The 142,434-nt window shown below is 33.9% G+C and overlaps 14 protein-coding genes, 2 long non-coding RNA genes and 2 pseudogenes across 27 annotated transcripts in view; 8 read left to right on the top strand and 10 right to left on the bottom strand.

The window, feature by feature from the left end:
* Positions 1–424: 424 nt before the first annotated feature.
* Positions 425–4,082, bottom strand: LOC118062897 (nudix hydrolase 8). Its single transcript, XM_035076771.2, has 9 exons — positions 3,534–4,082; positions 2,792–3,069; positions 2,621–2,686; positions 2,334–2,471; positions 2,124–2,201; positions 1,994–2,044; positions 1,807–1,841; positions 1,422–1,530; positions 425–930 (listed from the first exon to the last, which is right to left on the bottom strand). The coding sequence occupies exons 1-9, from the start codon at positions 3,673–3,675 to the stop codon at positions 724–726; spliced, it is 1,104 nt and encodes a 367-aa protein (XP_034932662.1). The 5' UTR covers positions 3,676–4,082; the 3' UTR covers positions 425–723.
* A 3,672-nt stretch (positions 4,083–7,754) lies between these two features.
* Positions 7,755–25,146, bottom strand: LOC118062899 (plasma membrane ATPase 1-like; annotated as a pseudogene).
* LOC140955451 (uncharacterized) lies at positions 14,183–15,009 on the bottom strand. Its single transcript, XR_012169488.1, has 2 exons — positions 14,939–15,009; positions 14,183–14,348 (listed from the first exon to the last, which is right to left on the bottom strand). It is a non-coding gene; the product is annotated as an uncharacterized lncRNA (long non-coding RNA).
* LOC118062900 (uncharacterized) lies at positions 20,079–22,095 on the bottom strand. The gene is made up of 3 exons (XR_004689845.2): positions 21,836–22,095; positions 20,835–20,916; positions 20,079–20,244 (listed from the first exon to the last, which is right to left on the bottom strand). It is a non-coding gene; the product is annotated as an uncharacterized lncRNA (long non-coding RNA).
* An 11,283-nt stretch (positions 25,147–36,429) lies between the features above and the next one.
* LOC118062901 (ethylene-responsive transcription factor 6) lies at positions 36,430–37,747 on the bottom strand. The gene has a single exon (XM_035076774.2). The coding sequence runs from the start codon at positions 37,605–37,607 to the stop codon at positions 36,540–36,542; it is 1,068 nt and encodes a 355-aa protein (XP_034932665.1). The 5' UTR covers positions 37,608–37,747; the 3' UTR covers positions 36,430–36,539.
* Positions 37,748–41,582: 3,835 nt separating this feature from the next.
* On the top strand, positions 41,583–45,117 carry LOC118062902 (uncharacterized). Its single transcript, XM_035076775.2, has 8 exons — positions 41,583–41,909; positions 41,985–42,015; positions 42,099–42,334; positions 42,753–42,789; positions 42,959–43,239; positions 43,366–43,408; positions 43,582–43,853; positions 43,997–45,117. Exons 1-8 carry the CDS (start codon positions 41,877–41,879, stop codon positions 44,711–44,713), a joined length of 1,650 nt encoding a protein of 549 aa, XP_034932666.1. The 5' UTR covers positions 41,583–41,876; the 3' UTR covers positions 44,714–45,117.
* Positions 45,118–46,550: 1,433 nt separating this feature from the next.
* Positions 46,551–50,297, top strand: LOC118062903 (probable enoyl-CoA hydratase 2, mitochondrial). The gene is made up of 8 exons (XM_035076777.2): positions 46,551–46,875; positions 46,981–47,150; positions 48,032–48,106; positions 48,507–48,597; positions 48,719–48,770; positions 49,129–49,232; positions 49,310–49,386; positions 49,921–50,297. The coding sequence occupies exons 1-8, from the start codon at positions 46,689–46,691 to the stop codon at positions 50,095–50,097; spliced, it is 933 nt and encodes a 310-aa protein (XP_034932668.1). The 5' UTR covers positions 46,551–46,688; the 3' UTR covers positions 50,098–50,297.
* Positions 50,298–52,808: 2,511 nt separating this feature from the next.
* LOC118062904 (carbamoyl phosphate synthase small chain, chloroplastic) lies at positions 52,809–56,770 on the bottom strand. Its single transcript, XM_035076779.2, has 10 exons — positions 56,511–56,770; positions 56,224–56,356; positions 55,131–55,219; positions 54,996–55,056; positions 54,817–54,884; positions 54,581–54,709; positions 54,388–54,494; positions 53,949–54,296; positions 53,490–53,655; positions 52,809–53,092 (listed from the first exon to the last, which is right to left on the bottom strand). Exons 1-10 carry the CDS (start codon positions 56,644–56,646, stop codon positions 53,043–53,045), a joined length of 1,287 nt encoding a protein of 428 aa, XP_034932670.1. The 5' UTR covers positions 56,647–56,770; the 3' UTR covers positions 52,809–53,042.
* A 510-nt stretch (positions 56,771–57,280) lies between these two features.
* On the top strand, positions 57,281–62,455 carry LOC118062905 (ubiquitin carboxyl-terminal hydrolase 3). 2 transcript variants are annotated; one of them, XM_035076782.2, is made up of 10 exons: positions 57,281–57,309; positions 57,432–57,545; positions 58,140–58,271; positions 58,676–58,714; positions 59,066–59,171; positions 59,987–60,045; positions 60,206–60,280; positions 61,203–61,251; positions 61,365–61,441; positions 62,076–62,455. In XM_035076782.2, the coding sequence occupies exons 2-10, from the start codon at positions 57,471–57,473 to the stop codon at positions 62,160–62,162; spliced, it is 699 nt and encodes a 232-aa protein (XP_034932673.1). In that variant the 5' UTR covers positions 57,281–57,309; positions 57,432–57,470; the 3' UTR covers positions 62,163–62,455. The 2 variants fall into 2 exon arrangements, with proteins under 2 accessions (XP_034932673.1, XP_034932672.1); XM_035076781.2 differs by lacking the exon at positions 57,281–57,309 and having other exon boundaries at positions 57,331–57,545.
* Positions 62,456–65,695: 3,240 nt separating this feature from the next.
* Positions 65,696–70,792, top strand: LOC118062906 (COP9 signalosome complex subunit 7-like; annotated as a pseudogene).
* A 186-nt stretch (positions 70,793–70,978) lies between these two features.
* LOC118062907 (ethylene-responsive transcription factor 2) lies at positions 70,979–72,149 on the bottom strand. The gene has a single exon (XM_035076783.2). It carries the CDS (start codon positions 72,009–72,011, stop codon positions 71,169–71,171), a length of 843 nt encoding a protein of 280 aa, XP_034932674.1. The 5' UTR covers positions 72,012–72,149; the 3' UTR covers positions 70,979–71,168.
* Positions 72,150–81,437: 9,288 nt separating this feature from the next.
* Positions 81,438–91,501, bottom strand: LOC118062908 (polycomb group protein VERNALIZATION 2). Of its 5 annotated transcripts, none has more exons than XM_035076789.2 (15): positions 91,368–91,501; positions 90,877–91,023; positions 90,153–90,208; positions 89,996–90,060; positions 88,616–88,668; positions 87,504–87,557; positions 87,368–87,427; positions 86,966–87,012; positions 86,739–86,860; positions 85,804–86,077; positions 85,255–85,303; positions 83,913–83,996; positions 82,712–82,791; positions 82,434–82,523; positions 81,438–81,890 (listed from the first exon to the last, which is right to left on the bottom strand). In XM_035076789.2, exons 2-15 carry the CDS (start codon positions 91,003–91,005, stop codon positions 81,752–81,754), a joined length of 1,302 nt encoding a protein of 433 aa, XP_034932680.1. In that variant the 5' UTR covers positions 91,006–91,023; positions 91,368–91,501; the 3' UTR covers positions 81,438–81,751. The 5 variants fall into 5 exon arrangements, with proteins under 5 accessions (XP_034932680.1, XP_034932678.1, XP_034932679.1 ...); XM_035076787.2 differs by having other exon boundaries at positions 91,280–91,485; XM_035076788.2 differs by having other exon boundaries at positions 91,100–91,485.
* A 7,826-nt stretch (positions 91,502–99,327) lies between these two features.
* On the top strand, positions 99,328–101,080 carry LOC118062909 (phospholipase A1-Ibeta2, chloroplastic). The gene has a single exon (XM_035076792.2). It carries the CDS (start codon positions 99,411–99,413, stop codon positions 100,968–100,970), a length of 1,560 nt encoding a protein of 519 aa, XP_034932683.1. The 5' UTR covers positions 99,328–99,410; the 3' UTR covers positions 100,971–101,080.
* A 1,977-nt stretch (positions 101,081–103,057) lies between these two features.
* On the top strand, positions 103,058–107,140 carry LOC118062830 (RGG repeats nuclear RNA binding protein A). 2 transcript variants are annotated; one of them, XM_035076683.2, is made up of 7 exons: positions 103,058–103,491; positions 104,405–104,720; positions 104,826–104,891; positions 104,987–105,119; positions 106,090–106,248; positions 106,336–106,392; positions 106,638–107,140. In XM_035076683.2, the coding sequence occupies exons 1-7, from the start codon at positions 103,311–103,313 to the stop codon at positions 106,821–106,823; spliced, it is 1,098 nt and encodes a 365-aa protein (XP_034932574.1). In that variant the 5' UTR covers positions 103,058–103,310; the 3' UTR covers positions 106,824–107,140. The 2 variants fall into 2 exon arrangements, with proteins under 2 accessions (XP_034932574.1, XP_034932575.1); XM_035076684.2 differs by having other exon boundaries at positions 103,350–103,491; positions 104,801–104,891.
* An 892-nt stretch (positions 107,141–108,032) lies between these two features.
* LOC118062832 (pentatricopeptide repeat-containing protein At4g16835, mitochondrial) lies at positions 108,033–112,903 on the top strand. Its single transcript, XM_035076687.2, has 2 exons — positions 108,033–111,362; positions 111,472–112,903. The coding sequence occupies exon 1, from the start codon at positions 109,131–109,133 to the stop codon at positions 111,195–111,197; it is 2,067 nt and encodes a 688-aa protein (XP_034932578.1). The 5' UTR covers positions 108,033–109,130; the 3' UTR covers positions 111,198–111,362; positions 111,472–112,903.
* Positions 112,904–113,051: 148 nt separating this feature from the next.
* On the bottom strand, positions 113,052–115,546 carry LOC118062833 (GTP-binding protein YPTM2). Its single transcript, XM_035076688.2, has 8 exons — positions 115,296–115,546; positions 114,784–114,856; positions 114,618–114,665; positions 114,482–114,529; positions 114,072–114,143; positions 113,817–113,972; positions 113,600–113,703; positions 113,052–113,421 (listed from the first exon to the last, which is right to left on the bottom strand). The coding sequence occupies exons 1-8, from the start codon at positions 115,307–115,309 to the stop codon at positions 113,325–113,327; spliced, it is 612 nt and encodes a 203-aa protein (XP_034932579.1). The 5' UTR covers positions 115,310–115,546; the 3' UTR covers positions 113,052–113,324.
* Positions 115,547–128,671: 13,125 nt separating this feature from the next.
* Positions 128,672–132,957, top strand: LOC118062855 (uncharacterized). 4 transcript variants are annotated; one of them, XM_035076714.2, is made up of 7 exons: positions 128,672–128,893; positions 129,832–129,920; positions 130,027–130,102; positions 130,717–130,766; positions 130,883–131,218; positions 132,011–132,049; positions 132,400–132,957. In XM_035076714.2, exons 1-7 carry the CDS (start codon positions 128,710–128,712, stop codon positions 132,574–132,576), a joined length of 951 nt encoding a protein of 316 aa, XP_034932605.1. In that variant the 5' UTR covers positions 128,672–128,709; the 3' UTR covers positions 132,577–132,957. The 4 variants fall into 4 exon arrangements, with proteins under 4 accessions (XP_034932605.1, XP_034932606.1, XP_034932607.1 ...); XM_073407927.1 differs by lacking the exon at positions 128,672–128,893 and adding an exon at positions 128,934–129,034; XM_035076715.2 differs by lacking the exon at positions 130,717–130,766 and having other exon boundaries at positions 129,832–129,904.
* Positions 132,958–139,321: 6,364 nt separating this feature from the next.
* LOC118062875 (putative glycerol-3-phosphate transporter 4) overlaps positions 139,322–142,434 on the bottom strand; it is a 5,433-nt gene continuing 2,320 nt past the window's right edge. The window contains exons 2-4 of one of the 3 annotated variants that reach the window (XM_035076740.2): positions 141,293–141,838; positions 140,442–140,486; positions 139,322–140,004 (exon numbers count right to left, since the gene is read on the bottom strand). In XM_035076740.2, the coding sequence (XP_034932631.1) occupies positions 140,449–140,486; positions 141,293–141,838 (584 nt within the window). In that variant the 3' untranslated portion in view covers positions 139,322–140,004; positions 140,442–140,448. Of the gene's footprint in view, positions 140,005–140,049; positions 140,487–141,292; positions 141,839–142,434 lie in introns of those variants that run through there. The other 2 variants (XM_035076739.2, XM_035076738.2) reach the window with 2 other exon arrangements.

Here is a 142,434-nt window from a genome sequence, read left to right on the forward strand (position 1 = left end):
TTTTTTTGCAATCTTATTACTGAACATTGATTTATTTTTTACAAAATAAGCTTCATGGTTTTCACATTTTTTTTTTATCGGATTATCATGATTTCATGATTTGACCCGTAAATTTAGCAAGTTAACTCAGGTTAAAAAAACCAGTTCGCGGCCAGAGTGCTGGGCCAAAAAGCGAGTATTGTAGCTATGAAATGAGCTTACTGGGTTCTTGTGCAGGTGACCAACCAAAGCCCCTAACTACAATCTTGTGCTTTCTGCATCCATCATGGCCTTTGATATGCGTTCTGCAATCTCTTTTCTTAGAAAGAATCTTGTTAAATTTACACAATGCTCCATTGGTTTAGCGGGGAAATCACTACGAATACAAACGCCGCTAGTAAATTTAATGCCATAACAAGGCAGATTAGCTACTTGCTAAGAGAAATTATAAGTGAAAATCCATTAGTAACAGAAGAACTGGTGACTTCACACATTTACAATAACCACGTTCTACTACAAGAACATATATTTACAATCAAAGATACTTGAAGCTATATGTTACAATCCATCAGGTATAATAAACGTAAGACTCCATGTTTAGTGCCTTACTCTTTAACTTGTCGAGCCTCGTATGCTTCCACTGCAGCTGCTACCGTTGCGTGCTTCAAAGCGGAAATACCAGAGGCTTTCCAGGAAAAGACAGGCAAGGGATGTTAAGAATTGTGAAATGGTGTTTGGATGGCTTCAATTGCCGTTGCAGTTGACATTTCCAGTGTCAAGAACATTGTAGTATAGGCAGGATGGCCTGTCATCAAATTTGGAAACTACTTGACGAGGTAATAATCCACAGTAATGTTTCCCTAAACGAGCAATGCAAATATCAATGATTTTCTTGAACAATCCGTCTTCTTGGATCAGTGGCTGCGCAACAAACTCAACAAGGGGCATCCACTGCAGGATGAAAACACAAGAAAGTTAAGGAGATTTAGAGACTATAGTCGGTGTCAATGAATTTGCAAGTAAAATCCATTATTGTAAATCCATGGAGAAACTCCTGGCTCAGCTTCAATTTCCAGTTCTCCTCGTTGATCCCAAGATGTAATCTTATTGAAATATCGGAGTGAGATGACTACTTTTTACATATATTATCAATACAATAAAATCTTACAAAAAAAATTTAAAATATCATAAATAAAGACCCACAGAAACATAGAATAATAAAAGAACAAGCTAGCACTGTGTGATCATTGTGATTATAATGAATCACCTTCAGGCCAGACAGAATATTGGTGATGCATGAGACAAATAAGCCATAGCTTCTGTGGATTCAATTATATCTTTGATCAGACAGAGGAATTCATTTCCAAAATTTTCACAGTTATTTATGCAAGAATGAATAATGTGAAGCTAACTTACACACATCAGTAAGGAGAGGTACTTACTTTTGCTGCTTGGATTTCAAGATCATCAACCTTAATCTGAGCTGACAAGGGTTTCAGCATACATACAAAGAACAGATCTGACTTGTCAAAATCCAAATTGTGAGCATGCCTGAAACCAGTGTTGAAGGCTACATTAGACAGAGTGTTGGGAAAGGCATACATGTGTGTGTGTCCTGTCCGATACTTTTGTATCTAGAAGATTTCACCAGGCATAGCATCTTTGTAGCTAGATATACATGATTATGAACCTATGATGCTTCCATTACAAATCATTTCTTTTCTTTGCACAGCAAAAAAAGGATCGATTGCACATTTCCAGAACTGTTCAGTGCATGAATATTGCTATGAGAGGAAACAAGTGAAGCCGAAGTCAGCAGTTCTTCACCTGAATGCTATGACTTCCACAAACTCAGTATCGACCTGCAAAATAAACAAAAACTCAGCTGACATTATTGACACGACTTGATCGTTCAATGTTAATTTATTATGCTGATGTAAGTTGGTAACTATCAATGGTCCTGGAAAAGAAATTTTAGTGTAAATAAATTAAGTACGAGATTGAAGATTCTTACACCAGTTTCCTCCTTGACTTCCCTTACAGCTCCTGTGTAAATCTCTTCTGACTGAAACAATATATAGCAATTGAGATTTAAAAGTTTTTCATAAATAGCTGATACCTTGGTTCAAGATAAAATTACGTACCTCGAGAATAAAACCAGTCGGTATTTTCCAAACATCGGCAAATGATGGAGCATAGAATTTCTCCTGTACTACAAGAACCTGCAATTGATTGCCAAAGATCTTTTAAAAAAAATTGAGACCATTGTAGTGCTGAAGGACTGGTGATCTAAATTTGTCAAAATTAGTTAATTGGGACAGCTTAGAAACTTTACTTTTCCTCATTAATCATACCTCATTTTTGTCATTGATCACAAATCCCCCAACACCTACTTGATGTGTTGCATTAGAAGGAAGCATACAAGGTCCTCCGGGAATCCAGTAAGTCAGCATCACGTATCCTCGTTCTGCGTGGTGGTACTCAAAACCTTCCTGTTAATCAATTTACTCATCCACTCAGATTGCATTTCTCATGAAAAGATTGGAGGAGCCAAACATTCTTCATCATTTTCTTGAGTCATTTAATGAACTGGTATAAATTGCAGATGCTTCAAGCCAATGAAATGAAACAATTCAGTTACCTTCACAGCAACTGGAACAAGCTCTGATCGTTCCAGGGGCAGCTTGAGCCAAATTCCCTTCTTTCCCTGCAGTAAATTGACATAGTAGAAGTCAATTTGGTGACCAAAATAGGATATCCAAGAAACAATTTAAGCCACACAGGAGTTGTTCAAGCATTGGCAGAAATTTACCTTCATTTTCCAGTGTGAAAGGGAAAATTGGAGCATTGGAGCAAAGGCATCTGGATTAACCGGTAATCTATCCGGATCAACCACAACTCCCCCGTACTCATCATCGCAGGCATCAAGCACTCCGATATTTCTGGAAAACAGACTTGAACCAGGACCATTTGTGCTAATCTGATAAAAGTAATTCTCTGCTGCGGTTTTTTCTTTGTCAACTGAGCTAATAGCCCTCTTTGGCATAAATGTACCATTTGAACTCAAATAAGATGCCTTCGTAAATACTCCTGAACATGAGAAGCCATGGAAGCAAAACACTCATAATTAGCTCATCTTTTAATGCGAAAAAAAAAATGTCTCTCTGTTAATGAAATGTCGAATCACCAACTATGCCAAATTGGGAAGCAGGAGCAGGAAATCAGTATATGATATGACCTAATGAGATGAGACATGGTTGTCCGTTTATAATCATTTACTAGCACTTTGTCTCTGTTTAAAGACTAATTAGCAAACAGCAGAACAACCTCGGCAAAACACAGATAACCTCAGAACGAAAAAAGAATGGCTCAGAGCATGAACTGGGTCTCAAAATGTCTGATACAGAAACAAAAACAAACCCTTCAAATCGAAATGTGTAAATGCCCTGCTTGGATGCCAAGAACATTGAGCAACACAGACAAAAATAAGGAATACAACAATACCGCATGGACTTGTAGTGCTAATACAATGATTCATCACCAGTCCCGCTTACCTCTGCAAGAACTGAACTCTTGAGAAAATTTAACACCAACTGAATGTTCGAAACTGGAAAACGGACTTGATTTTGTCCTTGCCACGAGGGCTGCTTTCTCAGATAAAGATGATGATTTGGAATCAAGAAACTTCAACTCCATTGATGAAATAACTCAAATCCCAACTAACCACAACCCTACAAATCGAAAGCAATCATTTATATATATAGAGGGAGGGAGGGGGTTTATATAAAAAAATTTATCTTAACAAGAAAATGTTATTGGGTTCTTCGTCATTCGGAGTCGGCAATAGTTTGCATGGCCAATTTCGATTCATGACAAAGAAATAGCATATTCAAACAAATCAAAATACTGCAGGGAAACTTCATGAAGTGACAAAAACGTGTGCTCCTCTTGAGAGTATATATGGTGCAAAAAGCCAAGATTAAAGTATAGTGGAAATCTTGCTCAACATGTGGTGTAAAATGAAGATATCAAGTAAGATTAAACCAGCAAGCCATGGAAGAGGAGTGAGTGTGTTTAAAAATGAGATTTTTGTCAAACGCGCCTTTCAGGAATGTGAAGGGTGACATGTTGTTATTTTACATGAGGACATGGATGCAAAAGCATATTCCTTCTAGGAAGACATGTAGATACCGTTTGTCTGAATTTGTTTGTGGTGATTTACCGTCAAAGTGGCTGAAGATGGAGACATGCAACCCTAATGATATTTAATTAGGAGCAACAATTCATGGATTTTCAGTTTTTTTTTAAATAACGTCATTTAAATATTATTATTTCAACATCATGATATTTATAAAAAAAAAATGTAAATTTACCATTTATTATCTCTAGAAAGAAATTAACTACACACACACACACACATACATATATCAAATATCAATTATAAGATTAATATAAGTCGGTCCTTAAACAAAGTGAAATAAAATCAAGAAAATAGTGGCTTTGGATGGTTATTAAAGTTGTTTCAAAGTCAAAAGTATTCAAAATCATTTTAGATTTTTATTTATTTATTTAGAATAGCTTTTTCAATGGTGAGATCAAACAAATTGACATGAATGGTGAAAGAGAATTAGAGTCGAGATTGTAGGAATGTTAAACTACAAAGTGAGATGTTTTAGATAATATTTATTTATGCGTAGAAATCACTTAATAAACCTTTTTTCCTTGTTTTATTTCCTTTTTTTCCTCATATTTTCTTTTTTTTCCTCTTTTTTTCATAGATAATTGCAGATAGGTAATTTTTTTTTAGTGCTAGTAACTTTGCAACTCAATATTACTGAATTATATAAACACTCCCACTAATCAATTATGAATTATATAAGCTGTCATGTTGGACCGACAGAGATGAATGAAATCATAAAAAGATCCTTTTCTTTCTAATTTATGGTGCGTGAAACATACTCCAGGCATGACCGCGTGATTGGGAAATACGTGGCCAGCAATGCACTACGTGATTTCTTCAGCAATATCTGGATTGAGGCTTTTGAGAGATGCTGTGTACCAATTACCACACCCGCATATAATTAAAACCATGCATGTACTCTCTCCCTTACAAGGCCCATGTGATTTCTTACCGTATCAAGAAATTGAACGTTATCAAGAATCATGCAACTCCTTATCAAATAATAATAATAATAATAACCTATCTAGTACGTACTTTAATGCTAAGAGTTTCTATAATTTGAAGTTCAAATCCTCTCATTACTAATATGATAATCATTAAAGATTTACATAATTTTTTAACTTTAGAATTTATAAAATTACTTGAAACAAACATAAGTTGATTCGGACACCTACATTAATAAATAATAATAATAATAATAATTCCAAGCTGCAAAATAATAATAATCCAAACATCCTTAATTTTTTTTTTTTTGAATTTTTTTTATGCTGCTCCTTTTACTACTCCAAGTAACCGGAATTAGAATATAATTTTTTTTTCTTATGATACTCAGGTTTAACTAATAGCATTTTATTAGTTACACTATAACTTTATTTATAAATATATCATGTCATAATAGAAACATCACTTCCCGACTTATCTCTCTCGTACCACTCTATGCCACCAAAATCACAGCACCACCCTCTTCACTCTCTTTCACGCGGCGCATTTACCCTCAACAACCATCAGCCTCTATCCTGTTTGATATCATGATAATATTATTGAGGATTGTGATATAAGAAAAAAATATATAAAAAATTATTTTTAATTATATTTGATTCTATTAAAATATATGTCCAATTAAAGCTATATGTTCAATATATTTAATTAAAATGATGGTTGAAATTAATGCTAGTGATAAAATAACCTAAAACAACATGTATTTTTTTTCAATTATATTAATACATCATTAATACACTATATAAATAGCCATGCGAAATACAATATTGGTTTTATTATCCTTTTAAAATCATTGTAATGTCATCACGAGCATAATTCATACAAAAAAAAACTTTTAATTTTCATGGGTTTGTGAACATAAAACTACATCGATTAAAAAATTACTGGGAATAAAATTAAAATGAAAATTAAATTCTATAAATAAGACATTTTCCTGCCACTTCACCCATGAATACCTCTACAATCTCAACTTTAATTTTATAAGAAAACAGAAAGGCATATTCTACAAAATTAAGGAGATGGAAGAAGAAGTTCATCTTGGTCAGTTTAGGTTATCTACGGTAAAAAAACCAAGAAGGGAACAGCACAGTCACGTGAACCCCAGCAAAAATTTATAATTTACAGATACAAAAGTGCATTAGAGATGAGGAATGAGCACTAACTAGAAAATTGATTTGGTAGACGCATCGCCAAAGATTTATGTAAATAAAGTTTTCACTCAATGCAACGTATAATGGACAGGCGAAGAAAGTTACGTGTAAACCAAGAACATATAAACCACTTTTGATTGATCATTTCCACTCAAAACCATCTAACTTAGTTGAAATGCCCTCTGTGTTAAGTAATAGAATTTCTATCTTGAGAATCCATGAAAATGGACAAGCTTCAGTTATCAAGAAATTTTCTTGCAACTTGATGAAATAAACTAGCCAATTGAAATATACCAATGGCTACTAACCATAAAAGTGCTCTTCTTGCGTCCTTTGCTTGGTTGGCTGGTTTTATTTCATCTTTTGGATTTTGTTGGCTGCCTTCCTGTGGACTGGGATGGGCTGAGGCTGGCTGGGTATTTTGTTACTGACTGGCTTCTTTGTGGACTGGGTTTGCAGGCTGCTTTGCTCAGCTGGTTTTTCTCCAGACTTTAGATTGGCTAACTCAACAGCTTGGGCGAGCTTCGTCAAAACAAATAGCCGTTGTGATCTTCGTGTGTGATCGACTAATCTTGGTTGATGGAGATTTTGTTGCCCAGGAGTATCCGGCTTGAGCTGTTTTCGGGGAGCTACTTGGGTTAGGCACCAACTTTTCTCATTTTTTCCTGTCGATTTTGGCTGGCTTCTCGGTTGGGTTCTTTGATTCTTTTGAAATCTGTTGTTTGCTTTCGATTTTGGCTGACTTCTCCACAATTTTGGCTAGGCTGCATAATTTTTGTCAGCTATTTTTTTTATTACGAGCTCTGTTTGTCCATGTTTCATAGGCACTCTCACTGATGTTGCATGATTTTGGGTGTGCTACCATTTTTAGGTTCCTTTGAGAGGCACCCTCCTAACCATTCAGATCAGGTCCTGGTTTCATATTTTTTTTAGCTTTCTATATTGACTGGTTTTTTTCTGGTAAGAAATCAAAACTGAGAAAAATCCAGGCTCAAGAACCCAAAGATTGCCTTTTTACTTCTGCTTTTTCTCATATTTTTTTCACTCCATCCTTTTCAATTCTTTTTTTTTTCGGGAATGCTTTTTCCTGGATTTTTTCTTTCTTTCTTGCCTCTGCCATTCCCGAGGCTGCTCATCTCATTGATGTTTTGCTTTTGCAGTTTGTATGCTATCAGAAAAGGGTCTCCCCAGTTGTGGTCTCTCTGCAATCACTTCCCTGGTTAATTACCCCTTTATCGTCTTAAAATTTCTCAATCAAATCCTATATAATATTACTAAACATGTTATACGTGAATGGTTTGACCAAGATTCTCTCTTACTTTTATAGTTTTGATGACTTACACTATAGTTTAGACTAAGCATTTCTTTCTTTTATGATGATTGGATTACACAGTGGAATGCAATCTTTTTCGGCTTTCTTATTTATTTTGAGTGGTGAAAGGACTTCCCTTGAAAAACAAAAATTTAATTGTTCTACAAAGCTGTATTATGATGAGGATTCATGATTACATTCAAATATTGCAATAACATTGATGAAGGGGCAAAAAATGGCCGTCTAATTCGACCTTTTATTGATACTTTACTTGGAAAATTTGAGCTTGGGCATCCCATTCAAATGGTGGCGAACAAGCACAGCATAGGGTAAATTGAAGGAGAAAAGGAAAGCTGCAGCAGAAGCACCATTGAGCCCTTGTAATGCGGCCGTTCTCTACCGGTTAATCGGTTTCCGAGGAGACACTTTATTTGCGTAATGAATTCATCATTCAGACTGTGTGGTACGTGGGGGTTGACATCGATATTTAAACCCCTTAACTTGGCAATGGACTCTACCTTGCCTTTCAGGGTGTGAAGCTCTCTTAATCTGCTTGGCATGAAAAGAGATATCAAATTTGTATGCAATACCGTAAGTGGAATCGTGATGAATAAGCATTAAATATGAAATTCGAAGGAAAGAAACCAAAGCTTGCAATCTCTGCGCGTCTTCTGGCTTCTTCTGCCATGATGTTAATGTCCCTGAAAGTGTGCTTTTCGGAGAACGATTTTGCTTCCATAGATTGGAGGCCATGAAGTGTTCGCTGCTCAGCCGCCCACGCAGCTTCTCGAGCTTCCTTACCGAAGTCCTTTTGGGTGGTCATTGCTGTCTGAGAACAATAAATAATGGCCAAATCTCAGAAGGAAGTTCTCAAGAATTTAAATGAAAGACGATTAAGGTTTTCTTTCACTCACTCTGGTTATATACCAGACTCCAAGCTCTGCCACTCTGTGCATATCGAACAGCGAACTTGATAGGATCAAGCAGCTTGTATGTGACAATGTTGTATAGCCATATGACAGCAGTCCAGCGCCAGCCAGTCTTACTGATTCCAGCAAAATCCCATGTTGATGTGGCAGAGATCACAGTTGCAATCTGTACCAGTTAAACAGTTAGTTTAGAACTGTAGTCTCTTTGGAATAGAAAGTAAAAATAAATCTTTCAGGCAATGAAATATTGTTTAATAACTTGCAAGTTTCGAAGCATTTACCAATTGAGCAATGATGAAAGCAGAAAGAAGAAGAAGACCAGGCCTTTCCTTGAGAACGGCAATGATGAGAACCACAAAGGGAGGGAAATCATACTTCCAGAAGACAGCAAGCAACATGAATCCCATCTGCTACAACAGTATCCAGTAGCTAATGAGTAGTGACCGATGAAAGCTACATCTTGCAAATATGGTGAGCTCCTCAGGAACTAGTATTCCAGGAACCAAGAAGAGTAAACGAGAAACTTACCACAATACGTATCGTGATTGATACTGCATATATCTGGAAGAAACAAAACGAATGTTAGGCAAGGTGTACTAAGGATTGTAGTCATGTATAATCCCCTAATTCTTTGAAATATGGCACGGCTGGTTAAAACAGCACTAATGATTACACTAGGTCCAGGTTCTGTCAGAACAATATCAGAGGCACTACGAGCAGCATCAGTTGCATCTGCCACAGCGATTCCTATGTCTGCTATCTTTAATGCAGGTGCATCGTTAACTCCATCGCCCGTCATTCCAACTATATGTTTTTTAGCTTGCAATCGCTTCACAATCTCATACTTGTGCTCTACAAAAGGCATAATATGTCAGATGGGAACGCTAGGTTGGTTCACCATGGCACAAACTGTAATGAACCTAATTGCCTGGGAAAACACCAGCAAAACCATCAGCATTTTCTATGAGCTCGTCAATTGGTAGAGCTCCAACTCCATCCTTGTTTTCACCAAGCAAAGAGGATGATGGATACATGTTTGTTCCCATACCAAGCCGCCTTACTGTCTCCTTTCCGATTGCTAGCTGGTCACCTGTGATCATTTTAACACTCACGCCTAGATCTAGAGCTCTCCTAATAGTTTCAGCACTATCATGGCGTGGTGGATCAAAAAGAGGGAGAAGACCAACAAACTCCCAGGGCCCACCAGTACTGTCCTTGTTACCAGCAGGCACCTCCTGTAAGTAATAGCACAGACCATTTCTAAAAGTTCTATTGAGGAACGAACTCCTAGAACAGTAAATAAGAAAATCAAAGCTTTTACCTGTCGAGCAACACCGAGAGATCGAAGTCCACGCTCAGCAAATTTATCGATTATGGAATGCACTCTTCTTTCGATGTCTGATTTATTCCATGCCAGTTTGAGAATCTACATTTCCACATAAGAAGTGCATAAGTTTTGGATTTATGATAAGGATTGAAGAGATTAGAAACGAAGCTTCTAACTAAGAACCTGCTCTGGTGCTCCTTGATTTGCTCACTCTATGCATCTTTCCAGCACTGTCTAGGTATGTAAGTTCTGTCCTCTTGTCGGTTGGATTGAAGGGAAGAAGGTGAACTTCTGTGATTCCAGCTCGTGCCTTCAAATTGCACAAAAAAATTTAATTACTTTGACAGAGCACAGAATATGCAGAATACCAACCATAATTTAGGCACTGATTATCTAATTATTCATGAACAAATGAAAAGGCTACAATCTTTGAAAGATATAGCAGGCCAAATACAGTTTTCCTGGAAGAATCACAGCAATTCTTGCATATGATGAAGTAAACATCCACTTCTTGCAATTTGACAACACCTTAACAATATTATTAAAAACAATATATCCGCATGAATGTGAGAACATTTATTTAATTGGCAAGATCCATCAATAGCATCTTGATTCTCCAAACGTGAAGCTCTTGCAGCCATCAAGACAACCATGTCCTTGTCAACCTCCTTGGAAAAAGCCTGCAATAAAATGGATGGGGTCAAACGTCTCACAAGGTAAGTTCAGTATATAATCTGTTCTGATAGATATTTAAAGACAATTTTTATTCTACTTGCAAGAATACATATATCATAAAGCTGTACTCTTCTGCTCAAGTAAGTTCCTAGTTAATAGGAATTTGTACATATATACTGCCTAGAAATATTGAGGAGACTTAATAAAATAGCATCAAAAGTAGCACCTCTATCATAGATTTGTCGACTGTAAGTTTGTTAAGAGTTAAAGTTCCTGTTTTATCACTGCAGAGCACATCCATCCCAGCCATTTCTTCAATAGCAGTCATTCTCTTTGTTATGGCCCCCTGCATGGAAATTTGATTATCGTTAATGATTCCTACAAGAACTGGTTTATCCCCTTACAGCAGTTTTCCATGATTATGACACACGCAGCTTCACAGACCTGTTGAGACAAACGATGAGAACCTATAGCCATGGTTACGGAAAGAACCGTAGGCAAAGCAATGGGGATACCACCAATGAGCAAAACAAGAAGGTTATTTATGCCAACACGATACGCCCTTCCTTGAATCCCATACATTACAATGATTTCAATCAACATCCCAATGGCAATTGAGCAGATGCAGAAGTTTCCGATTGCAGTCAAGACCTGGAACAATTAGCAAGATTATCTCTCATTATATGTGCGTTAGTAATAGTTTAGCAGAAGTCACATGCAAAGACTATATCCTATGAATGGGGTATTTATATATAACTTCCGTTCTTTGAATGTGAGAGAGCAATATGTGTGCCTGGTTGACACTATACACAACCACGTCAAGTTTTAATCACTATTCGAAAAGTTAAGTAATTCTGAGATTAACCTTCTGAAAGTGCCCAGGTGTAGTGTTTTCCACAAGATGAGCTGCTTTTCCAAAGAAGGTATGAACTCCAGTAGCAATAACAACCGCTTCAATATCACCTTGCTTACAAGTTGAACCAGAGTAAACTCCATCACCAGGATTCTTAGTTACTGGAAGCGACTCTCCTGTAAGGGCAGACTAAAAAGGAAAGAAAAGTAACATAAAAAAACAGCTTAGAATAGAAACATTTCTTAGATAAATACTCTTGCTAGTCTCCAACTTCCATAGTTCTAGTTCGTGTTATGTTTCCCGGGCCTTGGGTTTCCAGCAGTCTATCTCATTGTTAAATGATGCTACAAATTCAAAGAACGGTGTACAAGCAACAACTTCCAAAACATGCTTTATATGGTATGGAACCTGATCAATTTTCAAAGGATCTCCTTCAAGCAATCGAGCATCGGCAGGAATGATGTCACCTAATTTGATACTAACAATGTCTCCTGGGACCAATTCTGCGGCCTCTTCCTCTCTCCATTTCCCATCACGTAAAACCTATTACGTGAACAGGTAAGTGAAAGGAAAAGTTGATGAAATAGTTGGAGAATAGGTAAGATACAAAAAAGAAAAAATAAATCGAAAAGAAACAGAAATAAATCCCGAACCTTTGCTTTTGGTGCAAGCCGAGCCATAAGAGCTGCCGCTGCATTTCCAGCATTATTTTCCTCTATAAAGCTGATGGTTGAATTGATAATAAGTAGCGTCAAAATGCCGATAAAATCATGGTAATCTGTGTAGATTGATGCAAAGCAATGAAAGAAAAACCCACACTGTGGTTATATTATTAGACATGTATATATATTGATTACAGTGAGTGATTGTTGCCTATATTACAGGTAACGGCAAGATTACAAATCTTTCTATTGCTGTATTATCTTGCTGTGATCAAGCATTCCTGCTGTGATCATGCATGAATATCTTGCTGCAATATCTCTATTGCCAGCTGCTATCTTTATCATATCTTATCATACCCCCTCAAGCTCAAGGCGGTGGAGACCGGATGAGGAGCTTGGCACGATTTGAAACAAACTTGTCCGAACAGAGTGGTTTGGTTAAAATGTCTGCAAGTTGAGCAGTGCCAACATGTTCAAGCAACAGTGCACCACTAGCAACACGTTCCCTGACAAAATGAACATCGATTTCAATATGTTTGGTGCGATGATGAAACACTGGATTCTTGGCCATAGTAATAGCACTGATATTGTCACAATATAACGTTGGAGAAGGAAGACAATAGCCAATGGATTTTAATAGGTTCATGAACCACATAAGCTCAGTTGTGGTAGACGCTAGAGCACGATATTCTGCTTCTGCCGTTGAGCGAGATACTGTGGCCTGCTTTTTAGCACCCCATGACAATAAGTTGGCACCCATATAGATGGCAAAACCAGATGTGGAAGGTCGATCATCCTTAGATCCTGCCCAGTCAACATCACAGAATCCATGAAGGGCAGTTAGGGGCATGAGAACAAAATGAAGGCCAATATCTAGAGTTCCTTTAAGATAACAAAATATTCGTTTTACAGCAACGAGGTGAGGTTCTCGTGGGGCTTGCATGAATTGACAAACATGATGCACAACATAAGAGATGTCAGGACGGGTGAGGGTGAGATATTGTAAGGAACCCACGAGCTGGCGAAAAGGCAAAGGATCAGGTAACAATGTACCATCAGTGGCTGATAAGCTGGTACCTGATGCTATAGGAGTATTAATTGGTTTAGCACCTGCTAAGCCAAACTTGTGTAGAAGTGATAGCAAATACCGTGTTTGAGTGATGGTGAGTGATGTGGCAGTCCTGGTGATCTGCAGGCCAAGGAAGTAGTGGACATCGCCAAGGTTTTTCATACGAAACACTGATGAAAGATGAGTAATAAAAGCAGATATTTGAGATGGAGATGACCCAGTAAGAAGAATGTCATCGACATAGATCAGTAAAAGAAGAATATCTGAACCTTGATTGCGATAGAATAGAGATTGATCATAAGGACATCTTGTAAACCCCATCTGCTGGATGTAGTTGCTGAATTTCAGGTACCAAGCACGTGGTGCTTGTTTTAAACCATAGAGAGCCTTATGAAGAAGGCAGACATGATTAGGATGAGCAGGATCTTCAAACCCCGGTGGTTGAGCCAAATGGACACGCTAATGGAGGTCACCGTGCAGAAATGCATTGCTGACATCTAACTGTCGGATGAGCCACCCGTGAGAGAGGCCAATGTTCAATATTAACCGAATAGTTCCTGGTTTGACAATAGGACTAAACATTTCATCATAATCCAAGCCTGGTAGTTGAGTAAAGCCTCTTGCCACAAGTCTAGCTTTGTATCTGTCGATGGTGCCATCAGATTGTGTTTTAACTTTGAATATCCACTTACTGCTGACCAAATTCATATCTGATGTCTTGGGTACCAAGGTCCACGTGTGATTGGCATGCAGGGCATCCATTTCATCTTGCATAGCCTTCTTCCAATGAGTGAGTCGAAGGGCTTGACGATAGGATGAGGGTTCTGAGGGCTGTGCTGTAAGATCAGCAAGATAACATACAGGAATTGGATGTCTGGTTGTGAAAAATGATTTTGGTTTAAGGCTGCCTGTTTGAGCATGTCACGACCCGAATCCCGGATCCATGACCGGCACATAGGCAAGGTTCCCCTCCAAGGTTCCAAACCTATGCGAACCCAAACTTACATACAATCTTTTGAACAACTTAATCAAAGTTTAGCACAGCATTAACAACAAATTAATTTCATAACATAATTCGATTGTCTTAATACAAGAGTTAATATAATTTCATAGTTTTGGAGCACTAACTTGACATAAAAAGAAAGATACAAATTACAACCAAAAGCAGGTTCGGAAGGTTCAACAAAAGTAACCCGCTATCAAGCTATAAGCCTGAAAAGAATAAATAATGAGAGGGTGAGTTCAACAACTCAGTGAGTAGATAACGTTCAATATACACTCACGAGGTAATATAGCAATGAGAAATATATATACAAGTATGGCTTTAGTTCTTATACGTAGGTTTATCAAATAGGCCATAACAAGAATATCATATGGTAGAACTCGTCAGAAAATCAAAATGCAATGAGCATGAGGCTCCGTACTGTTGGATGATCAGTCCACACAGGTTGGTGTCTCCCCCGACCAACTAGGGTTCAGATACGATGTGCACAAAGACTAACACTACCCTGTTAGCATGGGTATTCTGACTGACATACCATAGGTTCATAATCATAATCAAACAAACATATTCATATCTCAAAGCTCAACTCATGACATCAATCAAATGAGGAGCTATCAATTCAGAATTCACTTCAAAATACATACTGGTTCATATCAAGAATTCAGATTCAATAATTGATCATGCTTTATCATAACAAGGATAATAATCAATATATATTATCAAGAAGCATGATCCAATTCATATTAACAAATCAAATATTTATACTATTTCTCATGCATATGGAAAATTATCCACTCACCTGACTCAAAAGCAAACAACACACACAAGCTGAAACCGAAGGAAATTCTATTGACGTCCTGCCGGTAGAATATATCAGGATTATCTGAATACAAAGGAGACATATTCAAAAAACGACTCGAAAGAACATTTAATCTATTTTAATACACTTAACTAAGGGTGTATACCGTAACCCTATATGGTTTTGACCTAAACTAGGTAATTTTTCAAAAAACCCAAAATCTAACGGTTTTCCCGAAATCTAATCCATAATAAAAACAAGTAATAAAATTGATAAATAATTCACTAAATAACCCTTAATTATTCATCAAACTAATCTGCAAAAGCTAATATTACAGCTAGGGACTAATCTGGAATTTTTCCATATTTTTAGGGCCAAAATGTAACTTTTATCACATGGAGGACCAAACTGAAATTTGTCATAAATCCATGAATATACTGAAATTCTGACCTCAATTAATCCTCAATCTGGAATTTTACTAAATTTTTAGGGTCAAATCGTACTTTTTGTTAAATTGGAGGACTAAATTGAAAGTGTTAAATTATTATCTACACAGTAATTCTGTCCATAATTCATATGTTATTCTGTTCAGAATCTCGGAATATGCTCCAGGGACCAATTTGTAATTTTCCAAAGTTCGGGGACTAAACTGTAATTTTCGGAAATTGAGGGACCAAATTGAATTTTCGTCATCTTCAACCTCCAATCCAGATTTTAACAGAAACCCCACTGTTCTCCCCTGATTTCTAACTCAATTTTCACCATTTACAAAATTCTATAACTCAAAATCATCATAATCTTCCATAATCAACTAAATCATCAATTAAACACAACAATCAACCCCTAACCTTCAATTTAATTCATCAATTAAACCCAAAAAAAACAAATTCTCAAAACCCTAACATTCATAAAAACTGAAATTAAAGTTGAATTAACATATTATACATATTAAACAACCTAAATCTTACCTTTTTCACTTATTTCCTCCAAATCTCTTCCTTTTTCCCTTATTTTCCCTTCTTTTCTCTTCTTCTTCTTTCTCTCTTCTCTCTCACGGTGCTGCTCTCTAATTTCAGATCACTTTCCCTTTTTTTTTTTTTTTTTTACTTCCTATTTATATTTATCAACTATTGGTCAATTACCACACTACCCTTCAATCATTTATACCCTCTCTTTAAGCCTCCAAGGGCTTTGTTGTAATATCCTATCTTATAAATTTCAAAACATTACAATCTCCCCACCTTATAAAAGTTTCGTCCTCGAAACTTAATAGAAAAGATTGAATACTTACCGAGATTATAAAAAAGATGAGGATACTCCTCACGCATCTTATCCTCGAGCTCCCATGTTGCTTCCTCACGTGAATGGCCTTTCCATTTCATTTTCACTGAAGTTATGTCCTTCGACCTAAGCTTCCTCACTTGTCGGTCGATTATAGCTTCCGGTTGCACCTCATAAACCATATCATCCCTCAAGTCAATGGGATGAACCTCTAATACATGTGATGGATCTGACATATATTTTCTTAACATGGAAACATGAAATACCGGATGAATAGCAGACAAGTTTGGTGGTAATGCTAACCTATAAGCAACTACCCCAACTCTCTCCAGAATCTCATACGGTCCAATGAATCGAGGACTCAACTTGCCTTTCTTCCCAAACCTGAATACTCCTTTTGTAGGTGATACTTTTAAGAACACACAATCACCCACTGAAAACTCTAAGTCACGCCTTCTTTTATCCGCGTAACTTTTTTGTCTACTCTGAGCTGTTTGAAGCTTCTTTCTAATTACCTCTATCTTCTCTGAGGTAATCTGAATCAACTCCGGTCCTATTAGCCTCTTCTCACCAACCTCAAACCAACAAACCGGTGATCTACACTTTCGGCCATACAAAGCCTCATAAGGTGCCATCTCTATGCTAGCCTGATAACTGTTGTTGTAAGCAAATTCCACTAATGGTAGGAACTTACTCCAACTAACTCCAAAATCCATAACACAAGTCCTTAACATATCCTCCAAGGTCTGAATAGTCCTCTCAGACTGACCGTCTGTCTGAGGGTGAAAAGCTGTACTCAACTGCACCTTAGTACCCATAGCTTCTTGAAATTTCACCCAAAACCGCGATGTAAACTGTGGACCTCTATCAGACACTATCGAGATTGGCACTCCATGCAACCGTACAATCTCACTAATAAACAATTCCGCCAACTTTGCATATCCATAAGTAATTTTAACTGGCAGAAAATGGGCTGATTTTGTCAATCTGTCAACAATCACCCATATCGAATCATAACCCTCCTGACTCCTAGGCAATCCTGTCACAAAGTCCATTGTGATCCTTTCCCACTTCCATTCTGGAATCAACAATGGTTGCAACAATCCAGGAGGTTTCTAGTGTTCACCCTTTACCCTCTGACAGGTCAAACACCTAGAAACAAAATCTGTTACTTCAGCTTTCATCCTATTCCACCAATAACACACCTTAAGGTCTTTATACATCTTGGTGGAACCTGGATGCATTGTGTAAACTGTCTGATGTGCCTCTATCATCAAGTCTCTCCTCAGATCATCAACATCAGGTACACAAAGCCTATCCCTATATCTCAGCACATCATCATCACCAATCACAAAACCTACAGCCTTACCCTGCTCAACCTCATTTCTAATCCTGAGTAGGGAATCATCTTTCTTCTGAGCTGCTTTTATCTTATCAAACAAATCTGACTTAACCTGAAAATGAGCAATCATTGCTCCAGCTTCACTAAGATCAAATCTGACTCTTTCATCCACTAACTCATGCAGCTCCCTAATCAGAGGTCTTCGTACCTCCTGAATATGAGCTAAGCTCCCTGATGATTTTCTACTCAAAGCATCGGCAACTACATTTGCCCTACCCGGGTGGTATTGTATGGTACAATCATAATCCTTCAGCAGTTCCATCCATCTCCTCTGCCTCAGGTTTAGATCCCTCTGCTGAAAGATGTATTTCAAACTCTTGTGATCTGTAAAGATCTCACAAGTTTCACCATACAAGTAGTGCCTCCAAATCTTCAAAGTAAAAATTACAGCCGCCATCTCTAAATTATGTGTAGGATAGTTTTGTTCATGCTTCTTCAGCTGCCGTGAAGCATAGGCAATAACCTTGCCATGTTGCATTAGAACACATCCTAACCCCACTCTCGAAGCATCACAATACACTGTGTAACCACCAGAACCTGATGGTACTGCTAGAATAGGCGCTGTAGTCAATCTTTCTTTCAACTCTAAGAAACTTTTCTCACAAGCTTCAGACCACTGAAACTTAACATTTTTCTGCGTTAACTTAGTCAATGGTGCAGAAATTCAAGAAAAGTTCTCCACAAACCTTCGATAGTAGCCGGCCAAACCTAAGAAACTTCTAATCTCTGTCGCCGAAGTAGGCCTAAGCCACTGCTTAACTGCCTCAATCTTTTGAGGATCAACCTCAATCCCATTCCTTGACACTACATGCCCAAGAAATGCTACACTCTCCAACCAAAACTCACTCTTTAAGAACTTGCCATACAACTGATGATCTCGTAGAGTTTGAAGCACCATTCTCAAATGCTGCTCATGCTCCTCTCTAGACCTCGAATACACCAAAATATCATCAATAAAAACTATCACAAATCGATCAATAAATTGGCCAAACACTCTATTCATCAAGTCCATAAAAGCTGCTGGTGCATTCGTCAACCCAAAAGACATCACTAAAAACTCATAATGACCATACCGAGTTCTAAAAGCTGTCTTTGAAATGTCTGCCTCCCTAATCCTCAACTGATGATACCCAGATCGAAGATCGATCTTAGAAAAGAATTGAGCTCCCTGTAACTGATCAAACAAATCATCTATACGAGGGAGTGGGTATCTATTTCGAATTGTCACCCGATTCAGTTGCCTATAATCTATACACAACCTCAATGACCCATCTTTCTTCTTCACAAACAACACCGGAGCTCCCTAAGGAGACACACTTGGTCGGATGAACTTTTTATCCAACAAATCCTGCAGCTGCTCCTTTAACTCTCTCAATTCTGCTGGCGCCATTCTATATGGTGCCATTGATATTGGTTCAGTGCCCGGAACCAAATCAATACAAAACTCAATCTCCCTATACGGAGGCAATCCAGGTAAGTCATCAGGAAATACATCGATAAACTCTCTTACTATAGGGACTTCCTCTAACTGGGGAACTTCTTTCTCTACATCCACTATATATGCTAGGTAGCACTGTACCCCTTTTCGGGCCATTTTCCTCGAGATAGCCGACAACATAATTGATGGAGACCCAATCTTATCTCCTTGAAATACTAACCCAACTTCTTGATCTAGATCAAACATTATTTTCTTACCCCAACAATTTACCGAAGCCCTATGCTTAGCCAACCAATCCATTCCTAAAATCACATCAAAATCAACCATATCTAAGACATTTAAGTCTCCCATAAAGATCTTATCTCCAATCTCTATTTCACAATCCAGATACACATACTTTACTAATATTAACTCATCTAAGGGAGTGGAGACTGAAATGGGGGATTTTAACAAGGTTGGTTGTTTATCTAACCTCATGGCAAAATATGGGGACACAAATGAATGAGTTACTCTCGTATTAAATAATATTTTTGATTTAAAAGAGCAAACAATAAGAATATGTTGAGGTGCAGATGTACTGCCCCACCTCTTATACCTTACACACAATAGGGACATCATCTTTATTGTCATTTACTCTAAGAGTATCAGTTGTTCGTCTATTCCTCGGCATTTCCTAAAATAAAAGTGAGAGCACTTAAGTCATGCTAGAACAATAGCATGATAATTATCTCATAATTATAGGAAAGCATATCTATCACAAGGAAGAAGACATACTTGATGAGAATTTAAAATTTCAAAAACAACAAACAAGACGATACGGACCCTAATGCTCCACTTATTATGGAATTAATTATATTATTGTTTCTTTAACCTAAAGCTCTGATACCAAGTTTGTCACGACCCGAATCCCGGATCCATGACCGGCACATAGGCAAGGTTCCCCTCCAAGGTTCCAAACCTATGCGAACCCAAACTTACATACAATCTTTTGAACAACTTAATCAAAGTTTAGCACAGCATTAACAACAAATTAATTTCATAACATAATTCGATTGTCTTAATACAAGAGTTAATATAATTTCATAGTTTTGGAGCACTAACTTGACATAAAAAGAAAGATACAAATTACAACCAAAAGCAGGTTCGGAAGGTTCAACAAAAGTAACCCGCTATCAAGCTATAAGCCTGAAAAGAATAAATAATGAGAGGGTGAGTTCAACAACTCAGTGAGTAGATAACGTTCAATATACACTCACGAGGTAATATAGCAATGAGAAATATATATACAAGTATGGCTTTAGTTCTTATACGTAGGTTTATCAAATAGGCCATAACAAGAATATCATATGGTAGAACTCGTCAGAAAATCAAAATGCAATGAGCATGAGGCTCCGTACTGTTGGATGATCAGTCCACACAGGTTGGTGTCTCCCCCGACCAACTAGGGTTCAGATACGATGTGCACAAAGACTAACACTACCCTGTTAGCATGGGTATTCTGACTGACATACCATAGGTTCATAATCATAATCAAACAAACATATTCATATCTCAAAGCTCAACTCATGACATCAATCAAATGAGGAGCTATCAATTCAGAATTCACTTCAAAATACATACTGGTTCATATCAAGAATTCAAATTCAATAATTGATCATGCTTTATCATAACAAGGATAATAATCAATATATATTATCAAGAAGCATGATCCAATTCATATTAACAAATCAAATATTTATACTATTTCTCATGCATATGGAAAATTATCCACTCACCTGACTCAAAAGCAAACAACACACACAAGCTGAAACCGAAGGAAATTCTATTGACGTCCTGCCGGTAGAATATCAGGATTATCTGAATACAAAGGAGACATATTCAAAAACGACTCGAAAGAACATTTAATCTATTTAATACACTTAACTAAGGGTGTATACCGTAACCCTATATGGTTTTTGACCTAACTAGGTAATTTTCTCAAAAACCCAAAATCTAACGGTTTTCCCGAAATCTAATCCATAATAAAAACAAGTAATAAAATTGATAATAATTCACTAAATAACCCTTAATTATTCATCAAACTAATCTGCAAAAGCTAATATTACAGCTAGGGACTAATCTGGAATTTTTCCATATTTTTAGGGCCAAAATGTAACTTTTATCACATGGAGGACCAAACTGAAATTTGTCATAAATCCATGAATATACTGAAATTCTGACCTCAATTAATCCTCAATTCTGCCCAGGATGTATCATTATGCTTCAGGGATCATTCTGGAATTTTACTAAATTTTTAGGGTCAAATCGTACTTTTTGTTAAATTGGAGGACTAAATTGAAAGTGTTAAATTATTATCTACACAGTAATTCTGTCCATAATTCATATGTTATTCTGTTCAGAATCTCGGAATATGCTCCAGGGACCAATTTGTAATTTTCCAAAGTTCGGGGACTAAACTGTAATTTTCGGAAATTGAGGGACCAAATTGAATTTTCGTCATCTTCAACCTCCAATCCAGATTTTAACAGAAACCCCACTGTTCTCCCCTGATTTCTAACTCAATTTTCACCATTTACAAAATTCTATAACTCAAAATCATCATAATCTTCCATAATCAACTAAAATCATCAATTAAACACAACAATCAACCCCTAACCTTCAATTTAATTCATCAATTAAACCCAAAAAAAACAAATTCTCAAAACCCTAACATTCATAAAAACTGAAATTAAAGTTGAATTAACATATTATACATATTAAACAACCTAAATCTTACCTTTTTCACTTATTTCCTCCAAATCTCTTCCTTTTTCCCTTATTTTCCCTTCTTTTCTCTTCTTCTTCTTTCTCTCTTCTCTCTCACGGTGCTGCTCTCTAATTTCAGATCACTTTCCCTTTTTTTTTTTTTTTTTTTACTTCCTATTTATATTTATCAACTATTGGTCAATTACCACACTACCCTTCAATCATTTATACCCTCTCTTTAAGCCTCCAAGGGCTTTGTTGTAATATCCTATCTTATAAATTTCAAAACATTACAGAGCACGTGTAACCATGGGATGAATACGTGAGGGTAAATTGTTGGTGGACTCGGTTGAGGAAGGAGACACAACTGCAGGCTGAGACTCTGAAGATTGATATGTGGCAGGTTCTGTTGCAAACACTTCATGAGTTGGTAAACTAGGTGGTGACCGAGTAGGAGACACGACTTCAGGCTGAACCTTTGAAGAGGGATATGTTGCAAGTTCTGGGGCAGACTCATCATTGGTTGGTAAACTAGGTGGTGGCCGAGATAAAGCATGATGTTCAAGGGATTTAGGAATAGTTTGAAGCTGAAACAAACGAGTATTAGCTGACTTTGAAACAGCATCAGTTTTGAATGGAAAGTGCAGCTCATTGAACTTGACATGCCTACTGATATAAATACGACTAGAGTGCGGTTCCAGGCAACAATATCCCTTGTAGTTAGCTGAATAACCAATGAAGACACAACATACTGATTTGTAATCCAGCTTGGATCGACCAAAAGGGGACAGTAAAGGATAACAAGAGCAGCCAAAAACTCGTAAGAGATCAAAGCTGGGAGAAGACCCGAATACAAGCTCATGAGGAGACTTATGCTTAACAGCTGAAGATGGAAGTCGATTAATAAGAAACACAACAATTCGAAATGTTGCTGACCAGTATTTTGTTGGGGTAGAAGCATGGGCCATTAAAGTGCGTCCTGTGTCAACAACATGGCGATGTCACCGTTCAGCCAGACCATTCTGTTCTGGTGTCCCAGGGCATGAGAGTTGTTGAATTATACCACGAGCTGCAAAGCAATTCTGCAAAGTTGTGCTGATGAACTCTCCACCACCATCACTTTGAATAATTTTTACAGATGTATTAAACTGATTTGCCATTTGTGTAATGAAGGTAGTAAATAAAGTTGCAACATCAGATTTGCGAGCCATGGGAAACAACCATATGTAACGAGAATATTCATCAATAATAATCAAATAAAAGCGAAAACCATCAAAGGAAGGGACGGATGCAGGTCCCCAAATATCAGTATGTAATGTGTGCAAAAAGGAAGAGGAATAAGATTGTCGAGAATGAAAGGGCAGCTTTGCAGACTTGCCTAACATACAACTCTTACAAAACTCTATTTTCCTATACAATGATGGTAGAGATAATCTGCTAATAACTTAAGGATAAGGATGGCTAAGGCGTGCATGCCACAAGTTGCCTGGAACTTTATTTGCTAAGAAACTGAAGGAATGATGTGGAAACTGCTGCAGATTGATGGGATATAATCCATCGACCATTGAGCCTTTAAGAATCACTTGCTTTGTCTTCATGTCCTTAAGAAGAAATCCCCATGGATAAAACAGAAAGTAGCAATTATTATCTCGGGTAAATTGAGACACAGACAATAGTTTCTTTTTGATAGCATGAACAACCAGCATATTATTGAGCTTAAGATTAGTGGTAGGTAGTTTAGCGTGTCCTATACCAGCTATAACAAGACCATTACCATTTCCAACCATAACCTTATCAGTGCCAGAGTAGAGATCAATACCTTGCACCTCATTGGGGTTTGATGTCATATGTTGGTTGGCACCGGTGTCAGGATACCAGCTATCCTCTGCATTATCGTTTACTTGAATGGCAGTAAAGGCTTTATACTGTGCAACTTCATCATCTGAAGCAAAGCAACCATCAGATTTGTGATTTGGACCACCACAACGAAAACAGGTGATACCTCCTCGTCCACGACCAGAGCTACGACCTGTACGGGTGAATGAAGGCAGTTTTGTTCTAGAAGAACTATCACCAGATCGTGTGTTGTAAGCATCTCTGTTACGCCCCTGAAATTGCATTTTGGAATACCCACCAGGACGGTCACGCATATTAAGGTTTCCATGAGGTTTTGTATGAGAACGATTTCTGTTTGTATAGAAGGCAACACTGGATGAAGTTCTGGCATTTTGAATCTTGATTTCAAAATCACGTAACTTGCTAATCACACCTTCAAGAGAAGGAAACATATCACGAGCATTAAGTGCTGCAATTATGGGATCAAACTCAGATCCTAAGCCACGCAAAATGCAAACAATGAGATCATCATCATCCATTGGTTTGCCTGCACCACGAAGTGACAAAGCCAGAGATTTGGCCTTGTGCAGATAGTCTTCCAAAGAATAAGAACCTTTGCAGAGAGTCTGCAACTCTCCCTTCACTTGTTGTATACAATCTCGGGTGTGACTTCCATAAAGAGTCTCTAAAACCATCCAGGCATCATGACAAGATTCACTATTGATGACCTGAGACAGTGGACCATCTGACAACGAGCTGTTGATCCATCCAAGAATCAACTGATCAGTATGCAGCCAAGTTGCTGCTGCTGGATTTGGTTGCAAGACACCATCTGCTCCAGCAATGGTTGAGTTAGGACAAGTAATCTTATTGGTTACATAACCAAGAAGGCCATGACCTCTCAAAATAGGTATGACTTGAGTTTTCCATAACAGATAATTATTTGAGGCAAGTTTGATGGAGATGTTAGGTAAATGAGTTTTGGCTGGTGAAAACTCAGGGGCAGAAGACATGGGTAGAACGGGGGAGGTGGAGGAGTCCACTTCAGGCTCTGATACCATGTAGATTGATGCAAAACAATGAAAGAAAAACCCACACTGTGGTTATATTATCAGACATGTATATATATTGATTACAGTGAGTGATTGTTGCCTATATTACAGGTAACGACAGGATTACAAATCTTTCTATTGTTGTATTATCTTGCTGTGATCAAGCATTCCTGCTGTGATCACGCATGAATATCTTGCTGCAATATCTCTATTGCCAGTTGCTATCTTTATCATATCTTATCAATATGTAACTTTACCCTGCACAATGATTGCCTCACAATAATCAATCACTAGCTCTTGTTTTGCTTGCAGTGCAATCATGTCAAAGATGGGGATTTCAACATAAGATACTTACCCCTCCGTGTGCAAGTGCGATGGCCATAATTGCTGCTGCTTCCATAACCCATGAAAATGGATTCCACATAAAGCCCAAAAACTTGAGTATTTTACTTTCCTGTAAGACAAATAATGGGATTGAATTTTGACGTAGGAAGGTGGAAAACATGAAGTTGTGGAGGAAACTAGCAACAAGATCAACTACAATCAAAGGAAAAGAAACTGGAGCCGAAACAGTTCTCTAGACCTTTTTCTCTTCGAGTTTGTTGTATCCAAACACCCCAGCCGCTTTTGAACGTCATCGTCACTGAGACCCTCTTTGGTACACTTCAACTTCTCGAAAACTTCTTCAATAGGGACATTCTCCTGCCAGAACAGTCACAGATTATCAGAACGCTATCCTTAAAACACCTTTCAACTAACCTAGACCTGTTTATAGACAGTGAGTATGAGATGAATGATTTGTATCGGTACTATTGTTATTTTATTCCATGACAAAGTTTATGGTCTTTCTGTGACAGAATCCATACGAGAAAATTACGTTTTCTCCTCTGGTGTTTACCTTCTCAGGTTCTGGCTCATCACATGGCAATAAAAACAAATCAAATGATGCATCTAGAAGAATGATGTTCACGGAGATGTTGTAGCTGGTGGAAGGGATAACATTGCCCTCATCCCATGCAGGATATGAATCCAATTTTCTATCCCATACTAATTATAGGAGACCACAACTGAAAATAAGAACACGATAATGCGCTTATTTCCAGAGTGCACATTTGAAATAGATTTTACAACTCTCTAATAAGAATGTGATTGTGGTTCAACTAGGATCCTCAGAGCACAGTATCAGTAGATTATTCATAAATATGTACCAGATCAACAGTTTCCTTGCTAATAGCTTCAAGTGCATTTGCTGTGTTGTCCATTGCAGTATTCCTCCTTCATCTCCTCCAGTCCCACCTTCATTTCAAGGGCATTTGCAATATTAATGTTAGGAAACATCCATTTTCCATCGACTTTTAAAGAACAATATATCTCTTTTGAATGAGTTATTGAAAAAAAACACATAAAGCTCGGGCAATCGGTATCCAATCTTTATATATACACTACCATCCCTCTATGGAGAATTGAGGGACAGGGTCGAATTGAGTCGGCTCACAATCTAGTGATGCGACAAAGAAATCAATCTGCGCGTTGACTATTGAGACCACGCAAGAGAAAGTAAAGAAACTAAATTTTCAAATCCTACTTCTGCAATTAGCTTGATTCCATAAAATGACTTTTCACCTTGAGATATATAGCTAAACAGCTGCAGAATTGATATATTAATTGCAGATCGTTTCATTCCCGGATTATCAATCATGTAATGTGGGGAAAAAATAAAGTTAAGATGAATGGGCAAATCCCATGAACCGTACGTGCAAATCTATATCTATATATGTAAGGAAAATCATTTAAGCAAACAATGTACCTCAATAGAATTCAAGAAAAGGGCACTAATTCTTTCTCATGCAGCAGGCAGGACTCCTTGGCGCCAAAAGCCAAAGTACCGGCTCTTGCAACTTCTTACTATAGGAGAGAGGGTGTTTAGAGAAGAAGAAATAAAATGAATATTTATAACGAAACTTATACAAGGAACAGCCAAGGCACAAGGCAGCTAGAACCAGGAGAGAATATTAAAGAGATTGGCATTTAGCATAAGACGCACGAACAACTCAGTGCCAGAGGAGAGACAAGAAAAGGAAGAAGGAGAAAGAGAGAAATATTGTAAAGATCATTGATTACAAGAAGCAATGAAAAGACAGAAAGTTGGCTTTGGATGAATATTTATATGCTTTGGAGCCATCTACCCAACTCGAAAGCTTCAGGAGACACCAATAATAGCTGTGCCTGTTAAAATGAATATAAATTTGTTATATCACTCACTTGTGAAAATGATTTCTTATCTTAAATGTTGATTCAATTATTTTTCATAAATAATTTAATAAAATAAGTTAAAATAACTTTAAGTTATTAGTGTATGTGTTTAGTAAAAAATATTCAAAATTATTTTTTGAAGAATAAATGCATCACAAGATAGAATATATAAGTTCAAAGTTAAAAATCTTAACTTTTGATAAAACCAGAATTTTAACTCCATTCTATAATAAATTTTCTATTTAAATAAAAAAAATGTTTTTAACCAAATACGTTTATAAATTTCTACGAGTTAAAGGTTAAAAAAACAAGTTAAATTAAAGTAAAAATTTTATACTAAATGTAACCTAAAACTTATTCAATTGATGATCAAATCTTAAACAATAAAGCAAATATATATAATAATTAATTACAGTGATGGTATTTCTTAAGAAAGATTTAAAAGAATAAATTTCAAAACAACACCATCATCGCCGTGGATCCCACCATCAATTTTTTATATTAAGTATTTATACGAGTGAATATTTATTGAAAAAATATTTTTAATATCAATACATTAAAATAATTAAAATAAAAATAAAATATCAAACAATATACAGCGTGGCGTCGTCCTTGTCGAATTCTTGAAATAATTGTCCCTAGATTGTGGACTACGTGTAATTCCAAGTACAACTTTTCCAGCCTTGTGAAAGCTCTAAGACAACAAAATCAATGCCGCCTGCTTAGATTTGCCTTCATTTGTGTATGCTTTCGCACTTGTTTGTACAATTTAGATTCTGCTGATGGGATTTTCTGCTTTATGAGCTCAGAGACACAATCATACCCTGGCCCTTGCCTTGTACGAGAACGATAGCTACTTTAATACATTAAAACAAATTATTAATTATGAGAAAGCTGATGCGAAGATACTCAGAGCCTATTTAGGTAGATGATTCTGTTGTTTTTAAAATAATTTTTTATTTAAAAATTTATTAAAATAATATTTTTTTATTTTTATAAATTATTTTTCATATCTACGGATTAAAATAATCTAAAAATATTAAAAAATATATTAATTTAAAAAAAAAAGTAAAAAAAATAATTAAATCTTTTAAAAAAATACTTTTAAAACACAAATAGCCTCATCCTACTTCTCCTAACCCGGGTTTTTTTGGGATTCATTCTAATTTATTATCTATTTTAATTTTGTGTGTTAATTACACAATCTGTCCAAAACATGCGGTTTCTGTTAGGATATTGTTATTTAGTGACAATACCCCACCACCAAGCAAGTGGAAGCACCATTAGTGTCACAATTGGTGGCATGTATTAAGGCTTTCTTGTCCCACTAAAATTGGCAAGTGTGCCGGAGAAGTTTACAATTTGATGCCTATAAAGAGGCATAATTATTTGAGAACAATGAAAAAGTGTAAAGGATGAAGCAAAGAGAAGAAGAGAGAAAGAGGAGCTGCTTCCCCTACTGTCATATGCAGCAGTGTATGTGAGCTGGAAGATGAGTTAGAGTGGATGTGATCCTTCTCTTCCATGTATTAATTTGTTTTGTATCATTTTTCTATCTCTAATAATATTAACCTTTTTCATGAATATAGATAATTTGCCGAACCACGTTAAATATTATGTCAGTGTGCTTAGCTTTCGATGGGCAACTATTAGTATATCACCAGTTGGATTCCCCAACAGCTTCTTTCCTCTTTGGTTAGGAATATATGGCCCCATTATTGAAGTTATTTAAAGATTCATTTTGGGCATCAATGAAAGTAGTAAGTTCCAAAATCCGTTGCCTTGTTTCTTCATTTCCTCCTTGGGGAATCAATTCAATCACTTTTGTTTTATGAAAAATAATTTTCTCAAACTTACTTTTTAAATTTTATATGTTTGTTTATCATTAAAATTTTGGTTAATAAAAAAAATTCAATTAAAAAATTTAATTTGGTTTTTAAGAAAGTGTTTTTTTATTATTATTTTAGATAGAAAACATTTTTAAAAGTTACAAAAAAGTTTAAAAATATTTTATTATTTATTGATTATATCAAATTTGATTCTCAATCTTTTAATTGCTATATATTTTGTTTTAAATTTTTTTCTTCAATTTCATACCTTATAATTTGATTTTTATATCAACTTCGGCTCTTAATGTTTTAATTAGTATTTATTTATTTTTATTATTTTCTTAATTGAAATTCTTTATCTATCATATTTGGTCTTTATTTTTTATTACTATTTATTCTATATGAAATAATTTATGAAATTAATTTTTTTAATTTTATCTGACTTCAACTTTCTTATTTATTAGAATTGATCTCTATTTTTTAAATAATTTTTTTAAAAAAATTAATTTAAAAGTTAGTCTTCAATTCACTTTCTAATGACATGGTCAAATACCGAAAAGTATTTTCCAACTCGTATTTTATGATACTATTAAATATAAAAAAATATTTTACTTTCCAAGAATTTATAAAAATTATTTTTTAAAAAATTTATATTTTTCAATAAATAAACAAATAATTAGCAATACCGATCAATAAACCACCACGTCACTTTATTTAATACAAATTACCAAGAAACATCTGTACTTTACCCTTCCTTTTCCCCCTCGGTACTTGAAATGGATTTATATATAATTTCAGATTTTCTGACATCCGGTAAATTGTCTACAAATAAAGAAATTAGACAAAATCAACTTCAAAAAAAAGAAAAAGAAAAAAAACAGAGAGAGAAAGTGGCTCACAGGCCAATTACACAGTTTTGTCAGCCCATTTGAACTGGATTTGCCGATATAAATTAGAAATCATCACCTCGACTTGCCCAATACTCTCGATTGAGCTTGAGCCCAGTTCCAGGTAGTAGTTGGGTTTTTTTTTTTCTTCCTGAAGGATCAATCGTCTACATGTGAAATTAAAATATTCTCATTCTCTCATCAACAACAAAAGTAAAAAAAAAGAATTAATTAATTAATGTCATTTAAAATTAATTAAAGGGAAAAGCTAAAGGGCGATGCACTCATTGAAAGACTAGTTATTAACAGTTAATGGTAGTTAAATAAAATAATTATTGGTGAAATTTGAATTTCAGATTTTCAGTCTAACCACCATCAACTAAACATGTACATCAACTATTAGGTTTGATATAACATTTAACCATATAAAATTATAAGAATTAAGCATCTTAGTAACATCTATAAACCAAACCTCTTAATTAAACAATTACCTTATTCATTAAGTAAGCAAATAATTAAGATTTATTTATTATGCTTAGTAAAAACTATGATAAATATCATGGAGACCTTTTATGAACATTGGAATGATATGTTTCTATAATATTGGTGAGCATTCATAATATGATCCAATTAAGGTCAGATTTAGATTTTAACGTAAAATTCTCTATCGTTTAGTTTTATGCTATTAAGTATTATTCCAAATTAAACCATTGGATCCAGTTCAAACTTTATCATAAGATTTCAAAGGTATTTTTTCTATATTGGAGTTAAAATTTAGGTGAATCGGAGTTCGAGAAAGACTTGTGATATATGTCAGAACAAGCTTTACAAATTTTGTTATTCACTTTTGTTTGACTTGTGGATTTCTTATTTGATAATGATTCTTTTTCTACAAAGATATAACAGGTTATTTTAAAAATCTTATAGTTCTACGAGAATCTTTAATAGATTGCAATATAATTTTTAAGTGTGATAATAATTCATTAATGTTCTTAAATTCTTTTTTTACAAAGATTTGTTATTCATATTATATATAAAAAGAAAGAAGAGTTGTTATATTTAATGACATATCGGTTTTTGGGATCATTGGACAACATTGTAGTCTATAAATAAGCCTTATATCAAACTTGTATTGTTTGATTTTTCTTTTTCTCTTCTCATAGCAAAATATGGAATTAGCATGAGTTAATTTTATTTTTATTATTTCAGCTGTAGCTCAAGACTTATTCAGGTTTAATTAATACTTTGTTTTTAACTAAAATCAAATGCTTGTTTGGATTAGGGTTTGTGCTTACTAACTTAGGTTCTAGATTAATTGTACAAACAAGTCAATTCATCTCCTAAAGTAGATCCACTGTGGTTTATTTTTCAGAAGTACTTAAATTGCTATAAGCCTAAGTTTTGACAACCTTTGATGAATAATACATTTGAAGTCTTCAATTTAACTTGTGAGAACGATTCTTTTATTTTTTAGTTTTGTGGTGTTATTCGACTTCATTCCAATAATATTGGTATCTTAGAACAAGTTTTCATCGTGCCACATTTCTATTAAATCTATTTCGGTTTTTCAGGATCATATATCAATCTTGATTGTATGATCATGTTACCATGAGATTCACATCGATTTATTTTTTTGCCATTAATCATTGTTAATTTTTTTTGTTTTGTTCAAATTATTTTTTATTTTTATTTTTTTAATCATATTATTATATTAATCAAGTTTATTATATCCAGCTGAGTCAACATTTTGAACTTCAATTTTCTCTTTTTTTTTTATCTGCAAACCCGAACGTCATTACCAGTATATCTTTTTTCAATTTAAAATAATTTGAGGCCCTAGCTAATTGAAGCTGCTCACCAGTTCAAATGTTAAGAGCTTATTTATAAAACGAGTGGTAACAAACAAGACACGGTCTTATATGTCCACTGATAAGATGTTCCGACAGACTTGAAATTCTCAAGCAATAATAAAAAACTTGGTCATCGCTAAACGGTAACCACGTGATCAATTAACTCACTGGCTGATGTGAGTTTGACCATCAAACTTATTTCAAACCTCAACAAAGTACAGTCTTTGTCGGCACCAAATTGGGTTCCATGGAAATTGGAGATCCAAAACGTATGGTTTAAACCCCTTCAATGTCCCCATCGCGATGCATGCTTGCTACTTGTGCAAGTACTGTGACTTTGACCGTGTTCGAAAAATAAATTCAATTTTTTTTTGGTCAACTTCCAGGTTTGGATTGCAATGATTTATTGAAATCTAATTAAAAAGAGATTTCTTATTTATTAAAAAGTCAAAATAAGAATTGGAAGATTAAGGGTCTGATTTTCTGGAAGGATGGATAAGAAGAAAGATGATGTGAGAAAAGTCAATTTAAAAATTATATTAAAAAAATAGATAGACAAAAGTCAATCCATCCAAATTGAAAGGTATGTGAATTATAAGACCAACTCTAAGGGGCGTATTGAATGGAAAGTAAAGAAATAATATTATTTTAATTCTTCAACCCTTTAACACTTTTTTTAAAGCATGTAAAATAAGGGTTGAAGAATTAAAATAAGGGTTGAAGAAATAATATTATTTTAATTCTTCAACCCTTATTTTACATGCTTTAAAAAAAATGTTAAATAAAATGTTAAAATGCAATTTTTTTTTAAAATATATTCCTTTATATCTTAAAAAAAAAAAAAAACTAAAACCAACAAAGTAGGGCTAACAAAAGAAATAAATCATTTAAATGCATCTACATTGAAAAAAAAAATGACATCAAACTCCTTGAAGAAAAAATAAAGCACTTATTTCTTTCACTCCATTACAATTTGCTTTCAAATGATTTTTTCTCATTGGAGTATACATGGTAAAAAAAGCTATATTTATACTATTCAAAATTAATGTTATTTTATTAATTTAGCTTTTTAAGATGATTTGAGAAAAGAGGAAGGAAAAAGATGAGAAAAGATGAATAATTTATTACCATCCCTCTAGTTGTTTGACTTAAGAAAATAAAAGTAAATTAAAAAATTATATAAAAAAATGGATAGACAAAATTCAATCCATCCAAATTGAAAGGTATGTGAATTATAAGACCAACTCCGAGGGGTGTATTGAATGAAAAATAAAAAAATAATACTATTTTAACTCTTCAACCCTTATTTTACATGCTTTAAAAAAGTGTTAAATAAAATGTCAAAATGCATTTTCTTTTTAAAAAAATACTATTCCTATATATCTTCCAAGAAAACTAAAGCCCAACAAAGTAGAGCTAACAAAAAAAATAAATCATTTAAATACAACAACATGGAAAAAAAATAACATCAACCTTCTTAAAGAAAAAATAAAACACTTATTTCTTATTACAATTGGCTTTTCAAATGAGTTTGACTCATTGCCCTTATTTGATATTTTCAAATGAGTTTGATTTTACAAAGCTAGCTAGTACGAAAGTCTCAGCGTTGAATGCCTCGTTAATGATAGCGACCTAAATTCGCAAAGCAATAGATGACGCAAGAGTTACTAGTTGCTGGATACTTATGACTTTGACTGAGTGCCGGTGTTGAATTTTCTGAAGGTTTGGTACTGAACAATTTTCAATCAACGCCACCCCGTTTTTTTTTATCTTCTTTTTTTCCCCTCCTCTTTCTGGGTGATCTACGGCTTGTTTTGTTGCACGGTTCACGACCATCTCTTGCAAAAAGAACTACAGTTTACAAGAAATATAGAGAGAGAAATATGTGGTGTTATTATGCATGGAGAAGATGTTGAAATATCGCTGCGTAAAAGTGAGAAGCACGCCTGTCTTGGTCGGAGAGTGGGTGCCCATTATGACCATGCACCATGATCACGACCGTACCTGTCTTGGTCGGAGAGTGGGTGCCTGTTATGGCCATGCACCATGATCACGACCATACCTATCTTGGTCGGAGAGTGGGTGCCCGTTATGGCCATGCACCATGATCACGACCTTACCTGTCGTCGTCAGTCAGTAGAGGCTTTGTTTTCTTCGGAGAATGGCCGGTAGTTTGGATGGCTGATATTCTCAGTTCTCCACAGTTACCCAGAGATACACATATCATCTTCTTTCTCATCGCTTTCACTTATTTCTTTTCCAGCTCGCTTTCTCCTAGTTAGAAACTCTGAATGTTTCAACTTTCAAGCACTGACAAAGCTGATTAACGTTACTATGAGTCTTACATATTGCCATTCCCTTGTTTTTCTAATTAATTAGTCGAACAATCATCCCGTGAGGAGGTAAATGCATTTACCACGTTAGTATTGAGCTATTCCATATATTAATAATTAGTTTTCTAGAACATCCAAGTCAAGTAATTGGTTCGGCCAAAAGTTTGATCTCAGAATTAAGAAAGCATGATCCTTTGTTGGTTACAAAGATTAATCAAACTTCAAACTAGAGATTTAAGATTTTCTGAAATTCTTAGTTCATATATATATATATATATATATATATATATATATCATAGAGATTCCATCTGTTACACAAGGTATTTATCCTCACATGCTCACCAAGTATGAATGGGCCTTTCAATTTACTTTAATCGGTAATTTAGAAGTGTGATTGTGGTATTTTTTATTTAAAAATATATTAAAATAATATTTTTTTTTATTTTTTAAAAATTAATTTTAAAATCAGTATATCAAAATGATTTAAAAATTAATACCAAAACAATATTAATTTAAAATATTTAAAGAAAAAAATAAAAATAAAATTTTTAAAAAAATATTTTTAAAATATAAAAATAAACAAGACCGATTATGTTTATTAATTTTTCTATTTGGGTAGTTGTGGTTTTATATTTCCATTTGGGATTTTTGTATCTCTAAAGATTGTTCAATTTCTCCATGATCGATGCATGCCCATATTTGAGTTCGACAGCATTGAAGCCTGGGGCTTTAGGGGAGGAGTGGTGATTATACGAACGCGCCTCCTTGTCATGAGATGGCAGCGTGCTTCCTAGGGAAGCCATTTTGCTAATAGAGTGTTTGGCTCTTAGCTAGTTTTTGTGTTTTCTATAAAACTTAATAATATAATATTTGGTTATTTTCAGTAGCGGTGTTTTGATCATAAAACTCACAAAAATATAATGTTTCACTGCAGGTTTTGCGTAGACAATTTCTTCATGCTTCTTACTACGTACGTTTTTATGAAGTGAAGAGTTGCACTCTTTGCTATTCACATAAGTGAATAGTAGAGACTAGAGAGTGCAACTTTATTGTTCATATGAACAGAATGAGGTATGACTCTTCACTGTTCACAAATAAATAATAAAGTGTTTCTAGACCGGGTTCAGTCCAAAACTAAATGCATTGAATTGAGTCCGATCTAATAAAAAAAATATAATTTTTATATTTTTTATTGTGTTTTATATAAAAAATTAGAAGGAGATCGCTTAATGATGTAACATTTGCAGAATTTGATTGTAATTCCAATTTTGTTCTTGCCGGGTCCGATCCAGATAAAAAATTCAATTTTTATTTTTATTTTTAATTGTGTTATATTTAAAAAATTAGAAGGAGATTGCTTGATGACGTAGCATTTGCAGAATTTGATCACAATCTCAATTTTATTCTTCATAATATTTTACCTGATGTTGTTGTGCGCTTAAGCAACCATAGAAAATGTAGTACTTGTTTGATAAATTTCATATGTGATGAAATTACACATAGTTTAATGAAACAATAAAAAAATATTTGATATTAATATTATTTATTTTATGATGTAATAACATTAGTTAAATCTATAATATTTAAATTAAAAACCATCAATATATATATAATCTCAATTTAAAAGGTATTCTTTTAACCAAATACATTAAATTATTTTTTGTTCAACCTTAATTTTAACCACAGTTTTAACCAAACATATATTTTTCCAAATCAACTTCAACTAAAAATACTTTTTATAAAATAATTTTTTTCAAACTACAATCACATCAACTACTATAATACCAAATACACTCAAATCGCTTTCTTTGACCATTAAGCAAGTCGCGCCAATAATTCTCTTGTATCTCTCAATCCCTGCACAAGTCCCGTAAGTTCACATGGTAGCTATAAGATTCTTGCAATAGCCGAATATATAATGGATAAGTATGAGATTGGTCACCCCGAAAAAGTCAAAAAATTTTGGAGCTTTTCAGAATTTGAATTCTTCAAAATTCAATGAAGATGTCAAAAGGCCAACGAAGGTGAGGACGCACCCTGGATGTGCATCTGCCCAGCAACGTTAAATATTAAATTCATGTGCATTTGTCTTCGACATTAAGTCGTATCATACAAAATAAAATCATATATAGAGGCCTGGACAAGCCACTGGGAAGACCCGTTCATTCTGCACAGGGAGATTTTGACTAATCAGGTAAAATTCGAATATTTAACGCAAAAATCATGCTTGCAGGCCCCGTAAGACTTGCTTTCACCGCCATTGTTAATTGCTTCAAGGTTCAATTTCTAGAAACTAGACAAAAAAAAAACTATTGGATTGCGGATCCCGCAGGATACCTTTCTTAAGATCCATAGATACGTAAGATTAAACAATCTGTCTTGATGACCTTGGATTGCGGTCTTGTTTGTGAAGCATATCTGAGGTTAATTTTTAAAATTAGATATATTTGGAAATAATATTTTTTTATAGAAAACCAGTAATAACGCAAGGCATATAACATGGTTAAAATGTGACATCTCTACTAATAATATTATCATATAGTTCTTCGTACGAACTATAAGATATTCGAGGGCTGGAATAATGATTACGGGAAAATATAGTAATTGTTATTGTGGAAAAAACATTAATATTCTTTTCTAATATACACACATTCTGGAAAAAAGAATCTAGAATAACATGAAGAGAAACTTCTAATCAAATAACCGTTAGCTGTGGGAATCCCAGTGGCGGGTGAGGAGATAACGGTGACAACGGGGGCACATTGAAGACATCCTTCGTATCACCACCATCCCAAACAGCCATCCAAGTTGACGGCGTCAACGGGATATCCCCCTCAGTTTCAGGTTCCTCCCTCTTAACCACCGTCATTACCCTCTTCACATCCTCTCTCTCTTCCACGCCACCCTCTCTACTTCTTTTCCTCTCACTTTCCTCCTCACACCTCCCGGCTTCTAATGGGAAATTGAGAATCGCTTTCGACCCACGCAGCTTGAAGGCAGCTCGATCATAGGCTTTAGCGGCTTCAAGGTCTGTATCGAAGGTTCCTAGCCACACACGTGAACCTCTCCGGTTCGGGTCCCGGATCTCCGCTGCGTACTTGCCCCATGGCCTGCGTCGGACTCCTCTGTAATGCCTTATCTCTTGAGCAGCAACACCAGAATTATCCTTCACGGTTTGCGGGTTTGGGTTAGAAGAAAACTGGATCCATTCGGGTTTTTTGCTAGGCAGCGATATTTTCAAAGAGCGTTTCCGAGCTGTTTGAACCTGAGGCTTTGGTTCTTCATAGAAGAAGCTGTTGCTTCGCTGAGAAACGATTTGTGGTTTCGACTCAAATTCGAAATTCTGATGAATTTGAGGTTTGGATTCAAACGCGAAGAAGTTACTGCCGCCGCTGCTGCCGCTGCCGCTGCTGCTTGATTGGAAATTGATGTGGGAGGTTGAGTTGAGTGGCGTTGGCGTAAAGAGATCAATGATTTCAGGTTTAGGTTCAAATTCGAAGATATTGGTGCTGTTCTCTTGAGCGGGACTCAAAACGGAAGTGAACTCGAGAAGAGAACCGAAACAATCAGGGAGTGCCGTGGAAAAGTTAGAACTTGAGCAGCTAGTAGTTTCACACTGTAAGGAAGTGGAGGTTTCAGAATTTGTAGAAAATTGATAAAAAGAAGCGGAGGAGGTAGCAACAGGTGAAAGAAGATCGCCAAGCAAATGTTGCTTGATGAACTCTAAGGCTGAAGATACTTGCTGAGTTTGATCCGTTTCCATCTTTTGCAATACTGGATCGAGTTGAGCTTCAAAATTAATTTCAAAGAACAAAAGAAGAGGTTAAGAGATTTTCCCTTCTATAAATCTAAAAGCTAGTTGTGTTTTGAAATATTCAGGGAGCTGAGAATGGGAGTGGAAGGAGTAGTGGGAAGGGTGTATATATACACATACACACAGAGGGTTTGACACGAATAATGAAAAATGGCGACTTTTCCACGGAGCTTCTTTGACCACAGAACTCTTCCCCGCTTTGCAGTCTTCATCCATTCTGAACCGTTGGATTGAGTTGAAGATCGTAGTCAAAGGGACAGTCTGACGGCTAGGGCTTAAAAATACAGGCTGTTAGGTTATTATTGTTCTTTTAAATCTTACAAGGCAAGGCATTTCTTATCCATCTGGTTTGTGCTTCCTGGTTGCTTCCAAGAGCAAAGCGCACGAATGGGTGGAAAAAGTGTTTCAGAGTGGAGACAAGATTGGGGTTGAGAATTTGGAACTGCTCTGAACACGTTTATGCACTGTGCAAAAGAATTAGATCAAGTAATGGTGATTTTTTTTTGGATTAATTTAGGAGTTTAGACTAATTTGTGTGTCTTGACTAATTGACTAATTATACAGGCTTTAAAATTAATAATTATATAAAATTTCAGTAATCTTGGGAAATAAAAAAATGATGTGTATGTTTTTGTGATAAAAAAAATATTTTTGGATTTTTTAATTAAAGTTATTTTTTTTATATAATTTTAGATTTTTTTAATATATTAATATTAAAAATAAATATTTTAATATATTTTTAAATAAAAAAAACATTTTAGGAATGAACGATGATACAATAAGAACGCATAAATCTTTAATTTCTTACAGCCGCCTCCTTAAGGGTTTGGACTTAGGTTGACAGATTCTATTTGTAGTAAACAAATAAAAAAAACTCAGAACTTGCTTACAACGTGCGAGCCTAACCCTTGTGTAAGGGAACAATATAAAATTAATGAAGGCTTCGTGTTCGAGCTTTTTGAAAGATTCTTGAATGTTTAGAGAAAAACTAAAAAAATTAAAAAATAACAATTGAAAAAATCAAATTATAAAAAAAACTGATTAAAATTTTGAAAAAAACTGAATTCAATCGAACCCAAACAAAAAAAACTAGAAAACAATCGAGTCAAATCGGAAAAAATCAAGTAAAACCAAAAAACTAAACCAAAACCTAACCAAATTAAAAAAACCGAGTCAAACAAAAAAAAATAAGCCAAACTAGTTTGATCGGTTTTGTCCTAAAAAAAATAAATCAAACCGAAATTGATTGGTTTGAACTGGTTTGATTTTTTTTTTATTAAAAAAAAATTTAATTTAATTATTTTTTTATAAAAATCAAAACCTAATAAAAAAATTTACTTTTAATAATGTTTAGTGTGAACATCTTTGAAAAATAATAATAAAAAAGAAAACTTTAGAAGGCAATTTTTGAATTGGTCTTCCGAGATTTGAACGCCGATTTTAACGCTTTACACGTATAATCAATTAACAATGCCCTTCCCAAGAAAACACCGATGCAGATTATTTTTCTCTAAATCTATTAATTAAAATGCTAAAAACAAAAATCATATTTTGTTGCCGGAAAAAAAGGCTAAGAACATTTCTCTCCATGCTTGTTCATGTACACATTATTTAAAGTATAGGTGGATTAATTTGACGCGCACATCTTGGATGAAATCTTTTAATTTACACATTTAAATCAATGGATATTTTGGTTAAACATATTAATTTACACTAATTCAAGGCATGAAATTCGGACTCCTCTACAAAATTCATCAAGCCGCACCTTACTTAGGTCCCTTATCCTACATGGGAAATCCTGAATACGCACACAACCTCTCTTCATAGCCAAGTCGTCTCCACCGCCTGGCCGCACCTTGGCTAAGTCTTCTCCACGCCTCTGTCCACACCGCTTGAATGGTCGCGTCCCCCTCAGAAGATTTGTCGTTCATCTCTCCTCACACTTTATACTCCTAACCCTAAGAATATCGTTATGCCCTAAAAATAGATTGTAGGGTTAAGATGAAGTCAGGTAAAAGCTTTGAAAGATCTTCGGGTTTTTTAACAGCTGATGATGGATTAAACGACACCGGTATGAGCTCAGTTGGTGTCAAATGTAAAAACCTCTCTGATGCCTCATTCAGTTTTTTTGAGTTTTTGTTAGTTTAAGGATAAGCAGGTGAAAAGATTATTCAGTGTGTCATCGAGATGAGTCTCATACCTCTGTCTCCCAAAAGCTTAAATGTTACTTGCCTCTTTTTTACAGGTGCAGCGGTGCCAACCCTACTCGTAACTCAGGGCGGCAAGCTAGGGTGGCGCTATCAGTACGACTATATACCATGTAGCGACTGAAGAAGATTCTTATCGTGTTGAACAAGAGGGCAGGCCTCATTGGCGGTAAAAGAGCTTGCATGATTCGCCGTGGCATTCGTCATAAGAACATCGTCTAGAAATTGAAATTAAAGACGGAAAAAAAAAAACTGAAAGAGAGAGGTCGGGTTCAACCCGGGAACCTTGGGCTTGACCCAGGGTTAGCTGGCGCTTGCCTGGGTTGCCCAAGCGAGTTAGCTTTAAGCCAAGCCAGGGAGAGTTGGGCTTTTTTGTCGAAGCCCAGTTTTCAATCTGCTTTTCTCTTCTTCTTCTTTTTAAATTAGTTCAAAATTAGACAGAATTGTTTTGTTAATAGAACAAAAATCAATCTACAGAGTCTGGTTAGAATGGCTTTTAAACTGTTCAGAAACAGTTTGGGTTGGTGGACCTGATGACAAAAGATCAAGTGAGGCGAAAAAGTGAAAATCCACATGCAATAATACCTGAGGAATCCCAGGTGTAATTTTTGAAGCCTTGTTCCCCGTATGGCAATGCTAAGTATGAGCAATTCAAATCCAAGAAAATATATGTATATTTGGTAGATATAGAATGTAAAATTCATCATTTAATTTGGTTGATTTTTTAATTTTTGAACATCTTTTTCTAATGTCTAAGTTTATAATTTATCCAATATTTGAATAGTAATTAAGGGTGTTTTGAATATAAAACGGAGAGTTTTTATAATATTTTATTTAAATATGAAGAGGGTTTCTTAAAATGTTTAAATCTTTTAAATGATGATTATAATTTCATGATATCTTAGAATAATTATTCTAATTTATTTTTTAGCGTTTCAAATATAAAAGTTTTTTTAAAACCAATCAAATAAACTTGTTTAACTTTAAAAGGGTTGTGAATTCATTTATTATCAATTTACAAAATCTTTTTAATTTTAGTAGCAAAAACCAGGAAATCAATAAAAAAAGAAGAAGAAGTAATAACCAGCCATAAACTAGATAAAACATGAAATAACTTGGTTATTATAGAGTTTGTTTAGTATTATGATGGTTGTTTTTTAATATAGAGTTTGTTTAGTATTATGATGGTTGTTTTTTAAAATATATTTTATTTATAAAACATTAAAACAAACTAAAAATATTTAAAAAAATAATTTAAAGCTAATAATTTTTAAAATATATTTTTTAAAAAAAAAACTTTTTCACTTGTAAAAACAAACATGCTCATAATGTCATGTTTTGATTCAAGCTTTTCATCTGATCTCTCGAATTAAGCCATTAAATTTTCACTCTATTTTTTATTTATTTTATAAAAACATAAAAAGGATTAATTAGATTTTATTAAATAATAATATGTCCTTTCATGTTTAGCTTGAATCTCGGTTCATACCTTGAGCGCAACCCATAACTCTCGATGGTTAAATATCTGGACCAGTCGTTGAAGGCAGGCCTGCCAAACCTTATTGTGTTGAGCTTGGGCTTGTCGGAAGAGCTTAGGCTTGTGCCCATCAGAATTCAAGACAAAAAACAGGCGCCAAAAGAGTCCCGCTAGGTTTCAAAAGGTGAAAGAAATCCTAATCACAGAGAAAAATACAAAACCCCACAGTTCCCCCAAGAACTTGACGCACCCCAAATGAAGGCAAACACACACTAGCATCCATAAAAACCATGAATCCAAGATAAAGAAACAGTTCTTGTTTTTGATCTTTCTTCTTGTTCATACCCTAAATTAAGTCTTTACTCTTTAGAGCTCTTTCTTTTTATATTCCTAGCTAGGGCTTGGAGTTTTGATCAGTCTTTAGTTTCTTCATTATTTAGTACTTACTATAGCCCCCGGTCAATCTCCTTGTAGTATTTGTATTGTATGCGATAGATAGATAGATAGATTGATTGATATTGAGATCAATCTCTAATGGAAAACACCTCTGATTCTGATTCTCAGGCGGTAAGCATCTTTTCTTTCTCTCAAATCCAAATATCCTCCTTTCTGTTTCTGACCTTCCCCACTTACTTTGTGCAGGTTCCTGATTCTTCTTTGCAGCTTCCTTCTGGTACCTATCCATTTTCTTGAGTAAAAAAACAATGTATTCTGAAATGGGTATATAACCAAGTTTCTTTATCTGGTTTCTTGCAGAGCCACCTGATATAAGAAACTGGTTTTCTAGTTACCAGTATGAATCTTTTGTTTTGGATACTTACGATGTTTTTGGAGGTTCTATCCCTAAGGAAACTGACTTTGAGTGTACGGGAGATGGGTGTCTTTGCATTGAAGAGGGAAGTAAAGGTAAGGAAACAATTTCTTGCGACGCCACAAGAATCGGTTACAACAGCGGTGATGATAAGCAGCATGAAGATCAGTCTTTTAATAAGGTAGGTATAATTACTGACCTCTTACTTTCTTGCACCTAAATCGGAAATTACTACCAATCCATAACTTTTATCAAATGGATGATTGCTGTAACTTGTAATTTGGGTCTGGATTTCAGTGTTGTGATTCATTGACACAATCATGGATGGGTGAGGTTCTTACCTGTGGTATTTACTATATTTAGCACACTTCAATATTAGGCTTCCTGTCAATAACATACCGTTGTTTTGGTTAGGATAGAATTGATTGATTTAGATTTGAACATCGTGATCTTGTCACCGGCAATGACTTGGGTTCTTGATGTGCCTTATTTAGCATAATCATGTATTTGTATCTTCTAGTTTGTTCAAGTAATAAATAAAATAATTACATGCTAAAAGTTTCTCATATCTAACACACTTTCTTATTTTTTCGTTATAGATGCCCGATTCTTTGTGCTCATTGTCTCTCCTTTCTGGTTAGTACCGATTCCTTTTTGTGCTTGGTTTGATGGAATTTGAGTAAATTCTTGGCTGACATTGTGATCTAAGAAAGAAAAGATACCTTCAACTCTCACCACTCTGTCCTTTAAGTAAATAAACTAAGGACACGAAACCGTTTTAAACTTATTTTGTCTCTTTTATCAGAGCCTCCTGACATCAGAAACTGGTTTCCGAGCTATGAGTACGAATCTCCTGTTCTGGATACAGCGGAGTATTTTATCGAATCTGTTATTAAAGAAAGTGAAGGTGAGAAGGATGAATTTGCTATTGAAGAGAGTAAGAACAGAAGAGAAGAAAAGGCTGGGGATTTGAGCAACTCTGGAAACAACAATGAAGTACGTGCTAATGAGAAGCCATCCTCAAATGGGTCCATTAAGTGTAAGAGTTCATTTGGAGATGTGTGTGACAACAAGCCTTTAAGTAAGGTGCATTTGCTTAATCCATCATTCTTACTTGTGTTACATTGATCACTGTTGATATTCTTTCACTTGTTGCGCAAATTCTCAGCCATCATATGGTGTTTGAAGTTAGTTGCTATTTGAATGTTGCAGGTGCAGGTTCCGGATTCTTCTCAATCCTCCTCATTCCTTTCTGGTTAGTAGCACTTTCAGAACATGCTTCCTTGGCTTTACTGAATCAACGAAAGCTGAAAAAACCACGGGAATCTACTTTTCACTTTGATTCTTTCAGAATAAAATAAGGAATTGAAAATTCTAAACTAGCTAATTATAGGGTAATAACGTTGTTTTGTGTCTCTTGTCTGCCAGAGCCACCTGACATAAGGAACTGGTTCCCCAGCTACGTGTATGAATCTCCTGTACTGGGTGAAAGCGTTGGATTTCTTCATGACAAAACCGAACGCGAGGGAGATGATTTTGCTAATCAAGACAGCAAGAGAGATAAAGAAACGAATTCATGGAAATTAGGACAAAACAGAAGTTCAGATGAAATTGAACACTCAAATGGATTTTTGAAGTTCAATAGCTCCTTAGGAGAACATAAACAGGAAAAATTATTGAATAAGGTTTCTCCCTCTCAGGTCAGCTTTGACATGTTTGACAGGTTTTATAGCTAATATCTTTCTTTTCAGCATGATGGTGTTTTAGCTGGTCTTAAGGGGAAGGGGATGTTTTTTTTTAGTGATTCTCCAAGTCATTTGTACATCCACTTTTCACATCACAGGACTCTTGGGATGTAGAGAAAGAGGGCTTATCTATTCTGGATAATCTGCACCATGAAGGGGAGCTTAGCATGGAAGATGAATCAGTTCTGAGCCATACTATTGTTCCAACCAAAGATGTTGAGAAACCAAGTTTGAGGTTAGAAGTGCCTCCATTTAAACAGCCACAGATGCAAAATCTAGCGCAAGAAGTTGGTTTTATGTCAGTCACGAGTAATGTGAGATCAAACGATAAATCTGCAACAAAGTTGAACTGCAGGAAGGATTCCGCTGAAAACTTGGTTAAAGCTCAAACAGAAATTGATCTTGTATCACCTCGGGGCAATGTGAAGTTTGTTCAAGGTGCCGGAGTTTTTTCAACGAGCCAGTCAACCCATGGAAGGAGCAATAACAAAGAAAATGAAGGAAAAGAAGCTCAACGAAATGGTTTTGTTACAACAAGGAAGAGTAGAATTGCAAAACCAAATGCTGAAAATTCTTTGGACATGCATAGGCAACAACAGATTTTGTTGGAATGTCCAAAAGGTAGAGGGATGACTTCAAGAGATGGTGAAAAGGATGCAGCTGTAAAAAGAAAGGTGCTATCAGAAGTATCTAATCTTGAACACCCTGATGTGATTGGAGTCACTGGAAAATGGAAGTGTCCTCAGAAGAGTAAGCCAAATTTGGGACCTCCTATGAAGCAGCTTCGACTTGAACGATGGGTTCATAGGCTATAACAGCTTTAAGTTGAAAACTCTGTAGAGGACTTGTAATTGGATGATACACGATGACCAGGCACTTTGTCAACAACTTCGATTTGGTTTTTTTTTTTTTTCACCTCTTTTTTCTTAACTACCGAATCTCGATAAGTGTATCATTTTGAGCCCAAAGTGTCAGACCCTCGCCTGTATAAGGCCTATGACGGTCGGACTCCAGTCATAGTCGGCGGGGCAAGTTTTCAGCTTTAAGCCAATTGAGTATAATCACGTGTAAAGAGTGATTCAATCGTTATTCTCTAATTTCCACAACCACATACCAAACCCTAAAAATAGCCTTCACAAAAAGAGCAGCTCGCCGTTTACCAAAGACAGTCGATAGTAGTGTATATGGTATTATCCATCAGAAGCCTGCTCTTCCTCGTGTCAAATAAGTATATTAATCTAAAAATTTAAATTTTTAGATAAAATTTAAAAATATAATTTATATTATTTTTTAAAGTAAAATTTTTTTAGGTTTAAAACTTGTATAGATTTTGGTACTCTATATTTAATTTTTAATCAAATTAATAGGAAATGATTAGATTTAAATTCGTGATTGTTTGGTCATCAATGCTCTAATATCATGTTAGAAAACCATCTTAACCTAAAATTTCAAATTTTTAAATAAAATTTTAAAATATAATTTATATTATTTTTTAAAAACATATCACTGAATTGATAGAAGATTCGTTCCGTAGAAGCCGAGCTCAAGCACAAATTCGAACTTGCTTAACAAGGTACCGGCAAAGTCAGATTGAATTTGGGCTTGAGATTGTCTTCTTCGTTGCATTCTAAAATTGGTTTTATAAAATTTTCAGATTATGTTATGCAAATTCTTTTATTTTCGCTGTACAGATTAAAATTAAATATTCCATAATTAGTTTAAATACCAATACTTATTTTCTTTTAGGATTAAGAAAAGGAAACGTAAAAACAATGGTTAGTTATGCAAAGAAGTAGTTTGTTAGTGCGGCAGCTGCTCTGTTTCATCTAAATCATCAAAATGAATTGTTTGGTTGCCAATTAAATTATAGTTTTAAAGTGTGGGATCCATTGAAAACCTTAAAAGGAGAAGGGAAATCTATTAATACATGCTCTTCTATATTACATTATTTCTCATTTATGTTTTTATATGAAAAAAAGTAATCGTAATTTTTAGTATGTTTGTATTCTCTAATATACTTTTCTAATAAATAATTTAATAAAAATTGACAATCTTATATATAACAACCCAGTGATTTTATTATAAATGTATAAAAATATCATTTTTAAGTTAAAAGAATATAAGAAAAAAATTATTAAAATTTGAATAAGCTTGGTTATATATTGAATCTATTTGAATAAGCATGTTTATTAAAAAAAAATCTATTCGGATAATGTTAATTTTTTTATTATTATTATTAATGTAGATGTAGATGTTCAGACTAGTTTGTGTGTATTTTAATTAATTTTACGGGCCTTAAATTTATGACCATGAATGTCTACAATAACCCTTAGATTTGTGAGGCTCGAATTGATAACCACTAGAAAATAAATTTAAATAATAACCAGTTAGGTTACACCATATAATTTATTTTAAGAATTTTCTTTATCAATATAAATAGATATTTTTATCATTTCATATCAAAACCATCACAGACACAAAAAAAAAAAAAAAATTAATTTTTATGAAAATAGTTGATGAAAAGGTATACTAAGTTTTAACTTACAATTGGTTTTTGTATGGAAGAGCACGATTGATAAATAATATAATGTCCAAGAGTAAATTGATAGTTTTACCCGATAATAACAACAATTTATTATTAGTGATATTGATTAACGAATGATTGATAATAGCTTACCACGGCCATCCCCAGCTAAAATCAAAGAAAGAAACCCGAATCTTTTTCTCTGTTCCCGTCTAAACTCCCACTAAAATCTGTATAAATCTCTCAAGAATCAAAGAAACAGACAAATGGGTACTCTCACTGCTCTAACAAGATCATTGGGTCATCGCTGCGTGAAAAATTCGAAATCGAATAACTTGCCGAATCTTTACATTTACAGCAACGGTCATCAATACCAAACCCATAGAACCCTCATCTTGGAATCCCTATCCTATGAATCAGTCAGGCTTCGAAGGTTGTCAGATTCGGATTCTGGTGAAAATCCCACCTCAAACTCTCTGCATTAGTGTTTGGTTCTGTACTCCCTTTTGTTTTAGATCGTTTAAATATGAACCCATTTGAGTTTCGTTACTAAAACAGGGATTGTTGAGGTTAATTTGGATAGGCCTGCAGCAAAAAATTCAATTGGAAAGGAAATGTTAAGAGGGCTACGCAATGCTTTTGAAACAATCGAAAGTGATGAATCTGCTCAGGTTGTTTTGATTTGCAGTTCGGTTCCAAAGGTTTTTTGTGCTGGTGCTGATTTAAAGGTAATGCGTTCACTCTTTGGACTTTGATTTTTCTCTTTCCTCAATAATAGTTGGGGATTTTGTTTGTTAAAGACCTTTTGCCATGTCAGGAAAGGTCTCATGTCATTATATCCCAAAAGAAAGAGATTTCATGGAAAGCAACTTGCTCTTTTAGCTGAAAGCTTACGACAGTCAATTAGAAAGTAGAGGATACTTCATCTCTTTGAGTTTCTAAGTTCTAATCTTAAAGTCCAGTTGGGTTGTTTAGATTCTCTGTACATTTTACTGAACTGATGGCAAATAATCAACAATTTCTTTCTTTTGAATCTCGTCCTACTCTCTTTTGGTTCAATACAACTATGGAAGTGATATGCTAAAACTAGAAAAAACAGCATCTTATGGTCCTAGTTTGAAGGTCTTTCACAACCTTGGCTAGTTACAACAAGCCGGCCCTCGATATAACATGACTTGTAAATTCTCCTGGAAAATTTGAGAATGGTATAGCGGATCAAAAGTTAAACCTCTTCTTGCGCTAAAACTTGTCCATCTAGTCCATAAATGTGTGTGCTAGGCTTTCCCCGTCGTTCAATTCCAATAGTTCTGTATCTGCCTGTTCAGATCCTCCTGCATCACTTTCATACTCATAGAATTTAAGTTTTCAGGTTCTCTAAACTCACTTATGGGCTGTGACTTATATTCTCTATGTTCAGAAGCACATTGAGGCTTTTCGTGTGGCCTTTTAGTGATTTTTGGTGTTCTTATTTCCCCTTTCTGCTAGTTATTTCTTTCTTTCTTGTAAGGATGACAGTAGCAATAGTATTTCCTCTAGGAAACTGCAAGGCTGCACATATATTTGGTAGTGAATCAGATACCTGACTGATCTGCCTTGATTGGATTGGCAGGAGCGCAAGACAATGACTCCATCTGAAGTTCAAAATTTTGTGAACTCATTGCGATCTACGTTCTCATTCATAGAGGTGATTCCTTATAATTGTCTACATCTTTTCTAATAGTTATTTATGTTTTTTGTTACTTGAACATCGTAGATAGTTGATGTGAGAATGTGTTTGTGAGACTTTGTCTGAGTGGAACAGTTACAGGGGTGGGTTCCATGTCCACATATGGATGAATTGTGTATGTGTTGTTCAAATTCTAGTTCTCCAGGCATGCATGAAATTCTTACAGCTCTTCTTTACCTTTTGTTCAAAGATTTGAATTTTGCATGTAGCCAACTTTTTCAAAACTTTCCACCTATACTATAGCCCAAGAATGTTAGATCCATGTGTTTATTATAAGATGTCTTTATGTCAGTGCATTTGTCTCAACTTCTATCTCCTCCTTGACCACTTAATGAGCAACATGTTTCTGTAAATGTAGGCACTCCATGTTCCTACCATCGCTGTTATTGAAGGAGTAGCATTAGGTGGTGGACTTGAAATGGCTTTGTCATGTGATCTTCGGATATGCGGTAGTTGCAGATTTAATCTCTCACACATTTGCCACACTGAACAATATTTTCTTATGTATAATTATATCCTGATAATCGATACGTTATTCTTACATCTCTGTGCCCTTTATCAATGATTCAGGAGAAGATGCAGTATTGGGCTTGCCAGAAACAGGACTTGCCATAATTCCTGGGTATTTACTATATTTTGTTTGTCATTCATAGTTAGTTACCTGGAACTACATGTTCTTTTCATTTTTTTTATTTGATTGCAAGTTTGCTTGCTCCCCGGAAAAGAAAAGGACACCCATCCTTCTTTATAAATATATGCAACCATGGATGCATGGTATCTCCTCAACTTATTGCTAGAGCAATTCTGTTCTGTAACTTAGTTTTTCCTGCCTATTATTGATGAAGAACTGTACCTGGAATGGACTTTTAATATGTAAAAATTTAACATTCTTCATTGTGCTTGAAGCCTTCTTAAGTTTTATTGGAAATTGGCTGCTTAGTGATAGATCATCCTCTTATGGAATCTTTGGTCTTTAATAGTGCAGGTGGGACACAAAGACTTCCGAGGTTGGTAGGAAAATCACTAGCAAAGGAACTGATATTTACTGGCCGCAAGATTGGTGGTAGAGAGGCTATGCCAATGGGTATGTTTACTTGGTAGCTGCTTTGAATTTTTCTGTTTTTGATTTGTATTTGGCAATGAAGTCGTGTTATGTTGCAGGGCTTGCCAATTACTCTGTCCCTGCTGGTGAAGCTCATTCAAAAGCACTTGAAATCGCTCGGGAGATTATTCAGAAGGTACAAATCATATACCTCAAGGATTTTTCTCACACAAGATCATGTTGCACAAAATAAAAGTGCAGCTCTGCACTCTGCAGAAACGTTGTTGTTGAAAATAGAAGATTAAATCTCTGCTAGAACTTAGTATACTCAAAACTCGTAAGTTTTAAATGTTAATTCAAGACGGGAAATTCTGGTAGGTCTAAGGCCCTGTATATTTAACATCATGCTTAACCAAAAGCATGGGACTATATTCCCATCATTTAACTTTAAAACTCTTTTCTAGTGGGACTCGGAAAAATGATATTAAAGATGTTTGGCACTTCCGGAAATGCATCGATGATCCTTTATTCTCTGGATTGAATTGGTTTAAGGGGCTCCATGCTGTTAACTTTGGATACTGAAATGACTTGATGGCCATATGCACAGCATTTCAAGGGTATTGTGTAAACCTTGTAAAAACTGAAGTCATTTGGATGTAGAACAAAGAGCACTAATTTGTTAATTTCTGTTTGTTGCACATACACTTTGACATGTGTGTACTCTTGACAGGGTCCAGTAGCAATTAGGATGGCAAAAAAGGCTATCAATGAGGGCCTTGAGATAGATTTACCATCAGCTTTGGAATTGGAAGAAGAGTGCTATGAACAGATCTTGAACACAAAAGATCGTTTGGAAGGCTTGGCAGCATTTGCTGAAAAGAGGAAACCAAGGTACAGAGGGGAATAAAATTAACCAAAGAATTTCTGGACAAGTTTTTGGGAATAATTGTCATTCTTCCTATAAATTATGCCCGTGAGAAAATGTTAATGCCAGGCAGCATTTGATATGTATATTGTTGATAAAGAAAATAGTAAGCATTTATCATAATCAATTTGGTGTTGAATGTTTTGTTGGTTACTTTAAAAGCTGTCTAGTTTAATTAGTGATACCTGGCTATTTTTCAATGGTATTTTGAATTTGTTTTTTTATATATTTAACCAAATATAAAATTACCCCCCATCTTATATAATAATAATGAAAAAACCATTTTGAACGTATCAAATTGCCCTTAACACTAGTATTGAAATTTTTGTATTTAAGGGTATTTTGATCTTTTTGCCGTGTTTTTAAAATGAAAAAAGACATCATTGCCCCTAGTCAATGGAAAGATCTTAATGCTCCAGTAATAAAATTTCATTGATCTCAGAGCAATCTATATTCGAAAACATATATGGATTTAAGGTCTTACAAAATCTAGGAACAGGTTCTACTCTTTACCAACAAGCTCCACTTTGGGATCCTTCCAGAGTTAATCATCTGCGTTAAGCTATCTTCCAATCTTACCCCATTTTTGTAAATTTACTGCCAAGAGATGTCTCCCATTTTTGTCTCAATATATTAAATATACGAAAGAAACAATATGATCCTTCTGTAGCGTGAGTTTGCTTTATAGGACTTGGAAAGAATTTGCACTGCCATAATTTATGCAGAAGAACTTTTCTGTCAGTATAGAAAGCATCGTTCTTGATAATCACCATGACTTTGACGTGCTGTAAATTAGATCTGTTTGATTAGGAAAACGAGTAACGCGTTTATTATGATTTACTGATTTGAAACAAGGCTACCTTTGAGAACAAACATCTAATGTTTCTCGACGCCAATGGGAGCCACAAACCGAAACTAAGCTAACAATTGACTTATCTTTTTCCAGATATGGAGGAGAGTAAATGGCTGGAAAAACTCCCCATTTAGATTGAATATAAACGTTGATACTTGTAGAAATTGAAACTCCAAACTTACTGTTTTGAACTTGATATGCAGTCAAGGTATCATTGAATTTCAGAAGATAGTTATGCGAAACTGTCATATTGCTAGAATCAGTAGCAGCTACATCCTCGATTCAGCCATCAAGCACATTGTATAGTTTACGAGGTTCGACATGATTGTTACTGGAAAAAAAATCACTCACAGGACAATGCAATGCGTTGTATGCGCAAATAATGGTTGCAGATTCCAGTGGAATGGATAAGTCCTTAAGAGTTGAAACTTTGTTTCCTTTTATTCTTAGAATTTTAACTTGTCATTCACCAAAAGACATTTGAAAACTGAACTGTCATATTTGCCTTCTTAAATATCGTATATGGTTTACAACGGGACATTTGTTTTGACAAAAGGCTAGAGACACTTCCTCAGGATGAATAACTTGAGCCCTTATGAAGAGGATCTTAATAGGAGGGTGTTTTACATGATAGATGTATATCGTAATAGCTTGGAAACATATGCTGCTGGTAGAAGTGCAGAGCAGGAACTTGACACACGAGAAAACCTAGATTACGAAGTGGATGCTGTTGACATGGAAAAAGAGCCAGACAATGGATTAGTCCTGATTGTAGAAAGAAGACCAAATCATCATCCCTTCTTTTAAAGATGTTTTCATGAATAATAAACATTTGACAGTACTTCTGCTGTTGTTGTAGACTTTCTTTTCCATTTTTTATATTATTTTTTGAGTAATAAACACTTACTGAATGACATATAGCTCTATGTTTTTTCATTGCATCATTTTAGTGGAGTTGATCATAAAGAAATGAGATTGCTCAAGACTGAGACCAGTACACTCCTTTTATCACCAGGATTCAGAACTAACTGTATTCTTCATGTGAAAAATCAGCTAATTTGTCTTCGTGAGTTACTGTAACGAAGCCGCTTTGAGTCTTCGCTCTCCAGTTGCTGCAATTTTCTACCAACACTCAAATGCTGACTGTGTTCTTGCATTATGCGAACACAAAGAAGTTTCTTGAGATTCTAGAATGGATGGATCCAGGCCAAAATTAACTTCTGAGCGAAACAAAGCAACATCAGAAGAACAATGTAGTTCTTGTACGTTGCAGAAGGACAAGTTTCCTTTATTGAGCAACTATAGATTTATAGGAAATTGTTAAAGAATGCTTTAAAATCTTAACTGGACCTTGTATGGAATCCAATTATAGACAAAGGATGAGAAAGGATACAAGGCTCAATAGGAAAAAGATTGAGATTGGTTGCAGGAACTCCTGAAATAAACATGGACTATTATGCTTCTTCTGTTGTTGATCGAAGAAAAAGGTTCATCATTCTATTTTTCTTTAACATAACTTTAAGGAAGCAAATCCCGTCCCACCATGACCATATCTCCATTACTGAATTCGGCCCTATGTCATAAATTTTACATGCAATGAGCTCTATATGTTCTGGAACCTTACATTAACACAGGTTATTACCGTAAAAAAATTTATTTCAACTAAAAAATTTGCTTCTTATTAAAGAACTATCTTAACCTTTTTACATATAATAAAATTTAGATATAATTTATATAATTTTCAAACAACACACAAGAAAACTTTTTGGATTTAAAACATGTATAAGCACGCACTATCATTGACAAACAGAAATGTGTTTCTACGTTGCTCTTTCAGAAATCAGGGAAAAGAATTATCATTGAGCACGCCAAAATTCATCGAATCTCTTGTTGAACCAAATATAGGACATTATAAATCTAGGACAATTTACATGGTACGTTCGCGCCCACGGAATTTCTTTAATGGTTTACAACGGAAAAACATAAATTATCTCGGCTATTTCGTACAAACTGATAGCAAGACAACCCTGACATTATCACCGTCTCTTCTTCCCACAATCAGAGACATTCCTGCTTATGCCTTTTGTTTTACTTTCTTCATTAACTCCATGAATTCTCCAAAAACTGCAGCAAGAAAGCACTAGGTTGATATGATGTGCAGGAAATTACATCCAATATTTTAATACAAGCATTGAGGTGAAGATGGCAACAACGTTGATCATAATGAAATGATGATGCATCATCATCAAGAAGAAGAAAAATGATTAAACACCACCCAGCTTCACTTGTGGGCGGAGGGAAAAGCTAAAATGAAGCGAGGATAGGACTTAATTAAGCTTTGTGCTCTCCCTCTCCCTTTCAGTCGTATAGAGGGATTACTTGAGAATTGCATTAGCTGCTTCAGAATTGCAATAGCTACTTGTATCAGCTATGTAGTGAGAAGTAATATCATGTTGTGCATAGAAAGGCAAGAAATGGAATAAAAAGGGACAAGTAAAATAAAAGAAAGGACTTTGATTACCAGAATCTGAATCATGAGGTCCTGGTGATGCCTCAGGATGGTATTGTAGAGACATGACATTTAGTGCAGGAAAAGCAAGACCAGCACAGCTTCCATCATTAAGATTAATGTGTGTCACTTCCACACCTTCGGGAAGTGATGCAGGGTCAACTGCATAGTTGTGATTCTGCCACATAACCAGTTGCATGTTAGAATGTGACTAGAATGGAATAAAAGGAGAGCTCTCCCTAAATGCATGCAACCATGTGCACATACAGTCTTAACCATTGCATTCTAATTTCTAATTCAAACATTGAGTTGAAAATCCATGGGGGATAATATCATCATGCTTATTCATTGATATCTAATGAATTAACTTTGGAATTTAGTAAAAATCGAACCTGCTTTTGATGTTTTCATGACTTTCACCATTCAAATATTGGAAATTTATTTAAACAGGTCACTGCTGAGCAAACTCACCTGGGCACTAATTTCTACACGGTTTGCAAGAAGGTTGCGGACGGGATGATTTCCTCCATGGTGGCCGAACTTCATCTTAAAGGTTTTACCACCCAATGCCTGGCCAAGCAACTGATGGCCCATACAAATTCCAAAAACAGGAACCTTTCCCAGCAATTCCTTGACTGTTTCAACAGCATAAGGAACTGCAGAAGGGTCTCCAGGTCCATTGCTGAAAAGAACTCCATCCGGTTTCATCTTTAGAGTTTCTGATGCTGGCCATTTTGAAGGCACCACAGTGATTTTACAGCCATAAGATGCTAGGCGTCTGAGTATATTATGCTTGATCCCAAAATCATATGCAACGACCTTCAATCCAAGAATAAGCATGAGAAAGAGTAAGATCAACTTGTAAACAAAGATCTTCAACTGAAAACAAACTATGGCGAGTCATACTAACATGGTAAATCTCTCCTCTTCCCTCGCGGTTAAAGTCCCACTCTAGATCTGTTTTGCCAACCCATTCATAAGGGGCAGTGCAAGAGACGCCGCTTATCAAATCAATACCTGGAACATTGAACCAGTAAAAGAGAGAACTGCCAATATTCAGAAATACTCACAACCATATCTGTCAAGTAAACTGAATCTTTTACCTTCTATGTCCCATGAGCGAGACATTTTTAAAAGTTCCTCATCTGTCTTCGATTCTTCTGTGGTTAGGACACCGACAAGGCTTCCATCTTGCCTCAATCTGCGGGTGATTGCACGTGTGTCAACATCATCTGTCATATATTAAAACAGCATCAAGTAGAAAGGTTAAGATTTAACGACAAGCAAAGCAGGACAATAATCAGAAAACATAGTATCAACAAAGTGAAATTTAACATACATATTCCCATGATGTTCCTTTCAAGCAAGTAATCACCAAGTTCTTTTGTGCACCTCCAATTCGACGTACTGAATCCAGTTATTAGATAGTTTCAACAAACATGATAACAAAAGATGCAAAACTAGATATGCCAAGTGAAGATGGATCTGATTAGAAAGCACTGGAAGAAGAAACAGCACCTGATACTTAAGCTCCTGATAACAAGACCAGCAAGGAAACACTGCCTTGATTCCTCATCATCTGGTATGCAAGACATCAAATCAGATATATACTCCTGTGATATAATGACAATAATTGAAGGCCATTTCACCTACCAAAATTTACCCCTGTGTTCCCAATATGTGGGTTCGTCATAAGAACAAACTGCCCAGCATAACTAGGATCTGTGAGGATTTCTTGATACCTAGAATGTGAATAAATATGAGATATATACTCAAATAATGAATAATGCAAAAATTTTAACAATTGAAACAGACATTGCACTTCACATGGGCTTGGAAAGCCACCATGGTAATGCTGCATTAGCTTTTGGAAAAACTTTGAATTGGCATACATCTTTGCAGAGTCTACAGAACTTATTTAAGACTTGAACCAATCAGCTTATTGCCATTTGACTGGCCTTCAAATAGGTATCACATATGCCTTCGCTTAATGTACCTGCATCAATGGTAAACCCCTTCTCTGTCCCTTAACACACTTTAGGCATCGGTTTTTACAGGATTTCTATCTAAACCAAATAACAGAGTAGAATTCCTAGGATGGGAGGACTTGACAATTATCCTATTTTATTCCACCACTTCAAATGGTCAATGTCTAAGCTCAGCTCGATATTATGGTGAATGTGTCAGTTCAGATCTAAATGCACGAAGCTAGAGTAATCTCAGTCCAAATGTTTCAAACCTAAAGTTTTGAAACTGAGGAAAACTGTACCTTGTCAAAAAAAAAATTCTGATTAACATCAAGGTTATTTTTACTAACTCAACTCAAGCTAGCATATCATAACGGAAAATACTCCACAATATTATAAGATCATAATACCATAAAAAAAGCCCCAAAAAATCATTAATAGCATATTTGGAACTCTTTGAATTGAATTCAATTCAATTCAGAGCTTTTAATGAAATCTCGTGTTTGGAATCATTTTGAGTATTAAGAATTGAATTCCAAATAGAATTCAATCTCTAAAAATTATACAAAAGTAAATCAGAGGTCAAACCCTCTAATTTACAATTCCAAAGAGAAGTAATTTAATGTTAAAACTAGCTTTTCTAAAACACCCATATACCCATCTTTTTTTGAGAGAGAGAACTTTATTCAAATCAAACACTATAATTGAATTCGGTTAAAAATCGATTTTAAACAAGCTGTAAAACTCAATTCTTTACGAAAAAGATGAAGAAATCTTACCCTGTCAAAGAAGTATTGAAAACAACTTCACCGACTTGAGTTCCTCTAGCACCAAATGACTTAGCCCTCCAAACTGAACCGTCTTCAAGCACTAACCTAGCATCTGAAGTTTTCCAAGGTCTTTCCACCACACCTAAAAAACCAAAAAAGCCCCCAATTTTTCACATTTTCATGCAAGCATTCTTCACATTACACTCAGTTAAAACAACAAATCAACAATTTAGAATAAACCCAGAAAAAATAACATTAAGAAGATAAAGGCTAAGTAAAACAGAAGAGATTTTTACCAGTGGCAGCACCATCTGAGGAAGAAAGAGAAGATACGCATTTAAGACTGAAAACCCTCAAAGATTTCACCTTTGGCTTTGGTTTTAAGAAGTTTTGTGTTGTTGGGGCAATAGGGTTTTTTATTGCAAGCTCCATTCTTTCTCTCTACTGTATCTGTTTTGTTTGGGTTTTAGCTTCTGTGAGAGCGTGTGTGCTGCCTCTGGCTTTCTTTAATCACCAATAGACAGCATAAACCCTTGCGTTTCTTTTTGCTGGCAGTGAAAGATGCTGATAGATGGAGAGAGACTTGACTTGGGCTTTGTAAGATTACATTTGTTTAAATTCAGGCATAAAGCCCATTATAGATAGTCTATTTTGAGAGTATGGGCTTAATGTGGGCTGTAAAATTCATTTATTTTAATATCGGGCTTAAAGCCCATTACATAGAGACTTGAATATGTTGTTTGCAAACAATTGCTGTGTCCACTCTACTCTTGGTTTGGTTCTCAAAAGTCAAAACTTGTAACATGGGCTGGAGGGAGTTTGATTTGGGTCTAGGCTCATATATAATGGGCCTAATTATGGATAAGTCTACGAGACCGACCTGTTTTCTTTTTATATTTTAAAAATTATTTATTTATTATATATTTTAAATTAATTGCTTTTTATATTTTTAGATTATTTTTACTAAAATTAAAAATAATTTTTTAAAAATAAAAAATATTATTTTAATATATTTTCAATTTACTAACCTTTAAAATTAAAAACCATCCGAAAGCCTTTTTGCATCATCATTATTCTTCGTAGCCAGCAAGCAAGGTATAAAAGAGTCTAGCAACCATAAACAGCATCTGCTCTTCTCTTTCTGCGTTCTCTCTCACACACTGTCTTTTTTCCGTTCTGTTTGTTTTCGTTATTCTAATTTTAAAAAATATATTCAGAGAGAGAGAAAAGGAGAAGGATTAGAAAGCGAGAGAGAAATGACGACTATCGATGAAAGTGCTGGTGCTAAGAGGTGGCTTCCTCTTGAAGCTAACCCTGATGTTATGAATCAGGTACCCTACTACACCAGTAATGTTCTATTTTTATTTATTATTTTGAAAGCAATCGATTTCTTATCTGTTTGATTGATTGGATGCTACGAATCGAAGAGATAATATATTACTAATTTTGTTTTTCAGTCATTGAATTTTTAAAAATAATAATAGAAGTAATGTTTAGAATCTGTTTGATAACTATTATTGTTTCAAACTAAAAAAAATAGTCAGTTAGGGTTTTGTGAATGATTTGGTTCTGCTTGCTTTTAGGTTTGAGAAGCGTGAAGGGGATATTTTTGGTTTCGAGAGGAATTTACTCAATGATTGGATTGTTTTTTTTGTTTCATGGTGATTAGAGATGCTCTTTTTTTTTCCCTTCCTATGTGTGCTGTGCTGCGTTTGGTTGCTGAGAAAACATTGACGAAATGGTTGAGAAATGGAATATAATGGCATAGAGGATCAGTTTGGTTTACTTGATTTCTTCTTACGAAGGAAAAATAAAAATATTTTTTTTTACAGACTGCTACTGAAATGCCATTTCCATTTCAGATTGTCTCTCTTTTTTCACATTTTCTTCATTGAATCTGTGCTGATATTTTTGTCATTGTGCAGTTTCTTTGGGGGCTAGGACTTCCACTGGATGAAGCAGAGTGCTGTGATGTTTATGGCTTGGACGAGGAACTCTTGGAAATGGTTCCAAAGCCTGTACTTGCTGTTTTGTTTCTATATCCTATAACAGCACAGGTTTTTGTTCTTTCTTGCCAAGTTCTGTTGTGACTGCATTTCTTGTACTTAACTGCTATGTGGATTTTCTTTTTTACTTATGCATCTACACTAACGTGTAAAAACAGCTCCTCCTTCCTATCTTCCTTCTGCTTTTATGATTTCTCTTGAATATCTTCGGAATTCTTTAATTCAAGTTTTCATGTTTGCTGAAGGTATATTTAATAGTTTTTCATGAGTTACATTTAGTAGATTCAAGAGCAACAACCATCCACATCCGCTAGACTTCTGAACTCCTTTCTTGATCATGACCTTTTTAGCAAATGAAGTTTAATTTCCCCAAAAGATGTACTTATTGCATGTTGCAAAGCTAGTGTGAATATATGAATCTGCTGATTTTGGGAAAATCTTATTTCTTAATCCAGAGCGAAGCTGAGAGGATTGAGCAGGAAAGCATTAAAACGGTGAGTACAGTGGCATTTGATCATAGGTTGAATGTAACCTCTTTGCATTAATCGGCATGCATCATGTTTGTCACTAGAATTCTTTTTGTTCAATCTTAGTGACAAATTTTGAATTGTTCAACCGGACTTGTAAAAATTATGGGAAATGATAAAGAGATTTAATCAGTCAGATGCTCCCATTGTGAGTCAAAGATCCAAGGTTTATATGTTGAGCATTATTATCAAATGCATTTACCTTTTGTCCCCCCAATTTATTTCACTTTGCTTTGTCCACAAATAGAATGTTCTTGACTTCTGGTTCATTTTGCTTTGATAATTCAATTGCCATTTCTTCATGTGTTCTGGGTGTAGGATCCAAGCAGTAAAGTTTATTTCATGAAACAAACCGTGGGTAATGCTTGCGGAACAATAGGACTTCTTCATGCTGTTGGGAATATCACTTCAGAGATCAAGCTCAGTAAGTATTTCATGCCATCTGTTTTAGCAAGTGAAAACTGAAATATAGTCCAGGAATCACCCCCACCCCTGCAGAAAAAAAACACAAGGTTTCCCTCCTGTTTATAATTAAATCATGATATCAAAGCTCTTAAAAGCTTCAATATGCATTTCATAACCAGTTCTGAATGCTCGTAGCTCCCCAAAATAAATATAAATAAAATTGATCAAAGAAAAGGCTTCTTGTTTAATTTGGTGAGAGCCTTGAAGGGAATCAGTGGAATAAAAAACATCAGGAATTGGATACAGATGGGCTTTGCTTCCAAATCATCCGTGTGAGTGGTCTCAATTGTTTTAGATTTTGAATTTATAGGATGAATTCTGACAGGCTGCATAGAGGGCAACAAGACTTTGCTTCTGAATCACATGAAAGGATCTATTATACTATTATATCTATATGTACTTTTCATTGCATGGATTCTGTCGTGCAATGTGATTGCATTCTCAACCATTTGCCTTTCTTGTTTTGACAATTTGGATCATGCGGAAATCCATGAGTTTGCTATCTCCAAATGGCATAAATAGCCAATGTGTGATTGTAAACTTGCCATCCCAGGCACATTTAATGTTTTAGTTAATTCAGTATCAACAAAGAGTGTTTTTTCACCTGAGAAGCATGCCATCTTTTGTGAATTCATACTTCCTGTCAGTGTGAATTGTTGTGAACTAAGGACGCAATGCATCTTCCAATATTATCAGGATCATTACCACATGATTTGAAGTCCTTGTCACTTTAACTATTACTTATCTTTTTGTTGTATAATGTTATATTTTCAGCTGACGGGTCATTCTTCGATAGATTTTTCAAATCAACTGCAAACATGGATCCATTGGAGGTTTTATTTTAGCTCTTTTTTGTCTTTGGCTATTCTGCTGCTGCTCTGTCTCCCTTCTTCTGCCCCAAAAAATTCATTTCTACAGTTTTTTATGTTTTGATGATGAATCTTATGATTGCATCCTTTTCTTCCTTGTGACATCTTCATTTTATTCATGTAGCGAGCAAGATTCCTTGAGAATGACAGAGAAATGGAAGATGCTCATTCTGTAGCGGCCACAGGAGGTGATACAGAGGTGAGTGCTTTGGTAATTACAATGTTAGTAACTAGCGATGGAATGTTGTATTTTATCTGGTGACATCATGTGTATTTATAAACATAAGGAGGCCTGAAGAATAAGCCTTCTTATTTACTCTGTTTTACTTTTATTCTTAGCATGGGCAGGAAACCCCTTTGATGATTAGAGAATACAGTAATAGATCATAGTATTTAATCAAGCTATGTTTCCTTAACAAGTGATCAAACTGATAAAGGATTTATCTTATTCTAATTGATGCACAGGAAGTTTTTTTTTAATGCACATGCTGGTTAAGAAATATACATAAGGCTGTCAGTATTTATGTTTTTAACTGGAGAAAATAATGATTACTATATTCCAGAGAGTTAAGAACCTTAAGCATGGGTGCTAAAGAACTGAGTTGGAGCTCTGGAGGTTCGATGAGAATTGCTTGCCTCAAGCTAGCATAATTGGGTCAATTACCTGTGTTAGAAACATGTCATAACTACATGAGCTTCATTGACCCATGGCAAAATTCAGCAAATAGGCTCTTTGAAGCTCAATAAAATCTTCATGGTTTTTAGCCAGTTTAATTTGGAGAATAGGTTGGAGTTGGAGAAATTAATGAAGAGGAGGTTGGATCTTGAAAGAGCAAGAAAGATGGGCTGATGAACAGACTTTGGGAGAAACGTAGGATGAAACTATGTTCATTGGGGAAAAAGTCTGGGCTTGGGTTTTTAATATGTGAAGTTGCAGGTATGGCATTATTTCTCATGTTTGATGGGAATAATGGGCAGCAATGGTTGTAAAGGCTCTGCAATGAAACTCAATGACCAAAATCAATAAACTTTGTTGAAAAGTAGCAATATTTTTGCTCCATCTTCATTTTGCTTGATTGAGGTCATTCCTTTTGATTTCTTGTTAATTGTTGGTTGTGCAGGCTACGGAAAATGTGGACACTCATTTTATCTGCTTCACCTGTGTAGATGGTAAATACTAAAATAATTGACTTCTCTTTCTCTATGCTTGTTTAAAGCATTAAAAAAGAAAAAATGTGATTTTCTTAATTCATGATCCTAAATCATAGTTATGTTGTACATAGGAAAACTTTTTGAGCTTGATGGAAGAAAATCTGGGCCAATATCTCATGGTGCATCCTCACCAGGCAGCTTGCTACAGGTATAGATTACAATCCTTTAGTTTATTTTATTGTTCTTTTAAACATTTACTTTACGTGATTGCTAAGAAGGGAGCATTAGAGATAAATGTGTAGTGTATTTTGTTGTCTGTATAAACGTTTAGAGCATGTGATTGCGGGGAAGGGAACATTATAGATAAATGTTTTTGGGTAATAGAAATATTGAAACAATTAGAATGAAGTCACAAATGATAATTTTCAGCACTGAGAGGGTTGTTGCTTTAATTACTAAGTGGAAGTCGTTGAATATTGTGGCCTAGAAAGTTTTTTGGTGCGCAAGATTTTTGTTTTAGAGGCCATGCTGCTGAAGATGTTCTGAGCTAAGAACAAGACTCTCCCTTTATGTTTTAAAATTCAACAAACCCGTCTTGTCAACTCTATGCTGCTTGTCCTGTGCTCAGCCTTTTGGTCGGTCATGACAGTTTTTTTGAACTTCCAGTCTTCTACCTTAGGTAGGAGGTTGGTAGCCTCAAAGTTCAAACCCTTTCCAATACCATGCTGCAGGCAGGCAGGCCTTAATCTGGAAAAAATTTTAAAGTAATTTACGTCAAGGAATGAACATGCATATAACCCTTCCAGTTTGTATGTATTTTAATGACCTTTATTGCATGACAGGATGCTGCTAAAGTCATACAAGGCATGATCGAGAAAAATCCTGGCTCGCTCAACTTTAATGTAATTGCAATTTCAAAGAGAGCTTAAGGTTTCAGTCCAAGGTAGGTGTTTTGATCTCATCCAGGCGCTGATGGTTGCAATTTTAGGCAATGCTCGGTAGAATATGTTGTAATGGAAGGGATAACAGATGCACATTTCCTCTTTTCATCACTTCACATTCTACCAAACATGTTACTTAGTTCTTCCAGCTGTCGTCAATGTAGCTAGGTATCTCTGCACCTGAAATCTTTTCGTTTTTAACTATTTCCGTTAAACATTTTAGCACAAAACACTGCCTGCTTTACCAAGAAATAAAAACCTTTTCTGGTGCGTTGGGATCATATTATCTTACCACTCGTCATTTGTGTTCAAGATGCGTTACTTGCTAGGAGGAGCAGGCCTGTGCGTATTGGGGATCATTTCTTCTCTTATTATGGGATCATTTCTTTGCTATATCCTTGCACATCGGCAGCCATAGATTCCAGACACAGTGCCGGATATTGGGGAGTTACGGCTCATGCATTGAGAGGTAAACAAACGTAGGGAAATAAATGAACTTTGAGATACCTGTTGCTTGGTATCCTTGAAGACGAGATAAAGATGGACATGGGAGGACGCAAATGGAACTTGGGCTCATCCTCCAAACATTTGCATAACCACATTGCAATGTTAGCCCCCACCAGCAACTCTGATCGGAACAATTATTTTTAAAATATATATTAAAGTAATATTTTTTATTAATACTTTAAAAACATAAAAAAATAATTTTAAACAAAAAGGAATTTTTTTTTTTTTTAGAAACTATCGACTGAATCCAAACCATTAATTTTCAAGGATTTGAGTTTTCCTATAGAGAAAAATTACTGAAGTTTTTTGAAAATTGTAGACATCTATTAATTGGGTAAAATGAAATCTTAACCGTTGAAATTTAAATTAATTGCTAAGACATTCTTAACATGATAGATCAGGTTACCTCTAACTTGAAAGGAGTCGAATTTATTAGCCTCGCCACCATCGCTACAAAACAACAAACAATAATAAATTAGAAATTGAAAAGAAGTTGAGGAGTTAGTTTGATAGCAATTGCAGTTTCTGTTTTCTATTTCTTTTCAAATTCTTGAAAATAAAAAAAAATAAAAAAAATTGATTGTTCTGGGTCTTGATCGAAGAGCAAAACTAACAGCTACTTTTGAAATCATTTTTTTTCTTTGATAACAGATTATTGGTGTTTTATATCATTGAAAATAAAAAACAAGCAAGTCTTATGATTTTATTTTCCAAGTACAAAATAAGATGATAGGGCGGCACATATCGTTGTCTTGTCTCCCCCTCTTCTTTCGCAGCAGTAGCTAGGAACTAAAACGCTCGTGAGCCTCTTAGATAGTGCCAGGAAAGATGTGTTATATACTTATAATCTCTTAGAAGCTACCACAAGGTAAGCTCCATCTCCTTGCAGGGATAATGATTTAATCTGAAGGAATGATCTCATCGGCTTTTGATATACGAGTTCATGAGTGATGGCATTTTAGCAAACTCCATCTTTACACTTTCAAGACCTGATTTGCATAAGAGAGTTAAGATTGCACTCGAGATTGTAAGAGGGCTTCTATGTATACATGATGTTTACCTAAAAAAATAAACATTTATTTACATCTGGACCAAATAAAAATAGTAATTTTTCATATTTAACAAATAGGGAATGAGAGATTGAAATTGAGCATATAAAACCATTCAAGCTTAAAAAATCATGACTGATTAGGAAAAATCAAAATCTTTCTATCAGAACGATCAACTTGATGCATTCGAATAACTAGAAAGTTCAATCTATTCAAAACACAAGTTATTAGTGGATTGAATTAATCAAGTGTTGTACATTGGTTGGGATTCACTTAATTGTCACTAAAAAGTAGTTTCGGTTGTATTAAAATTCAACCAGATTGATGACTTGTGCTACATTGTGTACTGGATCAAAATATTTTTTAATGTAAAAAAAAAAAATAACTAGATATTGCTAGTGTGCTTTCTAGAAACAAAAAATATTATAACTCGGATCATAAACCTAACTAGTTAAATAATTTCACCTAATTCATTCGTATGATAACAAAGCAAGGCAACCATGATAAATCAACTACATTAAACAAAAGCAAACCTGAACAAAAATTACTTGTCAATATTTTAAAAATACTTTTATAATCTTACTTGATAGCCAATCAACAAACTATTGAAGGAAGAATCTAGAAAAAAATATATTCAATTTAAAAAAAATTCAAAAAATGATCTGAACTAGCCTTCTAAGCATGAGACTCGAGTTGTGAAAACAGGATATCTTCATAAAAAGCAAAAAAAAAAAAATTATGAGGTCCAATTCTCATCTAATTCAATGTTAAAGAACAGGATAGGAAAAGAAGTTAATTAAAAAAACGATTTGAGTCAACCTATCAAATTTGTAACTTAGAATATGAGACTTGGATAACCAAAACCAAAATAAATTACAAAGTTCAATTCCTAATTAACGTTATATAAAAGGGTGAAATTGAAAGAAAAAAATATTAATTAACAAAAAGAACAAAAAAATCTCAAGTAAACCTGAGTGAACCTACTAAACTTAGGACTTGGGTTATAAAACCAAGATAGCCATATGAAAAGCAAATTGAAAAAATAACGAGAGTCGAACACGAAAATTAAGCAGAGAAAAGAGAAAAGAAAGATGGTTCGTCAAAGTCAAACCATACATCCTTTATCAACATGTATCGTGAATGAAGAAATCAAAGATCCTCTAAAAGTCAATTGCCACCGCAATGTGGTAGCCTCCTTCACACACGCCAACAAAAATTCCTCTTTTGTTCAAATTAATCCTTGATTTGGAAATTTTGACAAGTTTTGAATTTGATCTCTAAAGCTTCAATTATTTTAAATCAATAAAATCAAATTTTATTTTTCAAAACCAAGCTAAGCACATAATTTTCTTTTCTTGGCATTGTGAAAATCCCATGTAAATTAAACCGAGGTAAAGCTTCAAGTCCAATCTCTAATCAACTCAATAAAAAAATAATGAAATTAAAAAAAAAAAAATTGGGTTACAAACAAATATAATTGATCTATGATGTTTTGTGTCTTGAACTACATTAATTTGCACTATAGTAAAATCAAGAGTTCTTTTAGTTTATTTTAATGTGTGAGCATTATAAATAGGTAATCCACTAGTGAAAATGATTGCCACAACCTTATAAATGCAATACCTTTTTGCAATTTTATTAATTCAACCTATTTGTTTCTAGCATTTTGCTTTATTTATTTTCTTATCTTTTTATTCTAGTGCATGTTTTCATTTTTACTTGGCATTAAATGAGATAAATTTATCGTTTTTAAAGTTCAAGATCTTAAAATCTTACGAGGTTGCTATCTGTATTCCTGAAATTAAATTTTTAATTATAGTTTCTTATTTATTTGAAGGGAAAAAACGAAGAACAAGTAAGAATATTAACAAGGAAATTAGTGATTGGTCAAGTGATTAACCAATGATATATCACACTTACAGCAACACATGAAGAACGTGATTTCCCAAGCATCCATTGTGATATTAAGCCTCAAAACATATTCTAGATTATTATCTCGATGCAGGAATAACCGACTTTGGGTTGGAAAAACTGCTACTCTCAAATCAACCTCGAACCCATACGATGATCAGAGGGACACGATCGAGTCTATGTGCCCTATGAATGGTTCAAGAATGCGCCTGTAACTGCTAAAGTGGATGTCTACAGTTTCGGTGCGCTGTTCTTGGAGATCAGTAATGGACCTTGAAGGAGAAGGACTGCATTGAAGATGGTGGTACGGTCCCCTTTTCCCTTCAGCTCATTCCAAGTCAATGGTCATTAGTCCTTTTCTTAATTTGCACTAAACAATTTCGTGGAGTGTTGGGTCTGTGGTGTTGGAACTCATGTTTTTGAACAACCATGACTATTTACAGGATCATGAAGTATACTTACAAATATACGAAAACCTACCTGTGAGTTGCATGTTATTATAGCACGAAGCTAAAGGTCCTCAACTTTTCTTGCTTTCTCGCCCTTCAGCGAATTCTACTGGAGCCACTAAACATACGTTTGCTAAACGAGGCTCCTGTTCCATTTTATTTTCCCTTTACGGATCAAACAAAAGTTGTTAATGGTTCCAAAAGAGAGAGTGAGGGCAATTATCAGGGGTTTGATGTGATAATTAAGAGGTATATACTCTTGATGGTAGGCGCAAATTCGAGCTTGCGAAGGCGAAGAAAGGCTCAAGATCGAGTCCAATTCAAAACCGAGGCCGAAGAGAAGAAGAAGAAGAAGAAGAAGGGAACTAATTTATATATAAAAGACTTGAGCTTGGTGTCCCATTCAAATTTTGTCGAAAGAAAACAGCAGTCGACAATGGAGATAGAGGAAGGGCAAGCCCAAGTAATCCAAAAGTTCGTGAAAAAGCTTCAACTCTTGCGACCACCTCCTCTCTCGCCAACCTCATCATTGAAGCCACTTCTCACCCGTCTCTTTTCGCTTTTTCCGAGATTTTATCTCTCCCTAATCTCCTCCAGGTTTTTTTTTCTTCTTTAATTTATTTTAGCTAATAAACTAATCGGTGCGTTCAACAATGTTCATCTTTGTGTTTTTAATTGTTTTGTTTCTTGTAGCGAAATTGATTTATTTTAAACCTGAATTTTCAATGGCAGCTTCAAGGAACTGAGGATTCTGTTTATATTGATTTACTTCGCTTATTTGGTTATGGAACCTGGCGTGATTACAAAGGTAAAAGAAACAAACTTTACCTCTTTTTTTGGCTGTTTGTTTTGTGGGTTGGCTTTATCTATCTCCTAGAAGCAATGCACTTGATTGCTTTCTTTTCTTTTCTTCTTTTGATTGTGCGTGTAGGTTTGTTTTTTAATGTTTGAATATTTATGTATTTGCAATCCTCAAGGTAATTCTGCTATGCTGCCAAAGTTGTCACATGATCAAATCCTCAAGCTCAAACACTCACTGTGCTTACTCTTTCTGAGACCAATAAGGTACTGGATTTTAACTAATGTTAGTTTTTTTTCTCATTTGAAATTCTTGAAATTTATGCGCTGGATTGCATTTATAGCTGCGATTGGAGCGAACTCCTTTTATTTTGTTTGTTTCGTTTCATGGGATTTCAGTTTGTCTTGCAAAATTAGAATTTTATGCTCTAGTATTTCTCTTTGCTTCATGTTCTACAGGAGAAACTCTTGCTTGTTTTCATATTCTCCATTAAGAAAAAAAAAAAAGGCTTTTTTGCTGCTATAATTTTAGTTACTCCTTATAGGTTCTCTCTTACAATAAACTTCAAGAGGAACTTGAGGTTTCTAATGTGCGTGAACTTGAAGACTTCCTTATAAATGACTGCATGTATACGGTAGGTCTCCCCATCTCTGCATCAGGTACTGGAAACATGTATCTGCCTTCCCTGTTAATTTATTCTGAATGATCCTTTTGTAATGCTTTTTTTTATAGGGCATAGTCAAAGGGAAGTTGAATCAGTTGGGAAGATGTTTTGAGGTTTAATTATTTACCTTGTGAAGAATAAGTCATTTGTTTGGCTTCATCAAGTCTCTAATAAATTTTTTCGATTTAATGCTTGATTCTCTGGGGTTATTTCATTTGTAGGTGCAATTTGCAGCAGAGAGGGATCTCATGCATGGGCAGCTTTGGAGTATGATAGACACTTTGGGAAACTGGTAGGCTTATAGTTCCTATTTTTCCAAATACATGCTTTAGTTCAAGTATATTTCAACACAGATTCCACACAAAGTCCTATTTAAGGTCATTGACTGTCTTAGTTTCTGCATTTCTAAGAGTGATTCCTGGTTGGAGCATCTCTTTCTTGTCAAGGGGCAGTAATTGTGCCTCGGTTCAAATTGTTTGCGATCCCTGGACTTGGTAACTAAACACAGGCAGACTTGTTCTGTCATGTTAAAGCAGGCTTCACCATATGGTTCTTGTATCAATGGCTTGGAAGAATGAAGTACAATTTATGAAAACATGTTTTTTATTGATATGCATCTAAATAGTGGAGTTATTAAACTATTTACTGCTTTATGTTCTGTTTAAGAAGTTGTTGGAGAGATGATGTCTCGATGAGTCATTTCAATTGATGTTGTATTCATGAACGTCACCTTCTACATTGCACTTTATGGTATTTTACCTTTAGCTAACCCTAGGGGCAACCTCACGTGGTTTCGAGACAAATCACAATTTGTAGCCAAGAATAGGGAAGCTGAAGGAGGATAAGCAGTTGAGGATTCATGTTGTATGCACTATTGGAGAACTTGGCATCATGATGCAGCCAAATACTGAAGAAAGTATGTTTTAATTAACCTCCCAGTGGACAAAACTAAAGAATTTGAGCTTTGTCTTGTGTTTTGCAATCAAGAGGATCTTAAAAAAATCAATTGAGATGTGCTAGGGACTTGTATGAAAAGGGGGCTTCACTTTCCATCAAAGTATTTGTTCCATCATTCATCCAGTTATGTCATTCAATATCTCACAAGATGTTGAGATAAGGATTAATGCGGGATGAAATGTTGCTGAAATCTCATCCATGATAAGTTGCCCATTTTAGTTTTGTTGTGGGTGAGCATGGACAAAGTTAGTCAGTGTTGTTGCCACATTTTGGTGGTCACACTGAACATTGGGTGGTTTGAATAAGATCGTGAAAATCAAATTGTCATTTGTTCGCTGTGTGACTACTACAATTGCATATTCTGTTGGCAATGATGTGTTGGGATCTATTGGTTAACTCGAGTGGCTAGTGTTCTCTGCTGTGTACATCATGTGATTTCGTTCTCTGCTTTGGATTTCTGAAATTGTTGTGTTCGCATTAATTTCACCAAAGCATGAATTTTTTTTTCTAAATCCCATTTTAATTTGGTCCAATATTGTCCTTGTGAAGCTGGTGTGGAAGGATGTCACAGCTATTGTTTGCAACTTTCAGGTTAGCCACTTCAGACAATGTGCTTTCCTTGATTGAAGAAAAGATTGACTGCGCTAGTAAAATGTGTCAGTTGAACATGGATCACCAGCAGGAACTCCATGGTAGAATTGATGAAGGAAAGAAAAATATCCATTTTAAGGTGTAAGCAGAATATGCATTCTACTTTGTGAGTTTTTCCTTGCTCTCCTGTTGTAATTTGACTTCTAAATTTCTGGCTATCAGTGATCCCTGTGGCATTGGAGAACCAACCATGAAAAGTAAAAGAAACTTTGGTTATGTTAAACGTTTAAGTTCATCTCTTCATAAGTTTTAAGCAGACACCTTTCATTTTATATAAAATACAACGAAGCAGTTCTTACCATAAAATTTCCAGAATATGTGATGAGGAGGGATTCGAGTGCTGTGATTTTAGTAACCCTGAATCTTGAGCTGTATGTTCCTGCAAATTATTTCCATTGAGATAATTTCTTATTAACTGTTATATGGTCCCTTTTTTTCTTTTTGGTTGGCAGAAATCACAGCACAAGCAGGACCTTCGTTTCTTGGAATATGGTGATGGTTTTGACTTTCTTGGTGGACCAATGGAACATGAAGAGGATCTCATGCGATCCAAGAGGTAATCTATCTTAAAGTTGTGTTCTATATTGTATGCGATTAGTCATTCATTTCAGGCAAACAGTAATTTTCATTGATATTGTTGAATAAATGGATGGGGAATTAAGTTGATTAACGAGGCAACTAAGCAGGTTGTTTTTGTATGAACTGTAACCTATAGTCATGCATCTGAGCCTCAGAAAACCCAGTTTTCTCGTCCTCTTGTGGCTGAAACATGACTAAGTAAGCTGGCTGTCTTTCTTCATCAGCTTGATCCTTGACATTGGTGGATGTGAAATATGTGCAATTAATGTAACAAAAGTGGCACTATGGCCTTGTTTCTCAATTAAACCTTAATTTCTGATTTCATCTGATACGAATTCACCATCTTAGTGAAGCTCATTGCTATGTCCTATCAAAAAGAAGAAATGCAGCGGCTTAATCACCATCTTCTACATGTTCTTCACCATTCATCAGGTTTACTTCACATGGATTGCATGTTTTCCATTCTGTCTTATGATTCAATCTTGTTAATTTCCAAATCGCAGGAGGCGGTCACCACCCAGTTACAGGCGAAGAAGATCGCTGTACCCTTGATGTGTCTCCTGGTGGTAAACCAAGTTGCTCATGGCATATTAGAATCAGGAATTATCCAGCTAGAATCAGAAATTTGTCACCATTTTCTCTCATTTTTTTATGTTTAGGAACGTAGAACGGCGCCAATACTGGAAATTTGAGAGGTTTACACAGAATTCTCGCATCTCCATGATGCCTCCGGTGGTGGGGCATTGGGATTTTGCTACACAACAGTATAATAGTCTCTTCAGTCTTGTGCTCGTGGTTGTGATCTATCTTACCCTTGGATCTTGGTTATCTTCCATAGATGGTCTTAAATTTGAGAAGCCAGACATGTCTGCTTTAAAATATTCCCATTTTGTTTGTGGTAATTTGACCGCAAATCAACAATGACAGAAGTAGACAATTATGATTTGAATAATAAAAATAATGATGATGATATTCGTTGCCATGATTGAAATGAGTATCTAGCGTGAACGAAACTATATGAGGGCTTTTCTAATGGTTGAAACTAAAAGATGAAAAAAAAATTATATATATATATATATATATATATATATATATATATAAAAAAAAAATCCAAATGTAATATGATGTGAAAATCAATGAACCTGGGGCTGATTAATTTTATGCAATCTGAAGTTTTACTAAATTCTGCTGTGGCTACAACAAATAAAATTAATAACCAAAAAAGTTAAGAGTAGAAATATCCAAAAATAGAATGAAATGTTTCCATTTTCCGTTGGAAGAGATTTTACATCAAAATCACAAAATAGCAAAACTCTATTCACAAACCTTTTACCCCAGTTAGCAGTAATTGTTTTTCCCACCCCTAACAGTTTCAAAATTATGGAAATCACCACAATGTTAAGAGACTTTTTCACTTTCAAACATTATCTAGATAACCAACATTTGCTCGCCATGGGTACCCACTTGACATCCAACCCCATTCCCAATTTCCAGGCCAGCTTTAGCCACCACTGTAGCAGCACCCGCCGTGCCACCAACCTTCTTCCTCCTCTTCGGTGACCCGCTGTCCACCGACGATGATGGCTCCGGAGAAGACCTCTTCGAAGTCACTCTGACCGGATCAGGCTCACCGGAATTCACCCTCAACGGGAAATTCAACAACGCCCTCGACCCGCGCATTCTATAGGCAGCACGGTCGTAAGCCAACGCCGCATCCTCCGCTGTCTCGAACGTCCCCAACCAAACCCGGGCCCCGTTCTTCGCTGGGTCCCTAATCTCCGCTGCGAACTTCCCCCAAGGACGCTGCCTCACGCCCCGGTAATGCTTCCCCTTGGACGGAAGCACCGCAGGCTTAGCCACTGGAACCGCCGTGGAGGGCGGAGAGACAGCCATATTCTCTGTGGGCTCCAATTTCACTAGTGGGAAATTGGGCTGCACCAGTTGATCGGTTTTGAGTGATGGGACCCACCCAACGGTGACGGCGTCGCGGAGGACAGCGTAAAGGAACATATCCTCGGAATCGTCGACCTTGAGTGGCAAGTCTCCCCAGTTTTCTGTTAAGCAAGGATACAAGCTGCTGAAGCTTGTGCTCCTGCAGTAAGCAAGGGGTGGAGTACAGTTAGCAGCTGGAGCAGCCGTCGTCGCTGTAATTGCTGGAGTGAAGCTGCAAGTAGTGGCAGGAGCAGCAGAAACAGTTTCGCCTTGCAAATGCAAGCGAACGGAATCAAGAAAGGCATAACCGGGCTGATCAAGTAAGCTCTGCCCGTACATTATCAATCACTCCTTAATTCTTTTTCAAGCTTTGAGGAGAGGTTTAGATGGGTGCTGAGTGAAGCTGTGGTTTTGAGATTTTGTATTTCTTTCCTGATGGGGATTTTCTGGGGATATATAGGGAGGAAGGTGCATGTACTTAAGGGCAGAGCTAGACTTTTCAAAAATACTTATAAAATTGCAGGTGGGGTTGCCCTTATCTTTTGTGGGCGTGATGGTGGCTTCGGAGGAACCTGCCTTTTTTTCTTTGAAGTTTCTCTGAAAATATCGGGTGCAGTTTTAGTCACGTGTTTAAATTTGCGATATTTGTTTCGGACTGGACCTCTTTGATGAGGGAAGGGATATGATGTCATCTGTAGTCTTACAATTTTTTATTTTTTTTTAATTATTGTTTTGATTGTTTTTTTAAAATATTTTTTATTTAAAAATATATTAAATTAATATTTTTTTTATTTTTTAAAAATTATTTTGATATCAGTAAATTAAAATAATTTAAAACACTAAAAAATATTAATTTAAAATAAAAAAATAAATAATAAATAATTTTTTAAAAAAATACAAAAATAAATTCTTTTATCTCTTTCTCTATCTCATGTTGTCTGCCTTGTGATCGCTGACTACTTTATTTTTTTTTATTAAATATTAAATAATTGTTGAGTAATGGATTCTCGAAATCCATAGTTTAGTAATATATATATATATATATATATATATATATATATATATATATATATATATATATAGTATGATCCATGGATATCCATTAACATCCCCAGTCATGTGATGTGGTGTGGTGTACGGCTCTTCATTAATTACTTTAGCTTCTTTTTTTTTTAATTTAAACAATTTATATTTATCCCAAGATTAAGTCTTGAAGTGTTTGTTTAACACTTAAATATTGGTGGGAAAAACTCAGATAATACAGAGAAGTAAAAGCTGGAGTGGTTGGTTCGGAGGAGCAAAAACTTGGATTTGGAACTGTGTTAGTGAAGAGAAAAATAGCTCAAATAATATTGAAACTACAAACATTGTTCTCACGATATAAATTTCAAGTGAAACAATGATAAGGAGTAACATGGTGACGATGGTGGTACTATTTGTTGGGCACGTGTAAGATCATGGAACGATCAAATTTATTAGGCTTTTTTTTTAGTTTAATGTGGATGTCCGGGCCAGCTTGCGCGCACCTCGACTAATCCCACGGGCCTTGAAGTTAACGACCATGTAAGTCTCCAGTGGCCATCATATGAGCAACCTAAGGCTCGAATCTGAGACCACAGAAGGAGCAAAACTCTTGATCCCAGGCTCTTACCACTAGGCCACCACCTAGATGGTTAAATTTATTAGCTTTCTCACATCTGACATAAACCCAATAAAAATTAACTCGATCGAGTAGAATTACAATAAATATTCAATGAATTAAGTGAAATTATCACCCTTGATTTTACTAAAGCTTTAGGGCAAAGGAAAAAAAGTGAAAAAATCATCAACTTATTAAATATATGTATAATTATAAAATTCAAACCTACTTAATAAATTAACTTGAAAATAAATTCTATACTTAGACTAATCTAGATTGACCTTGTGAAAATTCAGCTATTTTTTTTTTTTAATTTTAATTTTATTAAAATAATATTATTTTGATTTAAAAAGAATGAATTAGCCCTTTTAACTTGTGATCAGAAACATGTCTTGGACCTGGGCTTATAAATAATTACTTATAAAGATATTTTAATGTAATGTGAATTTAATATGAATTTAACATCATTTCAAGTAAATTATTAAGATATTATTTCAATAAATTTTTTATTTGGAATGTTGCTTAAAACAATTACTAGAAAACTACCTAAACAATTACGAGTCATATGAAAAAGATATAACCAAAAGGATAATAAGGATATTTTGAATATAAAAAAGTTCATATATACAATATCTTCGATTTGGATATATATATGTTCGCTGATCGACTAGTCTTCCTTGCCCATCGTTATTTTTCTTCTTAAACTTGTCAAATGATTTTTTTCTCTCATTGACTACCAAACAGACCAAAACTCAGTTGATTATTATTTTTAAATTCAAAACATCCTTTGAAATACACACACAAAAAAAATAGAAAATTTCGAGTAAAAATCTTGACCTAGAAAAATCAACCAGAATAATAAAAAAATGAAAAAACTTGAAGAACATAGTAAGCCAACGGTGAATAAAAATCTACAAAACAATGAGTTTTTCCACAAATTATTTTTCAATTTTTTTTTATTTTTTATATTCTTCAACTATTTATTTTTTAATTGAAAATGTTCGGATCAGTTTACGCACACCTCGATTAATTCTTCAAGACCCTAAAATTAATAACCATGTACATGTTCAATAACCTTAAAATTTATAATACTCGAATTAATAATTTTTAAAAAATAAATTTAAAATTTAACCAATTAAATTTTCTTCAACTATTTCTTATTTCTTCATTTGATGGGTATTTTAATTTTTGTCCATGTTTTTCACGAGGCGTTTTTTTTTTTCTCCTAAATTAAAAGAGGAAAAATCAACCCAAGAAATTAAAAGGACGGGGAAAAAACAGGAGGCAGCGTGGACTAATGGGCGACCAGGGAGGAGAAAAAAGCATGAAAGAAGCCATTGTTGTTGCAACAGGGATCCATCCGTCCTGGACAAATTATAAAAATTTTCCATTGATGCTGAGAAGACTCTCAAAAAGTCGATTTTCCATGAAGATCATCAATCCCTGAGCACGGTGACCCACCACTCCATCGTCAGATCGCACTCCCTCTCCCTCTAAGTTACCTTCAAGGAAGGTGTGTATCTCATATGGATGAGGATCCTTTTTTCCACCTTTCTTGGCCGTGACATGGAAGTGGGACTGGAACCACCGGAGTCCCTTGACATGGAAGTGGGAGTGGAACCACCGGAGCCGTGCTTTTCGATATTATTGGTTCTTTTTGTGGGCTGGGGCCTGATGCTGGTTGGTGTTCTTGGCAACTCATTTTCCTCGTTAAAAATAATAATATTATTTTTCTTAATAATTCTTTTCACTTCATTTGTTTTCCCAATTTCCCAATGATCTTATACCGTCCGTGGCCAGTCTTGATTGATCAGACACGGTGAAAATGTAGTTATATTTTTCCTTTTTTCCGATAAAAAACGGTTTCTGTAATAATAAAAGTAAAGCTCCTTTTCTCTCGCAGTTCGGTGGTGGCTTTTGATAGATTAACAAAGTCCCTTTTTTCAGGGGAAAATAAAATCGCAAATAGATTTTCAGTGCCCAATAATGGCGAGTTCTTCAAGAAATCGGCCTTGACAAGATACGTCAGCAATGGAGAGGCTTTGAAGCTGACAGATTCGGTCAAATGCGTCTGAATTCTTGACTTCCTATTAGTAGAAACCATACCAATCCCCATTGGGTCCAACGACCAACACATGCGTGCGCCCTTGAGATTTGAATGAGAGTGGTATTTTAGAATATTTTTTATTTAAAAATATATTAAAGTATTTTTTATTTTTTTAATTAATTTTTAATATTAGTATATAAAACGATATAGAAATACAAAACTATAAATTTAAAAAAAAAATTAAAAAAAAAACAAGTTGAAGAAAAGCCCTACACAAACGACAAAAGAGTAAGCGCAAGCAGTTTTGGTCTCGGAAACTATCCTGAACAATAATTTGGCACCTAATTCCAAATAAATAACTCTCACACCTTCACGTGTTTTAAATAGGAGGCTGCTTGGATCCTTCATGCCTTCTAGTGGACGCGAGTTGCATCTCAATTTGTAATTTAATATTTAGAACCAGCGATTTCGCCGCCCATTGATACCCAGAAAGTTTTTTAAATCTATTTTTTATAATAAAAATAGATATTTTAGGGGGGAAATGAATAAAATAATAGAAAGAATCTCTATTTTTTTTTTTAGTTAAAATTACCTTTTCTTATTCATGTAATTATTTTTGTCAAAAAATAACTTTTTATTAGCAACATAATCAAATGAATAAAAAGTATCAATGATTAAAATAAAATATATGCAAAACTATAATGATTTGAAAGAAAACTATTAATTTTTTATTCATGTAATTCTCTTTTATCTTGATGAAAAAATCTTTCTTTATAAAAAAAAAATTATTATTATTGTTAAAGAATGTTTCAATAAAAATTAAAAATCATGAATTAATTATTTTTATGCACATATATGAAAAAATATGAAATATCAATAAGTTTGAGAAAATTATATAAAATATCTACAATAAAAAATAAATATTTTATTCTCATTCAATATTAATCAACAAATTATTTTAAAAGTTATAGAAATTAGATTAAAACATAATTATTCATAACAAAAAATTACTTGCTATAACCATTTTTTAGTTTACTCTATTTTACATTTTATTTTCATTGTTTTGAAAATTACAATAAAAATACTCAAGGTTTCAAATCAATCAAAATGACCCTATATATATTAATCATATCATAAAACACACCGACACTAATCCTTTTTTTTTTTCAACTTATGGCATTTTCTCTCTTTTTTTTTCTCTCTCACTCTTCATAATAAAATAAACTATCATCAACTATCTAGGAGATGACCCAATAATAAGAGCTTGGAACTAAGAGGTTTGTTTTTTTTGTTCTCAGATTCGAGCTTTGTGGTTGCTCATATGATGGTCACTGGAGGCTTACATAGTCGTTAACTTCAGGGCTTGTGGAATTAGTCGAAGTGCGCGCAAGCTGACCTGGGCACCCACGTTAATAAAAAAATTAAATAATAGATAAATAAACTCTAATCAAAACTAATTTATAACAAATCAAGCACAAATCAAAGTTTTTGTTGTTTGTAGTCAATTATCTTAAAAACAAGTGTTTCTTCTTGTGTACCTCATATTAAAATTCTAAAGTTATCTGCTATATTTTGTTTTGGAATCCACTCCGGTATTTTTTTATTTTCCGTGAAGTCATTTTCTCCACTTTGTTTTTTTTTTTAAGAAAAAAACTTATCATATATCATTTGTTGTGAAAAATAACTTATCATCCAATAGATAATTTTTTGGTCACCTTCAATTCCCATAAATAAGAGTTTGAATTTTTAAATCTTAAAACATTTTAAAAATCTCAACAAATTTATTTTTAACTCTAAAATACTGTTTAATTACTTTAAAAAATAAAAATTAAATGGATAAAAAAAACTTCATGGACATGTAATTTCCTTTGTTTTTAACTATAACTATTAATTAGAAAATAAAAACATATGTGCTTTTCTAAAAACAATTCTTCAATCAAGAGGCAAGGATTCAGAACCAACGATCGTGCTTCATAATTTCAATCTTTTTTTTTTTTTGAACGAGAAGCTCGACTAATTTATTAAACAATGGATATAGAAGTTCCTCGCCATATAATCTATCTTGTTTTAATAATGATTTAGTTTGGTACATGAACAATGGACTGTAGAAACTATGTGCTCAACGAGGTCATGGCTATGATCTTATCGTGCTAATTAATGACGTAATAGCATGCTTAGCAGTCGATAAGACGGAGGCCAACGTGCGTGATTAGGTCCCTTTAATCATAAAATATAGGGTCAAGTTGAGATTTGGCAGACGCCGTTAATCTTAAAATGGTATTTAAAATCCTAGAGGCTAGAAAAGTGTCAGCAAAGGGAGAGGGAGAGAAAAAGTTTTCAAATGCTTGAAACGGTGCCGTTCCGAGTGGAAACTAGGGCATCATGGGCTGGTCTTGATTACTGGTTTGGCAGGCCGGGCTTTCTCTTACCAACGAATCGATGAAATTAAAACAGATGCAGATCATGAATTATATAAAATATAAAAAGACCTAAATGTAAAAAAAAAAAAGATTTGAGGAAGAAGATGAGAAATTAAATTAAAATTTAAATATTAAATTAATTATAATATATAAAAAAAAAGCCTTGTGATAGTCCAGAACTTTTTCATTAACTTAAATTTAATGACATTGAATATCAACTAAATCGGGTGAAATTACCAACCTTAATTGTATCTTAAAAGAATTGCTGGCTATGTTTGACCCTCCTGGCATCTATACATTTTATTTCGTTTGGGAGCTAGGTTTTGCGGTTTCAATGGCATTAAATAATCTATTTTAGTTTATCATCTTCCTTTTTATTAGAAAATGAATCTAGGGATATTGAACATTTTACTAAATTTTATTACCAAGTGACTTAGTACGTTGATCATGTATATTTTTAAGGTATGACAAGGTGATTTTCATAATTATTAATATTTTATCATTATATATTATAAAAAATCAATAAAATTTTCTAAAGTATCATTACTTTTGTATAATAGTTGATTTTAAATATTTTGTTGCTCCTTTTTCGTATTTTTATTTTTAGTAATAATAGTTGATTTTAAATATTTTTGTTTTTTACTTTTGTATTTCTTTCTTATAAGACTTATAAAAAAAGTCAAATTAAATGGTAAATGTTAGAAGTTATAATCCCAGAGAAGAGAAGGAAAAAAAAAAAAAAAAAAAAAAGCCTAACCAGGCAGCTCTAGGCCAATAGTAGGCTAACCGGAAGAGAAGATGAAGGAAAGAAAGAAAAAAGTAGAGGGAGAAAGGCCTAACCAGGCAACCTGGCTCAATGGGCAGCCCAACTAGAAGAGAAGAAGAAAAATAAAACAAAAAAAGGAGAGGAGGAAGGGAAACGCCCAACCAGCCAGAAGTTGGGCCCATGGCCCAGTCAACTAAATAAAGGACAAGAAAGAAAGAAGATGAAAAGAGAAAGAAGAAGCCCAACCGGATGGGTAGGAAGAAGAAAATGGAATATTTATAGAATTATTTTTTTATATAATTTCACCCCTCAAATTTAATTTGTTTTCCTTACATTTAAACTTAACTTCTTTTATCTCTAGTTTAATTTAAATTTTCAGTTTATATAAAAATTTATTCTCAGGGTTTATATTAGTTAAGCACGTGTTTAAGATTTTATGAGTTGCATGTTTGGTAAATGAAGCTAATAATTTTTTTAAGCTTTTTTTTATCATTTTTGAAGTTGATATTTTTTTTAATTTCACCCTTCAACATTTATTTAATTTCCTTTCTATGTTCTTTTTTATCATTTTTTTTTATTTAATTGGATTATTATCAGGTTTTTTTATTTGTTATTCTTGAATTAAATATAATTGATTGATTAAATATAGGCATGAGACGCTCGCTTCATTATATTTTGTTTGGTTTGCTTTACCAGATTGTTGCTCTATAAACCCATGTGACTTTTTATGATATTGTTATTGTGCAATCTTTTATAATAGGGTTTGAAACCATCTCGATAAACTTTTTTATTTTTTGTTTAATGGCTCATCTATTGTTATTGCTTACTTTTTAAATTAGATTATTAAATTACATAATCTAATTAAATCCAATCAAGTTAACTATCCACGGATTTTTATTGCTTCTTTAGAAACACTATTGTCACCTCAGAATTTTTTATGTTGAAAAACAGATTTGAACCAGCTTTCATCGTGACACATGCCTTCTATCTAGTTTTATGCTACAGCCCTTGGCAAATTCCGGAGAAAAAAGCACCTCAGCTGGTGTACTTTCTCTCTTTATCTTTCATTTACAAACCTTTGCTGCTAGCTTTCAGGTTGTAGTTGATCTTATGCTCACAGCTGCTCAAAAAAAGATTATCAGCTTTAACATCCTCATGTTTCCGAGCACAGTAAGGCCGCAAAAGGCCCTTCTCAGCACCCCAGCTGGTAGTCCTCCGGAAGCAATGGATGCGGATGCGGATGCGGATGCGGATGCGGAAGTGGATGAGAACAGTGATAACTGTGAAAAACTAGCTCGTCTAGATTTGAATCTTAAAACTCCTGAATCTGAAGATCAAGAGGTTTTAGCCTTGAAACTCCTGAATCTGAAGATCAAATGGCAGCACGACCAGCTCCATAATGATCAATTTATAATGTTATGATAAATTTAGCAGCTCAAATACTAGGCGAGGGTGGTGGGATGGGGTGGGACCGGTTAATGGGGATGGTTATAAACGAAAGTTTACCTCAGCTTTCTCTCGCATTATATTCCTTTTAGACCTTCACTAATTATTTTATAAGTGTTTTGTGGCGACATAGCTAATATTTTTCAGTAAAAAAATAAATATATAAAAATTTTCAATATGTTTTTGATATAAAAAAATTTCAATTATAAATTATAATATTTGATCTCGAATTATATTATATACTCGGTCATGTTTAATAACTTTGTTTCTTAGAATTATTTTTTTATTTAATTAAATGATTATTTATACCAATAAAAGGTAAAAAAAAAAATCATAAATAAAAGCAAATTAAATAAAAATATAAAACACAACTATAAAACAACACAATATTGAATGGTAAAAAAAAAAAAAAAATCAATCTAGTATTAAATGATAAAATCAGAAAAAAAAATATATTATCAATTTAGAAAAATTATCAAAGTAAATTCAACAAAGAATGACAAATTAAAAAAAAAAAAAAAAAAGATAACCCCAGTCATTTTCAGAATTAATGAGAAACTCTATAAAAAAAAATCAATAAAAACAACAAAGTTCACTCTTCAATTGAATAAATATTAAAGTTTAAAATTGAAAAAAACATGAGCTTTAAAAACTAATAAAAAAAAAAAACAATTTAAACAAACCTCCTAAACCTTGAAGTTAATCTCTAAAACTCACAGCTCGTAAAATCCTAGACTCAATCTCAATTAAAAAATTCAATTCCAAACTAATTTAACATTGAAGGATGAAAACCAGAAAAAAAAAATTAGTTTAAAAAAATTATCAAAATGAGAAAAATAGCAATCAAGAAGAATGAATTTAAATTTAACAGGAAAAAATAAACTCACTAATGAAATTGTAAATAAAAATTAAAATTATCTCAAACATAACATATAGCAATCAAAAGAATACAAACTAAATTTAAAAAATAAAAAAAATTAAAGAAAATGAAATTGAAAAGGAATTCTAATTTTGTAAATTATCTCAAATAAAATAAATAATAAAAAAAAAACATAAACTAATTTCAAAAGAATTACAAATTGAAGTGCCGATTTAAATTTTTAAAGGGATAGACACAAAAATTAAAGAGAGATGAAAAGAAAGAAAAAAATCATCAACACCAAACTACTAATAGAAAATCTTACTTTTAAAGACATGCAAGTCATTTTATTATTCTTTAAAAATAAAAATAAAAAAGATGAAAACACCATGTATGCATAATGATCATTTTACATTGTATTATAAACACGATAAGACATAATTGCCCCTTTAAATATGGCAATGATAAATGGATTGTTTTTAGAGGCAAAATAGGTTTTACAATGAGCCTTTCATAGTTGGATATATAGATGATAGTTGATATAAAAAGGATGACAGAGAACTATGTCCAGATGGTGGAGGCTCACAGTTTCTCAACTAAAAAGGGAGGAAGACCACGTCTTGCTATACATCATATACTAACAAGGAGTCTGATCAATGAGCAATTATTGATCTGAGCTTAAATTCAGTAGAGTTAAACAATGGTGGTTTGTATTGAATGAGATGACAACAGCACGAAGTCAGTCCTGTGTTATCCCTTCTCATGTGCGTGAATGAATAATAATAATTCAAATTATGGCTCAATGATTGAGGTAAAACGGGGGTAAAAGAATGGGTTAAGGAAGCACTAAACCAATGTCACTTATCCTGTCAGCTAAAAAACTGAAGATTCCTTGACACCAATCAATCTTCTAGCCTCTCGCTTTTTGCAGCATCCGACCCTTCATCTCGGCATCTTTCAAGGATCATGTTGCAGTTGTTCATCGTGGATGCATCAAGAAGACCGTGGTTCCAGAGTTTGATCATAAATAACCTCCAACACCTGAGCCCATGTACATTTGACAGTTCAAATAAAAAATATCCGAGAAATGAGGCAATCATGCAATTGTGTACGCCTTTCTGAATCACTGTTTTAATGCATGCACCGCAATGTTATTTGGAATGTAATACGCAACACAATGATGTTTAGAATAACATCATTATTCAGAAAGAGCAGTGGTAAGAGGATGATTCGGCTGTACGCATCCATCAAAAGAAGCTGCAACCAAAAATCTTACAAAACCATGCTGTCATTTAACAGCAAAAGGATCTTACTTCCATCGATTCCAATTTCATGCAATCTCAAGAGAATTTGTTTCAAAACTTCAATTTCATATCAACCTTGACTTGATAAGAGATTTGCCAGAGAGAATTATATTCTACAGAACAGGAATATATATTTTATGAATCTTGGGAGAAATATTGATTGTTGATTAAGGCCTAGTCAATGGCATCCATTGGTAGGTCAATATGATTATCAATAGAAAAGTCAAATCGATGCAAATATGATCGGTGTTCAATAGAAAAGATAGCGCCGGAATATTACCAAAAGAGAGCAGGCGAGATGACCAACTCCTGTCCATGAAGTTTTGAAAATGCCTCACATGCCCACGGAACGTGACCATCTGCTAGGACCCTGCCCAAGCAAAAGGCAAGCATTTTCATTATGACACCAAACACTGAACAAGAACTAAGTAGCCCACAGCAGGTTTTTTCTGATTCCGTTTGACTTCTTAAATTACAAAGATAAAATGGAAATAAGCAGGAGAGCAGAGAAAAAAGAAGAAACAATGAAATCAAAAGGAATTGATATAACCCATGCACCTTTGCTTTCTCACAAACGAATTCCAGAGATGCATGACTTGCTTCTCATCTTTGCTAACATCGACGAAGTCATCAAGCATCTGCAACAAATTGATGCAATGTTATCTTAAACACCACTAAGAGATGAGTTAAGTATATCTTGTTCTTGGATGCAACTAGGAGCTGAAAAGCCAGCTCGACCCAAATAAAACCATGTGAAAATTAAATGCAAATGTTGCTCAATTTTATATAAAGACAAAGGAATATAAATGGATTGAATCTAGAATAGAAGGTTACTCACCCATCAATTATTGAGTGGCAAATTTTACAATATCAAGATCACATATTGATGGGACTTTATGAAACGTTGGAGAATAACGACATGCAGCATAGCATGTAGAAAATTTTAAGCTTTGACCTAATCCCATTAGAAAACTTGAGATATATATCACCTCTCATTTCTGGAAAAAAAAAAAAATCCCTGTTTATATGAGGTGGTCAGATTTACTTTTATTACCAACTTACTACTATACATTAGCTGAATTAGGAAACATTTAATAACGAGTTCAATATACCATCCTCCCATTGATATTTCCATTAGCCACTAAAGAGATTCAACCACTGACAATAAGTTCATCTCTTCACAATTCTTTTATTAAATTTTCGGTAATCAATTCTAACTAGACCTTTTCTTTTCTCTATTCTTCTAGAAGTTTTTTTCAAAGAAGTTTGACATATTGGCATAAATGAGAAAAAACTAACGTCTTCCAGTTTGCATAGTTGGACTCCCACAAAGTCATGATTTCCTCCTATCTTAATTTTGATTCACTTGATCCCAGCCCCCAGGTCAAACTCACTATGGATACAGACAAAAGTTTCAAAGGACAAATTTTGAACCAGGCTAAGGTGATTGTGCTAATTCAGAATCACAAAACCACGTCTGTCATTCATGTTATCTCTCTTTATGTAGTTAAAGAAACCTCTCTATCAAAAGACCATGCAAAGCATTCCTAATTACCATAAAAGCAAACAAACCAGTTCTTCACATGGCTATTCAAGCATATGAATAAGCCAAAACACCTCTTATTGAAATACAATACACAACAAATTCAAACAAGTCAAATAGAATATGAAAATGAAGGAAAAGCAACTGCCACTGTTGTAAAAAAAATCAAGATATAGAAAACAAAACAAAAAAAAAGGACATAATCAGCAAGCATACCCTTCTATCTTCAAAATCTGCAATGTCATCATCAACTTCATCTTCACTATCTCTATCTGACATTACTTGTTCTAATGCCATAGGCTTCAAGTTAAAAAAAGGTTATATCATCAGTAACGCGTCAGCAAGGGGGAAAGTAACGCAAGTTTAAAATAATGGAAACTAACACCGGCCACTGGAAAAAGTCAATTAGTCCTTAGGGAAACTGTTCACAAAATGGCAAATTATTAACTACGGATAATAAAAAGCATTTAAAGTCCCAAAAGAAAAGGAACATAAGAATTAACAGGAAAATGAAATTTGATGATGATTAATTGTTTTTGTCACCTTGTCGCTACAAGGTGTTCTACAAAACTCAATCAACATGCAGAAGAAGAATCATTTACCACATTTTGGTCAACAGTGACCAAAAAATAAAGCATCTGATGTGCACCATCATACGAACAATAACCACTATTCCAATATGAAATTTATGAAAATTAGTTCCCTGTTGACAAATGACATTAAAATCTACAATCTCAATTCCTACAGTATTCCTGAAAATGCACATCCAGAATTCATCCCCCTTAAGATCACCTGGTGTGGATGAAACATAGACCAACAACTGTTTCTGATAAATTACAAGCACTAGTGCCTAAGTTTCATTTGTTTATCGAGTAAAGTTGCACATATATGCCACTTAGTAATACCAGAATGCAAGTCCTCAAGAAAATTTTATCGAAATTATTATTTCAGTTCACGTTCAACTTAAATCATAAGTCTAAATTGTGAAAACCATAACTTCAGGGATTACCTTGGTGTTATATAGTAAAAAGCATATGCAAATGTGGAATGCAAGAAAAACATGGTTTGACAAGCCAACAGTTAAAGTGATCCACGTAAAATTGGAAGATAAAGGGAAAACATAACTTGAAAGAAATGCAAAAACACAAAGAAAAAAACATAGAAATTCCAAAGAAAAAACAACAAAATAATAGGTATTAGCAACTCATGATGCATTCAAACTCTTAATACAGTGGAAGGATGGAGGGAGGGAAGAGGAAGATCTAAGATAACATGAAGGGTACTGCTAATGAAGGATCTATTGAGGCAGATTTGGTCTATGATCGAGATGAATGGTGCAAAAGGATCAATATAGACCTTAAGATTATCAAGGAAAATTATCATTGCATGATATCCTCACAATTTTGATAGGATGAAAATAATATGCTATTTATATTCATTAAGTATGACAGGCTTGCTAAAGTCAATTCCATCACAACTGAACTAACTAACAATTAGCAGATCAGATAAATGAAGCAGAAGATAGTTCAAGGTAATGGTTTCAGTAATAATTAATCACCTGAACTCTATGTGAGTGATAGAATTGTCGTTTCTGCAGAAGTGCACGGCTGGAAAAAAAAATTCAGAAGACATTGGATTAGAATTCCCAAGATTGACAAAATTAAGGACTCAAAATTTTTGGCAAGCAGTTTTCTCTTCATGTGATGCTGCGTTATCCCATATCAAGCTTCTAATATGCACAAAGATTAAAGGCTGCACTTTAAAAAAGCCATACAAGTTATACAAGTTGAAGCCACCATAATAACAAGACAAAGGACAAAACGAGATGGTGTGATGCTATGATAATTATATGATATGCACAGCTGAATTACACATGGTTAGAAGAGGCATTGCACCTCCTTTTATAAAAAATCTTATCTGCTTGGTTAAAACACATGTACAGAAATAAGCACATGCCTATTCTACCTTTGAAAGAGAAGTAAGGGCCTTCCAAAAACAAAATAACGTGAATTTGAAAAGGAAAAGGAAAAGGAAAAGGAAAAAAAAAAGGAGAAGGCATTGAATACAGTTGAAAACAGAGTAGGAAGGAAAAGCCAAGAGAACATACTATTTAGGGTCTGACCGTTCCACAGTTAGCTTCCTTGCTTTTGCAACATGGAGTGCAGCAGGAAGTGAAGGTTCACTTCCAGATTGTGATTTAACACATTCAGGATCCACGGAAGATTGAGCCTGGGCAATTGAAACACCAGGGATACTAAAACTGGATGCAACACGCTCCATTAACTCTGTAGCGGTAGGACACTCAGAACCATAGTTTTCTGCTCCATCTCTCATGTTGAGCAAATCTTTCTCACTAGAAGATGACTTGGATGCATTCTCACCTATACAAGATACATCTAAATGATGAATATAAACAGCAACGCTCATAAAGAAATTACATGAGCAGAAGAACCAAAATAATGGAACTTGATTACTTATCAGTCTATCTGACGAATTAAAATGTGCATATATAACAAGGCCAGCCACAGAGGTACATCCCATCTACAGGATTAAGAAACTACACAAAAGAACTTCAACCTACAGTTGGTAGAAGATTGGAAACAAAAAAAAAAAGGGAAATCATCCTCTAAGTCAAGGATTGTTCTGTGTGCCAATTATGAATGATGCCAATCCAAATATCCTTCAACAAAGTAAGCAAAGACCCTTCTCCCTCAAAGGCTCTTCTATGATTTCTTTTTTTCCCCTTCATATGGTCTCTCTAAAAGAATAAAATTTATATATTGGTACTGTGGAAAATGTCCAATTTATTAGAAAAGAAGATGGAGGAGCCAGGCAAATCACCAGAGTAAAAGTGAAAACCACTAGTGTGATTTTCAGTTCAATCATTACTTAAATATGATCATAAAGGTCTCCAAGGAAGTTGGCATATGATACTATTAATATACTTACAGTTGAACCTGAGAAACATTCTCAATATTTAAGAAATTTCGTCATTAAAATACTTTCAAAGTAATTGTACATGCAGCAGAAAAGAAACTGTACCCTCTTCCTTCCCCAAAAATCCATTGTTCGTGCCTTCTGACGAACTCAACTCCAAGAACTTTATGGAAACTTTCTTCACATTTTGGTCAAGGTTTTTTGACTTGCGTGTTCGTGGCTTTGAGCTGTATATACAATTTATTTCATGATTTCAGTTCTCAATACTTTTACTGCAGAAAAGATAAAAAATTAACAGAACTATAATCTTTATATAGATATGTAAAGACCACCAGAAAAAAAATGTCTGCTGTCGCTGCTCTATTCCATCTGCAACAGTCTGTACACATTGATGAATAGTTAGATAAGAACTTATTCTGGTTCTTTTACCGAAAGGTGTGGCTACTTATTATATAATAATGCCTTTTGCATTAGGTTTCCAGAAAGCAAAAACAGTTGCAAGCTAAAAATGGACCCTCAGAAGAAAAATTCCTCATTCTCTTCGCTAATTTGCAAAGAAATTCAATTTGATTGGACCCTGATAAGAGATTTTTTGTTAAAATTCCAAGAAAATTAAAATCAACCAGGTGCATAGTTCACTTTGAGTTCCTTATTGTGTAACGTGCAATATTTCCGACTAAGAGTAAAAAAGATGAATCTTCCAAAGTATATACAAGACAAACTAATTTTCTGACCTCTGATATAAATCTATCAATATTCACAGAGACAGTCACTGCTTGATACTCTTCAGTCACCTGCACAATAATGTTAATTTGCTAGTGCTTTTACAAGAATTCATGAAAGAAAATTGAATGAATTCTAATTACCAACCCAAAAATCGAAGTTGAATAGGTCATGAGAAGAGCACAAGTGATACCGCAGGCCCTAGAAACAGAGGAGTAAATTTTGATTTTTGAGTATCCAAGTGAACAGAATCTTGTAACTACATTGAGGTTATAGCATGTCTATGAATATGCGAGCTGAAAAGAGGAAGTAGTAAGAAAAGAACCAGGGACATCACCTTTGAGTGAATGAATTGCAGATTATTTGGTGGGAAAATCAGCAATTTACATAAGCCATAAATTCTAGTAACATGTAATCCAAAAATTTTCATTTTTTTTTTTTTTTTGGATCACCAAACTCAGAATTTAGGGTAGATTTGTTTTGCAACAGATATTTCCCAAAGGATAGCATTTTCTTGGAAAACGAGTTATTTTTCATGGTTTAGATGAGAAAAGTTGCGATATTCGTGATAAAGATAGTGATTGTTATGGTGGTAAGAGTAGTTATGATGGTGGTGGTAGTACTTGTGATAATAATAATATTGGTGGTGGTGACAGAATGATGGTTATTATGATATTATTGGCCATGGTTGCAATAGTGATGAAATGATGGTTATTTTAATAACAAGGTGGTGGTGAAAAACTGTGGTGAGATCATGGCAAAATGATGGCAATATGGATAGTGAGATGGTGATCATGGTTATGGGCGACGGTGGTGGGGTGGTGGTTGATTATGGTGGGATGATGATAAAAAGGTGGTTATATTAGTAATAAGATGGTAGTTGTGGTAGTGACTGACAGTTGATGGGGTGGTGGTGGCATTGATAGTGGGGCGGGGCGGGGCGGGGCTTGGGGTGGTGGTGAATATTATGAGTTGTTAGTACTAAGGTTAAAATATTTTCCTCTAAATTGTCACTGTTTAGTGGTTGATTGAAAAATATTTTTCATTATTTTTCTGTATTTGTTTCACACTGAAAAGTGAAAGAAAATTTTCTAAAAAATATTTTCCACAAAACAAACAAAATCTTAGGATTCTTTTATTTAGTTCCTCACGAAACTGTATATTTTAAAATATCTATTTGCCCTTCAAACTTATGGATAGAACAGCAGAAAAGGCAAAATCAGAAAAAGGTGAGCACATATCTAAGATAGAGCATCCACCTTAAAGCTTAAACATTGCATCAAGCAAAATGGACAGGAGAAGTCCTCGGTTGCTGCAGGTTGAGAGAGCACACAGAAAAAAATTGGTTAGCAGCTCAATTAAAACAATGCTCATAATATGATAGAGCTGCAAAAGGTCACATTCTGCCTTTTATTAAACAACAGTGTGTAGTGCAAACTATAAGAGGTAACCTCGTTTTGAAGAGCTGGAGGAAAGTTTTGAATAAACAAAAAGTGTGTCAACAATTATATTTGCATGTACACCAAGGAAAAGTCTGATTTTTGTAAAATAAATTACTGGCTTGATCCAAATTATTTACCAGCACTGCTCTCTCAAAGGAGAAACACCAAGATTAATACATCAACTCCCATGCAAGCGGTCAACAGATTTCCAATTAAATAAGCAGACCTTCATTCCAACTAATAGTTACCTTATTTCAGAAGCCAAGTCTTAACTGTCTAAGGCGTTAAGATCTCAGCGGAGTGTAACTGGTATGCAAAAACAAAATCATTAAAGCCTCCACCTTCACAAATGATAAGAGCAAGGGAGAAAGTGATTTGAGAGGCTCAGAGTAGAAATACTCAGAACAGATCATGTTAAGATTGCATCATTACCAGCATATTTTATACGAATAGTGGTTCCAGAAGCATAATCAATAGGCTTCTAAGCAGACGGTGAAATAATTAAACATATTCTCAATGAGTAACCAAAGCATTCTAATTAGTGATTCTACCCCTTGATAACCTGATTTCACAAGGACACTTAAGATTTCTATTGCATATTAGAAAGAAAGGTAAATTAAACAACATATAATATGAATATCCTTGACAAATTGAAAGTATTTGTTCTGAAGAACCAGAGAGAATGATGGTCATCTTTTGATTGATAAAAGCATCTAGAATGGTGAATATTGATATTTTGTCTCAACAGATGGAACCATGCAGTATGGTCCTAAACGTTCACAGAAGAAATTATTCAGTCCAGACAGCAATATACGCCAACCCAAAGCTGCACATATCAAATTTCATAGCATTCAACGTGAAGTTACCAGGCCCACTTGATAAATAAGAAGTTTGAAATAATTACATGATTCATATCACATAATTTCAATGTAACTAATCTCATTTTAACATATTGTTTTCAGCAGCTAATGATCTGGCAAGGGAATTTACCACATGCTAACCAACATGAAAATGAGAGTACTTAATGGACAAACAACAATTTTACATTAGAAAATCATGGTGGGACAACTTTAGCTGGTAGAACATGAATCTTAAAAGTTTACCAGCAATCCACAAAAAAATAAAACAAACACAGGGAAAACAATTAACATGCAAGGACAAAATCTTAAAAGCATTATGCAGAGGAGTCGGAATAACCTTCAGTCTTTCGTAGCATGTTCTTGTAGTCCTTGTAGTTGAAAATTACAATTCCATCTCTTAACCTAGACAAGCATATGCAGCCACATATATTAAGCAGATGAAGTTATAATTGCCAGTGCCTTGCAATGAAACTTATAAAGGTTGAAACACATACCTCTTTTTACGCCTTTCTTTTATTTTGTAACGCAGACATCTTCGAAGAAAAGAAGGCTGCAGCAGATAAAGCATGTAATTAGAAAGTAGAAACATCGCATGAATGTCTAAGAAAGAAGCCCTGGAAATTAAGCACAAACACATAACACATAAACATGAAAAGGGCATCAAATATCTTGTGCTGAATCAATCAAGGATAACAATGCAATCCAATTGATATAGCATAAAAAACCTGTTGATTTCTTGCATTTTAATAGATTTAAAGAAGAGTTTGATGATGATACAGTAATTAAGCTAAATGAGTCGCAAACCTAACCATCGTAATGAACATATTTTATCAAATAAAGGTGATCACAGTGTGACTATTTTCCATCACTAGAGTCCAAATACAAAAGAGAAGGAATAATGTGAAGAACATCAGGAACGGAGTCAGAGCAATCAGGAACAGAGTCAGAGCAATCAGGAACGGAGTCAGAGCAATCAGGAACGGAGTCAGAGCAATAAGGTAGATAACACGTTATGCATCCTTATACCGTTGAAGACAAATTGCACAAAAACCACAATCAGACTGACTATGTTTTACGTTAGCAAGTTCCAGGAAGCGAGAAGGTAACAAGGTCATACGATGACTTAATAAAAATAAGCATCATTTAAAAAAAATTGACTAAATATAGAGATTCTTAGATTAAATAGAATAAGAAGTAAGAAAAGGGGGGATTAATTACGTTGTCTTGAGCACGGCGGCGAAGGATATTGTAAAGCTCAACAGGCTTGCAGTAAATAAGTAGACTCTCATCAGCTGCAATTGCCTCTTCTACGGACAAATGCTCCACGCCACAATTCTGATGGCACATTTTCTCCGTTACAAATTCCTGTTTCATACCAGTTAAATAATTAAAAAAAAACAGCGTACGATCAAAAACAACAGCTTGAATCATCATCGATAACCTAGCTCAGCTTGATTCGCGATAGAAATCCCTAATCAGAACAAATCTAAGATAATCCACGGACCAAATTTGAATTTTAAAGCACCATAACGGCAGTCAATTAATGTAAAGTACAAGGAGAAAAGAAGATAGGTGGAAAAAAATTGAAATTGGTAGGTGGAAATTTTTGCAGGAAAATCACCGAATTCAAATTTGGATGCTTGGTAGAACAGTAGAAAGTGAGGAGGAAGAGGTCAAAGGGAGGAGGAAAATGGTCGTCGGGTTAATACCTAACTAAACTAAATTAGATTAGATTAGACGTCCATCAATTGGCTTCTTCTTTTGCCCTTTTTAGAATAGCTCTGAATTCTAAGCTCACGTTCTCCTTTATCTGTTACCGATTTCCTATCTTTTCCAGGTTAATTTTGTTTACTTCACCTTACCTAAATTTATTATGGTGGTTACTTTTTTCTTTTCTTGCCCAATGGACTGGCCTAACTCATGACGCATGGGCCTCTGAAGAAGGCTGCATGGTCCATTCTAGTAACTTGGTATGGACCATAACCTGTTATTTGGACTTCTTCGGCTCCTTAAAATAATCAAAACTGTGAAGCCTAAGTTTGGGCCAGAGACAGTGACCTATTTTTCCCCCTTCCCCCACATAAAAATTGACAAATTTAACTTGGGTCAATTAAGTAATACTTTATTGATTACACTAAAAATTAAAATAACAAAAAACCTAAATCCCCAAGGTAGTTACTGTGTATCAAGTCACGAATTATTATTTATTATAATGGTGTAATTATAAATTTGCTCTTGAATGGAAAAAAAAAAAAAAAGGCAATGCAATAAGTTTTGGGGGGGTAAGATTGTATTCTCACTGTGAAACAGTTATTCTTTTTAAATTGCATGGGTTAAATTTGTAATTTTATTTTATTTTGTACGGTGAAATTATTAGTTTAACCCTATAATAAAATAATTTAATACCTATTACTCGGTGATATTTTTGTATATTCAATTTTTTTAGAATAGCGTAATTGCTATAATGTTTTTAAAGACAAAACCGCTTGAATTATCATCCAATAGCTTTTTTTTATTAATTTATATTATTTTTATTGTAATTTTCAAGTTACTCAGTGACACTGTTGTAAATCAAACTTATTAAATATAATTAAAATAAATCATTAGCACATGCACGACAAAACAAATATGTTTTGAGCGACACGTTAGGGGGGCATTTGGCTATAAAATTTATTGAATTTGACGCCCATTTATTTTATTACTATTTATTTATCTAGAATTATTTTTTCAATTGATTTTGTTTTATGATTCCACCATCCTTTACTTTTTTTTTCCTATCAAACTTAATCCCTCTTTTTTTTATAGTTAAATTTTTAGCCTCCATAAGTTTTTTTATTTTAAATCATAAATGACTTTATTTTATAATTCCACCCTTTTTTGTTTTTTTTCTATCGAATTTAATTCATATTTTTTTATTGTCAATTTTTTGTTTGCTTCGACAAGTTTTTAAATTCTAAATTTTTGAATTGACTCATGATTAATTTCTTCACTTGACTCGGATCCAAGGTTTCACGGGTTGCTAAATTTTTAAAATTTGACCAGGTTTAAGGATATTTGCTCGAGTTTGCTTGGTTTTTACAAAAAATAATAATAATAATTTTCACCCCCTATGATTTATTTATATTTAAAATTTGATCTTTATTCTTTTAATTGATGTTTTTTTATTTTGCATAATTTTTTATTTTTTTTTTAAATTACATCCTAAACTATTTTTTTTCTTATTTTCTATCTTTTTTTATTTTTTTTTTGTTATTTTTTGTGTTTTAATTATGTTTGGTTCTCCCTTGGCAATTTCTTTTTATTTCTCTCCCTACCATTTTTTTAATTTATAAATAATCTATCAAATTATAAAAATAAAAATAAAACAATAATTTCACCCCTCTGATTTTTTTAATCTTTCAAATTTTATCCTCATTCTTTCAATTGTGATTTTTTTTTTTGGGTTTTTTTTTTAATATGTTTTTCAAATTTCATTCTTCTTCGGGTTTTTTTCTATCAAATTTTATCCTTATTTTTTTGTTGCTATTTTTTTCCCTTTGCGAGTTTTTTTTATTAATATTGTTGATATGATTTTATACTTCAAAATTAAATTTGTTGAAAGTTAAGTTTTTTTATTGAACTTATATCCAAGATTTCACAAGTTACAGGTTTTAAATGTTAGACTAGGTTTTAGAGAAAGCAAGGTAAATGAGAGGAAGTTATCAATTGACCATATTTTAACTATCAAAAAAGTCATTCTTGGTATAAATGAGTTCCATTTCACAAGATGAGTTTTATTGAGGGTTTTTTCCCTCATATTACTGGAAAAAATAAATTAGACTTGGATAAAAGTTTTTTAAATCAAGACTGGTTTAGCTATTTTTGAGCGGTTAAATATTGTTTTTGTAATAACCCCAAATTTATTTACAAGATATTTCATTTACATATTGTATTATCATTAAAAGTACAGGAAATAATATATATATATATATATATATATATATATATATATATATATCACAACCTACAAATAAAATTTCAATATATTCCCATAAACTAGACTTTCATATTTATATCTTATAACCAACCCAATAACAAACTTCTTATATTTCTTCTACATTTCATCAAACAAATCAATTATTATATTATTCAGTAATATTTCATGTAATGAGAAGATTAATGTAATTATGAAATAAATACAAACACATGTTCATCTCAATACAAATTAAACCTAAAACTTAGTCCACATAATTACACTCCCATGAATTTTTTTTTGAATTTTTTTTTAAATAATTTTTTTTCATGTTTTCAATACAATTAATTTTTCTCATGAATCCAGATCTAGAATTCACAATTCTAGCAATGTTGTAATTTCTTTTACACATTCTTCTTTTATTCTTATCTTGATGTTGTTTCTGTCATTACCTAGACTGAATCTCCTTCAATTTTGTAGCCCCCCCCCCCTCCCAACACACACCCACACAAACACTTACTTTTTTCTGAATTAAGGTATTTATAGTAAAATATTTTATCATTCACGTATTGACCCCATTTTGCTTAGTTATCATATATGTCTATGTTAATTGATTTCTTGGAAGTGGTTGGTTTGCGTAGGTTGTTTTATTTGAGGTTAAGATGAAAACAAGAAGAAAATGTCTTTGTTTTTTTTCCAAGTAGTAATTAGCTTGTTCATATATGTTTCTGATGGGGCTATGAATCTTGACTATTTGCAGCAACTTTTGTCCGTGCTGCTTGCTGTTCTTGTATTTCTCCTAGTTTTTGCTTGTTCTTGTTTCTGGTCGGGCTACAAGACTCTGTCTTTCTTTTATTTATTTCTTCTGTTTTAAGATCGTCCGACTCCTGAGCCATTGAATTTTTTTAAAAAAAAAGAAAAAAAAGAAGCAGCTGCTATGTATGAATCTTTCACCCGTGCTGTTGCTACAGTGTCTGTTGAATTGTTATTTTTCAGGGATTAGCACGTGTTGGTTGGAATTGACTTCTTTTAATCTGAGACAGATGAATGAAATTAATTTCCTTGAGAAACAAGCAGTGAAACACTCTTGATGACGTGTACTTGGTGCTGGGAATTGCATCATCTTTCTCTGGTCAATAATTCAACTCCGACTTTGTTGATGTTTATGTTAACATCCACGTAACAGGTTTTGAATCATATTACTTTTTTCCCATGACCTTGTAAGGAGAATGTTCAGAGAGATCTGGATTCCCGGCAAATACAAATATTAGTAATTGAGATGTTGGATCAATAGTATTATATATGAAAATAAGTGAAATTTAATTCTTAGCAAATTTAATATTAAATAATAAATTATTATTATTATTATTATTATTGTAATAATTATTATACTCGTCGTTATTATTATCATTGTTAATAATATCATTATCATTACAGCTATCATCATTAATACTATTAACAACAAGTTATATCATAATAATTATCAGTATTGTTATCATGATCACTATTATAATAATATTATAATTATTATTAGTATTATTATCATAATCACTGTCATTATCATTATTATCGTTGTTATTATCATCACTGATAATATTATTATTATAATTATTATTACCATCACTATAACTAATATTATCATTATTTTCATTCTTATCACTGTTAATGTTGTTGTTGTTATTGTAACCAAATTTATTGTTGTTGTTGTTGATGATGCTATTGCTATCACAATCACAATCACTATTGGAAAAAAATCATAAATTTGATTTTGAAAAGTAAAATTTAAAACTATAAAACTTTGATAAAAGAGCCAAAAGAAAAAAAAAAATAAAATGATCGTATCGAGAAACATTATATACACAAATTAGAATTAAATGATTAAATTGTAAACAAATAAAACTCTAACAAAAGAAAAAATGATCAAAATAAAAAATCAAAACTAAAATGATGAATTTTGAAACACCAACAAAAAATAGGAACAAATTTAGGAGAACTGAAACTATAGAAGGAGTAAAAATGAAATAAGAAATTGAAAAAATGAGGACTGAAATGAAAAAAAAAAACATATGAAAAATTGTGACCGAATGACAGTTTTTTTTAATAAAAAAAAGTCTATAAAAGAAATAAGACAAAATAAGAAATTCAAAGAACGAGGACTAAAATTGAAAAACAACAAACAAATAGGACAACCATGTACTTTAGCTGTTAGGTGAGAGGAAAAAAAACAAAAAAAAAAAACAAAAACAATCAATCAATGGTGACAATCCAATCACTACAAGCTTATACATGTCATGCCACGTGAAAGAAGACAATGACTTGCGTATCCAAGAAGACTGCGGATGGCTATATTTGGTTACGGGTTGGTGTCACACGTGCCACCTGATTAGCATGAATACCACCCACTTGCTAATATATGTGAAACATATGCCAATAATTTGATTATAAAACTAAAAACAAAACTTGAAAAATATCAAAATGCCCCTCATAACCATCTTAATTACACAAAATACCTATAAGAAAATACCAAAATATTTTTAAAGAAAAAGCTTTTTTTTATTATTATTTTATATTTTCTAAGATTAAAAACATTCTTTTACTATACATGGAAAGTAAAAAAAACTTGAAACACCCTTGTTCAAATGCTTAATATTTTTTTTAATCTTGGAGGCAAAAAAAAATTTGTATTATCATGAAGCTTGTAAAAAGTTAAGAAAGTTTTTAGTCAATAGCTTTAAATTTTATTGTTTTTAGAGGTAAAAAAGAAACACATATCCTCAAACAATCTTTTAAAAACTGCTAAATTAGAAAAAAAGACTAAAAAAACCTTAACTAGAAGATTTAAATTTTTTTTTTACTAAAAAATAAAAAATAATTTCACTATATCAATCCATCATAATTTATATATAAAATTTTAGTGAAACTCCTACGCGTTTTAGCTTTTGTTTTAATTAATTCTGTACTCGGTTCCTTTTGACGAGCGAGAAGCGTAAAAAGGTGGATCCCGGAAGCGAAAAAGATGAGCGTTTTTTCCATGTGATGTTTTCTTTTCTTCGACAACCAGAAAAATCTCGCGTGTCTCGAATATTTCCTTGCAAGTGGGAATCTTTACCTTCTGTATCTTTTGGTACAATTATATTGTTTCAATAATATTTTCATATTATCAAGAATTTAGGGTGTGCTGAATAAAATAAAACTATATATTTTTTTTTTATTTTTTCAGTTTTTATTTTTCAATAAAAATATAAAAAATATATTTATCTGTTAAAAAAAGATTTTTTTTACCAAAAAATAAATATCAAGATAGTGACTATTTTTCATAAAAAATCATAATCATAATTTTATCTTGATATTTTTGTTTTTATAATTATGTGATTTTATAATATTAATTTTATTTCATTCAAATAAAAAATTATTATTAAAAAAGTTACGTGGCTAACTCATCTATATTAGATTTGTAAAAAACATTAAATTTATAACACTAAATAAATATTAAAATACAAAAAAATAATTTTAATCATTTACATTGCAAAAAGTATTTGTATATAAAATGAAAAATTATACTGTTCTTGTATTTTTTGAATTTTAAAAACCTATAAAGCAAAACTGTGTAAAACCTCTAAAATATATTTCATAGACTCAATATAAATTTAAAAAGCTAAAAAAATAGTTTTCTGGATAGAGAAATACTTGTATTTAAATAAAAAGTTTTTTTTTATTCTATTTTTTTAAAAGTAAGTATTACTCTATTTTTTATATATAAGTATTAATATATTTTTATGCATATATAATGGTGTCTTGTCCATCCGCCATTGCAAAAAATATAATAGTTTTGCACGTTTTAAATAAATTTTATATGGATCCCACGTAAATAGTAAGATATATTTTAAATTTGTTTTAAAAACAAAAACTACCGCGTAAACAAACGAGTACTTAACAACTGCAGTGGCAGTAATGTCTCTTTCACAAAGGACGCAGTAAGAAGCAGTACATAGAAAAGCCAACAAGTTATGTCCCCACGTACAATCACATCTCAAGCTTGTCGAGCACCAAGATCACTGACGATTTTTTAATATCAAATCATTGAGATCATTCAGAATATCACAAATTCTTCTATTAAAATAAATAAATAAATTTATGACATAACTAATTAAACATCAAAAAGTAATTTTAATCTTTTATATTGTTAAAATCAAACAATGAAAATTATTATAAAAAAACTGCAGAAAATCTTTAAAATGTGTTTCACAGACTTGTTAAGCAACTAAAAAACTAGCTCTTTAATTTTCTGGGTGGAGAAATATTGCATTTAAACAGAAAGTTTTATTTTTTATTTTTTTAATTCTATTTTTTAAAAATGAATATTAAGCTCCTTCTTGATATATATAGCAATTGATATACATATAAATATGCTTTAAGTATATGATGGTTAGTTTGTGTCTCCTATTAAATGTTGTTTTTTTTTAATAATTGTTTTTAGAAAACATATTTGAAATATAAAAATAAATGTGCAGTGTATGATGGTTAGTTTGTATCTCCAATTATATGCTGGGCAGGGATTTTCTTTGATTCTTTTTTCCTTTAATGTATTGTAAACTACAAGGGAAAAGGTTTGATTCCATTTTCTCTTAATTTATTTTTAATATGAGCAAAATTTAATCTTGCATTCTTTGAGAAGCTTCCATGTAATTTACAAATTTAAGAGGTTTTGAGAACATGATAAAAATTATTTTTTAAAGTGTTTTTACTTAAAAATATATAAAAAATAATATATATTTTTATTTTTAAAAAATTATTTTGGATATCATATGAAAATATAAAAATATATTATTTTAAAATAAAATAAAAAAGTTTAATTTTTTTAAAATACTTTTAAAACATAAATATAAATATTTTAATAAATAACACGCGTTTGAACAGGGGTGTATCTTGACAATCACGGTCAGACTCCGAGGCAGCTAAGGATGAAGGCAAGTATTTAGGTATATATTAATAATAAAACAGGAGGTAAAAATTAAGTATCGATAAAATACTACATTTCACATTGACGCAGCTGGTCTCCTGTCCGTACAACGTTGTTTAATGTTTCTACCATCAGGTGTCTTTCCAGCAGCTGATCAAAATTTCCATGGCAAAATTTTATGTTTTCTTCCTTTTCTTTTAATTTATTATTTTCGTTTTTAACATGGTACAGCCATCAGGGGGCCCGAAGGTGCTGAAGTGTCCCTTTGGGTCGATTTATGAGGAGGACAAAAAACTTTTTTCTCGAGGTCGCTAATCAATGCCTATAGAAAATATTAAAATATATATACTAATTTATTATGCTGTAAATTAATTATAAACTTATTATTAATATTATTTTTAAGAAATATCTTCATGATCTCGTTAACATAATTTTGCTTTTAATATGATTTTTTTTATGGTTGATGGAGAAAAGTAGCCTTTTCTTTAGTTTTAATTTTATACTCGCTCGTTGCGGACTTTGACGATGCTGACTTTCTTTTTTAAACGAAACTAACTTAAACGCGTAGCATGCATGTGAGAAGTGGTCAGTAATTTTTTACTCTCTTTCCAATCATACCCTTGATGTAACCATATAGCTCTGATATTATTTGTTTTCAACAATAAGGTTGTCTATGTAATTTTATACTAGTTGGAGGGTATATTGAGAGCCAGCCTCTCTATATATAGCAGAGGCTGTTGATCAAATCAATGTTGCTCGGTTCAAGTAGCAGTGGCTGTTGTCTTTTGAGTGCCCAAATCTTGCTTTGACTCTTTCATCTCCCTCTCTCTCCCTCTCCCAATGGCTTTACAGATTAGCTCAACGCTTCCAGCCCAAAAACTTCATCTCTTTCAGGCCAAACGTGCCAGCTTCAAACGCCAACACTCTACGCTAAAACCCACCTCAACAATAACTCTTTCTTTAAATTATTCCAGTTCATCATCATCATCAACCGAGCAAGCAAAAAAACACCTAGCAAATCTTGAAAAACTCCTCCAAAAACAAGTCCCAGAACCAATTAACCAAACTGTCTCGCAACCAGTTCACAGAATTTCTAATAATGGGTCCTTGGAGAATAACTGGGGAAAGAACTTATTAGAACGTCTTAATTCGGTTAGAGTTTGGCCTGAAATGAAAGCAGCTGAGGAAATGTCACCTAGACATCTAAACAGGCTTCAACGTTTGTTATCCAAGACAGAGGAGTATTCTCCGAGGAACCATCTTGGTCCTCGGTGGCGAGAGTATCACGGTAGCAATGATTGGAAGGGACTTCTTGACCCACTCGACGAGAATCTCCGGCGAGAAGTTGTGAGATACGGAGAGTTTGTTCAAGCATCTTATCACGCTTTTCATTCTAATCCCGCCATGTCAGCAGCGAAACCTCCATTACCACAACAGGTGGCACTTCCCGATAGGTCCTACAGAGTGACGAAGAGTCTTTATGCGACTTCCTCGGTTGGGTTGCCTAAGTGGGTGGACGATGTGGCACCGGATCTTGGGTGGATGACCCAGCGGTCTAGTTGGATCGGGTATGTTGCCGTATGCGAGGACCGGAGGGAGATCCAACGATTAGGAAGGAGGGATATCGTTATCGCATTGCGGGGGACTTCTACCTGTCTTGAATGGGCAGAGAATATGAGGGCCCAGTTAGTTGAAACCCCTGGAGAGCACGACCCGACCGAAATCCAACCGAAGGTGGAATGCGGGTTCTTGAGCTTGTATAAAACTGCAGGGGCTAACGTGCCTAGTTTATCCCAGTCTGTGGTTCAAGAGGTGAGGAGGCTTATGGAGTTATACAGTGGTGAGGCCTTAAGCATTACAGTCACAGGACACAGCCTCGGTGCTGCCTTGGCTCTACTAGTAGGCGATGAATTAAGTACATGTGCGCCACACGTGCCACCAGTCGCAGTTTTCTCCTTCGGTGGACCTCGTGTCGGCAACAAAGGATTTGCAAACCAGATTAATTCCAAAAACGTTAAGGTGTTAAGAATTGTGAATAGCCAGGATGTTATCACGCGAGTCCCAGGAATACCCCTGGTAGAACAGCTAAATGACAACATGCCATTGGCCTACGCACATGTTGGGACAGAATTACGTGTAGACACAAAGATGTCACCGTATCTAAAGCCCAATGCTGACGTGGCATGCTGCCACGACTTGGAGGCTTACCTCCACCTGGTTGATGGGTTCATCGCCTCGAACTGTCCGTTCAGAGCAAATGCCAAGAGGAGTCTAGTTAGGCTGCTCAATGAACAGGGATCTAACGTGAAGAGATTGTATACGAGCAAGGCACAGGCCTTGAGTTTGAGTTTTGAAAGGAAAGGACTGGCCGCTTCCGGGTGTTTGCCGAGTCCATCCTGACAACCTCTCTCAGAGGGCGTTGATTAGTGATTATAGAGACAATTTCAAAAGCAAAAATTGTATTTAATGTTTGACCAAATAATTGAAAAAAATCCTCTGGATTTTTCTTATGGAACTGGCCCTGCCAAGGTTATTGAAAATTTCACATGCTTTAGCACCAAAGCAATAGTTTCATACCGCTTTTCTATTTTCTGGGGATTAAACGATAATTTTGTCCTTTTTTTGTCTTAATTGTTCATAATTATCCTTGCGTTAATCATCTTTTCAACAATACCTTGCTTAAGGTCAGCCCTCGTCGTAAGTTGTATTAGTTTAGACAATTACAAAGTACTTTTCTTTGTTGTATTTCCAAAGTCGTCGTCTTTTGTGGTCTTGACCATAAAAAGAAATCGTCGAGGACCAAAGGTTTCGGCCTTTTCGCCGCCGGCAATCCATCAAGAATAAGAGCGTACTTATCCGTGCGGTTGGAATGTATTTCTAAAAAATCTTAGTTTAAAAATAGTTGTTTTAATTGTTTTAATGTATTCATATTAAATATATAATATTATTTTAATATATTTTTAAATAAAAAACAACACTACCCTCCTATTTTTATTTTATTATTATTTATTTGCGTAGAAACAAAAAAGAAAAAAGAAAGGCACCATTCCTAGTCACGCGCTTTCGAAGAAAAATCTTATGTCGAAGCTTCAGTCCCGTGTTAGACATAACTATCCATTTTTCACCAGTTTGTGGGATCGAGTCATTCTATCTCTGTCATGCCCGCTATGACACAGCGGAAATAGAATTTGATTTTACATCGGCTGACGAGTCCTTTTCTTTTAAAGGGGAAAGAAGAAGAAAATAATTCAATGCGATAATAAATAATAACATAATAATTTGTTTTTTTTTCCACTCACCATTACACCCTTGGCACCACACCAACTTTATAAAATATCCCGGTACTGATATGCAAATTTAGCCTTGTATCTAATTAAGAGGAAAAAACTAACAATAATGAAATTGTTCAAAAATAAATTATTATTTTCTAAAATTTAAATTGATCTTATTTTATCTTTAATACACCACATGAAACCCTAAACAATAAAATTAATTTTTTAAAAACAATCTTGATGATAAAAGTTAAAAAAAAAAGAGATGTAGTGCGGATTTGTGCTAAGCCTGTGAGCTCGATTTAACCTAGTCAATCGAAGCCCACCTAAGCCTATATTAGATATTATTTAACTTTTTTCGGGCTCGACTCGACTATTCTAAACTCAATTTAACTAGGTCAAACTAAATTTGATTGAACTCGTATTAGTTTTTGTTAGATTTTTTTTAGCTTGATTTGATAATTATCAAAACATTCCCAGCATAAAATTTGGTTTGACTTGGTGAAGTTCTAGCTTGGATTAAGTCCTTTTATACTCAGTTTAATTAGACAATCTAGTCCTTTCTTTCTTTCTTTCTTTCTTCTCTTTCTCTGTAATTGCCAGTGTTCATGTTGACAATTTATACGTCTAGGAAGATGTCAACCTGTTCAAATTACACTTTCATTAGTTGTCTGTCTATACCTTTCCAACCTAATTTTATCCGTAAAGAGAGCCTAGGATCAAGGAAAGTTTCCTATGGCTCCATCAACTCCTAAACATACATACCAATACACCGCCAATTTATTTTAACTATTAAAACTTGGAGAATATTGAAAGCATGTAAATAAACTCAATAAATTTAGAATACAATTAATAAAATAATTATATCATGCTATTCATTTATACATATAACTATCCAAAAAATTTTAAAAAATAATTTTGAGAGATTTAACTTAACTGGTCTACTTTTAGGTTTGCTCCCTGTAAGTCACATGTTTGAGTTTTATAAACCTCATGGCTACTAAAAATTTATATAACTATTAATTTTATAACCTATAAAATTAGTTAAAATACACACAAATTAATCTAGATATCTACCTTAATCTAAAAAAATTAAAAAACTACCTATAATCGTGTCCAGTAGGTACATTGCTGACATCACCAGGGCTAAAGATAAACAAAGACAGCAAGCCCACATGATAAACTTACACCCTTCCATACACTAACATCACATACTAGGGTTTTTAAGGACCAGGTTTCTCCTTACCCACACTCCCATATTCTCTCTGCCGCATTGGCTAGGGTTTCCCAACACCGTTTACTCTCCTTGCTAACTCATCTTCTCGCCTCCCAAACACTCCTACCCTAAACTACTATCAGTCAGCAATGGATTTAAGCAATCAATAAGGGTCTCTTGGTTGCTATTTTAAAGAAAACAAGCTAAAGGACTCTATAATTATTTGTGCTTTTCAGAAACTCAAAGAGAGAAATGGCAACCGCGAACCCTTTTGATATCCTTGGTGATGATGACAACAATGAGGACCTTTCTCAGCTCGTTGCCGCCGCTCAGCTTAAGGCAGCTGAGAAGCCCAAGAAGGCTGATAAGCTAGCTGCTCCTACTTCTCAGCCTGCCAAACTCCCCACCAGGCCTGCCCCCCCTGCTCAAGCTGGTGAGCTTTGATTTAGTAACCCTTCTTTATCTTTGGATTAAATCTGGTACTTTTGGTTTATATAAACCAAGAAACGTGCTTTGAAGGTGTTTCAAGCCTTGAGATTTTTTTTTATGTAGATTGTTTTCGTTTTGTTTCTTTGTTCTGTTTGAATGATAGGTAATGAAAGAAAGGATGATAATTTATAGAAATTGTTGATTGAATAGTTGTTTCAACTTGATTTTTCTTCGAGTAAGCCTACTAGTGTTAGATAGTTCTGGTTGTCGAGGAAATAGAAGAAAAGGAGGACATGTTTATTGAATCTGTTGGTTTTTATCATTACTTGAAATGGGCTTCGTATGTTTTTTTTTGTTTTGAAATTTGGATTTAGTAGGAGAAATTTGTTTAATCTCTGAATTTAAAATAACAACAAAAAACACAATGATTCTGTATTATTCTTTCAAACATAACCTTGTCTGGAATTGAACAAGAAACAACAGTCAACAAAAGCTTCTTGTCTTTTAAAATGTTACTATTTGATGAGTTTTTGGATTAATTTAGTTTTCTAACCTTAGTTTGCTAGAGTGTTGGTTTTTTAGCTGGTACACCTGTTTGCTTACTTATCATTGCAATGCTGGTTAGTGTTGAAGTTCTAGATGATTGGTTAATCTTGTTTTGGTTGTTGGAAGATAAAACTGTTGATTGACTCTACCCATGTAGTCCTGCTAGGTTTCTTCTGGTCAATTTTCGTTTTCTCTACACTTTACATGGTTTACTCTTTTCCATGTATTTTGAAAGTAAATTCTTTGTTTATATGTTTTGTTAGCTTTTTGTTATTTCACTGAATCATAGCACAGGATGACAGCTGAAACAGATTATTGTAGGAGTTTCATATCATGTTTTTATTACTGATGGTTTTTGTCTTCTCAACCAGTGAGGGAAGCAAAGAATGAAGGTGGCCGTGGAGAAGGACGTGGGTATGGGCGTGGGCGTGGTCGTGGTGGCAGTGGCAGTGGTGGATTTAACAGAGATTCAAATAACAATGAAACTTCCTTCACTGGCAATGGATTCTCTGGACGATCCAGACCATCTGAAGATGGGGAGGCTGGGAAAACATCTGAGAGACGCGGATATGGTGCCCCTCGTGGTGGTTTCCGTGGCAGTCGCCGTGGTGGTTATAGCAACGGGGAAGATAGAGAAGGTGAACGCCCTCAAAGGTTGTATGAACGGCACAGCGGCACTGGTCGTGGGTTAGTATTTTGTTACTGAAATATTTATTTTTATGTATTCTGTATTAACCATAAAATTTCCTTCATTACTTGGCATAAAGATTATCATGCCACATGTTGTATCAGGAATGAGATTAAGCGTGAAGGGTCTGGCCGTGGTAACTGGGGAACTCCTACTGATGAAATTGCTCCGTGAGTTTCTATCTTCATGCTCCCAGCATTTTTGAAAATGTAATTATATATGCAATAACTTAGTGATGCTCACATGAATGTTTAAATGAATTCAGGGAGACTGAAGAACCTGTTGTTGACAATGAGAAGAATGTTATAACTGAGAAGCAGCAAGGAGAGGAGGATGCCGCAGATGCCAATAAGGACACTGCTGAGAAAGTGCCAGAAGAGAAGGAGCCAGAAGAAAAGGTAAATTGTTCCTTTGGAACCTGTTCATATCTCGAGTTGTCTTCATAAACAAACAGAAAAGTTCCATCATTGTTATAATTTTTTTTTATTTTTCAGAGGTATTTCTGTCAAGCTGGATTAGTAAGACAGGATTTATTATCTACTGTGAATATAGAAGGATCAGAACTGTTTTAATTTTTTTTGCATGATGTCTGGTTTTCATCTTTTAAATTTTGGCAAGATCCTTCTCCAAGTATCTTGTATATAATCCCTGATTTGTGCAAGTGATGAATTTTTAACTTGGTGTTAAATATAACCAATCAAGGGCCTCCTGTTTCATACAAGTTTAGTGAAAATGATGATGTGCTTGCTTATTTAGTAAGCAATTGCATTTAAGATTCAGTTTATGCATCCCTGGGGAAGTCACTGATAAAATCTTAAATGTTTGTTGGTTAAAATATTTTCTTAACACGTAGGTTTGAACTCATATGGCTGGGAAACAACACAGATGGAATGACCTTGATTACTTATTTTTGAAGTGCGACTTTTGATCTAGATATTTCTATTCAAGCACCTTTTTGTTGTGCTTTACATACATTATCAGCTTCTGTTGCAGCTGTTTACTTAACCTTGGCATATTCTACAACTAAGAGTTTGATTGGTCAAATGAAAAGTTGCTTACATTGATTAATCACCATTCAGAACAAGTTTTGTGTAATTAGAATCATTGGAGTCATACTGTTTTTTTTTCACAGCCTGAAATTCAATTGGTTTCATCTGTATGTCAAAACTCCAAAACATCATTTACCCAGATTGATTTTTCAAGCTATGTAGTGAAATCACAGTACTGTAACGATATCATGGCTCAATTGAAGTTTGTTATGACTAGCTCCAGTGCACGTTGAAATTCAACTCTCTGTTTTTGTTGCCTGAACTGTTCTGTGTTTTCATGCTCTGCTAGTTTTCATAAAACCTTCTCCTTTATTAATAGGAGATGACATTAGAAGAGTATGAGAAGGTTCTTGAAGAAAAAAGGAAGGCTCTGCTTGCTCTGAAGACTGAGGAGAGGAAAGTGGGCTTGGACAAAGACTTGCAGTGCATGCAACAGCTCTCGAGTAAGAAGAGCAACGATGAAATCTTTATCAAACTGGTAAGAATAGTTTCCCTCCTTGAATGTGGAGTTCTGTTTAATTTGGTAGAGGCTAAAAATGCATATGAACTTGTAATTGGTTGCTAGGGTTCTGAGAAGGACAAACGAAAAGATGCTGCCGACAAAGAAGACAGAGCCAAGAAGGTGTGTATTCTTGGTCTCTTAACCTTTTGTTTTGTTTGTGATGTTGGCCATTGTGCTCGTGGTAATCTTTGCCATCTTATGTGTGTGCCGCAAAGTACGAGTACCAACTTTATATGCCTTTACCTCTTTCTTATTATCCAAAATTTTATTTGATCCTGTATTTTTAAGTGACCTAGAATATTTTTTTTCATCATTCTCTATATGTATTGATGATGGTGAACACAAGTATTGTTACTTGAATGCAGGCTGTCAGTATAAATGAGTTCCTGAAGCCTGCTGAAGGGGAGAGGTCCTACAACCCTGGTCGTGGTGGCCGAGGCCGTGGCCGTGGAAGGGGTGGATATGGAAGCGGATATGGAAGCAATGCTCGCGATGTGGCAGCCCCCTCTATTGAAGACCCTGGGCAGTTCCCCTCCTTGGGTGGCAAGTGAGATTTCACTGGCTTTTGTCCTCACATTGATTTTCCCTGTGTGGAATTCCTTGTGATCTAATTGGAGAGTTCTGAGTCGAAGGTTATCAATGGGAATTATGATTTCCTGTGTCAAAAACCATCTCAAACATCTAGTCTTTGGGTGTATACTTCAGATTATTCCTGTGATTCCTTCTCAACTTTCATAACGCATGCATACCCCTTTTTTTGTTTGAGTTAGGGCATATGGAGTCATTACTATGTCTTGGACTCGGTGGCATCAGTTTTGGTTTGTTGTAGGGTAACAGTTTTTTTTAATAGTTTTTTTAATTTATTCCCCCCCCTCGTGTTTCTAATCTATACTTTCATTATTGCTTTAAAAGAAAACAATGAGCAGTTCCTTCAAGGATCGCTATTATTCAGGTATGCTTCAGCCTAACTTCACAGTTTTGCTCTATGATTGATTACTGGTCAAGCTGAGCGTTAGGCATCTGATGAATGACCTCCTACCTGTCTATAGTCTATACGCGTAGAAGCAATGTTATAAAAATCGCATCTTAACTTGTTTTGACATTTCAGGCTTTCTTTGCTTGCAAGAAAGTGATTTCTTGAAAAGCACTTTCCTTATTTTTTTATATTTAGCTGTATTGTGGAAAGCCGGAATACGGAATTGCTTTTTGGTCAAATAAAAATATAAGTTTTAGATTTTTTTAAAAGTTGGAAATATTTTTCATCAAGGATCTAAAATTAAAGTGGTGAGATAGTTTATATATAAACAATAAAATATTTTTAAATGTAATATTATTAATAAATATTAAATTACTTTAAGGAAGTTATATTTTAAGATATATTAATATATAATATAAAAAAATATTAATTCGATATCTTAATGCATATTATACTTTAATCAAGAAAATATATTTGCATAAAAAACATGCTGTATTATCCAATGATTATATATTTTAGATTATATAAATTATGTTATAAAATTAGAATGCCATAGAAAATAAACTATTTTAAATATTTTCTAAACACCAGAAAATAAATATATGTTTATACTATTATATTTAAGATATTTATATTATATGTATAGTTATGTTTTATACAATAAGTTATATATAAATATATGATATAATCAGTTTTTTACCATTATATTTTTTATCTCTTATATTTAATGTTTTATATATGTTTGATTGAAAAAAATTAAAAAAATATATTTTTTTCAGTTTATTTTTCATTAGCATTGTCAAATACTAACAAATATTTTTTTAATTTGTTTTTTATGATATTATTAAATATAAAAAAATAATCCACTGGAAACTCTTTTCTAAAAAAAAAAAGCTATTTTTCTACCAACAAAACCAAGATGGTAGTCCATTGTGCTGCTGTTATTTACAAAGCTCCAAAATGCTAAATGGTTAATTAGTTGAGACTTGATTGGTTTGATTTTCATCAGTTAACTATCTTTCTCTTTTTTTTTTTTTTTAATTAATTGAATCCACCACTTTTTCTTCAAAATAGCTTCCAAGTATTATCATGCTGGGCTGTTCACAAAATTGAAAATAATATAATTTAATTAAATTGAGTTTAAAACTCCTAAGTCGTAATAACATTAATAAAATATAGTGCTTAGCTTGTGCTAAACTCCCAATTACATCTACTCCAACTTGTTTTCACAAAAAAACTAAAAATTCAAATATTTTATCCAGATTGAAGATGCTTCTGTCCCTTGATTTCACAATTATAATGCGTGAGTTTAGTCTTTATTGACGAGGAGGGCAAAAATCAACTATAAACTATTTGTTAATTACAACACCATGTAGTCATATTTTTTTGGACATGATATATCTAGCTATTTAAATCATTCGTGATAAGTTCTATGTTTTTTTTCCAGAAAAAAGTGGATATAAAAACCTTTCCGACGTGTTTTTAAAAAATTTATGTAAGTATTTAATTAAAAAAATCAAGAACATCAGTCATCGTTGTGAGTTGTCACCGAATTTGCAGGGGAGGAACGGGCAGAGAAGAAGAAGTTGTTTCCTCCACGATTTAACTCTGTATGAAGACTTGCAGTGTTACAGTGATGTGAACTCAGCTTCAACCTGAACGGTGAACCGACTATTTTCGATCATATAGCCCAGCAAAAAGCATGCGGAGACACCCAACCACCCGCACGGCACCGTCGCGGTTTCCTCTTTCGGATTTTAGAACGCATTGAAAGAAAACTTCAAAAGGAAGAAAGGTTTTACAAAACAGAAATCTACCAGAGAAGGACTCTTAATCTCATCTCCAACTATTTCATCTACCCCATGCAGAGTTTACTTACCCAATGAAAACCATAACCCAAAAATTCTCTTCTTTTTACTTCCCAAACCTCGGTATTGAAAATGTATTATTTCCCAACAAAACAGAAAACCCCCTTTCCCTCCATTTCCTCAAGACTTTCTCACCAGCCAAACAGCATGCTTCTTCTCTCTCCACCTGCACAATCCAAAACCCAAATGCCGGTCCCAACAGAGAAGCAAATTCCCCAACCAAAACCCAATTGTATCCTATCATTTTTGGCAAATCTACTAAACCACTTCACCACCATGCCAAATCTAGTGACGTCATTTTATCAAACAAGATGATCACTAGCCATATCAGATGCGGCGACTTAGATTCTGCTCTCAACGTGTTCGACAACATGACTGTTAAGACAACAGTTACCTGGAATTCGGTTTTGGCGGGTTTGTCAAAGAAGCGCGGTAAATTGAAGGAAGCCCAAGAGCTGTTTGTTAAAATACCTGAACCAGATGCTGTCTCGTATAACACCATGTTATCTTGTTATGTACGTAATTCTAACATGGAAAGAGCTCAGGCTTTCTTTGAAGATATGCCCATTAAAGACACACCTTCTTGGAATACAATGATAACCGGTTTTGCGCAGAATCAGCAAATGGACAAAGCACGCGACTTGTTCTTGATAATGCCAACGAAAAATGTAGTCACTTGGAATGCTATGATTTCAGGTTATGTAGAGTGTGGGGACCTGGACTCCGCGTTAAAGTTGTTTGAAAAAGCGCCATTTAAGAGCGTGGTGTCCTGGACCGCTATGATCACTGGGTACATGAAGCTTGGGAGGATTGGATTGGCAGAAAGATTGTTTCAAAATATGCCCGAGAAAAATTTGGTGACTTGGAATGCTATGATTGCAGGTTATATTGAGAATCACAGAGCTGAGGATGGTGTAAAACTTTTCCGAACAATGGTGGGATTTGGTATTCAGCCAAATTCGTCAACTTTTAGCAGTGCTTTGTTAGGGTGTAGTGATTTGTCTGCTTTACAGTTGGGCAGGCAAGTGCATCAGTTAGTTTGTAAGTCTCCACTATGTGATGATACAACTGCAGGAACTTCGTTGATTAGCATGTACTGTAAGTGTGGAGTTTTGGAGGATGGCTGGAAATTGTTTGTTCAGGTTCCAAGGAGGGATGTTGTCACTTGGAATGCAATGATTTCTGGCTATGCTCAACATGGAGAAGGTAAAAAAGCTCTGGGTTTGTTTGATGAGATGATAGGGAAAGGAATGAAGCCAGACTGGATCACTTTTGTTGCGGTATTAATGGCCTGTAACCATGCTGGATTTACAGACCTTGGGGTTAAATATTTCCATTCAATGGCGAAGGATTATGGACTTGTAGCTAAGCCTGATCATTATACATGCATGGTTGATCTTCTTGGTCGGGCAGGTAAGTTAGTAGAGGCTGTAGATTTGATTGAGAAAATGCCTTTCAAACCTCATGCTGCTGTATTTGGAACCCTTTTGGGTGCATGTAGAATACACAAGAACACTGAGATGGCAGAATTCGCTTCTCAGAAGTTGCTTAATCTTGATCCAGCTAGTGCAACTGGTTATGTTCAACTTGCTAATGTTTATGCAGCTACAAAAAGATGGGACCATGTTGCTAGAGTTAGAAAATCAATGAAAAGCTGCAAGGTGGTGAAGACACCAGGGTACAGTTGGATTGAGGTTAAGAGTAGGGCCCATCAGTTCAGATCAGGTGATAAGTTTCACCCAGAATTAGCTTCTATACATGAGAAACTGAAGGAGTTGGAAAAGAAAATGAAGTTAGCAGGGTATGTGCCAGATCTTGAATTTGCATTGCATGATGTAGGGGAAGAGCAAAAAGAGCAGCTTTTATGGTGGCACAGTGAAAAGTTGGCAATTGCGTATGGCCTTATAAAATTGCCACCTGGTACTCCAATCAGGGTGTTTAAAAACCTGAGAGTATGCGGAGATTGTCATAGAGCTACCAAGTACATATCACAAATAGAAAGAAGGGAAATCATTGTTAGAGATACTACGAGGTTTCATCATTTTAAGGATGGGCATTGCTCTTGTGCTGATTACTGGTAGGTTGGAAAATTCTCTTGTAGAAGTTTTTGACCCATTAGCTGCAGTTGGACGTGTATGGGTCCCTATGAAGGATCGGTTCTACAGGAGAGGTAATAATAGGCAGACTTTTGACTTCTACTTGATCATAACAGCCTGGTCAAGTAGGCACTTGTCAAGGGAGCTAAGGTTCTTGAAGCCATTCTCTCCTCTATTTGGAACTTATGGTGCATTAAATATTAAAGCTGGTGTCAAATCGTCAAGGACTAACTTAAGCTTGATATGGTGGCAAATGCAGGTGGTTACTTGCTGAAGTTGATTTGTCAATCAACAGATATAGTTGCAACCGTTAAGTTAGATGAATAGAAGCAAGTCCGAGAATGAAATAAGAACAGTACTGAGTTGCATTGAATAATGCAGTTCATTGTTCAGATTAGGTGGTGGTTTAGTTTGATTGAGTTTTCGTGTTTAGAATCTAGCGTGATTGAAAAGGGTGGAATCAGCTGACCTTGTCTGTATATTTGAACAGTATGATAGAAAAAAGCAATAGACTAGGGGCCCTGGAACTGCAATGGCTAGGAAGGGAAGGGGTAATGCCTGGAACTGCAATGGCTAGGAAGGGAAGGGGTAATGTTAACCTGATGAGCAAGGCCATGGGTGTGGTTCAATCTGTGAATTAGGTGGAGTCAACACTCGATCTGGCATGCCCTCGCATCCAGGATTGCGGCAGCTGCTCACCGCTATGATATGCTAGGCACTGAAATCTTAAATCTGCATTGCATTATGAAAGGAGTTGGATGTGTACAAGATTGTGAAGCCATGGCCTTTTGGCCAGTGAGAAGCCTCGTGATGTCATCAGATTGTCTGACATGGCGGTTCAGGAACTTCAGGAGGTTTTTAAAAACTGTGATATCCACGAAGGATACAGGTATATAACGTTATTGCAGATATACGGGAGAATGATTGTGCAGTGTGGTGGAGAGATGGTATGCTGTTAGCCTTGGAGTTTAACCATGACTTCCAAGTTTACCATCCAACTTTCGAGACACTGAGTTTCCAGTGTACCTTCAGGCCACTGGCAGAGGTCATCGGATTATTCAAACTGGGAGGAAAACGTTTCTAATGACTGTATCTCACCAGAGTCGTGTTTCAGGATCAAAGGTTGTCCAGTTATGATTGCAGAAAAGAAAATGACAAATCCCTCGCCATAGCAAACCAGTAATTTGGTTGTTCCCATCACTGGACATTTCATATGACCTTTCAGCCAACCAAATGTGCTACAGTCAACGCCTGACTCCAAGCATCAGTTCGGTTTACTTTATGAGCATTCTAAAGGGACGGCGAAGGTTTTGTTCCCATCCCGCTGTCAAATGGGAAAAGCTGGCGGAGTTGCCGAAAAGAGAATTTTCTTGGCGGCTTTAAGAAAGATATGAGTTTTCTTGCTGTTACTGTTTCTCCTAAAAAAGACAAATCCTTCATTATAAAACAGTTTCTTGACTGATGATTTCAATTGCCCGACTCGAAACGGAGAGCATTTATTCTCTTTACTCTATTCACTAAATTAATTTCTTGAGCCTTGCCTGATATCCAGTCTTGGTGGGTAGGGGAAACCAGAAGATCAAACCCCATCCTCTCTAATAATTATTGCCGTTGTTATCCTGGGCTTTTCATTTTATCTTCTTGAGAATTGTAACGGTTTACAGAATTGATTTCAGTTTTTATATTTCTAAGTGTTCTTTTTCCAGTTACAATGCATGGTTTATACGACTTATTTTTCTATTACGCATATTTCGCAATTCTATTAGAAAAATCACGAGATTGCAAAGCCACATATCAGGTGCATCGGCGTGATCAAGTGCGCACGTTAACAACCAAATATAAAATTAAAACAGCACGATCAAGTTTCTATTTAGTACAGATGTTATAAGGAAATGACGAGGCAAATACTGCTATTAACCAGTATTCCTATTTTGTACAGATGTTTTCAAAATCAAATACATTTAAAAGAATGGAAGTTTTAACATAAGTGTTGAACATCTGACAGAAATGCAAATCATAACAAATAATCTTCATATCAAAGCTTTGAGAATAGACGAACTAGGTTTACATGCCAACATGGTTATAGCATCACAAGCCAACTTCGACTCTCTTCTAAGAGGAGCAGCAACCAGACTTCTGGTTGACAGGCTGTCCTCGAATCTGCACTGTTGGGGGCCTTGCGTTGTTCATGGCCGGCTGGCTTGCCATCCTGATGGATAAGAATCAAAACGTAAGAGGCCAGTAGTCTAAAACATGCTCATGTTATAAAATTCTCCACAATGAGGAATAGTCTCTGGAATTTCTATGGCAAAACGGCCTCTATTCAGCAAGAAAATAATGGATTCCATTAAAATGAGTTTGCAACGTATGGACAAAATTAAGAGTACCTGTTCTTGATCTCTGCGGCCATAGCCATGAAAGCCTGCTCAACATTGGTGGCATTTTTTGCACTTGTCTCCATGAAAGGGATCCCAATTTCATCAGCAAAAGCCTGAATAAAGATGCGATTTCCTTATTAAAACTTCCAGACTCATCTGACTGTCATGTGAACCAATATATTTCAACATGCAAAAACAAACAAAAGAAAGTAGATGACTAAATTACCTTTGCTGTCTCATACGAGACAACTTTGTTAGCAGTGAGGTCGCACTTGTTCCCAACTAGAAGCTTGTTCACATTTTCACTTGCATAACGGTCAATTTCATTCAGCCATTGTTTAACATTGTTGAAGCTCTCTTGGTCTGTGACATCGTAAACAACCTAGCCAAAATGCAATCAATAAGACAAATCTCACAACGAGATGAAAAGTAAGGTATTAAGTAAACAAGGAGAGAGGACGAGAGAGAGAGGCAATCTCACAATGATTCCATGAGCTCCACGATAATAACTGCTTGTGATTGTCCTAAAACGCTCTTGACCAGCTGTGTCCCACTGCAAATTTAGTAAACCAAGAAACACACTTAATAATTATGTACGGAACATTGCCATATCCAAGAAATTTTTATATTGCCATTAGTGCACCACATTTTTATAAGATAAATAGAACAAGCAACTTGTATAAAACATTGTGTCTCAAAGACAGTTACAGCTAACTCAACCTCAAACGACCATTCCCCGCCCACCAGGAAAAAAACAAGAAAAGAAAAGAAAGAAATGCTCAACAAAACCAATTAAGTTGAACACAATTTTAATCGAGATCAAAGCAGATGTTGAGACTGAAATCCAGAAAAAATAACTCAAGAGGCCATCAAGACGATTTTATAACTTACAATTTGTAGTTTAATGGTTTTCCCATCCTGTTCCACGGTGCGGATTTTCTAGACAGTAGAACAAAATAAATAAATAAATCCCATGATTATATGATTGAAGATAAAAGGGAAAAAAAGTGTAAGGATAATAGCTTACAAAGTCCACTCCGATGGTACTGATGTAACTCTCCAGATATGAATCATCCTGTTAAAAAATACATACAAAAAAAAATTAGAGAATCATAATTATTAGTACACTACTAAAGCATGACACATGGATTCCATATGGACAAATAGCTGAGAGAAGAATAGAAGAAACTTACAGCAAACCTCAAAAGTAGACATGATTTTCCAACACCAGAATCTCCAATAAGCAAAAGCTTAAACAAATAATCGCTGCAAAATAAGAATCAAAGTCACATGGTTGTTTTTTTATTCTTTCCCTTTCGTAATACAATCACAAAGATCATCAAAATAAAAGGTTGAAACACCCTCCTACTCCCAATTACCTATTGAAGGAAAAAAAAAAACCAAATCTTTCCCAATTAATAGCGAATTGCAATCGATTGAATTACAAGTTACAAAAAAAAATGTCAACGGATCTGAGGCAAAGCACCTAGATCTAATCATCAAAATCCATCATATAATTAAATCATAATCCTACCATAAACAATTAAAGGACAAAATAAACAAACTCGCATACTTGCGAATTAAGGAATCAATTAATCAATAACAATCAGATCCAATACAATTTCACCTATATCTAACATAATTAAGAGGGAAAAAAGAAGAAGAATTCAAGGGTAAAAAAAAGTGTTTGGTGATGATAGCTTACTATTCAGGATTCATGATTTGATGATTTGAGCTGTCAATGGACCGGTTGAATCGCGTGTTTTATAATTAGATACCGGAGAAGTGAGAAGTCAAAATTGTTGGTTCCGGAGAGAAAATTAACTAAGGTACGAGTTGATCGCCGGGGAGGGAGAGAGTGGGGGGTAATATCGAGGAGAAATAAGGGTTCCGGGTGTGAGAGGCAATACGTGCTGTGCTCTGTCGTGCGGAATGCTTGTTTTTTATTTAAAGGGAGAACTCAATTTTTTCGGGATTTATTTCAAGTGGTTGTGACGTATCTTTTTGTTTTATTGATTGCCACGTGTTCTACACTTTCCACTTATATTACCATATTGCCCATCCATCTGATTAATTGCATGCTTAATGCTCACAGTCACATCAAACATAATAATTACCAAGTTTTATTAAGTGCGTAAATATATTATTACTACAGCTACCAGTTTATTATATTCAAGACATTTGATTTAGTTAATAAAATTAAAATCCATTATATCCGATATATCAAATTAGATTTTTGTTATAAATTCGTTAAATAGATTATAGATTTTATTTTTAATGAGTTTTGTTCATAAAACCACGAGCTTTGAGTCTAATGGATAATCTAGAAATGTATAAGGATATTAAAAACATAATAATTTAAAAATAATATCATCCTATTTATAAACTTATATTTAGAAAAAAAAACTAAATATATCTTAACAAATAAATAAATAATTCTCTGTTTAGTCACATCTACAAGGAAGAAAATTAATATTCGAAAACTGAAATAAACTTTTATAGACTAAAATTATATGTTTTTTTTTTCCCGACCGAGTTTGGACCAGTGATTCATAGGATAAGATTGGAAGCAAATCATTCCTACTTTATTTAAACGAATGGTATAGAATTATATCTTTTTTTTTTCCTGACAAAAATTATTTTTTTAAAAGTATATTAAAATAATATTTTTTTATTATTTTTTAAAATTTTTTATTTTTTATTTCAACACATCAAAACAATTTAAAAATATAAAAAATAATATAAAACTAAAAAATTATTTTTTAAAAAAATATAATTGAATCATGAATCTACAAGTTATGATTCATGTTGCATATTTTAAAATAATATTTTTTTTATTATAGGTTTTATTGGACTATTTAGAAGTATAATTTTTTAAAAAAACATGTTGAAACACTCACTTAATTTAAGTTCATGGATATGCCGCTGGCATCACCGATCATCTATGATTGAATTATGAATTGCGGCAACTAGTCAACATCCATTTCGAGTGTGGGGAGTCCATTCCATGCAACATCCATCCATTAAAGAGCATCGTATAGTTTGATGGAAAAGGCAAGGCATGCCATTTCAATTTTAGAGAATTACATCACATTCTTGTTGAAGTTGCAATACTATAAATAAATATAATTTATATTATTTTTTAATATATTATTTTAAATAAAATATTTTTAAATTTAAAACTTATCAAGCTCATATTACCTTATATTTAATTTTTATCAAATAAAATAAGGATAATGAGATTTAAATTTGTGATCGCTTAGTTAATAAAATTATAATACTATATATAAAAAAATTAATATAACTTAATAACTTAAATTATTAATTGAGATATTGATATATAATTTATATTATTATTCAGTAATAATATCATAATACGCTTGATTCTTTACCGAAAAAGAATAGCCATATTTCGGTGGAAAAGACTGTCATCGTTATAAAGATAATCCTTCATATATTAAGCATTTATGGGTCAATTTTTAGATACATCTCTTCATAAACTCCCATTAAGTTTTTCTTTTTATCGCAACCTTCTTTTAATTATACAATACGTTAAAGAGAAAACTTTACTTTACTGTTTATTAATGTGCTTCGTCTTATTTTTCACTTGATTGAGGACGGTATTGTTTAGTTAAGACTGCTTTTTTTTGTTTTTTTATTTGATTGTTGATTTTTTTTAATAATTTCATCTTCTAATACAATATTTGTGATGTTTTGTTCGTTGATATATTATCTTCCTTGCATATTCTTGAGAATTCAAGGTTTTTGATAAAATTCTTAAATTAAAGGCCAATTTGATTAAATGATATTTAAAGTTGTGGAATTAAAAATAATTAAAAAAATACCCCAACAAAAAAAAAATAATAATGGGGCTTTTTTGAAATTTCACACAAAAAAGTTAACCGTGTCCAAAAATTCCCTATTTACTCATTTTCAATCTCTTTAGTTTTAGAATTTTATGATTAGATTCTAAACTCTATTTTTCTTATGTTTCAATTTTTGAGTTTTGAAAGGAAAAAAATTAAGTTATCCAAAAATTGAGGAAAAAAAAAGTGGTCAGTTAATCATATTCCAACAAACCAAAAAAGTTAATCTCAATATTATTGGGTTTATTTCAACGGGAGAAGTGCCATGGGAGTATTTACACTTTCATCTCATTTTAAAAAATAGATTAGAACTTGAGAATGATTTTTATCCTGTTTAAATTTGATTTTTTTGAGTAATTTGAGGATGTTTTAAGATTGAATTGAGTTTATTTAGGTGCATACGTGTTTTCATGTATAAATTTGGCGAGAACTTGGATCCAATCAACAATAATGATCAAAAACTTCACCAATAAATAACACATCATTTATTTATTTTTAAAAATACTTGTAATTTACCTTATTAAACAAAAAATATTGAGCAAGAAGGTTAGACGCTTGGGCATACCTCTTGAACCCCACGCATGCCTAGGTATCTTTGTATTGGATCAAGTATGCATGCCTCGTTTTATCCATCCCGTTAATTTTTTAAAAATGTTTTCCTTAAATTTTAGTTAGAATTTATTATAAATAAAATATAATTTTATTAAAAACTATTTAATTTTATACTTGTTTTCAAATAAGATCATAACATGTTTTTTTTTTTGTAATATTAAAAATCATTTCATTGGTTGTCATATATGAACCTAATATATATTGTTTTTCAAGTTTGTGATCATGGATATTCAGTAAAAGTAAATTTTGTATATTTTCTTTTATTTTATTTTTTTTATTTCATATTAAATATCAAAACATAATTTTCAATGTTTTTTTTATTGAAACTTGTTCTTCAAGTATTGATCTTAATTTGATTTAATTGTAAGATATTTATTTAAAAAATTTTTTTAAATAAATAGTTTGAACCAAAAAAAAATACATTTACTATCTTGATCAATCAAATATTTTAAAAGTAAAAATAATTAAGAGGATATTTAAGAGTATGATAGTGAATATTTTTTGTTCATAAATATATTAAAATAATAATTTTTTATTTTTTAAAATTATATTTAATATTAATACATCAAAATAATCTGAAAATATAAAAAATATTAATTTAAAATAAATAAAATAAAATAAAATTTAAAATACAAAAATAAAACAGTGAATAAAGGTAAGCGAAACGGAGTTTTCTTTCTTTTGTGTTTTCCACGTTGTTTCCTAGCTTCTTTCGTAGAATCTACGTGAACGCGCCAGCGATGCCTTTCACACCACAGCAACCGATCTATCATCTAAGTCATTGCTCACGTGCATATCAAGCGCGTGTAGTGCACAGAAGGTCGTCAAACATTTATTTTTAACACAAGGTCAGAGAGAATAAAGAAATGGAAGATATTTTTATTGTTATTAATCCTGGTAAGGCGAACTGGGTCAAGTTTGATTTTTCGGTCTAAAATGGTTGGCTTTATGAAGTTCTAGAATAATTGTTAATTGTACGGTTTGAGGTGCCCGAGAACTGCATGCATTTACCATATGTCCACTCGAGAATTTAACACCAGATAGTTACAATAGATCCTTCCTTGCCTTCGGCCCCAGAACGCGGTATTACCTTAAATTTTGAAAAAAGAATTTATTTAAAATTAGTTGTTTTTAACAAAATAAATCATCTAATCAGTCAAGTATTAAAAAGTCTCAAATCAAAATAAATTTTCAGTAAACCAACTAAAAAATTAAATCAAACTCACAACTAGAATTATAAAAATAAAATAACTTCATAAAAAATAAATTATAAAGTTCACTATCCATTAAATTTAATATTAAAAACTAACATTAAAAAAAATCCTAAAACTTTTAAGGAAAAAAGTGAAAAGTGGCTTGTTTTTTCACCGCTCATTGCTGCAATGAAAAGTCAAGTTTGTAGGTTAACTATTTATTTTACCTGTGTTTTGTTATATATCTTATATTATTTTTTTCTAAAAAACCTATATATAGGTCTTTTTGTCGTGTTTTTTATATAAAAATATTCTAATAATAAATTGAAACACTTATTCAAACATGTAATGAAATAAATTGATAATTATCTATGTAAATAAATGAATGTCATTGGCGATAACTAAAAGAAAAATCAAAAGATAGATATAGATCAAGATATTTGATTCCGTAGCATGAGATATTTATCATATTGTGTTACTTAATTTGTTTAATAAGATAAAATTAGCACACACATAAAACTGATTTAATAAAATAAAAAAAAGAAAAATATTATACAAGGGTTGTACATATTATAAATATTATCTAAAAATAAATATTTTTTATTTGTAAAAATATTCAGTTTGTTTTAAAATATTTTAAAATTGCTAAACAAGCAACATAAAAAGTCATAGAAGGAGGAATATTAATTGAAATATGAATTAAAAAAATTATTTTAAAAATATTAAAAGGGCATCGATTAAAATAAAAATAAAAATTAGAATAAGAAAGGAAAACATTCACGTCAAATGATGAAATTAGAAAATAAAATGATCCAAAAAAAGATGTCGATCCATTTTCATATTTCAACTCATGATCTGGGTCATTAAACTGGAAGCATATAAATGGAAAAACCATAAAATTTAATACCCAGTAAATCAAACGCTAAAAGATAAAAACAGGAAAAAAATTTGATTACATAAAAGGATTTAAAAATATATAGCTAAAAGAATGTGTATGAAATTAAAAATAAGAAATAAATGAAAAGGCAATCAAATATTTTTTATTGGAGTGTTAAATTGAAAAGATAAATAATTTTAATATAAAAAAACACAATCAAAAGAATGAGGATCAAATTGAAAAAAAAAACAAAATGATGAAATTAAAAACCAAATAAACTTTAACAAAATGGCAAAGGAAAAAAAAAAAAGAATAAGGACTGAATTGACAAAATAATATATAGCAAATTGTAATTGAATGACTAAATTAAAAACAAACAAAACTTTTATAAAAGGAACAAAAAAATAGAAATAAAAGGAACAAGGATTGAAACACCAAAAACAAAGAGTACCAACATCCACATCTTAGGAGAGGAGAGAGAAAATAAAAGAAAAAAATAAATGACCACCAAGAACAAATAGACTCATCCACCTCCGACATGTGCTATATTAGAAGGGAGAGGACACAACAACACTTTCAAAGACATGGCAAAATGGTAGGTTTGGCTACTGAGAGGCACCACATGTGACATCTAAAGGGCACAGACACCTCTCACGCTCTGATACTTGAAAAGCAAGCGTCAACAACTTTTTGGATTAAAAAATTCATTAATCAAGTTAAAAAGACTGAGATGCCCTTAATGGATTTGGAATAAACAAAGAAAACCTATGTGAAATGATGAAAATATCCCTAGACATATTGCCTAATTTTTTTCGATTCCAATGACAAAAATATCTTTTCACAGTTTTTTTTAAAATGAAATGATAAAAATACCCACGGTATCAATTCCATTTTTTTCTTAACTTAAATCAATAATCTTGTTATTGTAAAAAAGTTAAAATGATGCATGCATCCTTGTACAATCATTTAATGACCAATGAACAATTGAAAAAATACCAAATTACCCTCAAACCAAGGCATTCAAATTATCTCAACCAAGGGAAAAAAATATAATTTCATTGTTGAAGTAAATAGTGTTACATGAATATTTGCACAATGATTTCCCTATGCATAATGTTTTGTTAATAACGAGAAACATGGAAGAAAACTAACATTACAATTAAAAAAAAAACTAATTCTTGGTTTTACCATAATGCCATGTATTTTGGCTTCTCTCACCATTCACATTAAATTTCAATAATGATTTTTTTCATTTTAGTTATTAATTTTCTATATTGTTTTTGATGTTTTATGAGTTTATGAATTTTTTTCTTTGCATATTATTGAGTAATAATGATATCGTTGAGGTTTTAAAACTAGATTGGAAATCAATTTAATTAGATATGGTTTTAATTTGTAGCATGAATATACAATCAAAATACTAAGAGTCAAATCAAGGAATAAAAAAACACAAATGTGTTTTATTTCAAACTCAAGTGGAAAAATATGATTTAGTCTAGCATAGACAAAGAAGCTCTTTTCAGCCAAAGTGAAACACTTTCTCCATTGACTTTTTCTTTGATCCTTTTAGTTTTAGCATTTTTAGTTTTGATACAAAAATTCATTTTGTTTATGTTTCGGTTCATGAGTTTGAGAGAGGAAAGAGAAACTTGTTAGGAAATGAAAAATAATCTATAAAATGGTCAATTGACCAAATTTTAATGATAAAAATGCTACTATTGGTATCAATGAATTCTATTTCACGATAGAAGTTTAATTAAAATGTTTTTTACCATTTATTTTGTTGTAAAAAGCAAAGCAAACATCATAATTTTTGTTTGGTTGTTTTTCATTCTTTGCATGATAATAGTTTGAGGTTAGAAACAAGCTTATTGAAGTATTTAAAGTTTTGTTTTTAGGTGAAAGAAGGGTTTAAAAATAGTTTATTTAGGTTTTAGAAGTCAAACTCCAATCTTATGGCCATCTTTGATGGTTGAAATTCAAAGCAAGGTGATCATGTGCATAAGCCTGACCTTATCTATTATAGACTAATAATTGGCCCACCCATGTCCAAATGCATCGGGTTTTTTTTACAACATCCTCTTTCTTAGTTTTAATTGCAATTTGATTGAAATAAAAAAATAAAAATTATATTTACAATGCTATTCCAATGAATACCACACAATTTTGAATTCATTTTCGAATAAGATTATAACAATTTTTTTGTAATATTATAAAGCTCTTTTCTATTCAATTTTCCTGATTTTTTTTTATTTTTTTCTTAGAATTTAATCAAAATTCATTGTAATAAATTATTTGAATTTATTTCTTAGATATTATTTCATTAAATACCATTTAATTTGGAATTTTTTTAATAAGATTTTAGCATATTTTTTTTTGTAATGTTAGTGATTGTTTTGTTAATTATTTTATGTGAACCTCCAATGCAAACTTATTTTTTTAAGTTTATGGTCATGGACATTCAACGAAAATAAAGTTCAAATCATTATATTTTTCATTAATATATTTTTAGTATTTTTGTTTTTTTTTTTACTTAACGAGGAATGTTGCTTAGAAATAAACATTATTTCATCCGAGTAATGAAAAATTACATGAATTAGAAAAGAAAATTTTGGCAAAAAGAAGTACATAATTTTCCTTCATGATTTTATTCATTGTCTTTCATATAAATATTACTTTTTTTTTTATCATTATATGATTAGTTAAAAAATAAATTTCAAAAAGTTTCAAGCGACAAGGTGTGAGCAATATATTATTCTTAAATTTTCAATATATTTGCATGAAATTTATCGAGACATATTTGTTGTCACTTAAGACTTTATTTTATGGTTTTGATAAGCTATTATTTTTAAAAATAATTATTCTTGTGAAAAAAATCTAAAAGAAAGAGAGCATATTAACAAAACGAAAGAGTTTTAATTAAAGAGATTCCTTTCTTTTTCTTATTTAAAATCTTTTCAATATATTTTTTTCTGTTTATTCTAATTGCTTTCATTTTTTATTAAATAAACAACATATCTCAAAAACTATATTTATTTGTTAAAAAAACATAATAATATGAAAACCATGAATTATATTGGAAAATTACTTTGTCTCAATAGAATTGAGGTTATTATTTTCTTACAAATTTTTTTATTCTATGTAATTAAATAAAATAATTTTGAAAAGAGTCCTTCGACCTGATAACAAATATCTTAATTTGTATATGTCTCTAAACTTTTTAATTTGCTATTTAGTTAGCATTAATGGCTCTTTTTAACATTTATTAGTTTATGATTTTCTATTTGCTTTATTAAATGCATGATCAACCTTTCAATTTATAATTAAACATTTTTATGACGGTAAAAATATATTTAGCAAAGCCTACATATTATATTTTGCGTTAAAAAAATTAATCTAACATGCATGAGAACGTGAGGTTGACTAGTTTATGTTTAAAAGGATTAATCAAAATATATTGAAGATGAATTGTATAAAGTGATTATTTTAAGTTTTTGGTTTGTAATCATTTTGAGTTAATCTTCATAAATTTATTTATCTAAACAAAATGTACTAGAATTGAAGTATTTGGTGGTCAAAATCTACTTGCTCGAGAGCTTTTTCTCTCTTTGAGATTTTTTAGCAGCTTTTCATTTCTTTTTTTAAGATACAAGAACTAAAATTTAAAACAAATAAAGTTCAAGACTGAAATAATAAAATAAAAAATAGAAGGGCCAAGTTAAGAAAAACTTAAAATTAAGGGACTAGAGTGTAGATTTACATTCCCGACGAACAATGAATATAAAAAACTAGCTGCTACTAATTACTATCGTGTTAAATTTGATATCTATTTTTTTAGTTGTATTTTTTTGCAACAATTCTACACTTTTCCATACAAGATTGACATGTTATGAAATCCCAAAATAATTTTTGACACCTCGAGCAAGTGCAAAACCAAAATCTAAAGAGAATGAAAAAATCTAGTTCAACCAAAAAAAAGAACTTTCAAGGGCCAAATTGTAAGAATTTACAGCTTAAAGATCAAAAAAATGAATTGGAGGGACTAGGAAGGAATCCAAGCAGTGTTGCCGTGTTTTATGAAGAACAAACTGTAAGAGGATGAACAATGATGATCCTTGTCCTTTTAATTTTGTCATTTTACAGCAATTATAAACTTTTCCATGTGAAATTAACATGTCATGAAATCCTGAAATAAATTCTGATACTTGGGGCACTTGCAAGAACAAAAAAGAGAATGAAAATATCTAGGTCAACAAAAAGAATTTTTAAGGGCAAAATTGAAAACATTAGCAGCTTAAAGATTAAAAAAACTGAATAAATAAAAAATTAATTCATTATTTAATTTGATTTTTTGTTGATTTTTTTTTAAATTTTGGGTTGATGATTAATTAATCTTGTTATTTTTTATTACATAATAAAATAAAAAAATTAATTCAATTTTATAACACTGGCTGGGAGGTTGACAAATTGACTAAATATCAATAAAAAAGTTGGGTAGAAGTTTTTTAAATTTAAATGTTGTACGGAGTTTAATTTTCCCTTATGTTTTAAAAAATTTGTGTCCGACCCTTAACGGAAGCATGTGGTATCAACTTTTAATAACTAACTGTGTTATGTGTGTGCTTTCGTGTTTGTGTGTATGTATATCACTTATTCTTGTAAAAGCATGTTTCATTAGTTTTAAAAAATAAATTTATTGGTGTTTTTTTTTCTAACAAGATTATAGGTTTACTTGAGAAAATGGATTGTTTTTAAAAATATTTTTTATTTAAAAATATTATATATATATATATTTAAAAATTTATTTTTAATATCAATAAATTAAAAATATAAAAAAAATAAATTTAATTTTAATTTTTTTGAGTTTTGTTTTTTAAATAAAATTGGAACAGAATGCTAAACTGGCCCGTATTAAAAAATGCATTGTCGGAAGTCGGAACCCACTTCGACGCCCCCCACCCACCCCCCTTAAAAAAAGAAGAAGAAGATCTCTCTCTCTCTCTCTCTCTCTCTCAAGATGCAGAGATCACCGAGCAGTTCCATAGTGACTGAAGAGTTGTTCAACAACACAAACACTGACAAAGACCACCATGAACTGCCGACCTATGATCCAGCTTCTCACGTTGCAAAGAAGGAAAGGTCCCGTCTCAGATCTGCTGAGAATGCAATCCATGTCATCCCTCTCGTTCTTGCTCTCTGTGCCATCGTTCTCTGGTTCTTCTCCACCCCCATAGGTTCTCAAATCCTCTCTTCTTCCTGTTTATTTTTTGTTCCTTCTTTTCTCTGAACCGATACGGTTAATGATCGATTGCTTTATTTGCAGTTTTATTCTTCAATCAATCTAAATATTTTCATCCAATCCCATGTACTGTGATGGTATCTTGTTAATTGACCTATTGGTTTAAAGTTTACTGTTAGACTGAGAATGATATCTTTAACTATAAAATGAACAGTTCATTTGTAAGAATTTTTTCTTCTTAGATATGGAAACTTCCTGTACAATCTTAAGAATTTGTGGGCAGAATATTATTGTTTGAATTCATATGGTCAACTCTTATTCATGCCTCATCTTTTCTTGCTTGATGAGATTGTATGGTATTGAACACTATTTTGTTACAAAAGAATTTCTTAATGCTTGCATCACAGATTTTTGTTGGCGGCCTTTCTTTTCCCTTTTGTTTTGTTAGCGAACCCTGTATCTCCTAATCTCCTATCACACTGAATAATTACGTAATTGCAACTCCTTCAGAATCCCATGTACTGAGCAGTATATAGTTTTCTCTTATCCGAGGATGTGCAGGGACTGTAAATTTTTCCACTGATTTGCGTTCCACAAAATGATCTTAGGTAGAGATAGATAGTAAATCACATGGCGATAAAAGTATGCATGTATCATCATGCAATTCCTTTTTAATCAAATCATTTTCTGATCATGCTGCTAATTGTGTTTTGGCAGAGTCAAGGATTTGAGAATCAATCACATGCTCGATGGAATCAAGTTCATGGGGCAGGTTGGTGCAGAATTTGAGCTCAAGGATTTCAATCCAATCCTATTTACCTCTCATCTAGCCAAAAGGCCACCGCATTACTTGAGCAGAAGCATTATCACTGAGCTCTTGTAAAATTGACACCAGTTTGTGAGTGAAATGCAAAAACAACTCAATTTTTTTCGTCGCATCTTTATATATGCCTGTATAAATCTTATGGTACACAGTTTTCTTTACATGCAACTCAATGCATACAATATTTTTGGTTTAATGGTGCATTTGGTCTCTCTACTGTGTTGCACATCTCTAATGGCCCCTTATCAAAAACCTAAACCAGACTCTTCCAAATCGAGATTCCTGTAGGCCGTCACCATCCAGAATCATTACAGGCCAGGACAATCATCTCAAATACTATCCACGTTTGCTCTAACCAAAATCTTGTCAATGTGGCCTTTTCTTTGGGATGGTAGGATCGCCCCAAATACCAAATACTAAAATATGGACTATTTAGAGCAAGTAGACTTTTCTAACAAGCGAAGCACCATTGGGAAAATATGCTGTGTGCTAGCTTACAGTCTTCATTTTCCTCTTTTGGGTTCGATTTTCCTAAGCCTCACAGCTATTGTAAAAGCTGAAGTGGATTCCAAATTTCACTTGATTTATGTGTAAGTTTGGTTGTTGGTAATAAGTAGAGCAATTGCTAATATGCTTCGGTGGGTTTCTCCCCGCCTTATGAAAGCTGACTTCATAGTAGAGCTAATTGCTGCTGCACACAAGGAGAAAAAGAAAAACCATAATATTTTTCTTTTTGCAATTTAATATATTTTCAAGTAAAAAAACTTTGAAAACAATCTCTGCTGTAATATCAAACACCTCAGAAATCAGCATTTCATTGGATTAAAAGCAGGTCATCCAGGATTAGGATCGCTGACCTGGAGATGGGCTGTTGAAGCAGATAAAACAGTACCCTCTTTTTCTTGAGAAACAGGAACATATCCAGCACGCAATCCCCTCACAAGGACGAATTCACTTGTGGTTCAATGGCTTCCCATCTGCATAAAAACAAGCCCTAGGAATGAACAGTGCCCTACATACTTGGGTTCAGAGAATCCCATACACTTTGCAAGCAGCCAAAAACAATCTGTTGAAGGTATGAAGGACGCACAGATCAGAAAATAGAAACATACTGGTATAAGCTGTAAACTGGTGTTTGTTTATTTTCTCTGTAACTTTGTCCCGCATCTATGTCCAAAGATCATAGTTCATGACAGTTTCATCTAAGCGCACAGTCACGGTATTGATCATTTGCTACAGTGCTCATATGGTGAAATCGCAAATCTTTAGTATTATTTGTGAATGTATACATTGAACAAACAACTAAAGCATGGAAAGGCCAAGTTATCTTAGTTAGGCCGCCATGATTGAGCTCTGCATGGATAATACTAAAACTGATTAACCTTTGCAAGTAGCCTCGTCCCGTCCACAAGTTCAAGAAGCATTTTGCCATTCTCTCTTCTCTCCATCTTTGCCAGCCCTGAATAGAAACGAACTACTTCTGACGGAAGCTCACTGACAAGAGTCTCTAGAAGGATTCTCCTCTCTACCGCACGAACTTCTTGGCCGCATTTCTGACTTAAAATGGAGCCTTAATAAGTTCTAGCCTTAAAAGTGTTTCCCGCCATCAATCTCTCTTTAAATTTCACTGCAATACTCATCATGAAAAAAAAACCTCCACCCAAAATGAGATTAATAATGATACAAGCTGCTGAAATTGAATATCTCCATGTGTTTATATAAGATGAATTTTGAAAACTACGATTAACTTTTAGGCCCAAGAAAATACATACAAAATATACAAAACAACTTAGAGCTTATAACACAAAATAACAATGTTATATGTAAAGTATTTTCAACAACATTATATTAATCTACTTAGGTGTTGTACCATACCCTGAAATTTGGCTTCTCTTGAAAATAAGCATACCATCTAAAAAAACATAATTGATATTTTCATCATCGCTTTAAAGCGGGTTTATAACTATTATAAAGAATATAGAATGAAAAAAATCATATTTGAGTAAAAAAAACCAGACATACAGAACGAAATATAAGCATCAACAATCTCCTAGTTGAAGTTCTTCCTCTATGATTGAAAACGCTTAAGTATTGATGCCACAATATCTCATCCTATAAAGCGCCAAATTTTGATATGATTAAAAAAAACCCAAGACTATTTTAGTTAATTCAACTCTTCTCAATATCATCTCTCAATTAGTCTTTATCCATGTCTCTAAATAGAAATCTCCATGGATATTCCATTTAACTGCCTGCACCATGTCCGAGTGCATAGAAAATTACCTAAACCTCCAGTTAGCAGGGAAACAACAATGCTAATCTCTCATCCTCATCTCACCTAATTATGTTTTTTCCCTTGTAATAAAATAAATAAAGACCAAAAAGGGTTTTATTTTACCAGAGGACGCAGATTATATTGAGAGACAGAAAAAATATAATTTGCTTAGGAGGAGAAAATATGCAGAATAAAGAGGTTTTTTAAAAGAAAGAGAGAGGCTTATTGAAGAAAATGGAGAACAGCAGTGGTGGCAGCAGCGATTACAGTAACAGTAGGATTGTAGTGACAAATGAGAAAAAGCCTATGCAAGGAATCAAAATAGAGAATCCCTTTACTTTCAAAGTACTTCAAGTATTTACTGGCTTTGGTTTTGGCTGTGGTATTGGTATTGGTCAAGGCATGCCTATAAATATGGGTACACTCCCTGTTGCTCGTTTTTCATCTCTCAAAGTTCCATTCTTTATACTTGCCTATTGCATGATGGTTTTTTTTGGTGGGTTGTTTAAACCCAAGAATGTTGAAGAAACCCATGAGAAATCTATCCCTAAAACTCCATGTAAATTATCGTTTTATGTTTCTTTCTTTCTTTTCTTTTGTTTCAAAATGTGTGATTTTTGTTTGGTTGATTGGAAAATGTGGGAACGAGGAGAAGTTTTGTGTTTGACTTTTTTTATTGAGTGGGAAGAAGCATTTGTGTTTAGTGTTCCTATTAATTAATGTGACTGCGTTTTGCTTACAGTATTTATATCAGTGGTTTGTGTTTGTTTATTGGTGTTCTATGTTCCAATTAAGATAAGAATTTGAAAGCTTTGGTTTTTTGAAGAGTCAGGTTAATCTTTTGTGCATGTTTCATTTTGTTGAGTTGCAATTGGATGTTTCGATGATAGTCCTTTTCTTCTGGTTGCATTTGTCAGTGCCTTCTATTGCCTGCAATAAAAGATGTTACTACATCGAAGGTAAAGAAAGAAAAAATAGGAAAGAAAAGAGTTTAATCACCACAGATAACCGTTTGGAATTTTGAACTGATCCAAAACAATTCCTTTTGGAATTGTCAAGTCCCAGTACATGTTCTTGTTGACCATAGTCCTTGAATTCAAAGTGTTGTTTTCTTTGATCATCCTGTAAATGTCAATTAATGAAGTCAGCCACTACCTACCTGTACATGATTTGTGATCGTAATCTTAAGTAATTTCACATGGATAATTGTTAGACTTTGGGGTCAAAGTTGATTCCAATAGGCACAAAATGTTGTTTTTTTTTAATAGGTGATACCATTTCTAAGGACATCTCTGAATCTTTTCAACATGTTATTTGGTTGTTAACTTGCCAATTGTGATTTGAACTATATCCTAGGTGCATTGCCAATGGTGGGCCAAGTAATGAGTGCAACTAGAGGCGCAACTGATGCCTTTTCTGGAATTACCAGGCATGTAAATACTGCAGTAAGTCGAATGTTCATTCCTATCAATGCATATTATTAATGTTTTTTCATATGGTTTGGCAAGTTAAATTGATCTGATCCCCCAATTCTCATGTCTCATTCTACAGCTTTGGAAGCTGGGAGCTAAGAACATTCAAGCAGGCGTTGGATGTGGAGTTGGTTTCGGCCATGGCTTTGGAATTGGTATGCCATGTGCTATGTCTTCTGAAGAAGCAGTCAGTGCTTAATATTACTGCAATATTTTTCGCTTTGACAATGTGGACTCTTACCAGACACTTATTCTGGCTTGCCATTGTATTAGCATGCGTGACATTTGTCTAGCTGGCTGATACAGGAAATGATGATGGATTTCACCTAATTGTTTTGTTTGTCTCTGCTTTTGGACTGCTTGGACATGAATTTATTGTGATCTAGAAAGATTTACTAGAATACACTCACACACACACACACAACTTTTTGAGGATTCTTCTGATTGTTCCTCCTTTTGCTCTACCTAGGTTGTTATCCAAAGCTTTGAGCATTTTCATGTTTTTATTTGAATTTCAGTATAATGCTTTGTCCTGGAAACACAACTTAGTTCCCTTTGATATTTTTGGGCTTATTATCCTAAATATCAAGACTTCAGTTGGAATATCTTACATTTCCAGAATTTTGAAATGAATCATAATGGATATGTTTAAAAATTGGTCTTGTGATAGGTTTGCTAGCCTATTTAAATATGTTGTTCTCACCAAGCCCCTTTCACCTTATCATTATCCACACATTTGATAGCTGAAAACAAAAATTTTATATGTCAGGTCTTGCTGTGAAACCTGGGGCAGTGCAGAAGATGCAAGCTTGTTTTCTAGTATGTAATTATAATATCTCACAGCATAAATACATCATACATTCAAATATACATGCACAAACTTTATTTCAAGTTCACAACTTGTTTATCTGAAATTTGGATGCCAAATTTCTCAGGAAGTATTGATGAAGATGATGACAAAACTTGGAATAGCACCTAATTTATCAATTGGTCAAGGTGCCCTTCCAATGTCTTTGCAAAGTGGCGTGAGCATGTTGACTGAATCTTCAATCCAAAACCCATTGGGAAATATTACTCAGTTAGCAAGAAAACTCCCAGATCAAACATCTCAAAGTCTGTATGGATATGGAAATGTTAGTTCACATTCAAGTTCTGAAAGTTCCACTTCAAAAGGCAGTGATACTTCTTTTGGTAGCCGAACAGAGAAGGTGATTAGCAGTTTTCTCCAAAATCCTATTCTGAAAGAAGATGGCACTGACATAAATGAATTGGTAAGTATGATTAATATATTTTTATCTCGTGCTTGATTAATAGATGAGTGATGCAATTTGTCCCTCGGGTGTTTCAATTGGCTGGTCCTTGGACATCAGCTTGGGGCCATAGGTTTCCTTTTCTGTTAAGGAAAAGGGTATTAGGAAGCGTAATGTTAGAAAGCCAGTAGTTCCATTTGTTTCAATTTTGGAGGTAATTGCTTTCATTAGTGATATTTTATTGCTATATTTAGAATATGATTCAGTTGCTTAGGTCGATCCTCTATGGCCAAAACCATTTCCATTTTGATAATGGAGAATAAAATTCCCTTTAGAGGATAAAAACACCAATTGAACTATGAAGTAGACAGGTTCATTTTTTCAGTTCAAAACAAGAATATGAGTAGCTTTTGTCAGAATCTGTCTTTATATAGAATTGAAGGAAAAAATTTAAAGCTAAGAGTTAGTGTTCTGTGCTTCTATCGTGTCCAATGATTTGACCTACTTCAAATCTGAAAACTGTTGGAACTTATCTCTGGAATCTGTATGTATGGTGCATAATATTTGCTTTTAAGCTGTTGGTGTAAGTTGTGAGTGCACAAATACAAATAATTACACAGTCCTTTGGGGGGGACAATTGAAGGAAGCACTGTTTTTAGATCCTCAAAATTTGGCACTTCAGTTTTACACATTTTCAACTGAAAGTTCCCTGTCATAAACATAACAAACCTAATTTCACTTGACTTGAGATGATAATATCATGGCCTGAAGTATTACAATTTTCTATCTGATTCATGGATCATATGTCTACAGGCTGGACGATTGCGGTCAGAAAACAACATGCTTCAAATGGTAAACTTACATGCTGATCAGTATTTCCCTATGCATCATGAAGCTATTCTATCAACTTGATGCTGTTTCTGTGAAAATTTGCATTGGTGATTTGGAATTCTGGTAGAATGCAATGGCTTTTAATATGAAGTTTCTTTCCCCCCTTTCAAGGATAGTTTTTAATGAATCATCCAATGTAGTAACAAATCATAACTGGAGTTCCTAAATTTGCTTGAATTGGTTCACTCTTTACATACATCACATATGACTATTATAGGATGCAAACTCTTCCACTAGTTAACAACTCTTTAGTTTAATATCTTTACATAAATTTGTTAAATGTTCTAGCAAGTTAAATCTATCCTGTTCAGGTGTTGAGACACCAGCAAATCATTGAAGAGCTAATGGAGGAGAATCAAAAGCTTCGTCAGATACTTGTGGAAGACCTAAAAATACCACCCAACAAGCTCCAGGCCAGTCACTCAACTATAAATAAATCTCCTTGCACTGATTGCTTTGAGTGCCGAAGAAGACAGAGAAAAAAGTAGATGAAGATGACTAAATTTCTCATATTCTTGATCATTAAGATCTCGATGAATGCCCCTTTTGAGCTATTTGGATGTTCTGCCCCAGATTCAAATGCAATTTTGAAGGACCATTCTCAGGAGGCATCAATTCTATACAAAGAGGGGATATGAGATTGTATAGGTAGATGCAGGTATTCTTGCAAATAATTGATTAAAGTTCATCTATCCAAAGGCTTGAAGAGTTTCTGAGCCAGAAGGTAATCTAACCATTCATTGACCTACATTTACTTTTTCAACTCTCTACATATATTCATTAAGCTTCAACCTTTTTAAAAAAGATTTGTTTTTTTAGTCGACGGACTGAAATTTTCATTTTTAATAATGCTTGTCTTTGCTGTTAAATCTAACTTGTGCGGCTTTGAGTTCTCATAGGTGAACATGTCAACTTTTGGTTTTGGTCTATATCTGCACCTAGAGACCTTGTTGTTTTGATGACTGTAATTGGTAGGGCACGTTTTGCATATTTTTCCCTGAACAAATGAATGCTATGAATATACCAAAAAAATAGAAAAAGGAAAAAAGGAAAAGGAACAAATATCTTTAAGCTTTTGGCTGCAAAACAGTTTTACAGGCTGTAATTGGAAGTCAATAACTTTAGGACAGCAAAAGCAGGTGTAGCTGCCCAACCGGATTGAAAATATCTAACCCAACTCATTTTAAGAAACATGCCAAGACCAAGAAAGAGTTAACTGAGGTTAAAAAAAATATTCTAACCCGGTTATTTTGCAATTGGAAACGCTCTGTATAGCTGGTGGCGTGCAGATTAATGACAGAAAAAGATGGTGATGAGGCATATTCAGGCCATTATAATAAAATGGATTTTGTGACCTGGACATGCCATGTCAGCATGCGTTGCGACATGTTTCCGTTTTTGTATTTCTACAAACTAGCTCGAGAACATCTTCATTCACCACGTCTAAATGTAGGGTTAAGTTGTGCAGGACAAAAATGATAGCTGCAACAGAGAACTCTTCTTTTTTTAGTGTTTGCAGTAAAAAGATTTGGTGTTCATTTACTAGTCTCAAGAAAATGACATGAAAATTGTGTTGTTTTGTGTGGTGAAGTAAGATGAAGTATCATAGGACTCAGAACTTAACTGTCAATAGTAACTAGCCAGTCAACCTGACTCAGTTAAGTTTGTGGGTTTTGACTTTGAGGTGGAGTTTTCTCGAAGAATGCATGCTTTGGCACCATACCTTTGGTGGATAAAAAGGTGAAGAAAGGTTTTCATGACTGTTACTCAAGCAGTCCTTTGAAGTGGAATCCAAGGCATTTTTTTGTGATTTTTTTATGTGAAACAGTGCCTTCTGAGTATGTGGCATGAGATTCCAGTTTCTTCTTACAAACGGAATTTATTCTCTATTCCCTACATGTATATAGTGGAACGAATAATAATAGCATCAGAGGTCACCATGTTAAACAGTTTGATTTGATAGCCGATTCCCATAACATGATATTTTAGAATTTATTATTTATATATATTTTTTTGTTATTTTAAGAGATAGTTTTGATAATTAATAAAAATATTATAACTTTTGCATATCTTTAATTCTCCTTCTTCTTTTTTTTTTTTTTTTTTTTCTCAAAAGCTTTCTTCTCTTTTTTAGCTTTTTTTTGTTTTAAAAGCTTCTTTCTTTTTTTACTTTAATTCTTATGATTTATGGTCCCGTATTAGAAGTTCTGAACTGTGACTAATTACTCCATTTGTTTTTCAAATTTACCTAACTACGTGATTAGTTAGTGTTGTATCTACTTTAATTAAGCATCCATGAATACTTAATGTGAGAGGAAGCATCGTGGGTGTCTTTGAGATGCGAACAGCATGATACAAAAGGAATATTGAAACACAGGGAGTGAAGTGAATGGTGGTGCCTTCATCTCATAATATGCCCGGCCGTGTTCTGGAGCGGTTTTGTATCAAGACTAGTTTTTGAGGTTCAGAATGTTAAAGCACTGAAAAATCTCCCCTCCCCTCCCCTCGCTCTCACCACACATCTTTATCTTTGTGGGAGCGGTGGCTAACACACCATGTGAAGGTCACTTTCTTACACGTTCATTTGTTTCATGACAGCCCCACCGCACCAGCCATCGTCGTCTTCTGCTCCCATCACTATTCGAATTGGCCATACTTGAAAGAAAAGTCCGTAGGATATCTCGCCATTTCCAAAAGACGTTGACCTTATCTTTCGTCCACATAAATTCTACCTCAACAGCTAGCACCTCAAACTTTTCCTCTCCACTCCTTCCCCGCCACCTCCAGCCACACTTGTTCTTCACTAGCATCCATCTACTCGCATCAAGCACCCACCTAACTTTCTCTACTTTACCGTTAGTTGTAAAGCATGTTTAATGTCATAATCAGGCTCGGTTGATAAGTAAAATAGGATTAAAATTTATGCCATAAATGATCATTTAACAATGGCTCTCCACTGATTTACATTGATCAGAAGAGTGTCTTTTCTTGCTTGCTAGGGTAACCGTACATGAATTCTTGCTTTCAGAATCAAACCAATCTCCTTTATAGTTCAGATATCAAGAAGTTTGAAGTCTTGCAAGTAAAATATCAGGAAACGGGCAGGCATAATACGAAGACGATCAAGAACAAGATCTTTATTCAGCTGAAGCCAAAATGCTTCTACACAAGAGCTGCAACACAATTAATTAAATCTCTAAAACATTCAAAAACAAATGCAGGTCATCGAAGAATCATCCAGAAGAAACAAGAAAAGCAAAGTTAAAAGACAAAAAGAATACACAGATAACATCATGATCATAATCTACATCAAGCTAAGCTCTTACATGAAATGTTGTAACTAAACAAACAGAAATGCTACTCCTCCAAGCAATGCCGACAAGGCCATTCTATTTCCATGAACAAAAGCTCCATTTCCTGCTGGCGGCACAGCTGGAGCTGGTGTTGCAGGAGCCGGTGGTGAAGGTGCAGGAGCCCGTGGTGAAGGTGCAGGAGCCTGTGGTGAAGTTGCAGGAGCCGGTGGTGCAGGTGGGCTTGAACTTGGGCCAGGGCTCATTGCTGAAGGAGGTGTGGACATCATTGGTGGAGGTGACGAGACTGGGGAGGGTGTCATGGCAGGTGGTGGAGTGGGTGTATTTGTTGGGGGTGCAGCACTGCTAGATGGTGGGGTTGAGACACTTGTTGGTGGCATTGTTGGTGGTAATGATATTGGGCCTTGAGCAATGGAGGTGGCTATGAGAGCTAGCATTAGGGTTAGCATGAGCATGGCACGTGAGAAAGCCATGACTCTTACGAGTATAGGGTGTGAAATGAATTGGGGTTTGAGAGAGCTAAAGAGTAGAGAGACGTTTTATGTGCAGGTGCACAAGAAGGAGGAGTGTCGAGGTTGATATATAGATTGCTAGGACAGAGAGTTTGGAGATTACATTAGGATGCGGTCCTATAACCTATGAGTGCGTGGATGTTTCATGCAACAGGACACAGTGGCTAACACGTGACTTGTGCAGTGGAACCCTATCTTTATCCCAAAAAAATAAGCTGCAGTCTTTCCACTTTCAATGACTCATATTGATCCGGTTACTGGAAGACTTACAGTTAGTTTTCTTGTATCACTAGGTCCGGTGCACGTGATTCGTTGGGAGCAAGATTAAAAGCCAATTATTGCATAAAATTTGTGCGACAACAAGTGTGAGTGTTGTTATTTTTTTTATACACGTGATAAAATATTTGAAATGATAATAAATAACTTATCAGTATATTAGATTAAATTAATCAATCCCCATATGTATTAATAAATATGAAAAAAAAAAGTGTGTGGTTTATTTGACTTAGTGGGCCAAGAACGTACTGGTCACCCCGTTTAAACATAATCTGGTTTAAAAAAATTCATTTTGCCTTCGTTTTAACATCTACCTAGCTAAGCTTAAATATTAAACAACAACATGATGTTAAATAACTAAATAATAAAAAATAAATATAGGAAAGTGAAATGAAAAAATGGTGATACATTGTAATGACTTGGATGTACAACCCTTGCGTGCAAGTCTACAGAGCTTGGGTGCGGGCTTATAGACCTGCTCGCTTGGGTCTGCAACCAAGCGCACAGGCCAATCCCTATCTCCAAGGACTGAACAAACTCCACGCCAGGTGTGTGCAGCCCGGGGCTGCGGTCAGGTATGCGGGTCTAGCCTCGCGCCCAGGGCTTGACAGCTCTGGTGTTAGATGTTTGTATCCAAGTTTTTATATTTTTCAGTAAAAAAAATTTATGGTTTTTTTGATAGCAATAATAATTTTTAAAATTTTTTTATTAATGATAATAACAACAACAATAATAGTGATATTAATTCTTTAGTTTTACCATACAAATCAAGTCTATTTTTTCTTTTCAATATTTATAATATTTCTACAAATTTATAAATTATTATAAGAATAATATTAATTATAATCAAAATTATAATATTTTTAATATTAATAATATTAATTATAATAAAAATCATTATATTTATATCACAATAATAATATTCTTAATATTAATACTTTTAATTAATTATTAACTATTAACTATGATAATAACAACAACAATAATAATAATTTTATTTTTATTTTTCTTCTTTATAGGGTTTGTAGACCCAACCGTACGAGTCTCTAACCCCTAAGAGGGTTTGCAGAACCTAGATGTAGGTCAAAAAAAGACCCTGGTAAGCAGGTCTATAGCCAGCGTGTAGGTCTGTAAACTCAGGAGAACGAGTCTACAACCTTATCATGCTTCACTAAACAAATTTGCTATTCTTCACAACGAGGTTGGCAGCCAAGCGCCTATGATCTGCAACCTCATCATACCTCATCAAATAGTACAATTCACAGTGAAATTTCTCATAATCTATAATAGTTTACTCTACAATACCAAACAATACAATTCATATTAAAAGCAATCATGATCTAAAGTAATTTGCTCCAAAGTAAAACACTGATTGTTTATAGTTATCGTTAATATGCGAGAAAAGTAATGTGTATCCATAGCAAGGAACATTTTATGGTACTAGGTGGAGACCCAAATAATCTCATAGGGTTAAAACGACAGAAACGGCTCTGTCTGGGCTGCTTAATTATAATTATTTGAACAAATTTACTGTATCATCACTAGCTATAATCTAACCCTCCGATTCAATATCTTGAATTCAATCAGAGCCGACACGATACATCGGATGAGAGGAAAGCAAGTTTGGGTGTTCTATGATTCGAAGAGTCGTAATCCAGGCTGATGGATACTTCGTTGTCAATGGCTGCAAGCTGGCTGGTTCCAGGTTGTTTGAAAACACCATCTCGATGGGATACAACGACGAAGTCTCACTGGAAATTTATATTAGATACACTTAAATCAAACATATTAATATACGTTTACTTCTTCGCCTATACTGCCTCAATGGAAACGAATCTGGCAATTTTTTATAATTGAAAAGTGGAAAGCCGGTCATTCTCTCTTTTCTATCACCTTAATTGAAACGTAACCACCTTAATAACGAGTTTTTTTTAATTTAATTTTAATTTTAATTTCATAATCAAGAAAACAACAAGATACAACTTATTTCTTTTGTTCATTTTTACTAAACTTAGCATGAACTTAACAGAACAAATTGTTCAACGGCTATGGATGATCCTCCAACAGTAAATTTCAAAGCAGTAGAACAACATGATGTGGAGACCATCCTGTAATGAATGATCTATAAATCAAAATTTGTAAATATATCCAGGGTCATCATTTTCTATTCAATTTGATTTTTATATAAAAAAAAAATAATCAAACTAAATTTTTTTTAAAAAAATAAAAAACTGCATCTGGTTCAAACCGATCAGTTTGGTTCAGTTTTTTTTTTAGAGTAAAAACCGGTTCAAACAATTTGACTCGGTTTTTTTTGTTATGGATTGGTTTGGCTCGGTTTTTTCTGGTTTAGGTTTGGTTTGGTTTTTTCAGTTTCAGGGTTATAAAACCAAAACTAAACCGAATCAATTAGTTTTTTGAAAATTTTAATCGGTTTTTTTTCATGGTTCGGTTTTATCGGTTATTTTTTTTTAGTTTTCTCGGTTTTATCGGTTTTTCAGTTTTTTTGCTCACCTCTATATTAGACTAATCAACAAAAATATTTAGTTCATCATCACAAAAATATATTAAATAAAAAATATTCAATAAAAAACTTAGAATTTAAACATGTTAAAACTATAATAATGTAAAAATATAACTAATGGTAAACATAGTTTTAGCACAAAAATAATAATAAAACTTTAGCATATATACTAAATATATAATCAAACTTGCAATTAATATCAATTCAAAGCTCTAGCGTGTAGTGGCGGCCAGCCCCTGCAAGGAAAATTTTCGTAGCCCCTCCTTTATATAAAATAATATAAATTTTATTGAAAAAAAATTTGGCCCTCGTTATGTAATAATAAAAAAACATTAAAATGATGAAGAGTACATAAAAATTAGAAAAATTCAAGTTTTAAATTCTTTTTTTACCTTTTTTTTTATAGTGAGTTTTGAAAGATAAGGGTTGAAGGATTAAAAAAATAACAATTTTTAATACCTTTATCAACATTTAATTAGCCACTATAAATCAAGAATTAAATATATAAAAAAACAAAAGTTATTTAAGAAGAAAAAATGAAGGGCTATCCCACATTAATTTCTTATTTATTTATAATTTATTTAAATGAACATATCCTCCAACAGTAAATTCCATTCAGCGCAACATCAAGAAGGGAATTAAAGTCTGATATAGAGAAGATGTTTACATCTACACGAGGAGGGTGAGGGATCCATAAGACAAGTGCCACGAACATCATACATTAACTATTGAGCAAGAAAGGCAGGATCATGGAAGGATGGAACAAGAAACTCGATATCAGACAGCAGGTCGTTCTTGTGCTTCTCCATACTTCTCCTCCTCGTTTTTGTTTTCGATTGGAATTTATTGCTGGTGGATAATAGCATGGCTTTCCAATTCTGCAATTATTGTTTGTGTATTCTCATTTCTGGTTTTGTATTGTGTATAGATCGTTATCGTTTTCTTGGAAAAAAGAACTTGGCGAGGAATTTTTATTTTTCGAGGAGCTAGCAGCTAGGTTCCAAGGTCTTGTGTTCTGTTGACCCCTCCTCTGTTTCATGTCCTAAACACCTCAACACGTCTCATGGCTTGATCTGCATGCTACGAACTTGTTCTCCAATATCACAGGACATGCACCTTAACAAATATGTTGCAACTTTCCACTAACTAAAAGGATGCTCTCTCTATACTTTGCCTAAAAGTTTATTTCCCTGATCAGACCTGGATGTTATTCCTCACTAAGGATTTTCGGTTGGTTGCAAGATTAGCCATGTCTCGCGCTCTCCAGAAGGAAGTTTAAGCGAGCCTTGTTGTCTGCAAAGAAAATCCGATATGAGCTGTGCTTGGTATTGAAAGGAAGGAAGGCAGAAGAATGAGAGCCTATCGAGCTCTCTTAGAAATGAACTGCCTGTTTTCTCCTGTAATCCACAAACCAATGGCAGAAACCTAACATCATCAGTTCTGCCAAATCTGTATAAATGGAGACAGTTGAGAAACAGTGAATTCCATCATCCTCGGTGCTCACTGGAACAATTTAATCGGGGGCACAGAGACAAAAATACCTGACGTCCTACTACATCAGTGTACTCGTCTTGCAGAAAAAAGGCACCACGAACCTATCTCTATCAAAATTTTACAGAAACATGCCTTCGTGCCCATTATTTAAGACAAATAATTTACTGTTTCAATAACCCTATCCTTTGACTTTGTTCTTGGTTAACTCGTGTTGTAAAAGCTTCGTGGCGCCATACCTGATTTTCATCTCTGCTCACTTAGAAGTGGTTGAGATGGAGGAACTGCAAAACAAATGAAGAGCATAGATCATGTATGGAAGGGGAAAGAAATTATCATAGAGTGACGTGGGAATGGGGACAGGACATACATGCATGCACGCATGTGTGAGAGAGAGGCATGCGTGTATGTATGTACGTATATGTGAGAGAGAGAGAGAGAGAGAGAGAGAGAGAGAGAGTACAGCTACAGATAGAATTGAAATATTGATAAACAGTGAAGGAATAAGAATTATAGAAGCAATGCGAAAACGATATTATCAGTATATCACTTGTAGTCAAATTAACATGTTCTTCATTCCCAAACTAGTTGTTGTCAGCTGCAAAAAGAACTTCCACCATACAATTTTGGAATGAACTGTCTGTAGGGTTGATGTGATTCTAAACGAATTTTAGTAACAGACATCACCATATATTCTAGCCCTCCCACTTCCCCCCTTTCTTGCTCTTACCACTCCAGATTAATCTCTTCTTCACATGACCATCAGTAGGCTGGTGGACATTGTGAACCATATAAAAACACACAATATTTTCTTCCAGTTCAGAGGTATTCTGCAACTAGAATGGAAATTTTATTGCCATATAAATTTTACTGGAAAATAACTTGCTGCTGCCCCTAACTATGAAATTTACTAGTTTCTATCCTTTTATCTTAAATTTTCAATTACCAATAAGATTAATGCAGATTTCATATTCTCTCTCAGGATACATAATCCATAGATATATGTCCTATAAAAGTTAAACAATGGTACATGTGTGACTTTGTCAGTGTGTGTGCATGCAGGATTATCTCAGCCAGTTCATGGCATTACCTTCAGAACTTTGCAGTCCACTGGTTGAACGCATCAATTTACTAGTTTTATCATTAATTTCGGCGACAACCTGACATGATAAGAGAAGCCCCGCGATGAGAGCACTGAGCATCAGCATCACAAAAACTGTATTCCATCCTTTAGTTGAAAGAAACCCAGTGAGAAGAGGACCAAGAGCTGCACCAATTGATCCAGTACCATCAATAATGGCAGTGACTGTTGCCAATGCTCGAGAATCCCCTCTAAGAGAACTGTGAGTACCAAGGTCAGCAGATACTGCAGTTGTGATAAGTGCATATGGCCCATTTATGAACAAGCCAGCAATCATCATGAGTACAATGTTCATAGTCTGCGAGAAACTCCCATATATGCGGTACAAAAGCATAGAAGGAATTGCAGCATACATGAAACTGGCTGCTGTAATAGCCCGAGCTCTAAGTTTATCAGATATATGGCCAGCAAGAATTCCACCAACAATGCCCCCTACATCAAACAGGGTTGAGAGATTTCCAGCTGACTTCACAGACATATATTCTCCACCAATTTCTGCAGTTAAGAAAATTGAACTATTACCTCTACAAAACAGGATAATCTAGCAAGGATTTCTAACAACTGCAAAAACTTGGTATGAAAAATTTATGTGTTCACAAATAAACATCGCCAATTACTGCAAGTGCTCTTTTCCAATAACAATATCCATGCACAGATTATGCCTGATCTCATTTGATCTTACAAGGATTTCTTGATTCATCTACTTGCCTAAAGCCTAGCCTCATGCTCTGCTTCTTAATATTAGTGCGAAGTGGCAAAACAGCTCTATATCGAGGCTGCATGACCATTCTCAAAATGCCTGCACGGAAGTACTAAGAATTGTTTTTTTTTTTTTAGTCAATACAATTGTACCAGCATTTGCAGCGTTTATATATGTCTTTTTTATGGTCTTGGTTTCTAGAGAAAAATTACACTCCATATAACACATTCATTACAAAAAGTATTTGTGTTATTTAAAAAAACAACAGATAACGATTTTAGGACAAATTGTTGCAATAATTGACAATAAAATTACTATTTCAAACTTGCAACTGGAAATTTGAAACTATCTTGTATGATGGTCCTCTAAAGACAATGCCTGGCCCCGAGCC

The sequence above is a fragment of the Populus alba genome, chromosome 3 (genome assembly GCF_005239225.2).
Source record: "Populus alba chromosome 3, ASM523922v2, whole genome shotgun sequence".
NCBI classification, from domain to species: Eukaryota; Viridiplantae; Streptophyta; class Magnoliopsida; order Malpighiales; family Salicaceae; genus Populus; species Populus alba.

Coding starts and splice junctions, on each gene's coding strand:
- LOC118062904 (XM_035076779.2), bottom strand. CDS start 56,646: ATGGAGCTTGCAATAAAAAACCCTATTGCCCCAACAACACAAAACTTC. Junction 54,710..54,816: donor AAGGAACATCATGGGAATAT/GTATGTTAAATT, acceptor AATATATGACAG/ATGATGTTGACACACGTGCA. Junction 54,495..54,580: donor TCGCTCATGGGACATAGAAG/GTAAAAGATTCA, acceptor TCAATGTTCCAG/GTATTGATTTGATAAGCGGC.
- LOC118062897 (XM_035076771.2), bottom strand. CDS start 3,675: ATGGAGTTGAAGTTTCTTGATTCCAAATCATCATCTTTATCTGAGAAA. Junction 2,472..2,620: donor TTGTTCCAGTTGCTGTGAAG/GTAACTGAATTG, acceptor ATTGATTAACAG/GAAGGTTTTGAGTACCACCA. Junction 2,045..2,123: donor CGACTGGTTTTATTCTCGAG/GTACGTAATTTT, acceptor ATATTGTTTCAG/TCAGAAGAGATTTACACAGG.
- LOC118062832 (XM_035076687.2), top strand. CDS start 109,131: ATGAAAACCATAACCCAAAAATTCTCTTCTTTTTACTTCCCAAACCTC.
- LOC118062833 (XM_035076688.2), bottom strand. Junction 113,973..114,071: donor GTGGAGCTCATGGAATCATT/GTGAGATTGCCT, acceptor CATTTTGGCTAG/GTTGTTTACGATGTCACAGA. Junction 113,704..113,816: donor TCTCGTATGAGACAGCAAAG/GTAATTTAGTCA, acceptor ATCTTTATTCAG/GCTTTTGCTGATGAAATTGG.
- LOC118062907 (XM_035076783.2), bottom strand. CDS start 72,011: ATGTACGGGCAGAGCTTACTTGATCAGCCCGGTTATGCCTTTCTTGAT.
- LOC118062830 (XM_035076683.2), top strand. CDS start 103,311: ATGGCAACCGCGAACCCTTTTGATATCCTTGGTGATGATGACAACAAT. Junction 103,492..104,404: donor TGCCCCCCCTGCTCAAGCTG/GTGAGCTTTGAT, acceptor CTTCTCAACCAG/TGAGGGAAGCAAAGAATGAA. Junction 104,892..104,986: donor CCTACTGATGAAATTGCTCC/GTGAGTTTCTAT, acceptor AAATGAATTCAG/GGAGACTGAAGAACCTGTTG.
- LOC118062855 (XM_035076714.2), top strand. CDS start 128,710: ATGGAGAACAGCAGTGGTGGCAGCAGCGATTACAGTAACAGTAGGATT. Junction 129,921..130,026: donor CCAGGCATGTAAATACTGCA/GTAAGTCGAATG, acceptor CTCATTCTACAG/CTTTGGAAGCTGGGAGCTAA. Junction 130,103..130,716: donor CGGCCATGGCTTTGGAATTG/GTATGCCATGTG, acceptor TTTATATGTCAG/GTCTTGCTGTGAAACCTGGG.
- LOC118062909 (XM_035076792.2), top strand. CDS start 99,411: ATGGCTTTACAGATTAGCTCAACGCTTCCAGCCCAAAAACTTCATCTC.
- LOC118062905 (XM_035076782.2), top strand. CDS start 57,471: ATGACGACTATCGATGAAAGTGCTGGTGCTAAGAGGTGGCTTCCTCTT. Junction 57,546..58,139: donor ACCCTGATGTTATGAATCAG/GTACCCTACTAC, acceptor GTCATTGTGCAG/TTTCTTTGGGGGCTAGGACT. Junction 60,046..60,205: donor CAAACATGGATCCATTGGAG/GTTTTATTTTAG, acceptor TTATTCATGTAG/CGAGCAAGATTCCTTGAGAA.
- LOC118062902 (XM_035076775.2), top strand. CDS start 41,877: ATGGAAAACACCTCTGATTCTGATTCTCAGGCG. Junction 41,910..41,984: donor CTGATTCTGATTCTCAGGCG/GTAAGCATCTTT, acceptor TACTTTGTGCAG/GTTCCTGATTCTTCTTTGCA. Junction 43,409..43,581: donor ATCCTCCTCATTCCTTTCTG/GTTAGTAGCACT, acceptor CTTGTCTGCCAG/AGCCACCTGACATAAGGAAC.
- LOC118062903 (XM_035076777.2), top strand. CDS start 46,689: ATGGGTACTCTCACTGCTCTAACAAGATCATTGGGTCATCGCTGCGTG. Junction 48,107..48,506: donor CTACGTTCTCATTCATAGAG/GTGATTCCTTAT, acceptor CTGTAAATGTAG/GCACTCCATGTTCCTACCAT. Junction 48,598..48,718: donor ATGTGATCTTCGGATATGCG/GTAGTTGCAGAT, acceptor TCAATGATTCAG/GAGAAGATGCAGTATTGGGC.
- LOC118062901 (XM_035076774.2), bottom strand. CDS start 37,607: ATGGAAACGGATCAAACTCAGCAAGTATCTTCAGCCTTAGAGTTCATC.
- LOC118062908 (XM_035076784.2), bottom strand. CDS start 91,092: ATGATGATTCAAGCTGTTGTTTTTGATCGTACGCTGTTTTTTTTTAAT. Junction 83,997..85,254: donor ATCACTCACATAGAGTTCAG/GTGATTAATTAT, acceptor TTTAACTTGAAG/CCTATGGCATTAGAACAAGT. Junction 82,524..82,711: donor TCGTTTGTGAGAAAGCAAAG/GTGCATGGGTTA, acceptor TTGCTTGGGCAG/GGTCCTAGCAGATGGTCACG.